General features: G+C 40.7%; 12 protein-coding genes across 26 annotated transcripts; 9 read left to right on the top strand and 3 right to left on the bottom strand.

Moving 5' to 3' along the window:
* The first annotated feature begins 4,733 nt into the window (after positions 1 to 4,733).
* LOC101160667 (thiosulfate:glutathione sulfurtransferase) lies at positions 4,734 to 7,110 on the top strand. Its single transcript, XM_004073172.4, has 4 exons — positions 4,734 to 4,893; positions 5,688 to 5,816; positions 6,073 to 6,235; positions 6,755 to 7,110. The coding sequence occupies exons 1-4, from the start codon at positions 4,881 to 4,883 to the stop codon at positions 6,816 to 6,818; spliced, it is 369 nt and encodes a 122-aa protein (XP_004073220.1). The 5' UTR covers positions 4,734 to 4,880; the 3' UTR covers positions 6,819 to 7,110.
* Positions 7,111 to 14,939: 7,829 nt separating this feature from the next.
* On the top strand, positions 14,940 to 16,911 carry LOC101160420 (thiosulfate:glutathione sulfurtransferase). Its single transcript, XM_004073171.4, has 4 exons — positions 14,940 to 15,028; positions 16,029 to 16,157; positions 16,369 to 16,531; positions 16,694 to 16,911. Exons 2-4 carry the CDS (start codon positions 16,031 to 16,033, stop codon positions 16,746 to 16,748), a joined length of 345 nt encoding a protein of 114 aa, XP_004073219.1. The 5' UTR covers positions 14,940 to 15,028; positions 16,029 to 16,030; the 3' UTR covers positions 16,749 to 16,911.
* Positions 16,912 to 17,666: 755 nt separating this feature from the next.
* Positions 17,667 to 24,204, top strand: LOC105354875. 3 transcript variants are annotated; one of them, XM_011480060.3, is made up of 14 exons: positions 17,667 to 17,894; positions 18,081 to 18,201; positions 18,415 to 18,468; positions 18,636 to 18,748; positions 18,884 to 18,967; positions 20,409 to 20,464; positions 20,779 to 20,850; positions 20,925 to 21,141; positions 21,495 to 21,618; positions 23,038 to 23,208; positions 23,297 to 23,418; positions 23,616 to 23,726; positions 23,853 to 23,951; positions 24,038 to 24,204. In XM_011480060.3, exons 1-14 carry the CDS (start codon positions 17,874 to 17,876, stop codon positions 24,083 to 24,085), a joined length of 1,413 nt encoding a protein of 470 aa, XP_011478362.2. In that variant the 5' UTR covers positions 17,667 to 17,873; the 3' UTR covers positions 24,086 to 24,204. The 3 variants fall into 3 exon arrangements, with proteins under 3 accessions (XP_011478362.2, XP_020562175.1, XP_020562173.1); XM_020706514.2 differs by lacking the exon at positions 17,667 to 17,894 and having other exon boundaries at positions 18,086 to 18,201; positions 18,397 to 18,468; XM_020706516.2 differs by lacking the exons at positions 18,081 to 18,201; positions 18,415 to 18,468 and having other exon boundaries at positions 17,738 to 17,894.
* A 306-nt stretch (positions 24,205 to 24,510) lies between these two features.
* Positions 24,511 to 33,689, top strand: pola2 (DNA polymerase alpha 2, accessory subunit). 3 transcript variants are annotated; one of them, XM_020706513.2, is made up of 19 exons: positions 24,522 to 24,575; positions 24,765 to 24,877; positions 25,370 to 25,491; positions 25,606 to 25,694; positions 25,794 to 25,851; positions 25,964 to 26,073; positions 26,677 to 26,876; positions 26,951 to 27,039; positions 27,491 to 27,643; positions 28,360 to 28,422; positions 28,515 to 28,566; positions 28,644 to 28,768; positions 28,832 to 28,870; positions 29,017 to 29,090; positions 32,171 to 32,279; positions 32,393 to 32,499; positions 33,151 to 33,207; positions 33,284 to 33,410; positions 33,493 to 33,689. In XM_020706513.2, exons 2-19 carry the CDS (start codon positions 24,793 to 24,795, stop codon positions 33,643 to 33,645), a joined length of 1,812 nt encoding a protein of 603 aa, XP_020562172.1. In that variant the 5' UTR covers positions 24,522 to 24,575; positions 24,765 to 24,792; the 3' UTR covers positions 33,646 to 33,689. The 3 variants fall into 3 exon arrangements, with proteins under 3 accessions (XP_004073218.1, XP_023814858.1, XP_020562172.1); XM_004073170.3 differs by having other exon boundaries at positions 24,511 to 24,877; XM_023959090.1 differs by lacking the exon at positions 33,151 to 33,207 and having other exon boundaries at positions 24,511 to 24,877.
* Positions 33,690 to 33,708: 19 nt separating this feature from the next.
* LOC101174438 (histone acetyltransferase KAT6A-like) lies at positions 33,709 to 38,136 on the bottom strand. 2 transcript variants are annotated; one of them, XM_004073223.4, is made up of 9 exons: positions 37,962 to 38,136; positions 37,207 to 37,257; positions 36,955 to 37,108; positions 36,762 to 36,845; positions 36,528 to 36,618; positions 35,456 to 35,854; positions 35,248 to 35,365; positions 34,132 to 35,156; positions 33,709 to 34,069 (listed from the first exon to the last, which is right to left on the bottom strand). In XM_004073223.4, exons 1-9 carry the CDS (start codon positions 38,048 to 38,050, stop codon positions 33,975 to 33,977), a joined length of 2,106 nt encoding a protein of 701 aa, XP_004073271.1. In that variant the 5' UTR covers positions 38,051 to 38,136; the 3' UTR covers positions 33,709 to 33,974. The 2 variants fall into 2 exon arrangements, with proteins under 2 accessions (XP_004073271.1, XP_011478324.1); XM_011480022.3 differs by having other exon boundaries at positions 36,528 to 36,615.
* A 397-nt stretch (positions 38,137 to 38,533) lies between these two features.
* zdhhc24 (zinc finger DHHC-type containing 24) lies at positions 38,534 to 42,377 on the top strand. Its single transcript, XM_023959089.1, has 3 exons — positions 38,534 to 39,286; positions 39,984 to 40,261; positions 40,889 to 42,377. The coding sequence occupies exons 1-3, from the start codon at positions 38,982 to 38,984 to the stop codon at positions 41,179 to 41,181; spliced, it is 876 nt and encodes a 291-aa protein (XP_023814857.1). The 5' UTR covers positions 38,534 to 38,981; the 3' UTR covers positions 41,182 to 42,377.
* A 951-nt stretch (positions 42,378 to 43,328) lies between these two features.
* On the top strand, positions 43,329 to 52,576 carry LOC110015742 (pleckstrin homology domain-containing family D member 1). 5 transcript variants are annotated; one of them, XM_020706508.2, is made up of 12 exons: positions 43,334 to 43,589; positions 44,748 to 44,802; positions 44,891 to 45,049; positions 45,367 to 45,472; positions 45,571 to 45,621; positions 46,354 to 46,422; positions 46,967 to 47,023; positions 50,685 to 50,744; positions 50,932 to 50,996; positions 51,096 to 51,192; positions 52,191 to 52,252; positions 52,353 to 52,576. In XM_020706508.2, exons 2-12 carry the CDS (start codon positions 44,783 to 44,785, stop codon positions 52,519 to 52,521), a joined length of 915 nt encoding a protein of 304 aa, XP_020562167.1. In that variant the 5' UTR covers positions 43,334 to 43,589; positions 44,748 to 44,782; the 3' UTR covers positions 52,522 to 52,576. The 5 variants fall into 5 exon arrangements, with proteins under 5 accessions (XP_023814856.1, XP_020562167.1, XP_020562165.1 ...); XM_020706506.2 differs by having other exon boundaries at positions 43,335 to 43,589; positions 52,188 to 52,252; XM_020706509.2 differs by having other exon boundaries at positions 43,339 to 43,589; positions 45,370 to 45,472.
* Positions 52,577 to 53,599: 1,023 nt separating this feature from the next.
* Positions 53,600 to 68,217, top strand: LOC101173951 (sodium/potassium/calcium exchanger 3). Of its 2 annotated transcripts, none has more exons than XM_011480023.3 (17): positions 53,600 to 54,098; positions 54,242 to 54,328; positions 56,050 to 56,126; positions 56,215 to 56,289; positions 56,731 to 56,815; positions 57,115 to 57,218; positions 57,857 to 57,931; positions 59,382 to 59,407; positions 59,484 to 59,537; positions 59,621 to 59,775; positions 59,895 to 59,983; positions 62,243 to 62,480; positions 62,877 to 63,043; positions 63,123 to 63,237; positions 64,815 to 64,927; positions 66,244 to 66,309; positions 66,447 to 68,217. In XM_011480023.3, the coding sequence occupies exons 1-17, from the start codon at positions 53,990 to 53,992 to the stop codon at positions 66,555 to 66,557; spliced, it is 1,746 nt and encodes a 581-aa protein (XP_011478325.1). In that variant the 5' UTR covers positions 53,600 to 53,989; the 3' UTR covers positions 66,558 to 68,217. The 2 variants fall into 2 exon arrangements, with proteins under 2 accessions (XP_011478325.1, XP_011478326.1); XM_011480024.3 differs by having other exon boundaries at positions 53,601 to 54,098; positions 59,621 to 59,757.
* A 3,928-nt stretch (positions 68,218 to 72,145) lies between these two features.
* Positions 72,146 to 83,058, bottom strand: LOC101173716 (zinc finger protein ubi-d4). 4 transcript variants are annotated; one of them, XM_023959084.1, is made up of 11 exons: positions 82,963 to 83,058; positions 82,000 to 82,160; positions 80,267 to 80,374; positions 79,914 to 80,113; positions 79,331 to 79,423; positions 78,618 to 78,702; positions 78,037 to 78,171; positions 77,294 to 77,425; positions 77,085 to 77,197; positions 74,483 to 74,564; positions 72,146 to 73,606 (listed from the first exon to the last, which is right to left on the bottom strand). In XM_023959084.1, the coding sequence occupies exons 1-11, from the start codon at positions 82,992 to 82,994 to the stop codon at positions 73,521 to 73,523; spliced, it is 1,227 nt and encodes a 408-aa protein (XP_023814852.1). In that variant the 5' UTR covers positions 82,995 to 83,058; the 3' UTR covers positions 72,146 to 73,520. The 4 variants fall into 4 exon arrangements, with proteins under 4 accessions (XP_023814852.1, XP_023814853.1, XP_023814854.1 ...); XM_023959085.1 differs by having other exon boundaries at positions 79,914 to 80,110; XM_023959086.1 differs by lacking the exon at positions 78,037 to 78,171.
* A 2,185-nt stretch (positions 83,059 to 85,243) lies between these two features.
* ttc9c (tetratricopeptide repeat domain 9C) lies at positions 85,244 to 88,335 on the top strand. Of its 2 annotated transcripts, none has more exons than XM_004073166.4 (4): positions 85,244 to 85,373; positions 86,110 to 86,491; positions 86,594 to 86,776; positions 87,761 to 88,335. In XM_004073166.4, exons 2-4 carry the CDS (start codon positions 86,158 to 86,160, stop codon positions 87,901 to 87,903), a joined length of 660 nt encoding a protein of 219 aa, XP_004073214.1. In that variant the 5' UTR covers positions 85,244 to 85,373; positions 86,110 to 86,157; the 3' UTR covers positions 87,904 to 88,335. The 2 variants fall into 2 exon arrangements, with proteins under 2 accessions (XP_004073214.1, XP_004073215.1); XM_004073167.4 differs by having other exon boundaries at positions 85,271 to 85,373; positions 86,156 to 86,491.
* Positions 88,336 to 88,342: 7 nt separating this feature from the next.
* Positions 88,343 to 100,324, bottom strand: LOC105354868 (mucin-12). The gene is made up of 4 exons (XM_011480029.3): positions 98,607 to 100,324; positions 93,566 to 93,758; positions 92,536 to 92,769; positions 88,343 to 91,549 (listed from the first exon to the last, which is right to left on the bottom strand). The coding sequence occupies exons 1-4, from the start codon at positions 98,886 to 98,888 to the stop codon at positions 89,034 to 89,036; spliced, it is 3,225 nt and encodes a 1,074-aa protein (XP_011478331.1). The 5' UTR covers positions 98,889 to 100,324; the 3' UTR covers positions 88,343 to 89,033.
* Positions 100,325 to 101,965: 1,641 nt separating this feature from the next.
* LOC101159112 (microtubule-associated proteins 1A/1B light chain 3C) lies at positions 101,966 to 103,247 on the top strand. The gene is made up of 4 exons (XM_004073165.4): positions 101,966 to 102,131; positions 102,218 to 102,273; positions 102,357 to 102,463; positions 102,552 to 103,247. Exons 1-4 carry the CDS (start codon positions 102,074 to 102,076, stop codon positions 102,739 to 102,741), a joined length of 411 nt encoding a protein of 136 aa, XP_004073213.1. The 5' UTR covers positions 101,966 to 102,073; the 3' UTR covers positions 102,742 to 103,247.
* Positions 103,248 to 104,745: the final 1,498 nt, after the last annotated feature.

Below are 104,745 nucleotides of genomic sequence, written 5' to 3'. Positions count from 1 at the left end.
AGAGGTCAACCACACTATTATTGGACTTTAGACCTACCCAAAACTGATCTTGGACAGACTGCAAAAAACCTAATGGAAAAAGCAAAAACCTGAGTGTCACGTTCAGATGCAAAAAGTCTCCTGGTCCTGAAAGGAAATATGACCAAGCAATGAGTAAACTACGGTTTCAAAAATGTACAATAAATGATTTTTATTGGAAAGATGAAACTAGTTTTTGCACTGTGACAGTTACACCAGAAGCAAAAAAGTTACTGTATACAGAAGGCGTGACAGGTTGGAAACAAATGGCAGATGCAGTTCTATATATTTCTTGTACTAAAGGTTCCCAATAAAAATGGGAAGAAATAAAAAAATAAGTACAGGAAGTGACTTGTACTATGAACTGGCAGACTGATCCGGAAACTGGAATTTCTACCAGTCCCGAAACTGAGTTTAAGAGGATTGCATTGAACTTGGTAGTGATTACACAGCCTAATGTGCATCTGGCTGACAGAACAAGCTGAGTGAAAATTATGTTGAGTTTAGCAGGATTTGAGCCACCTATGGAAAGTCAAATCATGACTTGTGTAGATGACATTCTCATAGCATCATTCATACACCATTGCTTTATTGACTTGTTTGGCAGAGACTGGAAACAAAGACAAATTACAGCTATGGACCCCACAAGTTAAATATTTGGGCCATACTTTAACATCACATGGTAGAAATTTAAATAAAGACAGAAAAGTGACAATTTTATAGGCACCACAACCCTTAACAAAGAAACAAATGATGTCATTCTTAGGGTTATGTAATTATTGTCGCATTTGGATTCCAAACTACGCTGAAATAGCAGCCCCACTGCAAGATTTGATTTGTGGAGCACCTATGGCAGCTCATGATAAAATACAATGGACAGAACAAGGTGTCAAAGCATTTTGTGAATTAAAACAAGCATTAGCCAGAACAACAGTGTTAGCTCTTCCAGACTTCAGCAAACCTTTCAGTCAAACTGTAGAAAAGATGGAGATGGCTAAAAGAGAATTTGTTTTGTTACCAAAAAAATGGAGATAAACATAGGCCTGTGGCTTTTTTTTTTTTATTCTTTGAAATTAGATCCTGTAGCAAGAGCTACACCTCCTTGTGTTCAAGCAGTGATTGCAGCAGCAATGGCAGTGGAAAGCTCATCTGAAGTAGTGCTTTTCCACAAGCTTACTCTGTATGTTCCACATGCAGTTTCAGTTTTACTATTACAAACTAAAATGACATTTTTATCACCAGCAAGACACTTATCATGTTTAGCCACATTAGTTTCACAGTCCCACCTGACTGTTGAAAGGTGTCCTACATTGAATCCAGCTACACTTATCCCTACACCAGAAGATGGGGAATTTCATAATTGCTTACAAGAAACAAGCCAAGACCAGACTTATCAGATCTACCACTCACTGAAGGAGAGATAGTTTTTGTTGATGGGTCAGCAAAAAAGGATGAGACAGGTAAGAACAAAGTAGGCCATGCTTTTGTAACTCAAGATAAGGTTCTGAAGGCAGGACCCCTGCCTGGACGTTCCTCAGCACTGTCAGCAGAGTTGACAGCCTTAGCTAAAGCAAGCAAATTGTTTAAAGATAAGCCAGTTACAATCTACACTAGCCAATATGCATTTGCTAGAGTGCATTTATTTTGTCAACAGTGGAAGAACAGAGGGTTTAAAACATCAACAGGAAAACCAATAATGCATGTAGAATTACTGAAAGAATTATTGACTGCTGTAATGTTACCATCTAAAGTGGCAATATGTAAATGCGAGGCACACACACGAAAAACAGATCCTATTTCTAAAGGAAATGCCTTTGCAGATGCAACAGCAAAGCAAGCTGCGAGAAAAGATGCAGATGTGTGCACTAATGAGGATAAGACTGCTGATGCAACTGCTGATGTTTTAAAAGACATGCAACACAGAGCACCACAACAAGAAAAAGATCTACGATTAAAAAAGGGAGCAAAGTTAGAACAAGATATTTATGTAGGCACGGAAGGAAACCCTATTTTGCCAAAATCTATGTACAAATGGGCAGCATTTTTGAGTCATGGGCCTTGCCATGTCTCGACAGGGGGATGGTGAATTTATTAGAGAAATATTATACAACTTATGGATTCATTCTCTATTCAAAAACGTTTTGTAAACAATGTGTTACATGTATGCGTCACAACCCCCAAGGCGTTTGTTTGACCTAAAAGAGGAAAATTTCCTGAATAACCGTTTCCTTTCCATACAATCCATATGGGTTTTATTGAATTAATTAATTGAATTTATTGAATTAAATAAAAGCAAAGGATTGAAATATTGTTGATGGCGATTATTGATGCTTTTTCTAAATGGGTTGAAATTTTTCCATGTGCCACACAGGATGCTATTACAGTAGCTAAAGCTATTAAATAACCCCAACTTTTGGCATGCCAGAAGTGATAATAGCTGATAATGGTACTCATTTTGTAAATCAAGTAATAGAAATAATGGTTCAACACCTTTATATTGATCTAAAGCAGTGCTTCTCAAATAGTGGGGCGCGCCGATGCGATGCCAGGGGGGGCGCGCAGTAGTAGCGGTTTTAGCCACAGGTAATACAGGCAATAGCCCGGGCCGCAAATTTAACGGGAGGCAGTGGTGACAGCGGCTCAGTGCTTGGAAAAATCTGCACCACTATTGGTTTCCCATGATCTGTTCTATGAAACATGCCTGAAACATGTGAACTGCCGTCCCTGCAGCTGCTCCTGTCTCCTGACACACGCGTGTGTTATAGGGAAAGGGGAGGGGTAGTGGGCTCAGGCTGCCAGGTGGAATGTGCACGCGGAGCACTGCCTGGATTGCACAACACCAGGATCATGGCGTGCCTTTAGATGACTCAGCTCATGCTAATAATGTCATTTTTTATGAACTATTGTAGACATTTTGATGACGTGTCTTTATTTTCCATCAATGTTTTCTTTGTCTTCCTGTCGTTTAGTTGGTGTCAGTATTAAACATAAAGACAGCAGGTAATGCAGTAAACAGCTGCACTTTGTGAGATCATAAATAAACAATCGATTATTCAGAAACAAAATTTTCATTAAAAAAGGAGCCTCTACTGCTTTTTACCTATTTCTTCAGACTAAAAACGTTAAATATAATGGTGCTGGTGTGTTAATGTTTCAGGTCAATTTACATTTAATCTTATTTATTGATTGAATTATTTCTCTCAGCATCAAATGGTTCAGCTGGTCAAAATGTTTCTAGTTTTTAATAAGGACTGACAGATTTTTTTCATTTCAGTCACTTTAAGCTTCTTTTCTCTTTTAGAATGGAACAGGGTTTCAGTGGCAAAATAAAGTTAATATTTGTTGAAAGTGGATTTTTATTGCTTTTTTCTTTGTTAATGTTAAAAGATACAATTTTAGACATACTTACACAATTTTTAAAGATACTAACCTAATATAGTATCACCGCAGCGAGTGTGTCTGAGGGGGTGGGGGCCGCAAAAGATTTTCTTTTTCCTAGGGGGGGCCTTGCAAAAAGTAATTGAGAAGCACTGATCTAAAGAGACATTGAAGTTACCATCCACAAAGTGCAGGATTAGTTGAAATAACTAATGGCACTATCAAATCAAAGTTAAAGAAATGCATGGAAGAAACAAACAGACAGTGGCCTGACTGCATAGGCTTAGTTCAACTAAGCGTGCGTATTACACCGACAGCAGGTCAACCTTTAACGCCTTTCGAAATGTTATATGGACGTTCTTATAGGTTACCAGACCTTGATCCTACACAGCAACATTCTCCTGATGATGATGCAAATTTAGTGGATCATTTGAGAAAAATGTTTACCACTAAAGATGTGCAAAGGACAAATAAAGTGCCAGATTCCTTTTTATCTCCACAGGACTCTTCACCAGTGCAGGTTGGTGACTGGGTGTTTGTGAAGGCCATAAAAAGGAAGTCTTGGTCCAGTCCACGGTGGGAAGGCCAGTTCCAAGTCCTGCTGACTACACCAACAGCTGTAAAGATTGCTGAAAGGACGTCTTGGATCCACCTATCACACTGCCAGAAGAAGCATCTGGGTGAGGCTAATTCCAACTGGTGGAGAAGTTTGACTACAAAGGGAGGCAGCTCCAAAAGGGAAGCACCAATGGGAAGCACACCAAATCTCTTTTGAACGACACTGATCCTACACTGTTAAAGGACTTGAGGAGGTGATGTTCTAATTACCTCTCCCTCCCAAAGATAGGCACATGTCCACCATGGCGTGTCCAACTGGGCTAAGAAACAACTTCTTTTGTCTGCTGTTCCTGCTACTCCTGGCAGGAGCCACCACATGGATTTGGTTCTTTTGGAATCCTTATCCACCTTCAAGAAGGACAACCAACGAGGAAAGAATAGAACTTGTTATTAAAAGGAGACCAAGATGACTGTAATGATTTTGAAACTGTATTGACTATGTAAATTACTCATCTGAGTGTAAATTGACAGTGTTATGAAAATGAAGATGAAACAGAAAACTGAATAGAGATGTGATATTACATGTGAGATTTTAACATTTATCAGTGATAAACAGGAAAAAAGATGTGAAAGAAATTGTTTTTATTTCCATTGATTCCATTGAGAATCCTCCAAATGGTTCATTATACGAAACCTCCTAATGAACTTTTGTCTTTGTCTGGAAATTGTCACCTCCTACTTGAATTCTTAATAAAAGCAGCACGGGGAGAGGCGGTCCTTTGACAAGATAAGGGTGGTGGACGTTTTCTGTCACACTTGCTTTTTCTCCCTCGTGCATAAGAAACTTGATTCTTGTTGTGGTTTGTTGTTTCTTATTGTGTTTTTCTTTTGTCTTGATACATTTATCTGACAACTAAGGATTCAAGATGGCAGGTGCAGGTGAGCTTTTTTCCCTTCTCAAGAATATTATAATTTTATGTATAACATATCAAAGTAAAAAAAATCGATTTGTTAGCCATTAGTAATGAACACAAAAGTTTTTATTTCACATTAATGTGTTGATGTACAGTTGTTTGTTGAGTTTGAGAGTTTTTTTTGGCTCCTCCATCATTCTTTTCACCATTTTGTGGATACTGAGCACCAAAAAACTTTACTTATAAGGTATTAAGTGCTGTCTTAGTTTTTCACGAACAGTGAATCTGCAGCACAGAAAGAGTTAAACCTGAAGGTTCAGTTGTCTCCTTGAGGAATGTGGTTGGAGACATAATTCCTGACATAATCATTCCATTACAACCTGTTTGAATGAAACACAAAAAAAGAGTCTTAATTACGTTTCTCTAAAATTTTAGATCGACTCACTCAATTAGGTGTTTTTGTATATAAATATTTGTGTGTGTGTCTCTTGGAAACCATTTTTAATGGTGAGGTTGATGATTAATCATCCAGTTATAAAAGTAATAAATGTATTCTGCGAGGGAGGTCATGGGATAACTTAATTGTTAGGTGCATATGTGATTATCAGGCTGCTTTATCAGGCTGCATGTAACAACTGATATGACAATACAAAGAGCCCATCATCCAAACAGTTCTGCTTATCTTTTTAAACAAATACAATTGACAACAGCTTGTGTCAGCTTGGTTTATCTATTCTCTTGCTTTTAAAAATTAATTGGTGTAGAAGTCATTGCTGAAGGCTGGTACGGCCTGATGTTTGCTGCCTCTTTTATTGCCAGACTCAGGTACGGTCTCCTATGAGGAATTGAAGCAGTTACTGGCAAACAACCCGAATCTATTTCTGGTGGATGTACGCAACAAAGACGAGTGGGACAATGGACATATTCCAAGAGCCATTCACATTCAACGTGAGTCTTCTTCATATCCCTGTTTCCTAAACACAATTAGACAGCATAATTGCACACAGTCAAAGGAAGAGACTCCATGGTTGTGCTGCTTTCAGTACTGAATGTGCTGTGCTGACTAGCCATGACTCTGCACAAATCTAGTTTTTCAGGTTCTGTCCTTTTTCTGTTTTACGATGTTCATCATCTTGTTTGTGGCAGTCATCTGTGTCAAGTGAGTTGTCCAATGTTACCTTGTCCTGTTGTTTATTTCTGTAAGTGGACACAGTAGAGGCTGCTTTTTCGATGAACCCAGAAGACTTCAGAGCCAAGTACGGAGTGGGGAAACCACCGCTGGATTCGCCAAACATGGTGTTTTACTGCCGGACAGGAAAAAGATCTGCACAGGGTTTGTGCAAGGTCAAACACATGGGATATGTGAAGTAAATACATACTTTTTTTTATTTTCTTAATTTGTTTTTTTTTTTTAATTTAATATCCACAATTAATGCATTATCAGAGTCTAAACACCCACTCGCATGAAAATGCAGTTTTTAACAGTAAGCTCCAATACTAGATAACTTTAAAAGATAGCCCAGATAGCTCCAATACTGTTCGCCATTTTTGTTGCACCAGTAATGTCAGGTTGGGGTTGTGAGAGGCTGTAAGCTGTTGGGAGAGCGCGGGGCGGGCTTACTCCGCACCAACAGTCACGCTCACAACTTGGAGATGATTTTTTAATGAACTCCAGAAACTATTTCCTAGAAAAAAACCAACATCATCATGATAAAAAGACCACAGGGAAGGCTTTTACAATAGATCAGATGATGATCGGAGTGGGACTTTAAAAACAGACTTAAAAATCCAGATTTACTTTCTCTAAAGCAGCATCAGGATATGAGTTCAATTTTGATGTCACGTGTAAAAATAACAAACCTATGCTTTTGTCTTGTTTTATTTAGTGTTCGCAATTACCCTGGCAGCTACACGGAGTGGTCTGAGAGAGAAGGAAGAGGCTCATCATGAACTGCACACAAGTCTTGGTCTTCTTGCTTTCGGTTTTTAAAATTGAGAAATGTTTTTTTATGTAAAACACTTTGAGTCACATTAGTTGGCAAAGTGCCATACGAATAAGATTTGATTTGATTTGGTTTCATTTGAGTTGATTTAAAGGAATAATACAGACTGACAGAGTGAATGTACTTCCCATTATTAAATGAGGACATCAAATGTCACTTGTGAGATGAACCACCTTTCTACTCTTTGCGCTCGCTGTTTCACTTTTCATGAATATTAAAAACAAGTGGAGAAAAAAGTCTTTGTAGAGTTGAGTTTTGTGACATACATCTGGAGCTGCATAGAGTTTAATTTACTTCATCTGCTGATGCCTAGAAAATTTACAGCATGCAGAGGAACATCAGAGCTTTTCCTGAAGTAGTTAGGAGCTCTAATTAGATTCTCATGAGGAAAGCGAAGAGCAGAGCTGTGATTTAAGATTATTGTGGTATATCAGGCTTATTCCCCTTCATTTATCTTTCAAAAGAAGTACTAAAATTCAGTTTTTGATAGGTTACCGTTTCATTATGTATGTGTGTGCATCTACTGTATATTGTGAATTGTAACATTGTAACCAAAGGTTATGTCTTACTGATGAACAAAAAATATTTGTGTATCTTAAGGATGTATTCTAAAGAGATTTATCAAGACTAAGCAGTCCTGATAACTCCAGGAGCGGCTGACGCATACGATTTTTCATGTCAAAACTCAAACTTAGACTTCTGTCTTTTTGCTGCCCCCCGCCTTTGTCCCCCATAGCTCCGCCCCTGCTTCCACCACCTAGTTTCTTAGTGTCTAAGTTTCTTAGACAGTGTTGCTTATGTATCCAGCAGTTGGGTTAAAATAATTAAACAACACAGAGTCAATGAAATTTAATCTTGAATGTAATTTTAAAAAAAAAGGAAATTACAAGAAGTAAAAAAAGGAGCAGAAAAGTTCAGCTATAGTAAGATTTTCCAATCACTTGCGATCATTATTATGACGAGTCATCATAACAGTGAGCTATCAGAGGGAGGAGCATGATCTGTGAGCCCTTTTGTACTGCTGTAAGGACAAAAGGTCAAAGGTTGAAGTGCATTGGTGGTGCAGCATCAAACTCCAATCTCTAGAGGATCTATTCTGTGTCAATGTCAACGGCGACTTCAGTCAGTGTTATCACACTTTGAAATGCCAGATTAGGTCACATGGGAGTTCTTCAAAGATTGCAGAACTTCCAATCTTGAGCATTGGCCCGCTTGAAAAAAGAAAAGTAATGTACTACTTGCAGCTTTATTTGTCAAATTTGGTTTCAATTATGAGTCTCATAGAAAGAGTTAGAAGTGAATAATTTAGGACCTGTGGTTTAAAATTTTTATCTGGTTTCTTGAATTCTTCCATGCAAATTATTACTGGGGTGAAGGGAGAGACTGAATAGCTCTGCCTCAGACATACGAGCATGCTTCCTCCACGCTTTTGCTTGTTTTTACTGCGTTACCTCATTTTTCTGCCTCAGTTCTCACAGATTTTGGGAAAAGCATGTTTTCAGGTCTTGAGCCTGAGTGTGTCCCTAAAGTGCAGAGTTCTTGCACATACATGGTTTATGGTTAACTCAGATGACTGCTTTTTAAAGGGCCTCCCCCTCTGTAATAACAGTTAAAATCATGAAATTACTTTTTTTCCCCACTGTTTTATAAATCTCTGTAAGTTTATAAAGGCAAATGTCAACCTCAAGCAAAGCTGGATTTACAGCCTAATACAGTTTAATCATTAATAGCTGAATACTTAAAGACAAAGGCTGACTTTAATTGTGGGAAATGGCTGCTCAAAATAAGAATTAACAGAGCAGGTCAGTCAGAAACTTCCTCCCTTTCTTTAATAAAGTTGAATACTTATCTCTACATTCCTGCATTATCAAGGTCAACTGACAGACTTCATCCAAGAACAGAGGGTGTATTCAGACTGGACACATTTGGTCCACTTAAAGTTAACCAGAGTTCATTTCCCCTGATAATCCAGAACAAATTTTCAGTCTAAACACATCCAAGCGGTTCCTGGTCTGGTACCTCCTGAACCCATCTTCCGAGGTGGTTTCGGTTCGCTTCCAATCAGACTGAGCTCCGGTTGGCTCTGAGATTCCTCAGTTTGAATAGACTCTGTCCTCGCAGCGGAACAACTGAACCAAAATGGCCACCATAGCCGGGCATTATGGGATGTAAACAGAGTAGGAATGTAGCAACCATGACAATAAGACAACAACTCATTGAAATGTGGGTGGATGAATGCAGGCTCATTAAAAAAAGAATTTTAACACATTTATACACATTCTCACTGTTTTTCCAATAATCTATTTGTCATAAACATTTACCGGTGTACCTTCTTAACCGTCGTCTCCTCAATAACCGCCTTGCAGCATGCAATTCCTGGCCAATGACTGAGGAGATCTTTAGTCACATGGTTTTGTTCACAGGCTTTTGGTTCTTAACAGAAATATCTGGTTGAAAGGCAGTCTGAATACAGACCAAACGCAAGGTTCTGGAAGCGATTTGGACAAATTCAGTGGACCGGACCAACTGACTTTAGCAGTCTGAACAAGCCCAGTTTCCCATTTTTTAGAGATTTTGTTCGATAAACCCTTTGTGCAGTAGTCCTTACTGCTTCTGATGATGCTGGTATCTGGGTCGTACTGTTCCCAACATTCTTATCATTCATGACTTGATATTAGTTTTTAGGTGGTTGCTGTTTTTATTATTTCCACACAGATCAATTTTGGAGCTCAAGGTTCAAGGTTCCACTCGGTTTTTAATTGTAGAAATTGTCACTTTTGAAGCCACAAAATCTCTTTTTAAAAGCTGCTACGAATAAATCCAGTTTTATCATTTGTCATAGTAAATACTGGCATTTATTACATTGAGCACAAAAGGAGAAGTAAGACAAACAGATTTCATTTTCTCTTCAAATCGATATGTGGAGAAAAGAAGCAGGTCTGAAACTTGTGGTTATGTGATATTCCACTGATCTGAACCCATCAATGCAATACAACAATTATACTATTAATCCAGTTTGCATGTTCGTCCTCTCGTGTTTAGGTGAACAAGGAAAAAAAAAGAAAGACTGGTATAAATCTGCTTTTATGAAGTCTTTATGTTTAAGTAAAACACCAAAAAAAAAAAACCCACATCTTTGTGTCTGATGATATTGCAGTCTGTTAGAAACTAGCGCTTGTTTTGGATCAATCCTAAGGGAGAAGAAGAAGTTTCCTTCAGACATCAGACATCCAATACAGTTAATAGCTTCACAAAAAAAATCTTAAAATTGTCACAGAAAGGTGGGAAGAGGAGCAGGTTGTCACAGAAAAGATAAAAATTATAAATCTTTTTGAAGGAAATCTTCATTTCAAATAAAAATGTAAGAAAAATGTGCCCATTTCCGCTTGAGCAACAGAGTGGGAGTTTGAACTCTGCATGCTTGTTGGGCCACACAGCTGTGCACTCACTGCTGGAAAGCATTTTCCAACAGCAGCTTGAGATGAGGGTGTCACAAACCCGCCAGTTTAAAAAAGATGGACTCTGTGTCAACATTCACAACATCTCTATGTTGAATTTTTCCCCTTATGGCATCAAAATGAGAAAAAAATAACAACAGGATGCAAAGGTTGGACATTCAGAGAGCTGCTTCTCCTTGGTGATTGAGCAGATGTGGAGATATGAACGCATTCAGTGCTTCCTTATGTCATATGGCGGTTCACAGCACTTTCCGCATACCCATGTGAGACCCATCTGGCTTCTTTAGGACCATTAAGGTCTTTTTAAACTATCTGTTATTATGTCTGTATTGAGTTGATGTTCTCCTTGAAGATAGAACAGTAACCACTGCAAAGAACCACGCGGACTGATGACCGGGACAGGCCGGGCCCCCAGGTCTGGTGGCGGAAGCCCAGGCTGATGTGGACCTGACATTCCGAACATTTCGTCATGTCTTGTAAACTCTTTTTACTGAACCAATTAAAACACAGATGTGTTTCCTGCTGTGAATGGAATCCAAACTTGTTTATTTTTACAAGGAGGTTTGGCTTGAAGCTTTAGCAAAATGTGGAAAAAATCTTTTAATTAAAAGTAGAGGAATAAACCCTCTAGCTACAAATGAAAGAAATAAACAGAGATATCCAAAGCTTTCCTTTTTTTTTCTCATGGAACCAATCGGAGGAGAATGTTGCATATCTGTGTATTCAAAGAACTGAAATTACAACACAAACGTACCTTATTTGAATATCTGGAACAGTCAAAATATCAATATAAATGTTAGATACTGTGTCAAAATCTTTTGTAAACCGTAGGGACGTGTTGATATGGTTGTGTAATGTAGGACTGCTTAGCATTACTTGATAAAACACATAATACCAAATGTCATTGTATTATTGTAAGCATTTAAAGTGTATCAAATCACTTTTAGATTTTCTATGATTTCTAGTACTAGGGCCACCATAAAAGAAAGATAAACAAAAAAATAAATAAATAAATGAGAAAAAGGTCAAAATTTTGACTCGTCATTTTTTTAAATAAAAGTTCTCCATTTGCAAAAAAAGGAAAGCAGATTCAAAGAGATTTTTTAAATCATTTCAAAGCTAAATACAACATTTTTTTAAGACTTTTACCCTTGTTAAATTTTGACTTTTCTCTTATACTTTCATGAATTTAATCTCATAAAAATTTTGACTTTTTTCTCATACATTTGTTTACTTTTGTTCCTTTTATGGTGGCCCCAATTTTCTCCATATATTTCCTATATTAGCTGATGAATTTATAACAAAATACTGAGGTAAACATTATTCTTCAAGCCTTGCTTTCCTCCAAAGCTTTTTAAGAATAACTAGTAAAAATGTCGTAAAATATGTCTGTATGGTTTAAATCAAAGGTAGAATTCCAGCTTTGTCAAGGATGGCAATAATGATCGAACAAAAAATCAAAGAGGCTCACGTTAGCATTCCTTCGAGCTCTTATGGGTGTTTTTTATTACAGAAACCAATAAAGTATTGTGCTAAACCATTGCTCTAAATGAGGGGGTAACTTAACAACACATGTTCACAATCTCAACAAAAACTGACTTGTGTCCTTGTTACAGAAGGAACTGCAAAAACAATCCTATTTTTTAATAAATTATAGTTAGATAAAGCGAATAAATAAAACTATTTCTGTTCTTTGCAAAATGTTCATCTCCCTTCCCCTAACTTGCAGTGCAGCTCAATAGCGCTGCCTTCATCTGCCAAAATCCTGTTTCCTAGACAACACAAAACAGTTTACCTCAGAGGGAGAGAAGAGGAACAACACAAGTCTGCTAAACCACTTGTTTAGTGACCAACAAAACACACATCACTTAAATGAAGTGGTGAGAGTATGGCAGTTGTTCCCCTACAGAATGAGGGACTTTCAAAAGGATTTTTTATTTCTCATCAAAAGCTAAATTTAAAAGAGGAAGTCACTGTTTTTTATTCGAAGCAACTATAAATGGTTCATTGTGCAGATTAACATGCAAGATGAAGTGAGTAATTTATTAACTTACTAATTACGGCTTTATGAATGCCGGGTGTAGATTGTGTAGTTGCTGTAGACGTAGGCTTGTTTAAGCATAAAAATTCCCCTTTCACAATCTCTATTTTCATAGCATGATGAGTCACAACCTCATAGAATTTAAACTCCTGTCTGTTCTTGCCTTTTGGTCCATTTTCCAACACGTCTGCGTTAGTAGCTTCAAATTTGATCCGACAATGAGAAAAAAAACGGAGTGGCTTGTGTTTTGAATGAGCCTGCAAAACCACAACGTTCAAAGCAAATGTTAAGGTTTTTGCCTGGAAAAAAAACCTGCACTCTATTACTTCTTGTTTGGTTGACTTTATCTTTATCACCATAAAGGTGCATCTTGCGCCTTTGCAGTGCAAAAGTTTAGCCTCTGTGTGACTTCTGCACAGAGACAAAAGAACTAAAACTAAAAAGCTAAAGAGAAAATAAAAGAGTGCAGCAGCATCTTCTCTTAAATCATTTTACTGTGCTGGCCTCCTCAGCTCATTGATTTAATGCTTGAGAAAGACGGATATGTGCAAACACAAACAGAGGCTTGGAAGGCAGTTGTGTATTTTAATTGTTCTGCCCCAAACTAGTAAAGTCCTAAAAAACAGCCCATTAAGAAGCAAAACAGGAAGCCTGTCTTCTTGTTACAGCTGCAAATACCTTGATATGGCGTCATCTTGAGGCCATTTTGAGCAATAACATCCAGGGGACTTTGGAAAGCAGACCAAAAGGGAAAGAATTGATACTCACCACCACCATAAAAAAGAAAAACATACAAGTTGAGCCAAGATATAAAAATACAAGCACCGAGTGTTAAATGATGACTTTTAAACGTGTTTACATCAAAATAGCTTGATATAAATAGTGCACTGTGTGTGGATACATGAAGAAGCATCTTTGATTGAATGAAATTCTTTTTTGTGACATTTTGTCTTTTTTTTCACTGGTTTCTGGATGGAAAAAGGACAGTTAATACCACATTCTGTTCTTGGTGCACTACCGTTTCTTACAAAGGACATGAACACAGAATCTAATCGCGAACCAAAATGTGACGAACACAGGAGGATGAGGAAGGGTAGTAACACAGATACATGTTTTAGAAAACGTAAAAAACAAAGGCTTAGTCAGTCAGTCAGTCGAATGTGTAACGCCTCCTTTTTGCTGTGAAAAAGCATCCAATAATTTGCTGAATACATGATAAATGAGGTGTTTGATGGCCCAAACCATTGTGTAAATACTTTTACAGCATTAAGGAAAAGTATTTACATTTACATTATGTAAATACTTTTACACATGTCTCCGGCAGACCCCATGCAATTAATTCAAAATATCATTCATCCATCCATGTGTTACTGATGCAAGTTCTTGTATTCTGCGATGATAATGAGGCATTCTGAAGCCATAATCTACCATCAGACCTCCTCCACTACAGCAGGTCCACCAAAGCAAAATAATTAATCATTAATGACAACTGGAAAAACATGACACAGTGAATTTTGTATTAGTCACAAGAGAAAACTCAGGTGTTGGGTGACGCCTATACGTATAGCATGTATTTGTTAGGCTAATGACACTGGTGCTTTGTCATCCTAACTCAGTGAATCTCTAGAAATGTCATGGAGCTGTTCTGGTCATGTTGGTGCAGGTTTCTTCCATAAATGATTTGCATCTGTTTATTTTTTTTACAATGACATGGCTAAAGATCGGTGTTTCACAATCCGCCCATCACACTTGTGTATAAAAGACAAATGTTTTCAGTTTAGAAATAAAATCATGAGCTACATTAAGTGTGCTAAAGAGGTTCTACTGTGCTAAGTCAGATAAAGATGCTACATTTTAGGATATATCTAGATTTTTCTGGAACAAAGTAATCAATTAAAAAATACATTTTTTTGTACAGCATAAACTCATCCATGACCCTCAGCTTCCCTGCACGTTTCACAAGCTATCATTTTCCAGAAGAATTGATTATGATCTTCATGGGGTTTTGCAGCTGCCTGATAGTGACTGTTTACAACAGCCGTTCAAAATAGATGTTGAAATACAGTCAATGAATGCAGAGATGATTAAATCAAACAGCAATGACTGAATTTAATCAAAGAAGACAGTAGGAAATTTTTGTGTGGTGCAGAGTTACAAGTTGATCTAACAGTAAAACAAACGCTAGCATAGTCTGTCTGATTGTTTTAATTTTAAGAATGAAAGTCATGAAATTAACTTTTTATATAAAATATTTAACAAAAGGTGGCTTTTTAAAAACTTTTATACATATTTTTATAAAGAGTTTTATTTATTTATATATATATATATATATATATATATATATATATATATATATATATATATATATATATATATATATATATATATATATATGTGTGTGTGTGTATTAAATGTTTTTAAAAATGCAAATATTTCCTCAATTAGTATATTTTTTATTTTAAAAGTCCAAAAAAACCTACGATCGTTCTGAGGAGTTGATGTGATTGGCTAGCTGGCCGAATCCGCCTTGCTACGCCCCGCCCACTCCTAGTGTGTAAACCAATGAAATGTCGTTAGACAATGAGGAAGCTGAAGTACAGACAGTTTTGGCATGACTCGCATTTTTACCTCACAAACTCACTGGGATAGCGAACGCAGGTGAGTCTTTCTCCTCCTAAGTAACAGCTACTATTCGACTTAGTAATTATAATTTTCTAATCAGAAAAATGATACGTAATAAATGAAAGATGGACGAGGATTTATGAAAATGCAGACTTAAAACTGTGCCATTTTTCATTCATAATTGCGCTAATGTTTAAAGTCGGTCATCTTGCAGCCGTAGCAACAAACAAAAGCGAATTGCAAAAAAGTCACGTTGTGAGTAAAATATTGACCAGACAACACGCTGGATGGTAAATCCCATCTTAATATACATTTTGCATAGCTCCTTTTGATTTCCAGTAATTCTCATTTAGCTTGAATCTCTATATGTATCGCATAACTAGGAATGACTCAGCCGTTTTCATATAGCTGAAGCTGATTGCCTCCGATGGGGATGCATTGCTTGACAACAATCCGCTGCATTTATTCTTGCTGGGTTAATTGTTGCTCTTGAAGCTGTAAACATCCCATCCGAACCTTTGAAAAAACTTTTCTGCTCAACCAAAATGTCTTTGCAGGCTTTGACAGGTTTAGCTTTAAACAGCTAAAGTCCAGACTGTCTGACTTAAGGCAAAGGAAACAAACCACTTTTCCTGTTTAGATTCCCTTTTCCGTTTTCAAATGACTTTGCCATCCAAGCACTATTTTCTTCTTCATCCATGATGAAGAAAATGGATTGAGGAGGGAATTGTGTGTAATCATAGGAAGTACTAGCCCGGGTCATTGACCAAACATAGGATAGCTATAGTATGAACTATACAGTGCACTATATAGGGGGTTAGCGTGGTCATTTGGACACAGCCTGAGGCTATGACCGAATGCCTGAATTGTTTTGTTCTCCTGTTCCACCCACATCCATTTACAGAAGTGCAGTGTCATGTTCCCCACCTCAGCAAGTCCTTTGTATTTCCGATTTATCATCTAAAATCGTGAATTGAGATTTTTTTGGAACATTTTCTGAAAAGTGGTTGTGATGTGTTTCCACTCTCATCATCAGCCATGGAGAACATTTCCTATGAGGACCTCCAGGTTCTTCTGAAGGAGAACCAGAACTTGGTTCTAGTTGATGTGCGCTCAAAAGGAGAAGTGGACAATGGCCACATCCCAGGATCCATTAACATTCCACGTAAGTCTTGTGTTGTAGATATTCAAGTTGTCAACCAGTGTCGTCCTCGCGTGCCGCTGTGTGTAACAAACGTTTTTTTGAAGATGAGCAGACAAGACACTAATCTGGTTTTTCAGGTTCTGAACGTCTTACCTTAGATCCCATCTTTGTTGGTTTCCCAGACACTGTGAGATGTATAATTATCTGTATTCTGTTTTTTGAATCCCCTTAGTTGACACTGTGGAGAGTGCTTTTAAATTACCGCCGGAGGATTTTAAGAGCAAATATGGAAAAACCAAACCAGAAAAGGATTCACAGGATCTGGTGTTTCACTGCCAGATGGGCAGAAGAGGTGAAACGGCAACAAAACAGGCCCGTCAGCTCGGATACTCCAAGTAAATACGTTATTGTTACTGTTAAAATTAGGGTTGAAACTTTGTGATGTAGTGTTGTTGCCAAATAATTCCAAATATTGTGAAGGGGTTAAATGAAATCTTTTGACATGTGCTTGTCTCCTCTGTATTAAAGGCATTTTGTCCTTTTGTTTTTTGTTCCAGGGCTCGAAATTATGCTGGCGGCTACATGGAGTGGTCCAAAAAACAAAACAAATGATTTATTTTTTATTTTTTTTATGAAGAACCTCTAGAGTGAATTATATGTATTCACATCTTAGAATCAACACGAGCATGAAACGTGTTCCTTTTGTTGAATTTTATACAGTAAATCATGTTAATATGTTTGTATGAAAATATTCAAATAAAGTCTTTGAAAATCATTTTAATAATTTTTATGGTCAGCTGTTATGGGATGGACTTACTAACCCTGATCCTCTTTTGAACTATTTTGAAAGTGTTCCCAAGAGTCTTTTAATTATAATTATGCCGATTTTAGCCAAAATTTAAAAAAATAACTCTTTTTTTTCTAGGACATAATTTCTACAGTAGTTCATTAGAACTTTGCCTCTGAGTTATGAATGGGACAATTGCTGCGGAGTAAGCCCACCCCCCTTTCCCATCATCCTTTTGTTACTCTCTTTTTATGGACAAAGCTGTAAATAAATCTATTTCTCTACAAGCAGATGCAAATAAGAATCGAGCAGGGGGCAAGTGGCCCGCTGATTGTAGTGTGTATGTCACAACTAAAATCATTTTTCATGTGATTCTGATTTACAACGATCTGAATAAAGAAATACTCAGAAATGCAATTTATGCTTCATTTTCTAACATCAGAAAAATGCTACAAGAACATGTTAAAAACACAATTTTCATCGAAGTGGGTAAATAATAAAGTAATTCGGGGGGGAAACTGAGATGAATTTAGTTTTGGATTTTTTTCTTGTTTTTTTTGTTTTCTGGTTATGAACATCCACAGTTTTCCCTTCCTCCAAAACAACTGTTGAAATTAGACCTTTTTTTTTTATAAACTTTTTTTTATTTTATTTAACTGTAGTGAGTTAATTTAAAAAATAATTAATAAAAAATCTGACCAATGGAAGACCCAAAATGAAAGGGTAAAAATACATTTTTTTCCGACTTAGACATTTTAATAATTTTTTTCATCACTTTTAACGTAAATGGCGGGGGAAAACTAAGGATATTTTTCATGATTTCTTTTATTTGTATTTATATCTTAACCCACATGACAACAATAATCCCATAATTAAAGCAGCAAAGGTGGATTAGTGAACAGCTTTGAAGAAGTGTGTTGTAGCTCATTAGCATCTTTAATCATCTGGAAATGCTGCAGGAAATCCGGCAGGTAAGAGACGAGTTTGAATGTAATTCTTCACACAGAAAAACTCTATTAGAGTTTATTTAAACTCTGACCGCTCCACTGTAATCGTTAAAAACCGAAAAAGGTGTCAAATAAATCTGCGATTAGAGCCATCCAGCGTTCAGTGCTAGCTCGCTAAGCTAGCAGCGTGCTTTTTCAACACCTGTCCAGGTGCTGCGGCTCGTCGTGTTAATGAGCAAGCAGGGACGACGGCACGGTTCAGGGAGTACCGGAGGCCTCCTCATCCTCCTGTGGGATGAAGAAGCAGGGGCTCAAAGGTTAAACTGCACCGGTGAGGTCAAAGTTCAGAAACCTTCCGTGTCATCCAAACCCAAGAAAAAGACATACAATAACTAACTTATTTGTTGTTGTTTGTTTGTGTCAAATGTGGTAATAATACCGCCTCAGTCGGACTTATTGTTTATTTAACATTTGTGATCATTACACGTGTGCGTTTTTCACAATTAAATGAAAGAGTGTGTTCTAGTTCTATAGTTTGTTGCAGTTGCAGCTGCTGGATCCTGGTGTTCAGGCGTTGAAATCAAAGCTCTTCAGCTTGGTGTGTATGCAGATGTTCATGTGTTTGAACATTTATTTATTAAGTGCATATTAATGAAGATTAAAAAAACGAATGTAACTGCCAAATGTTAGCCACTGGTTGGTTTCTGTCTGCAGTTTCCTCCGTTTTACTCTTCTAATTTCTTTTTGCCGCTTTCATTCTGGCAGATTTGAAGGGCCGCATGTTCCCCCATGTTTCTCCAAGTCTGGAGCCTGACCCTGAAGATCTGATTCCCTTCACTGAGCTGCATGGGTCGCTCAGATTACTGCTGTCTTTTCAGGTCCTCTGCAATTCAGCTGTGAAAATAATAACAGAGGAATAAAACGTGACATGTTCAGAAGTCGTAATCACTCAGGTCTGGTCCAGAGTTTATGTTCTGGTTCTAACATCACAACTTGCTTTTTGTCTCTTGCAGATGAAAGACGCGAGACATTGGCCTTCAGATTGGCAGTCAGATGTTGAGGCAGTTCTTCAGGCATTCAGCTTGGCTAATGCTGGGGTATTAACAGATCTGGGGGGTATTCCAGGAAGCATGTTTAAACTAGCCTGACTTTAACCCTGAACTCTGGCTGAAATCCGACTGAACTTGCTTACTCTGGGTATGTCGGTTCCAAAAGACCGGATATGAGTTCTTAATTACGCTCAATTTGCTTAATGCACGTGCACGTCAAGTACATGAAGACATTCTCAATGGACCGCCGATTTCCGGAGTCACCATGGAAACGCGTGGAGAAAAAAAGAGAGCGCTATACTTCAGTGAGACGGAGTCTGAGATTTTAATGACGGCGTATGAAGATTATAAGACCATCAAAAAAGTAACACGGCTGCATCAGTAAGACAAAGAGTTTCTGCTTGGAGAAAAAGAACAAACAACAAACTAAACGCAGGAGTTTCTTAGCTTATTTTAATTGTGACGCATATAACTTATCCAACATAAATGAATTACTTCTATTGGATACAAGTAATTGAGTTAAATTTATTCAACCTAATTTCTTACGTCTATCCAAGTCGATATTTTTTTACAACTCAAATTTAAATATTTATCTAACTAAATGTCATATTACTCCAATTCAATTAAATGTTTTTCCATCTTAATTTGTGGTACTTCTTGAACTCTCATATGTTTAAGTTTGAGCCTGCAGATATACTCATTTTTATAACAATAAAATGAACTTAACAATATGGATTCGTAATATGAAATCATTTACCATTTATCTGACTTTAACATTTCACCAATAGGTAGTAGGGCTGCTAGATAACCTCATCCTCCTCTCCCTCCCTCTCCCTCATGGTGCAGAAAGAATTAAACATAGTGGGACAAAATAATTAGACAACACACAGTAAAACAGCTAAACAACTAAACACATTTGGTCAAAAAGCCACACTTAAACCCAAATCCGTCCAGACAGGCAGAGGAAATGGTATCCCACAATCCCTTGCGGTGCCGATCTAACAGCAGCACCAAAGTTACACCTACTTAATTGAATTAATTTGAATGAATCTGATAACTACGTGTCATTTTTAAGATGACTTGACAAAAAAAAAAAAAACAATTTAACTGAAGCAAATAAACCCTGTAAAAAAGTTTATCTTTCCAACATCCATATGTGGTCTTATCACCCTCTCATGGTGGAAAAAGTATTATTATCTAAATCATCTTCAAATGGACACGGCATGCTGCTTCACCTCTCTGAAAAACAAACTAAGCTTCAACTAAACCTGCTCCAGACCAGGTTATGTTCAGAGCATGAGTTGCTATGGCAACTTGACCTACCCTGAAACATACCTTCATTTCTGGAACCAAAAGCTGAGGTTATCTGCTTCCTTAGCCTCAAACTTACCGTGGTAACTAGCATAACCTGCTTTCTGGAATACCCCCTGTACACCTCAAAGTTGTAACGGTGGATGTTTAAGTCTTTTTGTTGTTGTTTTTTGCACAGATACAAATCCACCTTAAGCTGAAATTTGCTCAGAAGACGTCTGTGCGTGACTTCAGGTAAGAACTGCAGCTTCACCGTTTGACGCTCAGAGCCTTTCTGTTTTCTTGGACACTCTGCGAGTCGAGCGGCTTCGTGGGTTTTCCCCCTCGGTTGCATTAACAGAGTTTAACATTGCTGAGTTTTTGTAAAGCTACCTAAGCAAAAGTAAACAATTAATGTCAATGAGTGACTGATTCACAACTTCCTTGAGTTTCATGGTGACTCTCTGGATTTTTGCCTTTTAAAGTAAAAAAGAAAATAGGACAATCTAAAAGATTAACAAACAGCCATGACTTTTTCTGAAGTGTTTCTTTTTGTTATTCTCCTGCAGAGCAAAGATAAAGGCTAAAGTGTCACGTGCAGACCAGCCACCTCTCCTGTTAGATGTTTCTTGTCCTGAACAGTCAGTAGTCTTTTACTTCTCCAGTAAACGGTTTGGTCCCAGGTTGTTTTGGATAAGCGGGCTTTGCTTTACAGAAAGCGATGGTTCCTCTCAAAACCTCATGGATGGGCGAAGAGGGCGAGCTGGTGTCAGGGAGGACATCCTGTGGACGGGGGCAGGTTGCCACTCGGTATCCCACCCCAGGCCATGGATGGAGGACTGCTGGGGGATCTCAGTGTTCGTCTTGTAACGCTACTGCATCCGTGTGTGCTGCAATACCCCAACATGCCCACAGAGTTAAAAAGCATCAAAATATCCTTGCATCTGCCACTGCCTTTGATAACTGCTATTTGGACGCTGATTCTCTGTGCACTGACTTGGAGGTAAATGTCCGGGTAACTGTGGCGCTCCCTGGTCTCTAAAGACAACCGTCCACTTTCTTATTTTATAGTAGGAACCAAACCTCCCTTCTAGAAGAGATCTTACTGTCGAAAAAAGAAAAGGGAAGACTAGATGCTGTTAGGTTAAACCTTTCAATAGTAAAATCTGTGTGAAGATCACCCCTACTCTGTAAAAAGTTACTCAGTTTATTGTTTTTGTTGTTGACTTGAGTCAACTTGGTGATCCAAAGTGAAATATTCCTCCTTTACATGACATGTTTCTAAGTGTTGGTATACAACCCCTGTAATATTCCAGTGTCGGGTCCCTCTGGCTTCTTCCAAACCCTCCCTTCCTCCATGGACTGTCAGCACCTGGGTCTGCGAGGACTGCAATGCCCCGCCCACAAAGGTAAACACCGCTGCTCAGAACGGCGTGTAGATGTAGGTCTGTACCTAAGGACGCTGGTCTTCCAATCAAATTATAGAATTTAGGTTTGTTTGTTTTTTAACAGACCTGACACCCGGGACCTTTAGCATAACGTGTAAAAACGCTGTTTTTTGATTTGTTAGTTAACCTTTATGTTACCAGGAGGATCATATCATTTTCATTTACAATGATAACCATAACCCTGGCAAGAAGTAGAAGTAGAGCCAGGAAAAGAAAAATAGACCAAAACAACAATAGACATTAATCCAACTCTGTAAAATAAATTCAGCAGAGTTTTGAGTCCGGGGTGTCAAATCAACTCAGCCGTATATTTATTTCTGAGCAAGTCTGTATTGCTGTCTTAAAGTCTGATTTTAATCACATAATTATGATTTCCACTTGGAATTTGGATTTTAAGTCAGATTCCTAAAAATAAAGTCAGAATTCTATGGAATAAAATCAGAATTCTAAAGAATATATTCAGAATTCTATAAAGTCAGAATTTTATGGAATAAAGTCAGAATTATATTAAATAAAGTCAAAATTCTATAGAATAAGGTCAGAATCATCTTAAGTATAGTTGGATCTTTGTGTTGTAAGAGTTTATTTTATCCGTTTTATTTATTATCATCAGTCCAAAAGAAATGTAGAACTATGTTTAAAATAACGTGCTGTTCACTGTTAGCTTAGTTCTTTGCATTTGTTGCATTAGTTTATTTAAAGTACTGTACTTCTTGGAATGTCTTATCTTATTTTAACAGTTCAGGAAGCTTCAATGGGAAAACAACTTAATCCCCTCTGATGGATAAATGTGTTCTGTCCTAAAGTTTAAAGCTTTTAAACCAAAAAGGCTTTTGTTTCTAAAAATGTCACAGTAGTTTCTTTTTTCAATGCTGGGTCGCATTAAAGATTGTGATTTATTATGTTTTTTGTCTAAAATCAAATTTTGAGTGGGATCATTGTCCAAAAAAAAAAGAAAAACCAAAATGTTGACAGGGTTCATCACGGCTAGATTTTTGAATCAACGCCCTCCATCGAGTGTAATCCAACCTCTGTTTGGGTTTGACGTTTTTATAAAACACAAACTTATAACCAAGAAACCAAATCAGCCAGAAGCTTAAATAACTCGTGATTCTGGTCGTGTTCTACTAAAATAATAGTCATAAAGGTTTGAATGATATTTGTAAGCAAAAAACTGATTCCACTGCCGATGTAATCACGCATGTTGAACATGCAACTTCTTTCCGTGAGCAGTGGGGATCAGAGAGGACATGAACGGGACCGGGCAGAAATAACACTAGACAAAGAGGGGCAAAAGTTAGAAACTGCAGCAAACACTTATACCTTCATGGAAAACAGAGGACAAAGTACCTAAAGTCATTTTTTGTATATTTCCTGCAGATCCAGAGTTCAGAGTTGGTACTGTGTTCACCACTGAGCAATGGGAAAATGAAAAGAAATGTGACGATGAAGAGCAAGAATCCAGTCACCTGCCAGTTCAGCAGAGTCTCCTGCTCTTCCTCCTCTTGCAACACAGAAACCCCTTCTGCTCCCACCTGTCTGATTTTGTAGGTGAGAAACAATTTGGGATTTCGCGGTTTTTGTCAGGAGCCAGTAGAAAAACTGATGTGAACAGCTTTCAAGACGGCTCTTTTCACAGCCGCTGACATGCTGATAGAGCACCACCTGGAGGAGATTCTGTGCAACAACAAGCCGGCTGTCATGGCAGCCATACGAACGGAAATCGGGAACGCCATGAAAGCTCAAAATCAAAGGAAAAAGGCAAGAATGAAAATAAAACCTTCCCAACAACCTTTCTACTGTCAGAGAATAGATGAACAGCTGCTGCTGTACTTTGACAGAAAAATAAATATTGGTTCAAGTTAGCCACTTCAAGATGCAACCGTTCATTTTAAAATAAATTGTTTAGAGTGTTGTTTCATTTACTTGTTTATCTATGTTTTCTGTTCTGATGAAAGCAACAAGAGAAGCTGAATTCAGCGGCTGAGGTGATTCTCAGTTCCACCATGAGTATTGTTAGCTGCAGCAGCAACGTGGACTTCAGAAACGCCTGCTTTGACCTCATGAAGGTACAATAGAAAAACATCTGATCTTAAAATAACATCCAGCACTCGTAGTTTGTGTCGCAGCCAAATCGCTTAGTTGCCTAAATGAAAAGAAAAAAAAGTGCTTTTTGTGTGCAATGTGATTTTTAGGTAGCCGACACTCATGCGTTGTCATCCCACCTGGGTGAGTCACTCCGGCGAGTGATGTCATGGAGATTCCTTCCCGTGGGCAGATGTTATTCCACTCAGGTTAGTGAAGTGTGTGTTTTCCACAACCGCCTGGCATCCATCTGGGCTTTTAACAGTAATGTTGACCAAACTCATTGCTTTGGCAGATGGAGGAAAATCTTTTACATCACGGGTCTACAAAGTCGGAAATCTGAGGATGCTGTTTTTTTTTTTTCCTTGAAAGGTTTTTGTGGAGTTCAGACGAGTGACCTGTAATTTATTTTGTCTATAATATGCTGTATTTACCTTGAATAAAGAAAGTGGCGTGAAAAAACTTGATCCATATTTATTTATTTTTACAATCTGTGTCACACAAGAGGTTAATAATATTTATTTATTTTGAACAGATAAAATAAACATAATCAAAGTATAACAAATAACTATGAAAGGGGCTTTGGATGAAGTATGACAGCTGATCGAGTCTTTTTTTTTTCAATTTAGTCTAAACTTAAATGAACAGTATTTGTACAGAATTACAAGAAATTAAAGGCATACACTGGGGGAAAAATAATCAGTTCTTTTTTTTTTAAACTGCTGCCTACAGCGATTCATCCTTAAGCTTTTATTTTGACGGTGGCCTTGAGGAAAACAGTTTCCTGTCTTGACGTCATTTCCGGCCGCCAACCCCGACAGCCCCTTTTCGCGGTAAAATGAAATAACCATTGATTGGATTTATTCCGTGTAGTTTAATGCAGTTGGTAAGACACCGAGGGGTTTAACGTCGAGCAGTTAATTTAATCCGATTGTTGATGTTTTTTCTAGCTAATGTAAAGCTAGCGTTAGCATCACTATTCTTTTGACGCCGAGAACTAAATTATTAACCCAAACCACCAGAGGTCCAACAACAGTCGACAGCAAAGCAATGGCGCTTGCAACAGCAGAAAGTTTAAAGGCGCAGCTGGACATCTTCTGCATATCCTGCGAGGATGACTCGGTCCTAGAGAGGAGTGAGTGTTTGACATTTAATGCTTCCCTAATCGTCCAATTCTGTAGCGTTAGCTTAAGAATGGCATTGGAACCTGGGATCACGTGACCTGGATAACAACAGACACGATTCTTTAGTCTTGTCAACCTTTTGCTCTATTGTGCAATAAATCAGACTCGAAGCATAAACATTCAAGTATTATACTTTTCATATTGTCCATTCATTTTTTTGTTTTTACGGTGTATACTTCCTACTTCATTCATTGCTGTTTTTAAAATATCCTATTCAGTTTTTTCTGAATTTTTTCAAAAACCTTGCAGCAGCAGTAGAATTTCATCTTTTCATCCTGTTGATCTGATGTTTTCAGAACTTTATAAACCATTTCTGTCTTTAGTCCTTTGATAAGTTTTAAACTGTTCTCACTGGATTTTTCTCTTTGTTTTAGTATTTGCTGTTTCATTCAAAGACTTTATGCTGACAGCCATTTTTGTTTGTTTGTTTGTTTGTTGCTCAGTGGTTGAGCAGTGCATCTGTCACAGAATTCAGGAGGATGACATGGTGTGTGAGTGGATGGCCTACAACAGCAGGAACCCCAAACCTCTCACCATGAACACGCTGGAGCAGTTTGAACACGAGGTAAAAGCAGGACACAGATCATGGGTTTTTCATGACTGCAGCATAAATGTGGCTCTTCAGCTTTTCCACACTTTTTTCCCTTTTCTCACATTTGGACTTTTGGTTTCTTGACAGGTTTTAAACAAGAGGAACAAGTTCAAATCAGGCCTGAAAAAAGAAGAACCTTATAACAAAACCATGGACATTAACACCTTACAGGACATGTATCCCATACTTTAGGAAAACCAAAAACAATAGTACTATTGTGTTTATTTGTGTTGAGTTTCTGACGCTTTGCAAACCTTAACACAGTTCTCTAACAGAATAAAAGCTGAGGAGGAAGAGGAGAATCTCCTCGACTCTTACTCCACTCCAGCAAAGGTGAGCTCTCAGCTTGAACTTCTGTTTGTCTCCTTCCACCATCAGTTCTGCATAGTTTATGGAGTTTACTGAATCTCTGTGCCACCCCTTCTCCCTTTGCCTCGAGTTACAGGGTTCTCAGAAACGACCGCTAACCACTCCAGAACACCCGCAGTCCAAGAGGAGTGCTGCTCTGCTGGCCAGCCCCGGCCTGCTGCTGTCTCCAGCCAGCTTCTCTGCCAAGTACGAAGCATCACACAGCGTTCACACAGCCTCTGTCAGCTCGGCGCCGAGCCTTCAGCCTGAATATGAACACAGAATTCTGAGATCATTGTCAGAATTTTAATGAATTCTGACTTCTTTTATTAAAGTCAGAATTGTCTGATTAATCATTGAACTCCCTCTAATGGTAACAGTCTGCCTAGACCCTTCTTTTCTTCATGCATCACATAATCTCTAAGAAATACTTCTAGTGGGTGATAAGTTTAACTTCTAAAATTACTCAAGAGATGGTCATTTTCTATGTTCTATGATGCTTAAATTGTCTGAAATAACAGACAACACATTTGTGTGTTTTCTTATAAATACTTCAGATCCAACGGTTTTAAGATGAAAAAAAATAACTATAATAAACCACAAGAAATTTTGTTTCTTTGGAGGATTTGTTCTTTTTCCTACAGCTTCATTGAAGATCAGCGAAAAAAGGGATGTTTATTTTTATATCATGTTGTAGATTTTAAAGCAGTTTCTTCTATGATTAAAGAGATTCAATTCAGAATGGTTAGGAGTAAGAGATGAATGAGGTTTTGTTGGAACTTTGACTTGACTATTGTCTCTCCTCTGAAGTGCCACGCCCTCACAGAAGTACAACCAGCGTGGAGCCAAAGGGGAGGTTGTGGTCACGTTTGGAGCCACGCAGGGAACCCGCTGGGCGGGCAGGAAGAACCCGGCCGCCGGCGTCCAGGTGGACTTTCTGGAAGGGCCTGAAGACTCCCTGCACAGCAGCTACAAATTCATGTTCCAGAGGCTGCGCGACGTCAGAAATGGTGTGCGGGCCCCCAGCAGTGCTCCTTTGCTTTGGTGCTTAGTGTTTCTATATTCACGTCCCTCATTTTTCCAGTGTTGGCAGAGAAGATTGAGGATCTGGGGGAAACCGTCAGGTCTCACTTCCACATCGAGGAGTTTGCCAGCGTGTCTCTGCCCGCACAGGTACGGAGCCGTCACTGCTGTGGGAGTCACACGGTGCTGGATTCTCTGGATTCAGAATACAAAAGCCAAAAGAATCCATACGTGCACGTTCCTTTATTTGATTCCACTTGGATCCATAGTTTCCAGCAACAAACTGAATCAGTCATTTCCTGATTGTTGCTGTCATTTTCTGTGGGAATTGTTCTTGTTTATTATATTGTTTAATGATCTGAAGTTTCCTGTTATTTTAATGCAACAAACCCATAGTTAGGTTTTGGTTTAGATTTCATTCATAATGTCATGATTAAGTCTCTTGAAAAAAAAACACGTTTTCTTTCCCCTCCCTACTATTATATCCGAGTTATTTTTGATGCCTCTGCATCAGTTTTATGCCAAATCCTCAAATTAAAAGCGGGTTTTCTATCTTTGCCGCTCTGATATCCGCTCATTCATTTCTGCCCTCCACCTTCAGGACAGCATAACGGTGTCGGGGCAGATTTGCTGCGACAGTAACGGCAAACTGAACGCTCAGTCTGTTCTGTTGGAGGCGGGACCGGAGCACGGCGGTCAGCAGGTTGCCGTGGACCTGTCGGAGCTTAAAGAGTACTCCCTGTTTCCCGGTCAGGTAGGATGAACCCTGCACAGAAAGAAGTGTTCCTGTAATCTCTGAGCTGGAGGAGACGGTGAGGGGGGTGTTCTCCCGCTGGTGGTTTCTCCTTTGCCTCTGCACTCAGGTTAGTGTGCAGCAGGTTATATGGCCACCCAGAGTAACAGAGCATGCCAAGGACCCGGGCTGGAGGTGAAGCCGGTGTCTGACCGAGAGCTCTGACAGTCGTCTGTGGCTGCAGCAGCAGAAAGATTCAGTTCCAGCTGAACGTTTCTGCTCCAGAGCAGCTTTTTGCATGTCCAGATGGCGTGGAAGTGATTGCATGCAGGTGGTTTTTGTTCTGATTAGTTTCTGTGTTTTTAGGAACTACAAAAGCAAAGAACTCCAAACAGGCGGAGCTCTAACCTCATCATGAAATCTATAGCTGCAATGAAAAGGATAAACGCCACAATGTGTGCGTTCATAGACACGATCAGTTTTGTTTTTGTGCTCCGCCAGTCTGCTTTGGTCTTCCTACTTTATTAACACAGTGTGGCTTTTCGACTTTTAACTGCAGCTCATCTTATAGTTTTCATGAGCAGATGAGATCAGAGCTCAGTTCTTTGCTTTTGTAGTTCTTGAAAATATTTTTTATTGTATGTATTATTTTAGATACACTTGGATTCCAAAAGCTTGAGCTGTTTTGGTATTTTTTGTCTGCTAAAGCTGTTTTCAATCCATCTTTGAATCAACAGGTGGTAGTTATGGAGGGAATGAACACGACCGGAAAAAAACTAGTTGCATCTAAAATTTACGAGGTTTGTCTTCAGGTTTTCTTACTTCTCAGTAAAGTGATAACTTCTTTAAAGATGGCGGTTTTCCCAAAGAAACCTCGTCTCTCTGTTTTTAGGGAGTTCCGCTGCCATTTTACTCCTCAGACATCAAGACGGAGGCAGATGAAGGTAAGGCGGTGGAGCGGGTGGGAGCTCTTATTTTGTGGCGTCTGGTTTCACGGCGTCTGCTCGACGCTCTCCTGCAGTCGCGGAGCCGCTGAACGTTCTGGTGGCCTGTGGACCGTATACGCCCTCTGACAGCCTGACCTTTGACCCTTTGCTGGACCTCATCAGCGTCATCACCAGAGATCGCCCCGACGTCTGCCTGATGGTACAGCACTTCATACGTTGAGGCGTGTTTTTCCGTGTGCTAACGCTCACCTCTCGTCTGCAGCTGGGCCCGTTTGTGGATTCCAGACATGAACAAATCGAGGTAAGAAGGGAGAAAAGCTCTTTTCTGTTAGGAGAAATGTCTAAACGGTTCATACTTTTATAGCAGCTGCACATTGAAAGGATGGCCTACACGTTTGTCGGCTTCTGTTTGGTGCTAATCTTAGTTTTCTCCTGTTTGCGGTTTAGAAAGGCCAGGTGACCGAGACGTTCGAGGGCATTTTCTCCAGATGCATTGAGAGCATTGTGGATGGAACGAGAAGGTCCGTCGTGTTTTTGTGCATCTCTTCAGGACAGCGAGCTGATTTTATTCTCTTGACCCCATTGAAGTTGGATGTGATCAGGTTCAAACTAGGGCTGGACAAAGGAGCTTTTTTCTAATACATCTGTTCTTCTGATTTTATCCTCATCTAGTTCAGAGTCATTAAGGCCAGTTTTTTTTTTTAAGTCCTAAATTTACGAGAAAAAAGTCATACCTGTCAATTTATGAGAATAAAGTTGTATATTTATGACTTTAAAAGTCACTGGCTAAATTTTTTCTTGTAAATGTAAATGTTTTAACACCTAAATTTACAAGAAGAAGTCAAAGTAATGAGGAAAAACACCAAAGTTGTCTGTTTATCAGAGCCTAGCTTGAAGATGAAAAATGTGGAGCCTTTTGTGACGCTTTATTTCCGGATAGGTTTCAAAAACAAACAAGTTCTAAAACTTTGTCGACTCAAAATCAGATTATTTTCAGTGGAGCCGGCTTTCCGGGGTTCTGTTTGGGTAAAGCGGAGATTCATATGTAAAATAAGGAGCTCAGAGACACGTTTGGGTGTAGATGGCCGCTGCTTTATTTTCTTTCTCATTCACAAACCCAGAAGTCCTTTTGTCTCTGCGTCATAAACCTGTCGTGCCCAGATCACCAATACGGGAGGTAAACGGTGTTGCATACGTCCCACTTGATCCCTTTCAGGGTCACAAGGTTGCTGGAGCCTATCCAAGCCATTGACTGTAAAAGAGAACTGGACTGAGTGACCCCTCCCCCTCCAAATTGGAATAACTTGCTGGCTTCAAGAAGCCAAAATCCATAGACTTCTCTAGAGAAATAAACAGATGTTACTCCGTCATTCTGTTGGTTAGAAAAACAATTCTTGCTCTGATACTTTTATTTTAATGTTCTTGCTAATCCTCTTTTCTTTATTTTTCTTTTTTTTTGCAAGGTATGGTAGTTATAATCTGACCAATCAAATGTCCCGATAGAAGCAAGTGCTTCCTGCTGGGTTGCACCTCCAACGTTTGACAGACTGTGTTGCAGCTTTCAAGCGGTGGGGGGGGTGTGGACTTCCAACAAGCTCGCTCCTTATTGGTGACAGTAGTTACAGGGCTCCAGACTGCGAGCAATTGGTCGCATTTTGCGACCAAAATTTGAGAGTGTGCGACTGAATTTTACATCCAGTCGCACATGCGCGACCAGTAAATTTGCCTCCCCCACCCTTCGTATTTTTTATACATTAAACGTAGAAGGGGCACGTCAATGATCAATGAAATAATCAATGAGACGCAAGCCCACACGGACGCAGGCAGACACACACACTCGCGCACATACTCATGAAACGCGAACACGTACACACTCGCGTGATGCCTGTCTGTGAGGCGGCCACTGCGTGTGAGAAGAATAGGGAAAGCCACTGTGAGTGGCTAAAATGCGTGGAGGGGGAGGGGCCTAGAGTGCGCGTAAACATCTGTGGGAAGGAAACTGAAACAAATATCACAACCTGATATGCGCGTCTGAGCTATGAGCAAGTGAACTATTGATTCGTTCTTCCGACCTGCGGCTCGTGTACCAGTGCCAGAGTGTACAGCAGGGGTCTCAAACTCGCGGCCCGCGGGCTATTTGCGGCCCCCAAGATGATATTTTGCGGTCCCCGCCTTAATATGAATGTTTAATGTTACTGCAGCCCGCCAGTTTGTATGAATGACACTTTTTCATTGTCGTGCGCTGAGCTGACAAAGCAACCAATCACAGTGGGGTATATGACTCTTGGGGGCGTGGCAATGACCGGGCTTGAAAGCAGGACACCTGACAGCCCCCTCCCCGGACCACATTAAGGAGTTCCTTACTTTCCTTTAGAACGTATTTATTCGCTCGTAATTTTCTAAATACATGCAGTCCGTGCTGAACTTTTCTCTGGGTCGCACAGAACCGGAGGAAGGTTTAGGTTTTGGTTACGGTTACGGCGGCGCATCAAAGGGTTTATGCACGGCCGTTACGGCAGCACACCGCTCCCGCGGGAGTCGGGGCAGCTGAGGAGAATAAATGTCCCACACCTACATGCGTGACAGCTAACGGGGCTTGAACTTTAAACACGCTCGATCAAAAACAACATTAGTTTTAGACTCACTGAAAATACGAGGGGAAAATGCAACGATAGACGTGTTTGAGATGAACCAGCACCTCGCCTGGATCATTGGGGACACCAGGCGGGGGGGCAGTGAGATGAAAGCGAATCTGCAGCAAGACTGAAGGACAACAGTTGGAGTTGTCCTTAACATTCAATTTAGTTTTAATATTCTTCTCCCCCTTAGTATGATCTGTGTTATTATATATTTTATGATTATTTTAAGGTTTTGTGATGTATGTAGCCTTTTTTAATAAATTGGTATTTTAAATTATTTTAATTAATCATTCCACTACAAAAACCATCAGGACACATGTCCCATAATGCATTGTTTTGTAGTCTGTAGGGCAGCTTTCAGTCAGTTCAGTTTCCAGCTGTGTCCGGGTAGGTTTGCCCCTTGCTCCCACCCCTTTCTCGCGATATTTTTGTGATCTCAAACACGGTTATTGTGCATCTTGGCTGCACCTATTTAGTGTCACAAAGATAAATTTCCATCCGTTTTCTTTACTATTTGTACTGTCATGACAGCGATGGTGATGTCAGTTTACCTGTTGTTACATCTTCAAAAGTGCAGAATAAAATGTGACACTGAATTTGAAACAGCACATTATAATTTCTGCGTCTATTATTAAAGTATTTATTAGTAATACAGTGGAAATGAGTAGATTTGGTTATAATGTTGATTTACGGTATGCGCCCCTAAATTTTCTGGTTGTGCCCCTAAAATTTTCAGTTAGGGGCCACTATGCTCCTAGTGAAAAAAGTTAGTCTGGAGCCCTGAGTTACCATAGAAACAATCACTGCTAACCGACGCAATCTGGCTCCAGCATGACGACATTTATAACGTAAAAGATCGCATCTCGTACAAATCATTTCGAGATGCGGAGTGTGGAGTTTAAACTTGCTTTTGTGCGTTTTTACTCTGAATTTGAAGCTAAAGTTTGATTTCTTCTCCACAGCGTTGGATGTCACCTGGTGTTTGTGCCATCCCAGAGAGACGTCCACCACCCTCTCATCTACCCTCAGCCGCCATTCACTCTGCCACACCTCAGCAAGAACCAGAGCCAGGTCAGACGCACACAAATATGTTGACTGATTCCATCCAGCAGAGGGCGCTCTGTTTGTCCTCCACATCCGTTCTAAACAGAACTTTTGAGAAGAGACTGGTTTTCATTCTGCAGCGCATCACCCTGGTGCCCGACCCGTGCACCCTCCTGATCGATGGCGTGACCTTCGGCCTGACCTCCACTGACATCCTCTTCCACATGGGAGCCGAGGAAATCAGCAAGTGAGGAAGAATGAAAGAAGTCTGATATTCATGTGGCGTGTTGCCTTTGAGACGAAGTGAATTCTAAAACTCGGGTTGACGTGGCTTTAGCCCAAAAGGCTAAATCAGAACATGTTCTTAATAGCTTACCTTGTTACATTTATCAAAGATTCGATTAAAATGTTGGTTTTGGTGTTTTTTCTGACGATGGAGGATATTTATAAAGAAATGTCATCTTAAGTTTGCATTTCTGAGAATTTAATTATTTGTGGATCAGGCGCAGAGGAAAAAACGGAGTGGCCGCAGAGCTCCGATATTGCTCCCCATTTCTGTTGCACCGGTAATGTTGGGCAGAGTGTGTAAACAGGTGGATGATGGGATGTGGGGGGGGGCTACTACACGCCAGCAGTCCCGCTCACAATTCAGAGGAAAACTTCAAATGAACTCCTGCCGCTCTGCAGAAACTATGTTCTAGAAAATGCAGGTTTTTTCAAATGTTTTGCTAAAATCGGCGTCAACATAATTAAGGGAGCACTGCGAAGGCTTTTACAGTAGATCAGAAGATGATGGGGGTGGGACTTTAACGTGAAGCATCAGCAACCGGAAGTCCTTCCCGCCCACGCTTTTAAAAGAATTTGTTTGGCGTTAAGGAAGAAGTGGTTTGTGTTGCAGCGGCAGCGGCTCAGACAGATTCTCGCGCATTTTGAAGCACATGCTGGTCCAGAGGAGGTAAACGTCTAAAGACAGAACCTTCAGTCGAATCCGGTAATTAAGTTTGACTCACTTTAGCGTATTTGTCACTCAGTTATTACCCGCTGTACCCTCCGGCGGAGGAGGTCAACATGGATTATGAGAAGTTCCAGAGCTTCGCTCAGATTCCTCTCATTCCAGACGTCCTCATCGTTCCGTCTGAGCTAAGATATTTCATCAAGGTACATTTTAGATTATTTTTTGGGGAATATTTCTCTCTTTTTTGGGGGTATTAAGGGTCCCCCTCCCCCTCTCCCACCACAGGATGTCCTTGGCTGCGTGTGTTTGAACCCGGGACGGCTCACCAAAGGTCAGGTGGGAGGAACTTATGGGAGGCTGCTCCTTCAGCGCAGCGCTGCACCAGAGGGAGGACAGAGGAGGAGCCCCTGTTTGGCTGCACAGGTGGTGAAAATCTGAAATCAGCTGGTCGCCTCCGTCCTCTCTGACAGTCAAAAAAAAAACTTCAAAAGAAATCTCCTGTACTATTAAAAACAAGTTCTATCATTTATTTTTATATTTCAAGAGCCCTGTTGGCCTTAAATGTGTGTTTAAATACAGCAGCCACAATAAATGTGTTTTCAAAATCTGCACAATTTGTTTTTGGTATTTTTTTTTGTTGTTTTTTTTTGCCACCAAAATTCCCTTTCAGTGTCACGCTGCTGTCCAGAGATTTCCAACATCAAAAGACGTCCTGACTCCTGTCCTGTCTCATCCGTCTGTTCTCATCAGTGAACAGGAGCACAAGTTCAGTCATAAAAGGGATCAAACTCATCCGAGTCTCCCTGGAGCTCGGTCTTCTGTCTGTCCTCCGTCACTTGGAACAGGTCCAGGTGGGAAACATCTGAAAAAGAATGGGAGTGAACATCCGCCACAACCGCACCAGCTTTGACTGCATTCGTTTACCTTTCTGCTTCCTGTCTTGAGGCGCGAGGACATTTTCGACATCGTCCCCATCGCTTGACTCTACGGCGTTAGAAGATCCTGTGTTCTCCTCCTCCTCTTCCTCGGCTGCTGTCTCTGGAATCGTCTGCGCGGAGCTTTGGAGGACGCTTTCTTCAGCTGGCATCACAAGAACCAACTGAATCTTTTTCTCTTTGTAACTTTTATTCTGCGGAGAGATGATGCTGTCATCTGAATCTGTTTTCCCTCCATCCCTCCTGGACTCCTCTTCACTCTTCTTCTCACTACTTTCCATTTCTTCCTCATCTTCATCCTGAGAAGAGGAGGAATCTTTTATCTTTTCATCATCAACCTCCTTGAGTTGGTTTGGTTGCTCTTCATTTAGATCTTTTTCTGCTGCTGTTCCTGCTGCTTCTTCATCTTCCTCCTCTGCTGCTGTTCCTGCTGCTTCTTCATCTTCCTCCTCTGCTGCTGTTCCTGCTGCTTCTTCATCTTCCTCCTCTGCTGCTGTTCCTGCTGCTTCTTCATCTTCCTCCTCTGCTGCTGTTCCTGCTGCTTCTTCATCTTCCTCCTCTGCTGCTGTTCCTGCTTCTTCCTCGGTTGTGGTTTTCATGGAACAGTCATCCTCTTCTACACTCCTGTCCTTCTGACTCTTCTGCCTTTTCTCTTCTTCTCTACTGCTGAGCTTCGTTTGGATTTCTTCTTCTGTGTTCCTTCGCTCACAGCTCTCACTGCCTTGCTGTTCTTCCTCTTCAGATTCCCCTTGTCTGCTCCTCTCTGATTCATCACTGTGGCTTTGTTGTCCCTGTTTTGCTTGAATGGATCCTTTAGTCGAGCTCCCAGATTCCTCCTCAGAATGTCGGTTCCTTTCATTTAGTCTTTCTGACCTCTTCTCTGTCCTTTCCTCTTCGTCAGGTCTTGGTGATGCAGCTATGAGGCCCTCACTTCTCTGTGTTTCTCTGAAGCTCCCTTTAACTGATGAAGGATCTTTTAGGAGTTGGGATTCTGCGACAGAAGCACTGGAAGTCCTGATGATTGTAAATGAATGTAAAGCACAACATTTACTTCTTCGGGCTCTGAAAATGAGCTTTAGAAAAAGAAACATCAAAAGTCTCTTACTCCACTGAGTTTACATCTGAGGAAGATACCTCTACTCTTTTCTTCCTCTTTTCTTTGGTAGACGGAGTGGGACCTCTGCTGCTCCCGCTGCTCTCAGAATTTCTGCTGGAGAGGCGAACTGAAAAACAAGTGCAAGAAAAATATCTACACGCACTTTGAATAAATACTGACGGGAGGCAGCAAGTTTTCTCTAATGAGTTGTCTCTACCTGGTTTAATGTCAAACTCAGGAGACAGCTGACTGTTCCGGCTCCCACCTCTTCTTCTCTTTGAGTTCTCTCCATTCTGGAAGCCTCTTAACTCAGGATGAGGCTCCTCTTTGTATCCATGGGAACCTAGAGAGGTCCCAGCTAGCCAAGGATACCCGTGCTGTGATGGAGGACAAGGCGATGAGGCGAGGGGGTGCACAAGCAAAGGGTGAGAGATGGTGGGCGGAGACAGGAGAGCAGGAGTCTGAGGTGGATTCGATCCTCTGAGAGGAAACATGCTGCTCTGGATCTGAGGATGTGTTAACCAGGAGTATTGCGTAAAGGGATGAGGGCGGCCATCTTGGTTGTTTCTACATTCTGGGGTGGACCAGCCTTGAGGAGCAACAGTTTTCTGTGCATCTGCCAAAAAGGACACAAGTCAAGTGAGCTTGAAGCTCAGTGGACAAAAATGGGATCATCTCAAAGACCCACTCCGATCATCTTTTGTGAAAGTGTTTCCAGTGTTTTTTAAATTATTATTGTGCCATTTTTAGCTAAAATCCAAAAACCTGTGTCGTTTTCTAGGACTTACTTCCTGCAGGGCAGCAGGAGTTCATTAGAAATTCACCTGAGTTGTGGGTGGAATCGTTAGCACGGCGTTAGCCCACCCCTACTTCCCGTCATCCATCTGTTTACATGTTCTCCTGCAAGCTTGCCGCCCCTCACACCCCCAACCTAACATACCGGTGCAACAAAAATGGCGAGCAATGTTGTATCTATGTAGGCGTACAGTTTTGAGCCAGATACCAGCTCAGACGAGGAAAACAAAGATCAGCAGGGCTTCATTTCATGGATTCATCAGCTTGAGGCCTGCTGATTGTATTTTCTACATCACAACTGCAAGCTTTTTCCAACTGCATTTTATCGTCTGCTCCTGATTCACAACGATTTAAATAAAGAAATACTCAGAAATGCAATTTCAAGCTCTATTTTCTTAAAATGTGACCATGATCAGAAAAATGCCATAAGAAGTCGTTAAAAATACAAAAAACCCTATTTTCATCAGAGTGGGTCTTTAACGCAGCAAGCTCACCTTGTGAAGGGAAAGAATCATCTGCTGTGAGGTTTGGAACAGGATATTCTGCCTCCTCCTGGCGTGACTTAAAGTGTTTCTCCACCCTCTGCTGAAGAAACAGAGAACTTTAGGCAGGGTAGATTGACCAATTTATTTCAGTTATGTGTAGAGACAGAACATTTGTTAGAAGTTCTGTTCAAATTCCTATTCTCGGATCTGCATCTGTTTGCCTTTGCACACGCAGGTCTGTACCTCCTTTTGGACAGCCACTGTTTTCTCCTTGAACTGCTGAAGCCAGCGTGGTGCGCTCTCCTCTAGATACCCCTCATACTCCATCTGCAAATGTCAAAGTTGCAAAAATATTCCAAAAAATAATAATCTTCATCAACAATCATGCTTTAATCGGTTTGTTTTCGTCCTGTATGCATGTCATCTGTCTGTGCACCCGTATTGTTTTCATGGCAGCGTTGCAGGCCAGCATCTCATCCAGCGCAGACTGGGCCTCCTCAAACTGCTGCAGCAGCTGCCTGTTGCGCTGCTGAGCTCTGCGCTCCCTTTCCTTCAGCAGCTCCAGGTACTGCTGAAGCTGGATTGCTCTTCTGCAGAAAACATCAACAAAAAGATGCACAAACTGCCAGAAAAAAAGGGGACATTTTTACTCCATAAGCATCCTGTTGCATTTTGTTCTTGCACTTACAGACGTTGTAGACTTGTGGGAGTTGAAAATCCATCCCCAAACAGCACAGACCTGCAGGAACAATGACAGAAGAAAAGCATCACAGCTCATCCTGACGGTTCCGACACCAAATATTAAAAGTAGCAGGTCAGAGTTGAAAACTTAGTGCAGCACCTCTAATTTATGTACATTTGTAATTTTTGTATATTTGTAATGACAAAATAAGGACAATAAATGGGAAATAATTTAAACAGATTGTCTTTGCATTTCAGCAAAATATGTGTGATATAAATCTTTTTTGGAAGATAAAAAACACTCTTGAGAGGACAGCATGTTGCTATTTGTTTTTCTTTGTTTATTTTTGCTTTTTTTTTGACCTAGCAAATCTCCAGGCAAAATCTTTAAGCAAACTGAAAATAAATCCAAATCCTTTTCACTGGAAATGGGCTTAGTGGTAACGTTGGTGTAAAATAAATTGCAGAATTGTTAAAGGTTTGAACTACAATAATAAACAATGGCGTAACTCCAGAAAAACATTTTTTAAAATAAAGTTACTTCAAATTTTATTAAAACAAACAACAGAATTGATTCTAATTCGTTGCCATTTGATTTCTTTGAAACAAAAACATCTATAAATGCAACTTTAGATTCTAATCTCATCAAATAATTTTACTTCACAAAAGCAATTTTGAAATTATTCCCACTCTGCCTTATATCAAAAGAACCCCTTTATAGTTGTAATTCCTCACAGCCGTGAAACGCTTAAACAGTCTTACCTCTTTCCAAAGTGTTTCTTCTGTTTCAGAAATATGTTTTGTTCAGTCAAATGCCCAGAAGACTTCAGTTTCTCTGTCGGTGTAGCCATGACTGCCAGCTTTCATTAGATGCAGAGATTATCAGGGATTAAGAGCTGTGCTTTGAGGGGGAGGGACTGCTGCAAGCTTTCACCCAATGAATGGTAATGGCATAGTTATGGGATATAATAACTGTCGGAAAATTGTATTACATTAAAAATAAAACAAACACAAAAAATGTAATTTTTTTAATGTTATAAAACCTTCTTTATGACTGTATTTTATTTCAACAAATATGAAAAGAATGTCTTTTTTTGTCTGGTATTTACAAGACAAGACTAAAGAAAGACTAAAATCGTAAATCAATTTCAATCTGAAATAAAATAGTTTGGGCCGTTTAAAAAGGTTATGATGAAGGACAAAGCCTCAAAATTAAAATATTTTTGTATTTAAATATCTATATTGTAATTAAAACTTATTCAAAATCACGATGGAGTATTGGAGTAAACATGAAAAAATTATTTTACAAGAATAAAGTGGTCTCAAAAAAGTCATAAAAATTTATATAAATGATAGAATATCTATTTATGGCAGTAAAAAAAACAACGAAATTATTGTCACGAAATAAATGATGATGCGGAATTATTATCATGTTCTCCTGTTTAACCCCGAGTGAAATATGACGTTGCACCAAGGAGCAGCCGTGATTTGGGTTCGGCAGTATCGTATTTCCTGACTGAGAAAAGTGGATTTTAGAAGATTTGCGCGTGTCGAATTAAACTTTTCCACCTTTTCGAATATTCCGATACTTGTATACGTCACTAATAATTTCGTACTTTTTATTTTAGGTCACGCTTGGTGTTAAAAGATTGAAATGTTACAAACTTACTAATGAAAGCTAACCACCGTCACAAATAGTCAACTCTGGGAACTGAAAACGCGCCCCGGTTGAAGTTCAAGTAACTTGTTCAAATCGAACAGACTTGAGAAAGCCCGAAAAAGATGACGAGTTTACGCAGCAAGGTGTTATGCCAAGCCGAGAGGATATGTAACCACCTCCCCGTCTTCCTCAACACCTTCCTGGTTTTCTCCATCACCGGGGAGGTGAGTTACCTGGTGCTGGTGGAGGCTCCGCTGGAGGCTGAGCAGCAGAAGTCTGAATGGTCCGGCTGGTGGAAGGCAGTTCACCTGCTGAGCCAGTACTTCATGCTGGCGAACATCTGCTGGAACGCGCTCCTCTTCGTCAAAACCAACCCCAGCATCAAAGGAGTGTTTCTGGGTGGAGATGGTCTGGGTCAGGGATGGAGGTAAGCAGGAAGTCCGTGTGTCGTTCTGGCTGTTTTGGAGACTTCCGCGATCGAGTTAGGTTAGGATAATATTTACTTTATGTCACAACCAATCAAAATATAACTTTGTTGTTTACATTTTGGGATAATAATTTTGTTGTAGGTAAAGGAGGAACTTAAAATAAAATTAGCTCCTAACTCATGTTAGTCATTTTAGGTTTGTGCTTCAGAATCAGAATTTAACCCTCAGAAGTCCCTTTCTGATCATTTTTTACTTATCTATAATAATTTATAGGGGTTAAACGCTCCATTCTGATTAATCCATTTGTAGAAAAATAGATCCATGTAGGTTTTTATTTTCCTCGTCTGCCCCACCCCCCCAAAAAACACCACACACACACAACACACAATTTCAGATGAACTCTTGAACTTCAGAAACGATGTCCTATAAAAGGATGCAGGTTCATTTTATTTTGGCTTAAAACTCCATATTCATTAAAAGAGCATTGGGAACGCTCTTAGAGTAGATGAGCACATGATAAAACTGGACTTCTTCGTTTTTTAATGAGCTCCAAACCCAAGCTGACCTGACAGCGCATGTCAATCAATAAGTGTTGATGTAAATTAACATCATAAACTATATCATGTCAAGATCATTTGATACAAACTATTTTTTCATCATCAGCTTCAATGACCTTTTCTCCTCCTTGTCATGCAGGTACTGTTATACCTGTGAGACGCACACTCCTCCACGGTGCTCCCACTGCTTTGACTGTAAAGTGTGCGTCCTGCGGCGGGATCACCACTGCGTTTTCTTCGGTCAGTGTGTGGGATTCCGCAATTACCGCTACTTCCTGAGCTGCCTGCTGTTCATGTGGTCGGGGCTGTTGTACGCCGTGGTGATGAATGCGGAGGTCTTCATGGTCATACTGAAGGAGGGCGTCACCCTGCACAGCATCTTGCTGCTGCTTGTTCCTTGGATCATGCTTGTATCAGGTATGAGTTTACGTCTGAAGTTACGTACACGCCATGCAGTTGACGTACCTTCTCTCGTTTTACCCACGGTGTTCACACTGAGCGAGCAGGGGGGGGGCTTCTTCTTCTAGTTTTTCATCTACAGTTGGAAGAGGTTTGGAGGAAAATGTGAAAGCGGCGCAAATCTTGTGAATCTGGATCCTGTCTTTCTCTTTTGGGGCTCTGTCCCGATACATGAAAGAGTTGCTGTCCAGCCGGACACAAAGCGCAGTGAAAATTGATCCTTCATGATCAATTTTCAAATAGTTGGCACTTCGGTGAATTATAGGGGATGCCATTCCTGCGTCACTACCAAATCTGAGTCCCTCTTTGGTCAAAGTTCATCCCGGATTCATTAGCGTTTAGTGGTTCGCGCAATTTTGAATGTAGAGCCCGAAAATGATTGTAGAAACCTGCGTGGCTAAGCGTGAATATGAGTGTTTTTGATCACGGAACCCTGAAACGCGCATTTACGCCATTTACATGGACTTTTCATCAGGACTGGCCGCTTGAATGCGCGTTGTTGAGGGCGGTTTGAACGTAGTTTTATTATTAAGTGTATTCCAAAATGAAGTTTTAATCTAAATGTTCCTTTTTCTTTATTTGTAGGTCAAGTGTCAGCACGTGCCTTTGCCTTCGCCTTCATCGCTGACACATGCGTGGTCGGGTTCCTGCTGGTCTCCGCCTTCTTTTTCTTCCATCTCATCCTGTTATGTCGAGGTCAGACCACTAGGGAGTGGTACTCGTCCCGACGCCCTTACAGCCTCGGACTCCTGGGAAACCTGCGTCACACGCTGGGCCTCCGCTGGCACCTCTGCTGGCTCTGCCCCCTCATCCCATCCCCCATGCCCGGTGACGGGATACACTTCCAAGTCACAGGGTCACTGGAACCGACCCGGTAACAGATGGGGATCAAAAGAGTCCACAATGAAATGGTGCTGGTTAATATTATCCTGATCAGGAGCAGGGAAAAAGGCCTAATCTAATCAGAAGGTAGCTTGGGATGGATTGAAGCTGAGAACTATGTGACTGTTTTAGATAATAGGGGTGGTAAACTTCAGACTTCTGCAGAGTTTGGCTGCGTTGGGACAGAATAAAAGCTCTTATTCTGAAGGTGCACTGATTTAACCTGAGGTATTCCACACTGACTGAGACTGACGCTGTAATCAACACTGATCTACTGAAACTCTTAATAGTGAAAAATGAAAATGTGTTTGCAACACAACACTGGAAAAAAGGAATGTTTTAAATGAAACGTAAGCCAAACACATAATAAATATTATAAAATAAGCATCAGAATTGTCTGACTCATTTAGTGGATCGTTAAGTATTTTCAGTCAGTTTGTGTTTTTATCTGCCTAAATCTGAATCGCATGCAGGATCTGTTTACACTCGCCCTGGTTAAAGTCATCAACCGCTTCTTATTTGCTTTTTTGCACAATCAGAAAGGTTCAAACTTCTTTGTATTTACTCTTTTGCAGTCATATGTGTGTGTTTTTTTTAATTCCTCATTCATCGTAGTGTTAATTAAACACTGAGGGGACAGCTGTAGCTTTTTCAGTGATGTCTTAAAGGCCACGGAGCAGCAGACCTGAAACCTAAACCCACAAGTACTAGATGTTGCCAAACATGCTGCAGTTCACTGACAATTTAAATTCATCCTTTTGAAAACAGACATGAAAATGTCTACATGCGACATTTGTCAAGTGCTTTTTTTCATGCTTCATATTCTCTTTCAAGCCTGCCCTGCCTCACTGTGCATTCTCCATTATGCTCTGCATTCAAATGTCTACTTTTGGGCAATTTTCCTGTGTTACTTCGAACCCCCCCCCCCCCCCCCCCCCCTTTGCCTTAAAATGTTGTTTCACATTTCTGCTGGAAAAAGGTTCTTGTTTACTCATTTATGTTAAAGCCAAAAATTGTTTTTTTGTGTTGGTAATTGTTTCACTAAAGATGTTGACTTTTTGTGTTTGCTTTTTCCATTTGAAAGGGATTATTAAAGTGTGTGAAGGGATATTCCACATTGTTGTTTTTTATATTTCCAATTGTGTATTTGCACTGGTGTACTCTAAAAATAAACTTGGGTTTGAAAACTTTTCTATGTTCTCAGGATTTACTGGATTACAAACAAGTTATTCAAATGATTATTTACAGTGTGTTTTACTTTCAAACTCATAAATCACATGTGTGAAATAATAAATACTGCAACTGTTTTAATATAATTTTCTTTAAAAATACTGTTTAATATGCGACATGACTCCTCCTGTATCATTTTAAAGTTCATCTATTTTCATACACCTGCAGAAATAGATCTTCATCTACAGTGGCTAAAGTACCATGTAGTATTTTATTTTTATATGAAGGCTTTATAGTTACATAATTATTGTAACATTTTTTTAAGTTTTGGTAAAAAATTAGAGCACCTATTGCACAACAGAAGGACTGATTCTCAGTTTTAAGTAGTTAAGTCCATAAATGTGAAAACATGTAATGTCTTTTCCAGAGGCCTCAGAAAGGCTGAAACAAAAATGCTACAAAATAAAAGCTGGTTAAAATGACTGGCCAACAACAGTAGGACAAACAACTGTTGACTGGTAATAAATATAAATTAATATTTATAAGGACCCCAAAAATGAAAGGAAAGTGTTTGGGTCTCTGAAGCCTCTGAGTGAAAACCAGTTTAAAAAGTCTAAAAGGACTTAAGAAGCGCACATTTTAGTTTATTTATTTACAAATCTGTTCGTAGCTCATGAACTCGTAGATTTAAATAAAAACATTTTCAACCATAGATGATGTAAAACGTGAGTTATTGAACATTTAGGTATTTTAAGTAAATAATTGCAAAAGATTCAGTGGTACACTATATTTAATCACTCCAAATAGTAACTTATTATAATAATTCATTATAATTTAATGAATTACTCCCAACTTGATCATTTGACATGTTATGTTTAAAAAAACAGTAAAGTATTTCCCTAAACCTTTCCTGTTGCTTTCAAAATAAATTCAGGGTAGTTATGGGAAGCAGACAAATTTTATACATTTCATAGTTATATTATCTGTTTTAATTCATTTATTTAATTTTTCCAATTCTAGTGTAGGCGACACTAAATATGACTATGTCGAGAGAAATATTCAAACAGCCTTGGTCTTTTCCGTCAAAGTATGAAATGAACCATACAGTTTATTGTTTACTTTAAAAAATAAAAGTTCCGTTTATGAAGTCACCAACTAGGAGTTCTTGTAGCTGCCAAGGTTATCAGAACGGTTTTTAAGAGCACTTACACCTGACCGGAGACATTTATTACAGGTAAGAAATTTGTTTTTCTGGGTTTTAGTTATTTAAAATCGCGTAAACTGAACATAATTAACCTACTTTTACAGCCAGAACAGAAATTTATGACATAATGAAGCTAATGGAACCGTAATGGACGTTAGCGGCTAGCATGTTACGGCGTTTGCGTAGCATTTTAGTTCCGTCCGATTCCTTAAAAAAAATATTATTTTTTTCATATTTTTTTCAGCTTTAGTCAATTAAATGTAAAAATGTACAATTTAAATGTATTTTTAGTGTTCAAATATAATTGCGCGAAATTGACACGACATAAATTCCCGCTGCTTAGATTTATTTTTGGTTCCCTCCATCGCTTTCCCACCGTTTTGTCTTTGCCGACATTTTAATACTTCTCTACTCAGTAGAAATATTATTTTATTATTTTGTGTGTTTGTGTGTGTATTCTCGAAATATGTCTCCTCGAAAGCTAAAAACCCTACATAATGCTCAGAAGGAGTATAATGCATGCAAGTTAAAAATTATTGAAGAAAAAAAAAGGCAAATACAAAACCACAGCAGAACTTTTCACTATTTGATTTTGCTCGTAACATTGTAACTACCCACAGTTAAGGATTTTGGCTTATTACTTTATTATTAGTGTTTTTTACTAATAATAATTTAAATGATCTACATGATCTGCCATATATAAGAATGTGGGAATAATACTAGGTGAATTATAATACCAAGCTGTTGTATACTGTAAATTATATTTATTACAATAAACTCTTACTGTTTTTACTATTTTAGGTCAATGTTTTAAAAAAATAATAATAAAGATTTTAATATTTAAATGTATTGAGGCCTTTACTATCTTCATTGTCATCCCAATATCAACCAATTGCAAAAGACGGTGTAAATTGCAATAAATGGTTCCCTTAAATGTTTATACACAAGCTAAAACAGTCTCATTGCAGCTTGAAGTATTTAACAAATTCAGTGGGGCCTTTTATGCCTTTGACCAATCAGATGTTTTTGTTTTTTGTTGATTTATCAAAAGTCATATCGTCATTGCGATATTGGTTGCTAATATCGCACGTTTTTCTCATATCGGCCGGCCCTAATATTGAGATATAAATGTATTTTTCAACTGCTCATCCTTGACATTTAGTCAGTTTGTCACTTCCTGGATTTCAGGAGCCCAGAGCACTGAGGACAAGTGCGCCAGCGGGATGGATGTCACAGGAGAAATGTGAGTCCCGCTAAGAGAGCACAAAGCACAGGACAACATCGAAGCAAAAAACTGCCATGCTGATCAGTCTCTTTGTATGAGTTTGCAGATCTCAAAACGAGATGCTGGAGAAAATTGCTGAATTGGATCACAGTCAATCTCAGCTGAGGGACAGCAATGTTAGGATGATGCACTTGCTGGACGCCGCAGACGATGAGATAGTACTGCTGCGCTCGGACAACGCCACGCTCAGAAAACAGCTTGAAGCGTAGGCCGTCCTGTTTTGTTGGCATTCAGTGTGAAATGAGTGTTAGAACATTGCCTTCCCAATACAAGCAAAATGCTTTTCTGATAGTCTTTGGTGTCAGATTTGTACATTTTTCTCTGAAAGCTCAAACTTTGTTACGTTTAAATCACTAGTTATGAGAAATCAGTTTTTCATAACCTAACAAAATTGGTTTTAGATTAGAAATTCAATATGGAAATCAGTATTTCTTTGTTCCAAACTTGTAAATGGAAATTGACTAGAATGCATTTTGCCAGAATTGCATAGCTACAGCTGTTGGAAATGTGTTCGTGTGTCAGCAGCTTGAAGAATGTCATCAGTGAAGTGCCGCAGGTTGAAGTGGAGCCCTGCATGTTCTCCACGGCTGATGTCAACAGCTGCAGTGAAAAAAAGGTCCATGATCTGGTGCGTCATCAGAGATGTGGATCGTCTTTGCCAGGGATGCTCGGACCAAAACCAAGTAAAAGTGTTGAGAAAACCCTTTGATTATTGTTGTTTTGCAGGAGAAGGAAGCCAGCGATTTAAAGCAACAAAATAAGGAACTAACTGAACAGGTAGTTTTAAGTTGAGACGTCTAAATAACTCAAACGAGTGTGAAGCTATGTTCCCAGTGGGCATTTGACACAAGTTCAAGAACGCAATAAATACGGGTTCTTGAGTGCATGTTTAGCCCATGGTGTTCACACTGGTCAAGTAGGGAGGGACTTCTTCTTTGTATTCTTTTTCTACTGTGTATTAGCGCATGTCCACCACCTCAGGAAGAGGCTTGGTGCAAAGTGTTGAAAAGATGCAAAACTCGTGAATCTTGCTCAGGGTTTTTTTTCCCACAGCTTTATTCTGATAAAAGAAAGACTTGATGAATTCTGGCTGGACACAAACCGCAATGATTAATTTATCCTTCATAACTAATGTTCATACGGTTGGTCACTCCCATGAATTAACAGGGATTTCATCCATACGTCTCTACATAACCCAACTCCCTGATTGGTCAAAGTTTGACTTGGTTTAACTTCCAATGGCTAACAATGTTTCCCTTCCAGTGTGTGCTCAATTGCAGCCCGTTTTGTACGTAGAGCCTAAAAACGCTGGTAGAAACTCGATAGCGTCTCGTGTATTTACTCTGAAGCTCTGTGTGATCAGAGCTTCAGATGATTCGTAAAATCAGGGCAGTTATTGGAGCTGGAATGGCAGGATTGGCTTGGATAAAGTGAACTCTAATCACACTTGGCAGATACTTGAAGAGTGTTTGGAAATTGTTAAACTTCATGTCAAGTGTGTGTTTTCAGCTTAAAGACATCACAGAGGAAAGAGACCAAAACAAGACGTCTTTGGGCAGAATGGGAGCAGCCTTCGAGGTAACTAACTCGCTTTTGCAATAGATCAAACGATGACCGGAGTGGGACTCTAACTACTTACAAATGATTTGATATTTTTAAACATTCTTTATGGATTATGGGACAATATGAAATGGCAAGCTGATTATGTCTTGTGTTTACGTTTTAATCCATTTACAGCTGTAGGTGTCCAGCTCCCTTACAGTTTTGTTTGTCATGCAGTGGATCCGGATGATATGCCTTAGATAAGGCAGACATACCCAGAAAACAAATAAGACAGTAGCTCCAAAGGACGGGAATTTAACACCTCTGGTCCACACAGACAATTGATTTTTCTGTGCGTTTGTTAAATGATGCTATTTTGTAACACAAAAAGCACAGACGTGTTGTCTTGTATTTCAATAGAGTATATCTACTTTTAGTTTCTTTTTGGAAAATCTGATTTAAACTCACATCAGGACCAGATAGTCTCAGTTTTTCCTGTAGGTGCTTCAACTTTGTCTGCTTTGAAATAGCTGTGGAGCTACAGCCAGCCCCTGATTGGTGATGTCATGTGTTTCTACAGCGTGGAATGGAGGAGGCTCAGTTAGAGCTCCAGCAAAAGGACGAGCTCATTCACCAGGTAGCAGCAGGAAGATCATCAGGACTCAGCGTGGAGGAAGGAGTCAGGATTGTTGGGGCCTCTCCCTCTGGGTCGGCTGCAGTTCAGCCGCTGCAGCTCTAGATGGGGACCTGCATGACCTGGTCCCCACCTCTGAGGCTGCATTTGGCTGGCTATGGAGCTATTCACAGAGAGGGAGGTCCCAAATATGAGCCCTTCCAACAAGAAACCTTTTGCTTTCATGCTCAGCCTATTTCTATTGTCTATTCCCATAAGTTTAAGTTTTAATCTAGCCACAGGGGTTGCAAGCCAGTAACTTCTGTGCCGGTCCCAAGCCCGGATAAATAGAGAGGGTTGCGTCAGGAAGGGCATCCGGCGTAAAAAATTGCCAAAATAACCATGCGAATCATCCACAACACTTTACACATACCGGATCGGTCGAGGCCCGGGTTAACAACGACCGCCACCGATGCTGTTAACCTACAGGGTGTCGGTGGAAATTTGACTACTGTTGGTCGAAGAAAGAGGGGAGGCAGAAGGGTCCGTTGCCAGAGAGAGAAGGGAAAAGGCAGGAACATAGGTTTGAGAATAGGGACTCTTAACGTTGGCACAATGACAGGGAAAGGCAGAGAGCTGGCAGACATGATGGAGAGAAGGAAGGTAGATGTACTGTGTGTGCAGGAGACAAGGTGGAAGGGCAGCAAGGCACGTAGTATTGGAGGAGGATACAAACTTTTCTATCATGGTGTTGATAGGAAGAGAAACGGGGTAGGAGTGATTCTGAAGGGGGAGTTTGTAAACAGTGTTCTAGAGGTGAAAAGAGTCTCAGACAGGATGATGAGCCTAAAGTTAGAAATTGAAGGGGTGATGGTGAATGTAGTCAGTGGGTATGCGCCACAGGTTGGCTGTGAGTTAGAAGTGAAGGAGAGATTCTGGAGTGAGTTGGATGAGGTCATAGAGAGTTTTCCCAGAGGAGAGAGAGTTGTTATTGGAGCAGACTTTAATGGGCATGTTGGTGAGGGCAACAGAGGTGATGAGGAGGTGATGGGCCGGTTTGGTGTGAAGGAAAGGAATCTGGAGGGACAGATGGTGGTGGACTTTGCGAAGAGGATGGAAATGGCTGTAGTCAACACTTACTTCCAGAAGAGAGAGGAACATAGAGTGACATACAGAAGTGGAGGTAGGAGTACTCAGGTGGACTACATCCTATGTAGACGAGGTCATTTGAGAGAGGTTAATGACTGCAAAGTGGTGGTAGGAGAGAGTGTAGCCAGACAGCACCGCATGGTGGTGTGTAAGATGACTCTGGAGGTCAGGAAGAAGAAGATAGGGAAAACAGAAAAGAAGACCAAGTGGTGGAAGCTACAGAATGAAGAAACTTGTGAGGAATTTAGGCAGAAGTTGAGGCAGGTCCTGGGTGGTCAGGATGAACTTCCAGATGACTGGGAAACTACAGCAGAGATTATCAGGGAAACAGGTAGGAAGGTGCTAGGTGTGTCATCTGGAAAGAGGAAAGACGGTAAAGAAACTTGGTGGTGGAATGAGGAAGTACAGGAATGCGTCCAGAGGAAGAGGTTGGCTAAAAGGAAGTGGGATGTAGAAAGGACTGAGGAAGGTAGACAGGAGTACAAGGAAGCGCAGCGTAGAGTGAAGAGAGAGGTGGCAAAGGCCAAACAGAAAGCTTACGATGAGCTTTATGACAGGTTAGACACAAAGGAAGGAGAGAAGGACTTGTACAGGCTAGCCAGACAGAGAGACAGAGATGGGAAGGACGTGCAACAGATAAGGGCGATTAAGGACAGAGATGGAAAGGTGCTAACAACCCAAGAGAGTGTACAGAAAAGATGGAAGGAGTATTTTGAGGAGCTGATGAACGAGGAAAATGACAGGGAAAGAAGGGAGGAAGATGTGGTTGTTGTGGAGCAGGAAGTAGCAGAGATTGGAAAGGATGAGGTTAGGAAGGCTCTGAAAAGGATGAAGAGCGGAAAGGCCGTTGGTCCTGATGACGTACCTGTGGAGGTATGGAAGTGCTTAGGAGAGACAGCAGTGGAATTCCTAACAAGGTTGTTCAATAGGATTTTAGAGAGTGAGAAGATGCCTGAGGAATGGAGGAGAAGCGTTCTGGTCCCGATCTTTAAGAACAAGGGTGACATGCAGAACTGCAGCAACTATAGAGGAATAAAGTTGATGAGCCACACAATGAAGCTGTGGGAAAGAGTAGTGGAAGCCAGGCTTAGGAAGAAGGTGGAGATTTGTGAGCAGCAGTATGGTTTCATGCCCCGTAAGAGCACCACTGATGCCATTTTTGCTTTGAGAATGGTGATGGAAAAGTACAGAGAAGGTCAGAAGGAGCTGCATTGTGTGTTCGTAGATTTAGAGAAGGCGTATGACAGGGTGCCGAGGGAGGAGCTGTGGTACTGTATGAGGTCGTCTGGAGTGGCAGAGAAGTATGTCAGAGTAGTTCAGGACATGTATGAGAGAAGTATGACGGTGGTGAGATGTGCTGTAGGTCAGACAGAGGAGTTCAAGGTGGAGGTGGGACTACACCAAGGGTCAGCTTTGAGTCCTTTTTTGTTTGCTATGCTGATAGACAGGCTGACAGACGAGGTAAGACAGGAATCTCCCTGGACAATGATGTTTGCGGATGACATTGTAATTTGCAGTGAGAGTAGAGAGCAGGTGGAGGAACAGCTAGAGAGGTGGAGGTTTGCTCTGGAAAGAAGAGGTATGAAGGTCAGTCGTAGTAAGACAGAATACATGTGTCTGAACGAGAGGGATCAAGGTAGAAGCGTTAGGTTACAGGGGACTGAGGTGAAGAAGGTGCAGGAGTTTAAGTACTTGGGGTCAACAGTTCAGTGTGATGGGGATTGTGGAAAAGAGGTGAAGAGGCGTGTGCAGGCAGGTTGGAGCGGTTGGAGGAAAGTGTCAGGAGTGTTGTGTGACAGAAGAGTGCCAGCAAGACTCAAAGGAAAGGTGTACAAGACAGTGGTGAGACCAGCTCTGCTCTATGGGTTAGAGACGGTAGCAGTGAGACAGAGACAAGAGGCCGAGATGGAGGTAGCGGAGATGAAGATGTTGAGGTTCTCCTTAGGAGTGACCAGGTTAGACAGGATAAGGAACGAGTACATCAGAGGGACGGCTCACGTTGCCTGTGTTAGCGACAAAGTCAGAGAAGCCAGACTGAGATGGTTTGGACATGTTCAGAGGAGGGATAGTGGATATATTGGTAGAAGGATGTTGGAGATGGAGCTGCCTGGCCGGAGGGCAAGAGGACGGCCAAAGAGGAGATATATGGATGTCTTAACAGAGGACATGAAGTTGGCTAACGTTAGGGTAGAAGATGTTCATGATAGAGTGAGGTGGAAAAGGATGATTCGCTGTGGCGACCCCTGATGGGAAAAGCCGAAAGAGAAAGAAGATTCCCATAAGTTTAAGTGGTGAGGTGTGAAAGGGGTGGGGGGTTGTGTTTAGGTCTGGGGAGGGGGCTCAATTATAATTTTCGTGCTTGTTTTAACATTATTTATATTGTTTTGTTTTAATGTAAAGCACTTTGTGTTGTGTTTTTATAGGAAAAGTGCTATATAAATCAAATTTGATTTGATTTGATTGTCCCAGCACTTTAGATTGTTTGGTCTGTGAGATCAACCAGGACTTTTGCTGAAATCTTTTCTTTTTCTGACAGAAAGAGCTGCAGTTAAAGCATCTGAGTGAAACTATGGAGGAGTATTGTGACATCATAAAGGTAACCAGAGCGAGGAGACCATATTTCTACAACTAGAAAGGTTGCCTTTAAATGATGATTAACTGATTTGAATTGATGACTAAATTGAAGTGACTAAATTGGGGATTTATTTTTTCTGTAGTTGAACTCTACCAGGATTTTACTGTTATTTTCTTTTTAATCTCCTTCAACTTTTTCTGTTTTCTAGGATCTCAGGCTGACGAAGCAACAACTCACGGAGCAGCTGGAGGAGAGACGGGAGGAGGCTTCGCTGTAACCCAAACACACACACACACACACACACACTCGTCCTCTATGGACAATTCCCATAGAATGTCTCCACTATTTACAACTGCTTGTCTTCATTACCAGTGTGATGGAGTGCATGAGAGCAGAGGAAGGATCCCCCTCTCCTCAACTCTCCATTGCAGAGGAGATTCTGCTAGCTTCACCATGTGAAGTAACTCCTGTATGACCACTCACTAAACATGCAGACAGTTTGCATAAACACACATGATGTTGTTTTACACAATCGTTCCAGAATTTAACTTCAGCTAATTCCTCTGAAATGAGGCTTAAGGCAGAGCTACAAACCGTAGACATAGATTATGGATGTGAAGGATACAGATACACATCAAAACATCCAGCTGGTTATGAGAGTAACAGCACAGGGATCCTGCAGGATTATAAAAAAAGTCTTAAAAAATCTTAAATTTCAATATTGCTGTGTGAAACTTCTCTGTTTCACATATCTCGTCAAAAATGTGATTTTTTTTTTTTCACCCACAAATGTTTTAATCAAACAATGTAAATAAAAACACAGGCAGAACCGATTGCTATGCAACCAATACGCTGGATGCTCAACAAATAAGAAGGCATGCAGCCATAGTTCAGATCATGAGAAAATGTCAATGGAACATGGCGTGGATGAATAAAGCTGTCCTGCCAGCTGATAACACGTGGTGCAAACAGAAAGACGTCCAATCAGGAGCTTGCTTCTACCAGGTCAGGTCATTTACAACCGGTTGAAGGTGAACCAAAGAGAGGGATGTGTGCACTAAACATGTGACAATCTTGCTTTTTCACAGCACAATACCCCAATACATTCATTATTTTACCACAATAAACAGTCTAAAAACCCAAAATGTCAGGTTTTAAATATGTTATATGTTAGACATTTTGTTTTTCATGCTTAAAATAAAAAGTGCCACCAAGAAAAAAAGAAGAGTTTCTCTGTTAAAAGGTATTCTAATTTTTAGTTTTAATGCCAAATTAATCATAAGTATCTAGATTATATCTCAGCTAAAAGAATTGGACTGTATCCCATCACCATAAAGTTGTTTGAGTCTTTTATGCATGGATAGGTGGAACATGTCTCGACATGCGTATAGAATCATGGGAGAATCATGTGAGGGGAAAAATACACAGCCTTGAATTCCAGTGAGATGTTTTGTTTTTTGGTAGCAGGAGCCTGAATTTGAGAAGAATCAGGAAGAAGAAGCGCCAGCAACCAAGACAAGTACTGTAAAGTACGTTTCATATGGTGAACAGACGCAGTACTTTGCTGTTAGATTGGTATTGATGATATATATCAACTTTTGTTCTTTGTTTCTTTACGCCTCTCCTCAGATTTGTTATTTTCTGGACGACCGCACAGAAAACAAGGAGCGTTCTGATCAACATCTGCTGTCTTTTTGTTTTTGCCGTCATCCTTATAGTCTGCTGTTTGCTCTTCACCTGCGTTCGGCCGCTGATGCCCTTCATTGCTTTGAGCTACACAGCTCCGCCTCCTGTTTGAGCTTTGACCAACATCTGCTGCAAAAAAAAACTACAAGTAAAAATGTCAAGTTGGATTCTGACTCGTTTTTCCAGTCTAAATAAAAACAGGAGTGGGAAATATCTGTGTTTAACAACATTACAAATCAAAAGAATAAACAAATAAGTGAAGATTGAAACCCAAAAAAATTTAAATGCTGCAGAAAATGGTACGAGTGTGTGAAACATAAATATATTGGATTTTGCACATGTGTATGAGTTTGCATGTTTTCTTTGTGCATGCATGGATTTTCTTTGGGCACTCCCATTTCCTCATGTTCCCAACCCATTCATTGAGTTGAGAAAATGAATGAATGGATTTTGCTCATTTTTACTTAAAACTTATTAGAATACTTTATTAATGCCATTTTTTTCTACACATTTTTGCTTATTGGCCTGCGGTAAACAGATCATTCAGACGCAAATGCTGCAAATCAAACCCTAAAAAAGGAGAATAAAATATGTGCAGAACTATAAATAAGCTTGAGTTTGAACCCTGTAAACCTCACTACATCAAAGACTTGACAGAAAAATCAAAGCCCATTCTTTGCCTACTGTCTCAAATGTGATCCACACATTTTTTTAACATGGTGGGATTTGTTCTAAACAATTAATTACTGTATCACCAAAATTTTCATTCTTTCAATAGAACAAGAAGTCTTTGAAAACGAATAATAGTTGTTAAAGGTATTCCCTCATACCAAAACCTTTGTCTGCTGCCTCTAGTGGAAAGAAGATAAACTACAGGGCAGAAAACACGGACCAAATGATATACAGTGAGTTTTCATGGAAAGTTTGGATTGTTCTAATGAGACAGGGGTCTCAGAAATGACAGTATCAAATTGGATAGAATGGTTAAATAGATTTAAAAACAAAGACACAAGAGGAGAAGCACAATAACTTAGAATTCAAACAGAGGCATGTGAAACTCATGAAATAAAATGAATATACTAAAGGTGAATCATTTCCCTGTAGCACTTACAGGGAAACGTAATGTGAAAAGATGACAAATTGAAATGTGACAGTAGCCCCACCCAGCTGTGGGCACTCTGGAGACCAACACCCCCTTCTGGTTGGTGGAGAATCGGCCTGACATCAGATTTGGGTCAAATGGACGTGGAGGCAGACAGCCGTGGTTCTGTCTGAGCTCCGGATCATTCCACGCTCTCATCCGCCGGGCGGGGAGGAGGGGGGCGGGCTTGCGTCCGCGGATGCGGGATGCTGAGATGACGGGCCGAGCCGAGACTCGTTCCGATTCTGATGATGGAGCCTGGAGCGGGTCCTGCTGAGACACCATCCACCGGGAAAGTAGCAACAGGCCAGTTTTGATCCCTGCTGTAGCAAAAGAAGAGAATAAAGAAGAAAAAAAAGGGGGGGGGGGGGTCTGCTGGTGGGTCGGTCGTGGCGGCATGTTCTGATCGGAAAGCCGACGAGCAGCGGCGGCCGGCGGGATGAGGACTCCCAGGAGACCGAGGCGGACGCTGCTGCTTCCCCGGCTTTGCATCGGTGCAGTCGGTCTGCTGGCGGCTGCGTGGCTCTGTCACGTCCCGGACATCACAGGTGATTCCATAGACGCTTTGATTCCTTATAGTCGGAACAAACCACCAACCTCACATTTATCATGATATATTTGTTTATCAGCACATTTTGTACCTCACTGACAGTTTCTGTTGCTGATTTTATATCTGTCAATCTGATTTCAGACTCTGGTGAGGCTCAACTCATCTCTTTATCAAAAAGAGAGCTGATCCAGCAAGAAGACAACCAGACTGACAGTAAAACCAGATGTGGTAATCATTGTTTTTGTTTCCTTTCAAAATAAAAATCTTGATGACATTAAGAGCATCATCTCTATTGTCTCTCTCAGTAGCTGCTGTGCATCGCTCCATCTCTATGGTCCCCCTTCATTCTTCATTTCCTCTAACTCTGTACTTGTAGATGTTTAAACACAGTCAGGCTTTTGAAGGACCCAGTTGCTAGGTAACCGGATGCTGGATGCTGCATTGTAGTTCAAAGTGCCTACCCCTGTCCTAATGATCTGCTGATGAGCAGCATCTCATCAGCATCTCCCTCAGAGTGCTTGGACCTGTTTGTTTCAAAGACCTGGAGGGGGCGATTTGTCTTTATGGGAGAGCTTTATGAGCAACACTGATTCATAAGGAACAAAGTTGCAGATTCATTTAAAGTCCTACACTGATCATCTTTTGATCCATTGTAAATATGTTCCCTGTGGTATTTTTCTTATTATTATGTCATGTTTGGCCTAAAAAACATTTATTTCAAATAAACTTTATTTATAAAGCCCAATATTACAACAGTAGTCATCTCAATGGGCTTCAAAGTTTGACATATTTTTATGCAGAGCGGCAGTAGTTCATTAGAAAATTTGCCTCTGACTTGTGGGTGGGACTGTTGGGCACAGAGTAAACCCATCCCCACTTTCCATCATCCATCTGTCAAAACGCTATCCTGCTAGCTTACAGCCCCTCACAACCCCATCCTAACATTACTGGTGCAACAAAAATTGGGAGCAGTAACCCTTGTGCTATCATAGGCACTTTAACATTGGGAGTGGGGTCATCTAGACCCACTAGACAGTGCGCTGAACCTTTTTTCTTCAATGATTTGTGATCTTCACTGGTGTCCATGGATTACATGAAATCTTTCCACCTTTGTCATGGTAGGGAGAACATGTCAATGTAAGGGTGGGGTCATACGATAGCACAAGGGTTATTGGAGCTCTCCAGCCATGCTGTTTTGAGTCAGATGCCAACTCAGATGAGGAAAACAGAGATGTTTGTGGATCCATTTGTCTGCAAGGGGATGCACTGGGATGGAGCAGAGAATGGAAGTTCAGGCCTGCAAATTGTAACTTCTATGTCACAGAGGTTTGGTTCCAACGGCATTTTTTCATCTGCTTCTGATTCATAAAAATTTGAAGAAGGAAATACTAAAACATGCCATTTTAAACTTAATTTTCTTTATGTATGTCCTCCATCGTCTGAAAAATGCCACAAGAACATTTTAGAAAAAAACAAAAACCGAGACCGGAACATTTAGAAGAAAGGATTTATTTTTTAAAACAGCAGTGGAAGCCGGTTATTATCTTTCATGATTGGAAAAACACATGCAAATATGTCTTTGGAAGCTTAACCTGAAGCAGCCTGGGAGCTTGTTGCTAAGGGATACCAGTCATACCTTCAACAAAACCAGACGTTTACTCCTGCAGACTGCACAAATGCAGAGGCGAGCACCTGTGTGTTCATGGTATAGCTGCATATAATGTCGTCAGTGACCTAGTTCTGGCTCCAGAATGACTTTTGAGCACATTTTTTAATAAATAATTTAGGTTTTTTTCCTTCCTTTGAGGGGAGCAGAGACATTGTTGGTTCCACTCTTGATCATGGAAATATGAACAGAGATTGTAAACATTTCGTCAATTAATTTCATTCAAAACAGGAGGTCGAGTGTTTAAGTCTCACTCACTCTTCCTTTTTCTTCTCTTTGTCAGCTATCAATGAGTTTCCAGAGGACATCTTCACTCTGGATCAGAGGAGGCAGGGTGCAGTGCTGCTTCATGTCCTCTGCGTGAGTGTCAATCTCTAGGAGAGAAAAAAAACCCACAAAACTGTTCACCAAAATAAAATGAAGATGATACGTCTCTTGCATCTTACAGGCCATGTACATGTTTTACGCCCTCGCCATAGTGTGTGATGTTTACTTTGTGCCATCGCTGGAAAAAGTCTCAGAGGTAAGACTTGGAGACAAAGTCAATAAAACATTTACTGTGATTAACAGCATATTCTGTCTTCCTGGTAGGTTTTAGACATTGTTCTAAGGTAGAAGTTAAATAAAGTTTAGAAATATCAAGAATTTATAAATAAAAGACAAATCTATGCCTTTTATGTTTTCCTAAAATGATCTCAAAAAGGTTTTTGCAGCTCTCTCTATAGGGTACATTTTTGTGTTAGGCAGGTTACTATTTACCCATACTTGATCTGATGTGCACAGGAGGGAACAGATGAAAAAATGGTGAACAGATGGACATTGGTTGGATAAACAGAGGCTTGTGTGTGAAAGAAACAGATGTGTCCCTGTAGGGTCAATAAATAGACAAGCAGAGAAGTACAGAACATTTGTTAAACATGTTTTTTAACCAACTGGATTCAATCTTATCATTTCTGTCCACTAGAACCTTCAGCTCAGTCAGGATGTTGCCGGGGCAACCTTCATGGCAGCTGGGAGCTCCGCCCCTGAGCTCTTCACCTCTTTGATTGGTCAGTATGCAGAACAGGCTTATGATTATTTGTTAAAGCCTCTCTTTAAAGAAACTTTATGTATCTATACAAATACTGTTCATACATACATAAAGTGTACGTATGAACAGTATGTTATTTTAATCTAGAAGAATAGCATTAAAAAAGGACTGTAGGAACAAAGTATAGAATAAATTACTTGTGATTATTTTTGTAGTTGTTTTTTAACTTTTAATCTGCAAAAAAAAGCAATCTCTACCTTTTTTTTTAGCTCTATAACTTTATTTACTGTTTGCATTCCCTTCATGTTTGGGTATCAGGGGTCTTCATCACAAAAGGAGATGTTGGGGTGGGAACCATTGTGGGGTCGGCTGTTTTCAACATCCTGGTCATCATCGGGCTCTGCGGCATCTTCTCCGGACAAGTATGTCTTTACGTTTGATCCTTTTTGTCCCCTCTTTTCACTTTTAGAGCTTTGCTGTAGCAAAACAAAAGAGAAAAAATGCACTGACCTCATGTTGTGGGAGAAAAAGTTCTTTTTCAAAACTGACGTAAACCTAGTAAGAATGAAAAGTGCTTTTTCAAAGTTAATTTATCTTAATTTAACATCTGCATTAAAACAAAAATGTAAGATATTTTTTTTTGTTTTTGTAGCTAGAAATAAGATCAGGTGTCAAGGGGGTTAAGAAATACTAAACAACATAATGAGAGCAAGGCTTTCTCTCAAATAAAAGTTGTGCCTCTGCAGTTAGGAAATTCAATATTGATTCATCAAATTCATGAAGCTAACTGGTCTGTATTATTTCAGGCAAAACAAAAAAAACGTTTCTGTTTGTTTGATTTTTTTCAAATGAATCTCACTTTTATTAATAAAACTTAATCACCACTTATGGGTATCCATAACCAAAAAATGTGTTTTAGAACAAAAATCTGACAGATGAATCCTTTTCCATGCTAGTTGTATGGAATTACAGGGTAAGAAAATCAACATTCCCTTTGTCTCTTTTTGTTTTGAAGTAAAAAGGGTTTTCTTGTTTATTTCCTGTCAATCCCCTTCTGCAGCCCATCACTCTGAGCTGGTGGCCTCTGTTCCGAGATGCTGTCTTCTACATCCTCTCCATAGTGGTGCTCATTCTGGTGAGAAGAACTTTTAGCTCCACTTCTTAATCCACATCCTATTGTCCCATTCAGTCCAGTAAAGTGGTTACCGTACAGGATTAGGATTAATCAGATTGAGGTTTTTATGGTGAAAATTGTATTCTGCCCTTAAATTTGCTATTGAGGACATAAAAGTAAGAGGCATTTTTTAAGGGGTGATTTCTACAACGTTTAGCACATTTGTGGTCTGTTTGTGAGTACATATAAACATTTATAAAGCTATTTTATTTTTTTCTAGGTTTGTTTTTTAAGACTAATGCAGTCTTTTTTTCATAAAGTCTCCAGGGCATCTTATGTTTATCACAAAACACTCATAACTAAAGCCTCCAGCAGGGTTGTAAGCACTACTTGCCCCCTTAGACCTACCCTCACTGGCTGAGCGGCTGCTACATGCCCCTTACTCTGCTCTTGTTCAGAGCTGAATGTGACAAATTCATCGACGTTTTTTTCTTGTCAAAATGTCGACTTTTTCGTTGGGTTCATCTCCATAGCAACCATTTTGTGTCCTGGTCACCTTGGAGCGACGAACATGTCGTTTTTAAAAGAACGGCTACAAGTAAACTTTTGGATTTCCTTGGCAACAGAGGATTTTTCACTGTAAAAAATGTGTGGGCAACAGGGAAACGTCGCTTTTGCAAACTTGCAACACTTATGCAACTACAAGTACAACTTCTAATTCCAACTTTTTTCACCCAAGTACCCTCACGATGATGCTCAGAGAGTTAGAAGGCGAAAGTTCAAAATTATAAGGATTTTGTATATGGTACTAAAGTTGTTGTTTTTTAATTCAAGATGACAGCCTCTTCCCAAGGTCAGAGGTCGACGGAGCTTCGGTTGTTATTGTAAATTTAAACTGACAGCGTGTGTATGAAGTTTCATGAAGATCGAGTATTCATTTTCCATACTGTACAAAAATATGAAAATTGCCAAATGTCACATTTTGCTGGAAAATGGCCACCAACCTGCAGGTTGTGTGAGCATCACATAATGATCTCAATGGGTTCACAATGTTCAAAATTGACTTTCGTCAGGTACGGGGTGTGTGCAAATGTTGGTGTGTTTTTCATTATGTGGTGCGAGTCAAATTTTCACTCAACGGTGCAATAAGAAAGAAGAATTGCAAAAACAATCTGGTCCTTGCAGCCCAGGACTGCTGCAGGACAAAATAATGCATTTCCACACAAAAAAACATTAAAATTCCATAAGAAAAATTAAGGTTGTTAGATGAAATAATTATTATGACAATGTTGGAAGAAAATCAGCTCATGGATACTTAGGAACTTAAAGATATTGGTTACATGTTTTGGTTCTTACAGGTGCCCTGGTGGAACTATAAACCTGCTGGACATGACACTTGTTACTTATGAGAAACAACAGAAAAATCCATTCAAGAGCTGTGACTAATGTTCACCTTTGCTTTTGTTCACAGGTGATCTATGATGAAAAAGTCATGTGGTAAGAGTTCAGCTCTTTCCTTCCAATGAGGTTTTCAGCAACGTCTCTCAACCACAACCCGTGTTTTGTGTTTCAGGTGGGAGACCATCATCCTGATCTCCATGTATGGGATCTATATAATCATCATGAAGTGAGCCTCATCATCTTTGCTATTTTGTTGGGGATGTCCATTCCTTTTGTGAAAATGACAGTTTTGTGCGCCTCTTTGTGTAGGTTCAACAGATCTCTGTGCTGCCTCATGGAGAGACACTGCAGCATAGACGGTCAGCCGTGCATGAGCAGCCTGCGGCGGGCGACTGCCGTGGGCAACATGGGGGACGGCGACAATGACATGGTGCCGCTCAAGCCAGGTGCTGGAGCTCGCGTTTGTACGTGTGCACGCGTGCACTGCAAACAAACAAACCCACTGACACCGTTTTGTTTCCCACGTGGGTTTCAGACCTGCGAAAACAGAAGCGACTGACTTTCTCCTGAAACATTTGTACAGACTCGTGTGTGGTGGCGGGTCAGGACTCCGCGGCTGGGATGGCAGATGAAGGCTCGAACCGGAATCCCCACAAGCTCACGCTGTCAGAGGCAAGCTTTCTCCTCTTTCACCACTGTACCGCTTTTAACGAGATACATCCCCTTTTTTGTTTCATGAACAGTCAATCATCTAAATATAAGATGGCCTGCTTTGTGCAGATCCCTCTCTGGGCTTTGGCACGTGATGCAATTTTCAAGGTTAAGGCAGATCAAAGCTTACAATGATTCAGAGTCTAACCAGTGGAGCAAAAATGACCGTAAGATGCAATTTTCATGCATAAATTGAAAAAAATAAATAAACATGATAAACAGAAAGTGATTAAAAGCTTAAAACAAGAGTGAGTACAAGAAAAATCTTAATAATTCTAACTAGATTTTTACCAATTGTAAAAGCGTTCCAAGTGATCTTCTAATTATGATTATGCAGTTTTTAGCCAAATTCAAAAAGCCTGTGTTGTTTTTTAAAGACATATTTTCTGCAGAGCGGCAGCAGTTCATCAGAAATTTGCCACTAGGTTCTGCGCAGGATTGTTAGTGCAAAAGTAAGCCACTGCTTATTTCCCATCAGCCCTTTGTTTACACTGTGTCCCGCTAGCTTACAGCCCCTCACAACCCCAGGCTAACAATAGCGTAGCAAAAAAAAAAAAAAAAAAAAGGTGAGCAATATCAAAACTATCTAGCCGTACAGTAATGGTTCAGCTCACACGAGGAAAACAAACATGTACATGGATCTGTTTGTCTGCAAGTGGATGCATCAGAATAGAGTGGAGCAGGGAAGTTGAACAAAGAAATACTCAGAAATATAATTTTAAGCCTAATTTTCTTCTTAAATGTCCTCCATTATGAGAAAATGCCACGAAGACATTTTAAAAACACCATTTTCATTGGAGTGGGTTTTTAATCAGTGTTTGTATGCTAGTTTTTTTTGTAGCTTTATAAAATGTTTGCATTGTGTTGTATTTTATCATATCTGTAACCTCTAGTAATTTATAGAATACAAAGTTGGTGCGTTCATAACATCCCAATTTATGAATTATTCTTATGGCTCATTTTGTAATACACATTGTTGCTGTTCGGTGGTTTTGTAGGTGTTTTTTTTTTTTCAATACCTCACTACCATAGCTGAGGTAGGGCATTTAACCAAAGAATCTTGATCTCAAAGAATACATTATATAACAAAAAGACACTAGACTACTACTGGGTTATTGAAGCAGCTACGACACTTAAAATATGCGCCAAATGCATCTGCATTTAACCTCTTAAAGACCTACTCAGATGACAATTGACAAATTGCATTTCTGAGTACCGGATTCAAATAGTTGTAAATCAACCGAGACGTTGTTGAAGCTGTGTCATTGTCTGTGATGCAGAAGAACGGCAATGCAGACTGTTGGTTCACACACAGGAACAGAAAAGAAGCATTTGGACACAAACTTCCAACATGTGAATGTAGGTGTGACATAGAACTTTCAACGGCAAGCCAAGCTCCCTGCTCCGCTCCATTCGGATGCATCCACTTGCAGACAAATAGATCCATGTTCGTCTTTGTTTTCCTCGTCTGAGCTGGAATCTAGATCAAAATTGTACAGATGGATAGCTCCAATGTTGCTCGCCATTTTTGTTGCATCGGTAATGTTAGGCTGGGGTTGTGAGCTAATGGCAGATCATGTAAACAAATAGATGATGGGAAGTGGTGGCATGTTTACCCCTTGTGCCATCCTATGACTCCACCCTTACATTGACGTGTTCTCCCTACCATGACAAAGGTGGATAAAGGTGAAGAGGATTTCATGTAATCCATGGACACCAGTGAAGATCACAAATCATTAAAGAAAAAAGGTTCAGCGCACTGTCTAGTGGGTCTAGATGACCCCACTCCCAATGTTAAAGTGCCTAAGATAGCACAAAGGTTACTTCTGCGCCAACAGTCCCCGCCCACAACACAAGAATTTCTAATGAACTCCTCCCTCTGCAGAAACTATGTCTTAGAAATGGAACACATGTTTCTTAACTTTGGCTTAAAACAGCATAATCATAGTTTAAAAAAACACTGGGAACGTTTTTAAAATGGATAAAAGATGATCGGAACTTTAATGCATCATCCTTTATAACACTGAGATCCAGACATGAGGCTGTGTTAGGAGCGATGACTCAGCAGACAGGCCTCTGCCTCCATGTCTGTTTCTGTCCATGTTTGTTTTTTTGCACACTGAGCTTCACCTGGTGGGGTCCCTGCTCCCTCTCATACCCCACGGATCTGCCTCCTCAAACGCCACGCTCTCTCACAACACTTCTCCCTCTTTCCCTCAGAGGCAGAGGCTGATTCGCGCTCAGGCGGGCCCAGAGGAGGGAGCAGTTTCAGGAGAGGAGGGGACCAGCTGGGGGAGGGAGAATGGGACGGGGGCTGAGGGGGACGGTCAGCATCTGGAGGGGGAGAGAGGGAAGGAGACGGAGGGAGAGCAGTCTGGACAGCAGAAAGAGGAGGAGGACGACGAGGGGGTCGTGCATGAGGAAGAGGAGGCTCCTTTCAAACCCTTTGTCGTCCCAGGTAACTGAAGGAACGAGAGCTCATTTCAAATATTTTTTATTCATCTGATATTTTCAAAAGGCGGGAGTATTCAATGAGTCAGCATGTTCGGTCTGACTCACAGAATAGCATTCTCCACAAATCACATGTGAGTTACCTAATGTCACATTTGCACTTTTCAAAATAAGAGCCATTTGATGCTGAGACGTCTAGGTGTGTTACCATCTGTCTGCTGCTTTTGTGAAAACCTCTTTGTCAGTCTAAACTCAGCAGACAGCCTCGCTGCCTCTGTGTTCCTGCTTCTCAGTGAGGGAATTAAAGCAAAATAAAACACTGACACCTTCAGGACGTGAATAATTAAGACAATAAGATGAATCTTTAATGGTGCCCACAATCTGTGAGCTTCTGTGTCCTCAGATGGGTGGTGTTCCAGACTGAAGTGGCTGCTCTCCTGGCCACTGAGCTTCCTGCTTTACTGCACAGTCCCCAACTGCACCCAGCCTCGATGGGAGCGCTGGTACCTGTTCACCTTCTTGTCCTCCACTCTGTGGATTGCCCTCTTCTCCTACCTCATGGTCTGGATGGTACGAAGCCACACAGTTGCTGCAGCACTCGAGTCATCACAGTGAGTCATAATCACGGGGGTTTGCTTTCTTTGTTAAGGTGACGATCATCAGCTACACTCTTGGAATCCCGGAGGTCATCATGGGCATCACCTTTCTGGCCGCCGGCACCAGCGTTCCCGACTGCATGGCCAGTCTCATTGTGGCCCGGCAAGGTGTGTTCCCATTTTGTTTGCTCGGTTGATTGGTTTATTCACAGCAATAAAAGTCCCACTCTGATCTTTTAAACTATTTTCAAATCGTTCCAAGTGGTCTTTTAATTATGATTATGCCGTTTTTAGCCAAATATAAAAAAAAAACTGTGTTGTTTAGTAGGACTTTTTTTTGCAGAGCAGCAAACTTGCCTCTGCCCATCCCCACTTCCTGTCATCCATGTGTTTACACGTTCTCCCGCTAGCTTACAGCCCAGCACACCCCAATCCTAACATTAGTGGTGCAACAAAAATGGCGAGCAATATTGGAGCTAGCCAGCCGTACAGTTCTGAGCCAGATGCCAGCTCAGAGTTTATGCATCAGAATGGAGCAGGGAGCTTGTGGCCTGCTGATAGTAGCTTCTTTGTCACACCTACAAGCTTTTTCAAGCAGCATTTTTTCATCTGCTCATGATTCACAATAATTTGAATAAATAAAAAAAACTTTATTGATGTCCTCTATCATAAGAAAAAGGCCAATAACACCATTTTCATTGGAGTGGGTCTTTAAAGACATATTTACTGAATATATGGTAAATATTACAGAATAAACAACTTCATTAAGTTCTCTTAACCCAGAAGGCAGGCTTTTGTACATTGGTTCAATTTTGACAAGGACACTAACTGTTATTGTTAACCTTTTTGCGCATCTCACCTGGGCTCGCCACAGCGAATCACCTTCACTCATTCGCACAGGTGGTTTGACAGAGTTTCTATGCTGGGTGCCCTTCCTGACACAACCCTGTATTTTATTAGTGCTGGGAACCAGGACAGGGAGACCCTGACTCTTTGTGGCTACACAGTTAGGCAGAAGTGTGAAGGATCTTGACTAAGGACCCACGCTGGATGAAGATCATTGCGCCCCCTGGGAATCAAACCCTGGTTTCCTGCTTGCCAGCCCTCCCCCAACCAATAATCTTTACAATAATCAAGAAGCTTTGATACTTGATCTGTGATTAGCAATAATAATTTCTGCAATCATGTAATGTCTTTAATTAAAAGTTGTAAACCGATTTATAATAAAAATGTAAACAAACAAGTGACATAAGTGACATAGTTAAGTAAAGCATAATAGGGATGGGATAAATCCGCTTCCTCCAACTCTTTTTCAAGCAAATAAAGAAAACTCTCTTTGACAAACTTCACAAATAATGAATTCAATGGGTCATATGCATATATACTAATACATCTAATTCCAAAACAAATATGATGCTGATTTTTTTTAAATTAATCTGTAAGTTGAAACACATTTGTGAGCTAATCATTTTTTTTCTTTGTCCTCCTTTTTCTTATTTTTTTTTTACATTCAGCCTCTGTCTGTTTCTGTGACCTTGTCTAAAGTAATTCAGCTGTAAAAAAAAAACACTCTTTTTTTTGCAATTCAAGCAGAAAGTTCATGCATTTTTGCACAAACATGATCATTGGTTCATGTTTACCTTCACTGGGCAGATGTGCAGCATGACTACACGTGGTCCGCTGTCAGCCTGCATGTTTTCACTGGTTTACACCTCTGTGTTTTTTGTGGATGTGGAATACTGCAGGGCTCGGTGACATGGCCGTGTCCAACTCCATTGGCAGTAACATCTTTGACGTTCTGCTAGGCCTGGGCTTCCCATGGGCACTGAGGACCCTCATAGTCAGCTATGGATCAGTGGTAACCAGCTGTCAATGGCTCTGAAAGTGTCTGTCTTCCCCTTTTTGCCCTAGATATTTGGATTAACCCAAGACTTCCTCTCTCATCCTGTGTGTTTGTAAACGCACTCGTCAGTAAAGTTGCATCAAAGCCAGACAGACAGCAGGGCTTTCGCTCAGCCTCTCTATCATTTATGTTCTGCTCTTATGTTCTTGCTGAGTCTTAGCGGCCGCTTTCACACTTTCTGTGAAAGAAACCATGACCTCACTTCCATTACATCTGTACAGCCTCAGAAACAGAAGTGTTAAAAAGATGGGATTCACAGAAACAGAACATGGTTTTAAATGGCCAATGTTTATCCCACACCTGAGATTTTACTCTACTTGGTTTTTTCTTAATAATGGGTCTGTTTGGAAAACACAATACATTTTGAAGCTAGCAAAACACATTTATTTGTACAGTTTATTAAGGGTGTAGCGATTCTTTTGTAAAAGGGATTTGATTCATATCATAATTCCTATTTGCCAATATAATTCCATGTTGACATTGTTTTTTTTTTAACAATTTACTAAAGTTGATCCAGGACATTTTTAGCCAAAAATTCAACCAGTGTGACTCAGAGATAAATACCTGAACATTTCAGGTGAAATTCTTGTATTTCTTGCAAGATGATCAAGTGTAAATGAAATATGTGTACAAACAAGTATAAAAAAAGGAATGAATGTAAAATCCATTCACATTTTAGTGTCATAAAGTTCAGCCCACTGTTGTTTTTCCACATCAAACTAATCCAAAGGGAACATTTTAGCACACTGAATGGTCACATGTCTTTGCTGAACTCAAAGTGTTTCCACATATTGGACTGGAATGATGGGCTTATCCGTTTTTGCTGACATCATGCATGTTGTTATTTGTATCGCTTTTACGTCGTAGTGAAATAAATTTATTGTGCCTCAATGCAAATGGTATTTTTCAATATCCGTATAATATTTCTTTTATTCTGAAATTATTTAATAATGGCATAGGTCGATTCAATTCAATTTGATTATATTAACCTTTGTGCTATCTTGTGGTTTAGCGCACTGTCTAGCCCTTGTGCTATCCTAGGCACTTTAGCATTGGGAGTTGGGTCATCTAGACCCACTAGACAGTGCTTTGAACCTTTTTTCTTCAATGATTTGTGAACCTCACTGGTGTCCATGGATGACATGAAATCTTTCCACCTTTATCCACCTTTGTCATGGTAGGGAGAACACGTCAATGTAGGGTGGGGTCATCTAAGATAGCACAAGGGTTAATCCAAAGGATCTTCATGCTGGGATTTTTTCTGCTTTTAGGTGACCATCAACAGCAGAGGTCTGGTTTACTCCGTGATTCTGTTGTTGGCCTCAGTCTCACTCACTGTGAGTATCCCTCGGTTAAACTGGCAAAGCTGAGCATGCTGAGATCAGGAGAAGATTACTTGGAAAGGAAGGAAGCTTTGTGTTTTGTGAGGTGAAGACGGCGGTGAAAACAGTGAGTGTCTGTTTGTCCTCCTCAGGTTCTGTGTGTCCACCTGAACCGTTGGAGGCTGGACCGCAGGCTGGGCCTTTGTCTCCTGCTCCTTTACGCCATCTTCCTGCTCTGCTGCGTCGGCTTTGAAAAACTGTAGGGGACGCCGCCTGTAATTTCTACCCATTTCCACCACCACAGAGACGACATCCAGAGGAACACAACTTGCATTTCACCGTGGCTGTACATGTTTGAGCTTTGTTTTGTTGTGACACTGGATGTCAGCGCGTTTACCTTTACTAAATGAGTATTTTGCATAATTTTGTACTGAAGCACCTTCCGCCCAGGTTTTATGAAATCAGACGTAATTATTACTAAACTTTGTGTCTCAAAAAATGCATAAAATATCACATTTTAATGCTTAGACCAAGAAATCTATGAATGAGCCCCTAACGTGTGTTTGTTTACATGTTGCTACTTTATAACTGCCAAAAGTAACCTTGAAGATGAGAAAAATTTATAAAAAAATATATGTTTATATACTTGCTTGTCACTTCGTGCATCTATTTTACAGCTTTTTTTTGTCTGTAGGTGTAAATGATGTTGCATGGCCGATCAGCACGCTTCAGACAATTGCACTATTGTGTGTCTTGTCACAATCCCATCTAGCCCTAGACCTACACATTTCTGGATGTAACAACAGTTGACATTTTAGAAATGAGCAAGAAACAGATCACAGAAAGATCACATGAAAGTAGTGGCACAGGTTAATAATGGCTTATGATGGAATTTAGCCAATCACAATCAAGAAATCACACACGTAATTTTGTAGTAAATGCTGGGGGGGGGGGGGGGGGGGGGGGCGTAGGTGATTGATTTTCATGACAGACGCCTGGGGGCTGGTGAAAATTTGAACACGGGCCACATTTGGTCAGCGGGCTGGACTTTAGACATGTTTGTATTTGTATTAAATGGATTTATGCCCGATTGAGGCGGCAACATTTTGGGGAATTATTTCTTTTAATTCTTTTTGGTGGACGTGGAACTACTTGGAAAATTATTTAACTCCAAATCACAAAAAAAGAAAACGTAAAAAGTTTGAAAAAGGTTCACCTGGACACTTCAGTTGAAGATGTTTTGCCTCCAAGCTAGGCTTTTTTTTTCAACTTGAAAAGACTAAGTCCAGATGACCTTTTGTTAAAACCTTTTCTGCTGAAGCGACCTTTAATAAATTAGGGATTTTGCAGATATTTATATATATATATTAAATACTAATAATTATCTTTACAGATTCTGATTCTGATGCAAGGCAATCCTGCAGCGTAGTTTATAAGTGTAAAAACAAGAAAAAGCTAAAAGAAATATTAATGTTTTCAACAGTTTTCACACAGTTTTGTGAAATAGTTTGGAGGTTTATGAGATGAAGCAGAGAGGAACAGCTTGTGGCTCAGTTTCCTTTGGGTTTTTTTAACTTCTTATAAAAGCTATTTTACGTAATCAAAAAACTATTGAAAACAAAGCAGTCAGATGTTCCAGAGCCAGAAGGGTTAGTCCTTCTTTCTTGTATTTTTGTTTGATTGGAAAAGATCAAAAATGTTTGAGGAACCTGTATGTGTACAGTCAGGTTGAGGAGGGTTGACAAAGGACCCAAAATGCAGAGACGAGGAAGCACACGGTTCCAAGTCTAGGGGTTTATTTCCAAAACAGAAAGCGCTGCTGAGCAGGGAAACCTAACCAAACTACCCTTACAGATTCTAGTATGAGTATACTTTTGTAACCTTCAGAAATGTCATCAATAAATGTCATTTTAAAAACTAAAAGGGATTTTTCTTTTTTACAATTTTAAATGAAACATGATTTTTTTCAATTTTAAAGTATTTCCTCCAGAAATAAATGCCACACGACTAGTTTCCTGTGTTCCAGGGAGCATTATTTACCGGTAATAATCATTTTAAAATGGCTATTGGTAATAACAAAAGCTGTTGCAGAAAGATGTTCTGCACACATCCCACAGTTATCCGCTGTGCTCATTTTTTTTCTGGCCTCTGAAATAAGCTCAGATGACCAGTTAAAATCAACCCTCCGCCTCTTGCAGCTGTTGGACATATTCTATCAGTGAGCCATCTGCTACATTGTAATTTCTAGCTTCTTCATAAACAAAAAGGCTCATCAAGTACGTTTACATCATATTTGTTTCCTTTTTGTGCTAAGCTTCCTCATAATCAAGTGACCTATTTTTTTACACTTCATAAATAATTTTAGGCACAAACAGGCAAATTTGGGAAATTACACCCCTCAGCCTCCCTGGGAAAGTCTATGCCAGGGTATTGGAGAGGAGAGTCCGTCCGCTAGTCGATCCTCAGATTCAGGAACAACAGTGCGGTTTCCGTCCTGGTCCTGGAACAGTGGACCAGCTATACACCCTCTCTAGGGTGCTGGAGGGATTGTGGGAGTTTGCTTATCCAGTCTATATGTGTTTTGTGGATTTGGAGAAGGCATTCGACCGCGTCCCCCGTGGTATCCTGTGGGGGGTGCTCTGGTAGTATGGGGTCCGGGAGCCTTACTTAGGGCTGTCCGGTCTCTGTATGACCGGAGTAGGAGCTTGGTTCGCATAGCCGGCAGTAAGTCAGACCTTGTTCCCGGTCCATGTTGGACTCCAGCAGGGCTGCCCTTTATCACCGGTTCTGTTCATAGTTTTTATGGACAGAATTTCTAGGCGCAGCCAGGGCCCGGAGGGAGTCTGGTTTGGGGACCACAGGATTTCCTCTCTGCTTTTTGCAGATGATGTTGTCCTGTTGGTGTCATCGAGCCAGGACCTCCAGCGTGCATTGGGGCGGTTTGCGGTCAAGTGTGAAGCGGCTGGGATGAGGGTCAGTACCGATAAATCTGAGGCCATGGTTCTCGACTGGAGAAAGGTAGCTTACCATCTCTCGGTGGGCGGAGTATCCTTACCCCAGGTGGAGGAGTTTAAATATCTAGGGGTCTTGTTCACTTGTTCACGAGTGAGGGAAGACCGGATCGTGAGATTGACAGGCGGATCGGAGCAGCATCCGTAGTTATGCGGTCGCTGTATCAGTCCGTTGTGGTGAGGAGAGAGTTGAGCCAAAAAGCAAAGCTCTCAATTTACCGGTTGATCTTCGTTCCAATACTCACCTATGGGTGAGGTGGCTGGGGCATCTAGTCGGAATGCCTCCTGGACGCCTCCCTGGAGAGGTGTTCCGGGCATGTCCCACTGGGCGGAGGCCCCGGGGAAGACCCAGGAAACGCTGGAGAGACTACGTCTCGGCTGGCCTGGAAACGCCTCGGGGTCCCCCCAGAGGAGCTGGAGGAAGTGGCTGGGGCGAGGGAAGTCTGGGCATCTCTTCTTAGACTGCTGCCCCCGTGACCCGGTCCCGTAAAGCGGAGGAAGATTGATGGATGGATGGATGGACAGGCAAAGGGGCGGGGCGTGTGGGGGGGACCCCACAGGTCTCCAAATGTTCAGGCTTCAGTTGTGGAAAAATTGTTATCAGCTGTTTTGTTTTTGTTTATTGAGAAATGCATCTATGAGATGTACATATGCAAGATTAGATAAGAGTTCAATGGCTGCAGATTTTCATATCTTAAAGGGTCTATATCAATTCAAAATCAACTTTTTTGACCTTTTAAGTGTATCATAATGTAAATTCCTCACAAAAAGAAACCCCAAAGTGGTATTTTGATCCATTCAAGCATTTCTGAGTATAAAAACCAGCTCTCTGAGCACCAACCCCTCCCAACCCACAAAACCGAGTGGGTTCTCACATTGTGATGTAGATGTAGATGTAGAGAAGAGTCTAAACTGCTGGCACCGCCCCCAGACTAACACACACACACACCTTCAAAGTGGAGCTGGCGGTGATTGGCAAAAAATCTTTCCTTTAATAGGCACAACATGCAAAGAGAAACATCCATCTTTGCAAAAGTTCAGATATTTGTTTTTGTGGGCGAGACGCAGATACGCTGCTGAGGCCAGCAGGATGACGACAAGGAGAGAAAGCCAGTGCCTCAGATATTGAGTTGTTGTACTTCTAGGGAGGAAAAAACCTGAAAATAACTCATATTTCATTAAAAATTTGTTCTTTAGTTTTTATATTATTTTATATATGTACTTTATATAGTTTACCCTGGACGGTTCAGCAATAGCATGATATAGGCCCTTTAAATACATATAAAAAGATTTTCTTGGAGTTTATACTGAAATTCTTGAGTGGAATACTAAAAGGGGCACATATTAGCTCTGATATGTAAATTGACTGAGGTACAGTAAGGACCATAAATATTTGGACAGATACACATTCTTTTCTAGTCGAGTTTCTGTACATTACCACAGGGAATTTGAAATAAAACAACTCAGATGCCATTGAAGTGCAGACTTTCAACTTTTATTCCATGGGTTGAACAAAAAGATTGCATAATAATGTGAAAAACTAAAGCATTTTTAAACAGTTGTTTGATTTAAAATTTACTGTGGTAATGTACATAAACAAAATTAGAAAGAATGTGTCCATCCAAATATTTATGGTCCTGATTGTACCTTCTTATTTAAAGCTCTGATATGGAAAAAGGTTTTATCTTTAGGCGATGGAACAGCATAACATCCCTGGCAGGAAGTTTGTGGATGAATTAGCTGAGTACCTGGTTGAGCTGCACACCCAGTCTGAGCAGTTTGACAAAGGCCGCATAAAATATTTAGCACAGGATCAGGAATGGTAACTGACAGGACACTTCAGGTCACCAAAAAAAAGAGCAGTTTTCACAGCTGGGGTAGACAGCACCAAAAAAGCAGTCATTGGTTCCAGCAGATCTCCAGATCAATGGCCACACTGCTGTTGGGTTGTTTGTCAGGCTTTGTGACATCTACAAAAGTACTCAGAGGAAGGAGCAACAAAGCTTGTCAAATGGTCCCTCATCCTCCAATCAAGCAACGGATTTTAACCAACGCAGTCGGTAGAAGCAACCAGACCGCTCTTGTGCAATGGCATAACCAAAGCACAAGCGCTTCAGTCCCACTTCACTTTTATCAATTACCACAAAATGCAACAGGGGTGGCAAAAACATAAACCTGTAGAGACCATATTGGAGCCTCCAGACCAACAAGCACGGTTCTCCCACCCCAGCAAGCGCCAGATCCATTCAGCCAAAACCGCCACAGCTGGCATATGCCGCTGCTGGTTACTGTCCCAGCATCCATCACCACCGCCACTTCCACTGCCCCTGTGAGCCACCCTTCCAATGACATTCCTCCAGCCAAACGGAGCTGTGGGCAGTTTGGGACAACTGAGAATAAGAGCAGCCAGTACAACGGGGAGAATTTATTGACCCAAAAAAGAGAGGGCATCAAAAGAAGACACAAAGACGTGTATGTTCAAGGCATCTGTATGGGGGAAAGACGCTGTTTAAATGCTGGGTTTAGGATCTTTGGAGGGTGCACAAACAATACAGGCTAGTCTTGGCAGAGAGACAAAAGGTTTTTTCAAAAATTTGACAGTTAAAATATGATTCAGCAATTTCTTTAGAGTTGTGTTAAAGTTTACATTTTTTTGTTGTAATGTCCCTGATTTTCTTCGGTTTCCATATTTTTAATGTTGGCATATTAGGCCTACTGTAAATATATTAAAATGCTATATACTGTTAAACAATACGCCAATATTGTATTTTCTTAAAATCTGGAATATATTTGTGTGTTGAGAGTTCCACTGTTTTGTAGCGAAAAAGATGTGTGTAAAGTGACTCAAAACAGACAAGTGATTTTATTTCAGTCAGGCTAAACTGGCATTCATAACAAAACAATGACAAAATAAAAATTAGTACAACAAAGAGTAATTTAACCAAAAAAAAATAAAACCCCAAAAAAAGAACATGTTACAGTTATAACAAAAATAGAAAAGGTGGATACAGTACAGAGAATGCATCAGGAGCTGGAGACGGAAGTATTTGCTATATAACAGACTTTACAAAACTACTAGAAAAAACTCCCAATACAATGAAACATTGAGTAATACAAAATGTTAAAAATACATCAAATAAAGGAAAACCAGAAGAAACACTTGTGAGTTTGTGTGCATTCATCCAGGTGCAACCTGCATGCAAATCAGCCTCTGAGTGACAGACGATCAAAGCAGCAACAGCTGTAAACGTGTGGAGTTTCACATGAAACCGTGACGCTGCTCAAACATGAATTTAAAAGCTCATGACAGGATTCATGTAGTGGGATTAGAGTTAAGAGAAAAGAGCTGCACTTGGAATCCCAAGGAAATATGGGCTTTTAAAATAGGACAATACCATTAAAATGTAAAAGAAAAGAAAAGTTTATAGCCAAGAAATTTGAAGTGACTTAGAAAAGCGGTAAAATGATTGAAATATTTAAAAACATGTGCGATGAAGCAATACAGTAAGCTTTTGTGTTACTTTTGTCACCTTTGTGCCTAAAAATGAAAAAAAAAAAAAGATCAGCGATGCTTTTGAGGATCACCGCCCATATTTGAGGGGTGAACAGCTTTGATGTGTCCTAAATGCTCTCAGGCTTCATCACTACAAAACATACAGTCAGTTCTATAAAGGATCAGACAACAATACACAGAAATGTCACAACAAAAGCGCACTATTACCCAGAAAACATAACAGTAATACTTTTTGACCATACACGTGAACGCGTCTCTTGTTGCTTCTGGTGAGTAAAAATAGATCTTTTGGCAGGAAAAAACCATGGTCTCAACAGTCCACAGCGTGTCAGTGTGAATTGGCGTTGATAAAATGACCTGCGGCGACCATCTACTCTGGTTTGGGAGCTCCCATAAAAGCGCTGGACGGTCACTGCAGCCGCTCTAACAGTCCAGGCATTTACTGTGTTTACACATGATATGTTTCATGTTGGATAGACCAGGCCGGTTATTGATTTTAAACAAGAGGGTTCTGATCGGAGATCTCGTTTGGTTCCAAGTCCCAGCGAGAACTGTGATAAGAAAACCTCGTGAAACATGTCTGTCATTTAGCTCCGCTATGCCTAGATGGATCCTGGAGCTCCGTGATCTCTGAGAAGGTTGACACTTTTGATCGGTGGTAGTGGACCTGCTGCTGCGGGATGGAGCTTCTATTCAAGGAGTCACTCTGAGACAGAGTTCTGGTTCTGCTGGTATATGGAGGCTTTGTCCTTGAGGAGAGCCAGGCACAGGTGACAGCTCCAGCTCCCTGCAGGGAACACAAGAGTGTCAAGTTTCCATGTGAAAAGTTGGACCCATGTCAGAAGAGTTTGGAGAAAATAGACTGAAATCCCTCAAAGTCTAAATTTCTATCTGCTACTAAAGGTGTTTTTTCTTGCCAAGGTCAAAGGTCAATATAACTTCGGGTGTGGTTGTATACTTAACCTGGCAGCGTGTGTGTGTGTAATTTTGTGCAGACCCCTCAAACAAAAGTTTTCCTTTCCCATATTGTGCAAAAATGTAAAAAATGTCCAATTTCAAACTTTGCTAAAAAATTGCCCCCAAACTGTAGGTCCTTTGGCCATCCCATAATAATTTCGAAACTTCCTTGGGATATCCCTAACAAGTGTGTTTTGGTTTTGTTACATGATTATGACTTTTTTTCCCTTTTTCTGACCCCCAGAATAGATTTTGGCGCCATTCACTTTTTGATGGTTTTGCCCGATGTGATGTCATTCACTACGCCCAAAATTCATTTTACCCGAGTATTAGGTGTGTGCAGATGTTGGTGAGTTTTTGAGTATGTGTTAGAGTGAGATCTAAACAATCTGGTCCTCACAGTCCAGGACTGCTGAAGGACATAATTATATCCTCTTTAAATTGACTATCAGGCTCAGGCTTCATCTCCCAGCATGCCGAGCACACAGGTTTTGAAAAACAGCACCTGTGCTGCATGGCGCCCGTCCTAAAGGTCACACGTCTTCATCATCATTTCTGTGAGATCTGTCCTCGAAGGATTAGAGGATGAAGCAATAGTTCAGACTAATTAAATGAATGCTGCATTGCCAGTGACCTTTAGAACAACACCGCACACACATATACACACACGGTTTTTCCAATCTGCTCCACAGAAGCACAGGCTTACCCTCCGGTGGTTCGGTCATGGGCGGAGTTAAACAGTACATGTGGTAGCCTCGGTCACAGTCGTCGCAGAACAGCAGCTGGTCCTGTGAACAGACATCAGTTCAAGCCCACTAGTGACAAACCTCATTAAAAAAAGAAAGGTTTTTTCTTTGCAAAGAAGCTGCTAACAGAGCATTTTTGTAGAAATTTTATGCATAAAGTTTCCTTAACCCTGATTCCCAGAATGCTTTGCACCAGCAACACGTTTCACTGCTGCCGCACTACATTCAAGTGACAAAAAGCCGATTTAGAAATCCGTCTTTTCTTAGATTGAATAATTCTGCCTGTAATCCTAAAAGCATCCTCCCTTCACCTCCATGGATGATGCTGACATTTAGTGTTCAGGGGAAGAGCACGATGAGATGACCCTTGTTAAAGGAGAGCAGGAAATGATTTCATGCTCTTCCTGCTGGGAAGATTCTCCTGAGATCTCATTAATTTAAGTGGAGCGCCTCATCCTTTAACCCTCTTCTTATATAGTGATGTATCGCTGGAACTTTTATTTTGAAGGCTTGTATTAAAAGCTGTGCGTTTCTTCCTCCTCCTCTTTAACAGCTACAGAATAAAACACTTTTTTGTCAGTTGACTTCTTCCCCTAAAGCAAAGGCTTGGAATTACATTTCACATAATAAACCCTTAAACTCCTGAAGATGGACTTGGATTGAATTACCCAGTCACTGCATATTGTGTCAGGCTGCTTTCAAACAGGACAGATGGTCCAGACCAGAGGTCAGTTCTCAGAAAGTCCCCTTTATGTGGGAGACCTGGAAGGTCGTGACCCCCTGGGTGTCTGGGCCTGGAAAGGAGGCTATTTGGTTTACTTTAATGCTCGTTTCAGGAAGCAGCATCCCCCGACAAAAAAAAGCTCTCCTTTCTGTGGCTTTTTCCAAACTGCAGCAGAAAACTAAACTAAAACCTTTTCTTTGAGGTGACATTACTGCCAAAATGAAACATGTGCTCATAAGAAAAAGGCTGTGCACACTTTGAAAAAACAAGAGGGAAAACTGTGAAAACATTTGGTTTTACGTTTGCCATGTCTGTTTAGAATACAACATTTCTTGGTTTTGCAACAGACAGATTCAGATTGATTTGAATTTTTCCATGTTAGATAACTATCAGAAACATGCCATACATATGGAGACACATAGCTCGCTGCCCTTGGGTTCTGACTACCACTAGAGACTGATCGTCACAATGAAGACATGTTTTAGAAATAAATTCAGTGTTTTTATTCTTTTAGCATTGGCTGGTTTCCCCTTGCCGCTTCATACCAAGACCAGACCTCTACTACACCCATCCATTCATTCATACACAAACTCTCTCCCCCCATCCCTGTCCTGAGCAGCCTCTCTCCCCTCCACCACAGTCATCCCTCTTGCATTCAGCGCTCTTCTTACGCCCTCTGTCCATCCCATTCGCGGTCTTCCTCTCATTCTCACTCCACTCACATCAGATTCATATACCCTTTTCACCAATCGCTCCCTTTCCATTCTTTCAACATGTCCAAACCACCCCAGTGCCTTTTGCTCTGCTCTAAAAGCAAACTCTCGCATCACACCAATTCTCTCTCGGATAACTTCATTTCTCACACGATCCATACGCGTCACACCACACATACTCCTCAAACATCTCATCTCAACTACATTCAGCTTCCTCTTTTGCACCACTTTCAGACTCCATGTCTCAGCCCCATATAACACTGCAGGCACCACCACACCCTCATACAATCTTCTTTTCGCATCCTTTCCCAGTGACCTACATTCAAACACTCTCTTCACCACCACCCCCACCCCACCACCCATATCTTTTGTACTTTGTTCATTCTAAACTCTACCTCACCCCCTATTCCACCATCCACACAGACACACGGCCCCAAATACTGAAAACACTCTACCTCTTCCAACAACTCCCCATTTAATGCCACATTCAGGTAACAGCAGGGACGCCATAAACAAGAGACACTGGTTTAATTAAAAGTCCCTCCGAAAAATATACAATTACGACATATTGAGGGGGTGTGCAGATAGAGCTTAAAAAATAACTCTTTGCCATATGCCAGCAAAAAAAAAAAAAAAAAAAAGGTTGTTTTGTTTTATTTAAAGTTACTTTTTTCTGTGCCACAGTAGGCTGCCTGTTACTTTAGGCTGAGTTAGCTCACTTGGTTTTTTCATTATTCTCTTATTTGAGTTTACTAAATGAGCCTCATATACGCATGTGCACTTTGATGAATCGAAGTTTTGTGACTCGTTATTGAATATGAATATTTGAATGTTTTGAATGTAGAACACTTGAATCTTTGGTCACATAATGTAAGATCAAAATTAAGATATTTTAGAAAACGTTTTCCCTCTTTTTCTTAAAGGGTTTTGTCTTTTAAACGACCTTTCAATGTTGTTGGCCAGTTGTATGCCAGCGTGTTATTAACACAGATCAAAACGCACCAATGTCACAAAAAAACAGACAATGAAGCTTCTTTAATAGGTCATAAAATGTGTTTGCTGTTTGACATCTTTTCATTCTCTGTAACTCTGAAAGTTAAAACAAGAAAAAGGAAGAAGGCTCACATCGTTCTCTGAGGTTCCACAAACGTTGCAGCATTTGCACTCGATGCACTGCCAGCGGTAGGTCTTCACTGCAGCCATCATGACTGGTGTGAACTGCAGACATGTTGGGTGACCTTCAAGAAGGCGTGAGGACATATGAGCACATTCTTTTCCATGTCTGCTGCTAGTTCGACTGACTTGAGAACAAAGCAAACGCGGTGTGCTCAAACCTGATCGGCCGCAGTCCGAGCACGACACCAGCTCTTCCGATTGGCCGGTCTTTTGGTTGAGGGTGGAGTCTCCCAGACAGAAGTCGCAGTAATCGTTGGGCAGGGCCAGACCGTTGGGCCCCTTCTTGTTTGCTGAGGAAAGATAGAAAGAAAAATAGAAGTGTTTCAAAAGTGTTCCTGGAAGCCAGGGAGCTGTGTGCATAAAGGCCGCCTCAAGACTTTAAGCTAACAAGGAAAACCCGATCAACAGCTTATCCTTAGAATATGTGGTTCTTAAAGAAACCCTGCGTCATTTATAGTAAGATTTAAAATAAACTGACTAGACCAGCAACACGTCTGTGATCACGGAGACTCGTAATGCCCACAGATTCATGCTCCGAAGAATAACACACAAATGCAGCCGCAAAAATGACAAGAAAAACAATTCCAGGGGTGGAGATATTTTTTTTAAATGGATGATTAAGAAAGATATGGATGATTTGATTATAAAAAATGTACTCATAAAAAGCCAGCCGTGCAAATACGTTTCAGTCAACATTCAGTCAAATCCAGAATTCAGGTTTCAAAATCATAAATATCAAAAATAAAAATAGACAAAAATGACGAACAAAAAAGTAAAAAAATGTAAAAAACAAAATTTTAAAAAAAAGAGGAGAGGGACTTCCTTGGACAAACACACACATGCTACATGGCATGCAACCACACCTCCCGTCCTTATCTCTCCTCAATAGAGCGTGACTCACTCTTCTGCTCCTCAGGCTGGCGAGGAGTGGGTGGTGCCTCGATCTCCTCGTGGTCCTCGCCCTCCTCCTCTGCCAGGTGAGAGTGTGTATAGTGGTAGCTCAGGCCAGGACGGTTCTTGTAGCGCTTTCCACAGACTGATACACACACACACCGTCATACAAAAGGGTTATCTCGATGGCAGCCAAGTCTGAATCCCTTCCAAAAAAATATATATTTAAAATGCCAAGGGGGGAGGAGCCAAGGAAGAAAAGCGCCATTCAACCCTCCGAAGCCAGCGTTTGCAACAAGTTTGCGTCTCATTTTGACATGAGGCATTTTGGACGGACACGCATAGACCAACACACTGACCTGGACCCAGCAGAGCACAACAGAACACACAAGGAGCACCATCTCAGAAAAGAAGACAAAAAAAAAGGAGGAAAAAAAGGCGCCCAGAGCAGAGACCTTTCCCGTGTCGACATCACACCATGTAATTCCATGTGGAGTGTTTCAGATCACACCATGCATGGCAGAAGGTTGGTCTTTCAGGGGGGAAAAGAAGCCAAAGCGTCTCCCGCTGACAGGTGCTTGCTATACTTACTGTCGCAGGCGTAGGGTTTGTCCCTCTCCTCCAGCGCCGCCGCTGCAGCCTCCGTTTTCTTCTTGCCGTTCTTGTCACTTCGACTCTAGACAACACATTTCCCCACACAGACAGCATTACACACATCTATTTCAATATAACGTAGCTTCACAGTCATGGGTTTTAAGCTAACAAACTATTTCACAACTGTATGATTTTTTTAAACTAGGCTTTATTATTTTTCTATGAAACAACACATCAGAAACTCACCTGACGAGAGCTGGAACTTCCAGTTATCCATTTTGCTTAAACCAAACTTATTTTCAAAGCAAAACACTAAACTGGTGACTTAACCCTTGTGCTATCCTAGCCACTTTAACATTGGGAGTGGGGTCATCTAGACCCACTAGACAGTGCGCTAATGATATGTGATTTTCACTGGTGTCCATGGATTACATGAAATCCTCTTCACCTTTATCCACCTTTGTCATGGTAGGGATAACAAAGGATCGGGTCATCTGGACCCCACAGGATAGCACAAGGGTTACACTGAAAAAAAGTCAAACTGCATTGCAAAATTATAAAATCTTATATTAAAACTAACTAAAGGTTTTTAGCCCAAAATATTTCAATAAATCCCTTTAAAGGAAATCTGAGTCATAGATTTCATGAATCAAACACGGATTTTCAAAGTAAAGATCTATTCAATGTAATTTATTTAAAGCCAGTCCTACCTTGGACTTGCTTTTGCCTCGTCTCTTAGGGGTCTCGTCCTCAAAGTCTTCATCGTCCAGATCATCCAAGTAGTCTTCAGGGTCAAGAACTCTCTGCAGCAAAACAATTAATCCTCTGTGTAAAACTAAATAAACTTTAACCAATAATGTTTTAGAGCTTGTTCTTTGACCCTTTAACATTGAAGCTTTAGCTGACAGGTGGTTGTTAAACATACACTGCAGCTTTAGTTGACATTCTTACAACTACCGTAATAATTAAACAAGTTACGCACTCAATGTAACTCCAGCAGAATCTGAAATGGACAAAAGCGGCTTTGCAACTCATCCTGTGTTACATATCGGTGCAAAGCAAATATGAAAATCTGCTTTTCTGTGCACCAGAATCAGCCGATTCATGCTGATCGCTTAAATTGTTGCAGAATTACGGTATGTCAAAGAGCATGTTATTTAGGTGAGGCCGCCAGCATCTCCGATGTTTAAGGGATCCATTTATATGATCATCTGACTAAATTCATTCAGTCTTTAACCAACTTGTGTTTTCATAAGCTGTTTTGTGTACTTCCTTTGAACCCTTCCGTCTAACCTTTCGGATGCGCCCAGAGGAGGTGTGAGTAACTGTTGATGCAGCGGCGGGCTCCACGGTCGCCGTGTCGTCCTCGGGGCCCCGAATGTCCGACACCCCGCTCCTCCTCTCGAGTGGCTCTCCCTTCAGTAAGGCCTCCAAGCTGCTTCCATCCACAGCTCCCAAGGCGTCCCGCTTCAGCCCCAGCTCCAAATCAGCTGCTTAAACCAAGGAAAACAACGGGCGCGCGTTTACAGATCACGAAAACAGAGACAATCAAGTAAACAATGTATTATTGTTCCCTAGTCATCACTTAGGATAAAACTGACCGGACACCTTTTTCTAACAAGTAATTTTTCAAGCCTTGGTGGTACCTGCTTTGAGAGGGGGAAAGACCAAGCGCGGGTCTTCAGGGGGGTGGGAACGCCGCTTCTTCCTCCAGCGACGGGCTGGATAAGAGTACAGCTGACCTGGAGCAAGGCCTGGGAGGGCAAATTTGAATAATATCTGTATTATAAAATATTTGTATACTAAAAAAGAAAAAAGTGGCATAAATCCTTGGCAATAACAATCCCATTGGAAGACATTTTTAGAAATATAAATTAGGACTTGTGTCCATACTATGGAAGCGTATTGCAGTCAAAGATTGGCAGCATTGCCAGACTGGGCGGTTTCCAGCTCAATAAGGTAGTTTTTACTCCGACTTTGCGGCCAAATTTCTTTCGGTAGACAAACATATTTTGGTTTAGTTCCTGGTTGAAACACGTTTCAAGCAGGGAAGTGCGGTCTGGCGTGAGGCAAGTGACAGGCTGTGCTTCACCTGTCATCTTCCTCACCTGCAGTCATGAGATTTAAAGTCTATCCATAGTAAAGTAAAGTGTGTTCACACTGCCTTGTTCCAGAAATCCAGTTTGATTAAACCATATTAATCATTTTATCCTCAAATCGCTTTTATTTTACGTATTTCCTGTCTAGTTTCAGCGCAGGCTGTGAGCTCTGCTGTACACAATCCCATGTGAGGTTGGGTTGATTCATTTTTGCTTTCATTTTTTCTCACTTAAATTCATGAAAAGTGAAAATATTTGTTTTTTTTTTTCATTTTCCTTATTTTGATTGTTCTTAACAAAACATCATTGCTTTGTAAAATTCAACAGGAGTCCTTTATGTGTTTTTCTATGACTGACTGCAAACATGGTGGATGTAAAGTCATTAAAAATGTGTTAAAGTTGGACTTGTAATCAAATCAGGAAGTAATAAACCATGCCAATTAATCATCAATTCATATTTTACGTGTATTTTATTTGTTGAGTCTGGTGGTATTTAGATGAATTTTAGGCTGGAAAACCATGACTATCTGGCAACGCTACCAGAGATTAAATCGGGATTCAAAGCAATTTTTAAAAAGTGGTCAAATGAAGCGCAGTGATCCGACGGGCTGTAAAAAGAGGAAAAGGCAAAGAGAAAGCAAAACATTTGTTGCCAAACTTCCAAAAGTGCTGGAAGACAGATAAAAAAGGAAAAACAAGAACAGAATTTAAAAAAAATAATGTTTTTTTGTCCTTCTTTAGTAAAACCTGACAAAATGAAGAAGACAGAAATTCATAATTTGTTCCTTCAAGGAAGTGAGGGATTAACATCTTAGTGGTCACTGAAAAACTTTCACACCTGTTCAGAACATCATCTTCACCAAAGACTGCCATCACAGACTCGTTTATTTACTGTTCTTAGCACTGTTGTCACTTTAAATAAAGCAATGTTTGCAGATAAAGTGGGAAACACAAAACAGACTGGCGATATTATGAAGAGCACATAAACTAAACAGATCATATCTACAAACAGACACATTGTGGCTTTTCGACTTTTAATTGCACCTCATCTTGTAGTTTGCATGAGCAGATGAGGTTATATGGTTTGTAGTTATTAACAATATTCAAACAAAAATCATGGAAAACATTTGAATCAAGAACACCCCCTCTTTTTTATGCAATACGCTTCCATACCAGACAACTCCAAACTTAAATAGGATTAATGTGGTTTTGCTATAGATAAGCATGCGTGAAACCTTCCCAGAGTTGACAGAGCAGATCATAGTCATGCTATTCCATACCTGCACTCCTGTGTCTCTTTTCCATCCAGATGTAACAGTTGGACTGGGCTACGCCAGTCTGAGAGTCCAGGAAAGGCATGAGGATGCTGCGCTCGGCACAGAGGCGAGCGTTGTAGCTGTGACACTGCTCCATGGCATCTCTGTAATACTGCTCTCCCAGGCTGAAATGAAGAGGTCAAAAAGGTTTCATTTATGTCATGCAGTTTGTTTCTTTCCAAATCTGTATTTGTAAACCTAAACAATAGAGTAAAAAATGTCAACTTTAAACAATACCGTATGATCAATATCTTCTTAGTGTTGTCTTTGAAATGTTAATAAATATAAAAACCCTTTTGACTTCCTGAATAAACACTTTATGCAACATAAATATGCAACAACAAAAATATAGCACATTATGTTCTCGTTATGATTTCAACAAAGAATTTGACCCAAAGAAACAGTGAAAACAAATGAATGACCAACATAAAGCTTCTTTACATCGAGTATTTGGTCAAATGTGCTCTTACTTTAAGTTACCAGAGTTATTTAGATGTTTTCAAGTGAAGACAATGGAACAAAAGCCTGAATTAAAGTGATGTCACAGGACTGTCAGAACAAAAGGGTAATTGTTAGAAACAAAGCGCCGACCAACCTCTAGGTATACTGACAAATTAACCCCCTTCTCGATTCACAAATAGCTTCCTAAGGTTAGTTTATACATGTTAAGGAAATAAGCCGTCGTAAATACAGCCCACGTGAACCGAATTGGTCCCATACGTTGACTTTTCAGGCTTATTTTTAATAGAGCTAACAACAAGCTAGCACAACGATAACGTAATTCTCAGGGGACAATTATTGTATTCGATGTGTGCGCGTGCAGTTTGTGGAATTTTTTTAACCACTGTACAATCATACATTCAGACCACCGAACAACAGAAACCAATGATAAGCCTTTGCTCTGACAGTAAATAAAGGTAAACTTACACTTTCACTACACTGTCGACGGCCGCCGCCATATTTGCTTATTGCGGTTTTGAAAGTACGAGAGCGCCTGCGCACAGACCTTGGTGGCCGATGCTGCCCCTAGCGGTTTAAATAAACAATGCTTGGAGAGAAAACAACATCCACGTGTGGTTCATACTGTTTTAATGATAGAAAAAAATATACACCAAGAGTTTTAATTCAATTTATTATCATTTATATTTGCTAACAAATAAATAAATAAATAAATAAATATGATTACATTTCAGAGATAGACATGTCTTCATTGTCACTATTTGCACTTACAATGACATTAAAAGCAGTCAGCATGATCATGACCCTTCCGGGGTCATCACAGCAAATCAGCTTCCTCCATCTAACTTTGGCTTCTGCATTCTCTACTCCAACACCAGCTACCTTCATGTCTTCCCTCACTGCACCCATAAACCTCCTCTTTGGTCTTCCTACACCTCTTGCCTGGCAGCTTCAGACTCAGTACTCTTCTATCAATATATTTAATGTCTCTTCTCTGGACATGTCTAAACCATCTCAGTCTGGCCTCTCTGACTTTATCTCCAAATCCTTTGATATGCGCTTTCCCTCCAATGTACTCAATCTTCATCATGTCTTCATTAGTTTAATTTTTGTTTTGATTACTTGAAATAAACCATTTCCTAATCCAAAATACAGTGACCCCTGCACTCCATTAAAAGCCATTGCAGGTAAATAAAATGATACAATTGAAATCCATCCATCCTTGTAATTCCCAAAGAGAACATCTCTCCCACCTCCAGCTCTGCTTCCTGTATTTTCCTCAGTACCCGAGTCTCTAGGTCAGACAACATGGATGATCCCAACACAGTTTTGTAAACATAAAAACAGATTTTTGTTTGCATAAACACTCATGCATCTCTGTGTATAAACTTGCTTTGTATATTCCACAGTTCTCTCATAGTTTTATACACCATTTACTGTGTGGAGACATAGGAAAACAGGTATTACACCGAAACCCACCAATTTGTAAGTAAAAAGAAAAAGAGGTCAGGTTCCTATTTGAGCAAATTATTATGAATAAATCTTTACTACAGTTACTATTATCTAACAGAACAAAGTTTGTGACAGGAAGTGGGTGGTCGTAATTATCATGGGTTAGTCATTTAACCATCTGTTTCCATACATGCAATGTGCAGGCATCATCATGACGTTAATAAAAAACGAAATGAATTATACAAAAACTCATGCAAAAATACTTGTTTCAGACATTTTACATTTTACCTTTTTTAAAGCAGGAAATCATGTTGTCAGCTTGTCATCTTGTGAGTGTCAGCTAATATGGATTAACAGAGAAAATAAAAGAATGAGGCCAACATAAATTGCAGCAGATAAGGTATAAAAATATAAAATTCATTTTGTTGTACAACCTGGAAATCAGACATCAAAAGAAATGAAAATTTCCCATTTAAGGGGAAAAACTGACTGTAGAAACTAAAATGTATATTATAGATCTGTGGAATACAAGAGTAAAAATAATTACTTTCAAAGCAACAAGAACATTGTCTCTAAAGGGCAGCAGAATAATTTGTTAATAGTTCAAATATTCTAATTATTCCTGATAAATAAATCAAAACTAAAAGAATGCCACAAAATGGTTTATGAAGAGCATTTGTGGAGTGTTTATTAGATCCTCCGAGAGTGTAATGCACAATCATTGATATTCCAGTTGAGGAAAACCATGGAGAAGAGAAGTCATTGGTTGTTTGGCCTCCCTAAACAACATATCCAATGAAGCAGAATAATTGAAGCCAGGGCAGAAATCAATTAGCTGACTTTATTTCATTTATAATAATAAATACTATAATACTATACTATATAAATACAATTTTTCCTATTGATCTTTTTGTGAAGCATAAATGTTTATAGTTATTTTTGTCACTTCTCCTTTACAGAGATCAGGTTCACCATTTACCTCTGAAATGTCAACAACAAAAAAACTCCCACATAAAGAGAGATTGTGGAATAAAATAAAATAAACCATAGAATAAATCGCCAGATAAAAATAAACAAACGTTTTATATTCTTATTTGTCAATGATACAATGTACATGTAGAAACAATGTACAAGTGTTACAAACAGAGGAAAAAGTAACTAGTAAAGTACTTAAATATACATAAGTAAAAAGTATGGTGCAGTAAAACAGTGTATGATTTTTAGCCAGCTACCACGTAAATGTGACCAGTCATGCCATACCTTTGTGATATATAATATCAAACGGTAGAGGGCAGCACACGCAAATCTGCAGTGAGTGTCTGCAGAGCAGGGGGCAAGAAGAAAAAAGAGGAGTAGCATTCTATGCTAGCAGCGCTGACAGAGGAAAGCTGTCACCCTTTGGTTCATGTTTACGTTCCTAACATAAGGTCAGACTGTCACATTTATTTATTTTATATTATTTGAATGAGACTGTTAACATAAAGGTATGATGGTGTTCAACATTATAAAACCTAGTTTGGAGACGAAGTTAGCTTAGTAACGCTGCTCACTCAACTAGCAGTAAAAGAAAACCAAAACAAGTTAGTTAGTTGCAGTGGGTTACTTTTTTCTTTTTTGAAAAGAGTCATCTGACATTTGTTTGTCAGAGAATATGTATTAAATTAATTTTTTAAATTAAATCCAGGCTGACCTTTTGAAAACTTTATTTATAAACAACATGGACAACAAACGTGTGGATGCCAAGGGGGAAAGAAAAAAAATCTATGCAGACCTTTATATGTAGGCACTGTAAGGGGAGCATCACAAAAATGTTTTAACATAATCTACAAAGTTTTTAAAACTTAAAGTACCTTTTCGAAAATGACATTGCCTTTTTTGTATGAATTTGTTGGATGATTTTAACATATATTGCATTAATTCCTGCAAAAAGTGTTCAAAATTAGGTTTGGAGTTTGACCATTTCCTTATCACAAGTTCAGCCTGGATGAAATAACAGATCCTCACTATTCTAGTGTTGTTGCTGATTTAGATTGTAATGCACAAAGTAATTTTTGATGTGAAACTACAAACTGCAATTGAAAAGTATTTTCTTCTCACAACAGATAATATTTATTCATTATATATCTGTCATTAAACATCAGTTTTTTTAATCATTGTTTTTAGGTGTAATAATAATCACCAGGACATCCTTTCTTAACTGGTAACTCAGGCATGGAGGCTTCAGCAACAGGCTGTGGTTTGGACGGACAGGGGGCGACAGCAGCAGAATCCAGTCTTCCTGGATTCAGGAGGTCTTCCATTAAGCCGGACTGTGCTTTGCTGGAAGAGGCAGCTCAACTGAAAGCAGAAGGAAATGCTTTCTACAAAGGCAAAAACATTCGCTCAGCCATTGGTCGTTACCACCGGGCTCTGTTGATACTCCGAAGCCTGGACCCTGAGGTGATGACATCCGTGAGAGGGTTTGGACCTGAAAAACCGGCTCTGGCGCCGGAACTGGAGGCTTTATTGAGAAGCATACAAGTGGACTGCTACAACAACTTAGCTGGTAGATCAATGTGACCAGATGGCATCAATAGACTACTCAGATAAAGTAGAAATTCTGGATATGAAACACTCACCCGAATGTTTGTAAATGTGCCTCTTTCAGCGTGTTTGCTGCAAAGACAGAAAGTCGACTACGCCCGAGTGCTGGAGTACAGTCTGCGAGTGCTGCACTGGCAACCAGGCAACATCAAGGCGCTCTACAGGGCAGGCGTAGCCACACTAGAGATGGGAGACGCACAGGCAGCCAAACAGTACCTCACCCAGGCTTGCACAGAGCAGCCTCATGGTAAGAGGAACAATCATCAGAACTTCAGCAACTAACCTTTATGCACAATCCTTGGGAATCCTGCAATGTTAATGGTGTTAATGAAAAGTTACCGAATTTTTGTTTGACTTTTTTTTTTGTTGCATATTGATTTAAAAATGTAGAGCAAAGTTGGAAAATGAGAAATTTCAAAGCCAAATAACAGTAAATAGTACTTATTAAAAACAGATTTGTATTTGATAAATTGATCAGTCATCTTGGCATTGAAATAACAGTAGGGTTTGCTTTATAGATAGTAATAATCATAATAAACATACAACTGAAAAAGACAATTACAGTGAGTTCAGGTACATTTCTTGCTTCTGTTAGCTTTCTGTTACTGTGCCTTTTGGCAACGGGGCAGTTTTGAGCCATATCTTAAATCAGCTATAAAACAAACTAAAACCTTTATTTATCATCCACTGTTTGTATCTTGTTAGGCCTCCTTATAAATGAAAATGATTAGTTTCAATGTTTTTGGTCTGGGCCTTTTTGGCCTATTTACAGCAAAGCCCTCAATTTAAATTAGAGAAAAATGGTTAATTGAATGAAACAAAGCAGGAATATTGTGGCGCATAAGATTTTACTTCACTGCATTTTCTTTGTCTGCTCCTGATACACCACAATTTGTATAAAGAAATATTTGGAAATGCAATTTTAGGCTTAATTTTCCTTATAAATCATTCCATCATGTGAAAAATGCTACAAGAACATGTTAAGAAACCGCAAAAACAACATTTTTATTAAATTGAGTCTTAAAATTCGACTAATGTTTTTCTTTACATCAGTCATCAACTACAAGAAGCCTTTTTTATTTCAGATTGTACTAACCTGAATTGGATTCTGTGGCATTAGACAATCACAAATGGGAAATCATTCTTTTCTGAATAGATGGCTCCATTCTGGGTATTGGTGTAAAAACGTCCATGAAGGATGGTTCTTTTCACGTTTTCATTTCTATCACAGATGCCAACGTGCGCAAGCATCTGCAGAGGGCAGAAGAGAGGCTAAATCGGGAGCTTCAAAAAGAGAAAGCCTTGTACCGAGGCATGTTTGCCTCCATCCAGAAGGACAGCAGCACCGAAGAAGAAATTAACCAAACCAACTGAGCGAACAACAGTTTACAGGGAGAGGAAAAAAGCTGCTCAGTGCCAAACAAAGCCTGAACTCAAAGTGAGACTTCACACCGTCAAGACGAATGATCCAGTAGACTATCAATTTTTTGAGTTCTAATATACAGATGAATGTTTGTGCAGAATACTCTACAAGAGTCCCTCAGACCCTAAATATGCTGAAGCTGAAAATAGAAAGTCGAGGATGATTGGTTTCCTAGCAACGTGAAAATGAGCGATAGTCCAGTAATCCATGCCTGTGAAAGCTAAGGAGACTCTTTATATGCAAATCAAATGCCTCCATGACTGCAGTTATCAGCTCAGTGACGTGAATGTGACATCTGTGTGGTCCAAAGGAAAATACTTTGGATTCAATTCCAGTTTGTTTTTCACCAAATGAAAAGAAAATAAATGACATTTTTTGACACGGAACAAGTTCATTTATCTGCTTTTTTTATTAGTCATTTGCCACAGGAAGCCACAACTTTATTTCATACAATAATTCGTTTAATATATATTTTAAAATCCTGAGAAAATATTAATTTCAAAGAGTATTTGCTTTGCTTTTGGTCATCTTCTGGCCAGTATGATTGTACCAATGAGGCAGTATTGCCAAAGATCAAAGAAGTATCACACTCTCACTATAGCTATAGTCACCAAACAAGTTACAGAGATGCATGCAGAGTGGGAGTATGCCTGTACACATCCATACGGAGTATGCCTGTACACATCCATACTCATGGGGCGGTCGACTGGTGTACTGTGAAGCTTCTTTTAATCAATTATATCCCAGAGTATTTTAGATTGGCTGTAAGGTCCTTAGAAAACCTGCAGTAAAAACGTGTAAAGAGAGATTCCTAAATATGTGTCCAACTTCTAAAAATGACACAGTGAAGGTGTGTTGGGAAAGCAAAGGCGGGTTTTTCTGATTAGATATGCCTGAGAAGAAGTTCCATCATTAGATCTGATTTTTTTTTTTAACTAAACTAGTTTTGGAGATCTCTTTGTCATGTCCATGTCCAATCAAACAGAAAGTGGTGTTTACATCACATCTGACCGATAAAACGGTTTTGACGGAGGCGGATCAGATATGCGTCTGCTGTGATGTGAATTTCACGACGCGGTAGTCACTTCTTGGGTGGCTTTCTTTTGAGACTCAAGGACCTCATGGAGCCAAACACTTTCCTACCCAAGTCTCTCAAGGATCGGGAGCGCTGGAGGGGCATCCGGGGAGGAGGGGAGGGTGAAAAAGATGGGGAGGACAGGGGGGAAAGTGACTGACAGCTGCCCTCAAGGCTCTGAGAGTGGGAGAGGTTAAAGAGACTGGCGGTTGAAGAGAGGCGTTTGTCGTTGCCTTTTGCTCTCAGCAGGTGGACTCCCTCGTCTCTGCGGACCCCCATGCTGCCCTGCCCTAAGTCTAAGGAGGAGACCCAGTGTGCCCGCTTTGTGGCCCCCTCGCTGTGGTTACCCGGTACTAGCAAGCCCTGCGACTCACTCCTGAAAAGAGCCCTTCTAGAAAGCCTGAGACTGGAGCTGCGTCTTTCACCGTCCTCCTTCCCCCTTTTCCTCAACAACATGGGGGAGTTGTCCACTTTAGGTTTCCTGTCTCCTGAAACCTTCATTCTCCGCTGATCTCTCCTCCAGCTTCCAGCTCTGCTCCTCATCATGTTGTAACCGTATTCAGCTCTGTCCATCTCCTCCTTCTCACTCTCTGACTCTTTGCTCCAAAAGCGTCCCTCCAACCCTCTCCAGAGCTTGCTGGGGGACTTTCTGGGCGTCTCTGCAGCGGACCGGATCTTCTCCTCTTCTGCCCAAACAGAGCTGTAGTCCTCTCTCCTGGCGTAGCTGCTTACAGTGGCGGCTCTGACTAGCTTATGGGAGGCGTGCTTTCCTCTGTAAAGTCCCTCTCCCTCCATCCTCACCCACCTGCTGGCACCATCGCCGCCGCCTCCACTTTGCCGAAGCGATCCGCCTCTTGGCTGAATGCCTTTGTGCTCCAGGGGGGACGTTCTGGTGTTGCCGTGCGGCAAGGAGCACTGGAAAGGCGAATCCCGTCGGAAAACGGAGAGGGAGGTGGAACCCAGAAGGGATGGCTTGATAGGTCGAGGAGGCGAGTGAGACCTTGGGATGGGGTGGGAAGCAGGTGAGGAACATGTGGAGGATGGGAGTTCAGATGGAGAGGGGCTGTGGTGGTGCTGGGGTAAGTAATGGGGGGGAGGAAGATGAATTGACTGGTAAGGAAGGATGGGACTGCTGGAATGGGACAGAGGAGGCGTGAGGCTGGCCTGGGACTGCGGGGAGTGGGTGACACTGAGAGACAGCTGGATCGGTCTCTGAGGACTAACTTCAGCGAGTCGGGCATAGTCATGCGGCGAATCTATCTGTGTCGCCAGGCGAGTTTTACTGTGACTCCTCACCTCACCAGCAGAATCTGTTTGGAAACATTCGATATCCAGCTCCACGCCTTGCTCCATGAGTCCAACAACTACTGCCCTGGACAGGCCAGAGAGGCGAGAGATCTCCTCAACCATTGAGGAGTCTTCACTCACCCTGATGCTAGTGCCTGTGTCTGGGATGGAGCTGTTGCGCTGAGACCCCGGGGCGGACGTAGCGTTTGTATCAAACACGGACTGTCCCGGATCAAGTTGTTCACAGCTGCTCCAGTCTAGGGAGCGACAGAAAGCTGAAGATCCAAACCCAGTGTTGGCGCCTGAGCTGGACGGGACTTCCAGGGAACTGCGGTGAGACAGGCTGCCCGGGCAAGTGGAGATTCTGGATCGAGCTCTGAGTGCAGGGGTGGGTGTGGCGGAGGAGAAGGAGGACGTGGTGGAAGTTGGAGAAATATTGTCTCTTAGGGCTCCAGAACTTCCCTTTTTGGAACTGTTTGCTACCCCCAGACTGGAATTTAAACCCGGAGTCAAGTTCAAGTTGAGATTGAGGTGTAGATTGATGTTCAGATCTTCTCCAGTTGCAGAGGGAAGATTGCCCAGGTTGATGGAGTTCCTTGTGGCTTTCTTTCCCGCATTGCTGAGGCTGACTCTGGCTGAGTTCCCCAGCAGCGACTTGTTGGGTGTGAAGCTTCCCCCCTGCAGGGTGGAGGGTGTACTGAGGCCCTCAAAGGCAGACAAGGACTGAGTGGAACCGTGGGTCTTAACAGGTTTACCAAGACCTCCATGCTTGACTGGACAAGCGTTGGCCGCTGAAGTCAGATCAGAGGTAGACGCGGTCACCCAACCGCGGTACTGTCGAACCAGCTGAGAGATGTACTGCTCCAGATGGGTGATGGACGCCTTTGTGGCGGATTGCCGAGCCTGTGTGGGCTCAGCGGCTTCAGTGTTTGACTCTACCTGCTCATCATCCTGACCTCCCTCTGGGCTAGTAGAGGTTGATAGGTCCTGGGAGGTGAAAAGGGGGCTCTGAAGGGCAACAGCATGCAACGGGCTTGGGTAGGAGTACACTTCTTTGGTCCGACGAGACACCAGGTCAGTGCAGTAACGGGGGTCCAGCTTAGTGTTCGGACAACATGATGTGGGTGAAGAGGCGGGGTTGAGAAGCTGGACAATAGAGGAAATGAGGGAGTCACCAAATCCTGAGCAAAAATCTGAGAGAAAGCTCAGACCATCTGCCTCAGGGTCACTGGCAGCTATGGAGAGAGAGGAAAGTGTCAGAATCCAATCTTCAGTCTTCAGCCGGTCTGTGGTCATTTTTTGTTTGACTATTAAGGAGGAATTTCTAAATGCTCCTCTTAGCCTTGCCCCTTTGCTTGCACTTGCTTGTAAAATGATTTCTTTGTTCTCTAAAAACAGGAGGTTTTGGTGTAGAAAAGTGTTTGTCTTATCAAGAAGGGGAATTTCATCAACCATTCACTCGTTTTCTGACAAGAGAGGTTGATTCACTTCAGCATTAAAAAGCTATTGATAGAATTGAAGTAGTTTTGGAGTGTTGCCTAAATTCCTTTTTCATTACTCCTTCTTTTAGGACTAAACAAATGTTTCAGTAAAGGGTGAAGGCCAAGAGGAGGAACTAAGATTCCACCTTTCCAAAAGAAATGGTGGTTTCACAGACCTGCTTGAAGCAAAGTTTGATGAAAAATCTATTTTGGTTTATACTTCGCTACATTTTTCATCTGTCCGCAGGCATAAAAATTTTGGTGATGATGATGTTTATAGTTTTAAAGTCCCACTCCGATCATCTTTTGATCTATTGTTAAAGTCTTCTCAGTGGTCCTTTAACTAGGATATTTGTTGTTTTTAGTCAAATAAAACCTACTTCTTTCTAGTACACAGTTTCTGCAAAGCGGCAGGAGTTCATTGGAAATTTGTCTCTGAGTTGTGGCCGGGAGTAATCCGGCCCCCGCTTCCCATCACGCATCTGTTTGCACGCTCTCCCTGCTGATTGTAAGTTCTACGTCACAATGACAAGCTCGAATAAAAAAATACTCTGAAATGCTATTTGAAGCTTCGTTTTCTTTATATTGTGTCACAGAAAATGCCAAATGTTAATAACACATGATTTCCATCAGAGTGGGTCTTTAAAAGAATTTCAATTATCTACTTCGAGAATCTTCTCTGAACTAAATATTCTTAAAAATTTACACATGAAATGAGAGGACATTTGGTTGATTTGCACCTGACACTGGAGTCCCTCCAGGTGGTTGGGGGTCCTCGTGGCTGTTGTCTGGAACAGACTGGTGCAGTAGCGTCGCATCCTCTGACCACAGGATGTCAGTGTTGTTCGCCGCTTCAGGAGCCTGCTCCCACAGCTTCAGAGGTTTGCCAGGCGCTGGCCCCGCTCCATGGGCCGCATCGCTGGACACCGAGTAGCTGGAGTCTGACAGGGAGCTGCCACTCACCGAATAGAACCCTTTAAGAAAAAGAAAGGTAGTCTGAATGCAACAAACAACCAGCACGGTGAATCAGAGGCAGCTGGAGAGGTTTTAGAGGCTGCTGCATGGGAAGAATTGATGTTGGGTGTCTACGTGAATGAATGGGCAGTAAAAAGAAGACAAACAGAGATGAGGCATCGCCTACAGAAACTCAAACTTCAGAAACATTCTTACGAAAGATACATGTCCTAATTCTGCGAGTTCAGACAAATAAACTGGACATGGAAGAAGCCATGTCCTTTGTGCCATCAGCTGTAGGGTTTGTGTGTATTTAACTATGTCTGTACTTACATTTACATCATTTACTTTTACACATTTCATTTTTGTTCCAGAAAAAGTTCAAACTCCTGCACAGAGGACTGCTTTGATCACATGCTCCAAGAGTGAAGCTGCAGTTTATTGATTATATTGATCTTAATCTGTAACTAATCCTGTTTGTTACATTTGAGAAATCTTAGAGCTGCTGTGTAGCCCATACATATGAAAATGTAGACTTCCGTCATGAGCTGAAGTATGGGATTTGATGCTTTTTATGTGCAGCAAAAAGAGGAAAGATAGAGAATATTGCCCATATTGGGCAAGAATTCATGACAGGGCAGAAAATAAATGAGCCAGGGTCATGTCATACAGAGTGCAGGTAAATAAAGGAAAAGATTTGGGTTAATGTTTAATGAAGAATATCTTTAGGTTAGGGTGCAGTCATTTAGGAAGGTGTTGGTGGCTTTACAAGTCACACAGGTTATCAGCGGAGCACGTTCCGTGAGGCGTGTTTACCTGAACTCGGCCGAGAGTCGCAGTCCAAGTGGAGCAAACCAGCCGCGTCCGGGGTTGGAGGGGAGAGCAGGTCGGACGGGGCGTCCCAGGACAGAGCCGACCACCGAGAATTACTGACTTTCACAGAGGAGCCGTGGGCTGTTGCCTCCTCTGGGTCCTCTGAGGAGCTCAGACAGGGCGACGGGGAGGCAGCCTGAAGGGAAAAGAAAAACAGAACACAATCTAAAAAACTTGGTAAGGTCATTGACAGGTGAGCATCTTCAGATAGACACATCTTCAGTGAGGAATTAATGAGTTTCCTGTAAAACCTTTTATTTTTAATCCATGAACATGCCAGATCTTTCTCTCAGTTACAAGAACAGCTTTTGCCTTTCAAAAGATTTTTTTACAGATACTTACAAATTAGAAACTTTATGACAAATCATCCACAAAAAGAAAGAAACAAAACTCCTAACTGCATTAAGCAGTTTTTTTGTATCACTATTAGAAAAACATATTCCAGCTCAAAATCTTACTTCCCAGTCATATTTAAAGTCCCATTCCGATCATCTTTTTTTGTTGATCATCTTCTATTTTTAATTATTATTCACAGTGAATAAGCTTCCTCCATCTCACCCTTTCTTCTGCATCCTCTACTCTATAACCAGCCATCTTTATGTCTTTGTCATTAAAGGCATCCAATGTGAGAATCTCTGTCAAACCAAGTTGATTCGCCGTGGCGACCCCTGAAGGAATATGCCAAAGGATAATCAACAACATGCAGTTTTTAGCCAAAATCAAGAAACGTGTTATTTTCTGGGAGATGGTTTCTGCAGAGTGGCAGGAGTTCATTAGAAATTCACCTCTGACATGTGGGAGGGACTGTTGGTGCAGAAGTGAGCCTGCACTCATTTCCTATCATCTCTTTGTGTACACTCTCTCCAGCTAGCTTACAGTCTCTCACACCCCCCAACATAACGTGAAAATGGCAAGGAAAACAAGGACGGATGTATTTGTCTTTTTTAAATGGCATCTTTTTGTCTACTCCTGATTCGTGATTTGAATAAAAAAATTATCAGAAATGCAACTTTAACCTTAATTTTCTTTATAAATGTCCAACATCATCAGAAAAAATGCCACAAGAAAAACAGACAAAACACGGATTTAATGACAGTCTCACAATCTGGAGTAACTATCACCACATTAGTAAAGTGCCTCCATTCCCCAGATTAGTTATGGTTTAGCAGCCCCCCCCAAATCCCCTTACCCATTCCACCAGGACAGCAGCCCTGCATTAGTCTGATCAAGCCCTGACAACAGAAAGACTGTGAGCTGCGCTGATCAATCCCCTTGTTATTGAGGAAACAATGCAGGTAGTGACTCACTGCCGGGCTGACAGGAGAGGAGGGGGATCCAGAGGAGAATGGGAGAGGACAGATGACGTAACAAAGAGCAGCCGGAGACGGCAGAAGGGAAGAGGGGGATGGAGTGAGCAGCAAAAAAGGGGAAAGTGGCTCAAATCAGTTCAATTTACACACCCACCCACCAACTCCCACTTTGCTCTCAGCCCGGTGAGAACCTGTCCCGTTTCATTTTTCTGTTGGTCTACAGTGAGTGGGTGACCAGAACGAGGATGGACGCAAAAAAGAGAAGCAGTGAGTCACACAGTGAAAGGAGGGTGAGCTGGGGAGGGAATGAGCGGTTGCCGGGTGAGAGAGAAGGGCATCTTGAAGGACCCCCACCTCTCCCACGCTCCTCTCGACAAATACCCCCCCCCCTCCAACACCCACCCAATTCTACAACATCCTTTAAGCCTGCTGCCTTCTCCTCTCCATAGCTACTAGAACTCTCCAACTCTCGCTCGGTTCTCCTCCCACACAGACTCACAATACGCAGAAACGTTCAACCTCGTCTGAACACTCAGTCTGTACCATGAAGTTCTGAAATAAGCTGACTGAGTGCACAAGCGTGCACACACCACGCACGCCACCTCAGAGAATATACAGGGAGAGCATGATCAGATCATAGAGATGAGGGTGGAAGTCTGCACAGTAATATGATCCTCCTTCATGCAAACCCCCCCCCAGGAGCAATGTGCAGGAAATGTACGGGTCGATTGGATAATGATGCTGCTGCAGCTGCACACGCAGCACACCTCCTCTTAATCCCTACATGATGTCACCGCGAGACAGATCCAGGAGGTCGCTGCATGGATGGAAGCATCTTTCCACCTTAACACTGCCTGGTGTTCATTGTTCCATGCATAACTAATGTGCCACTGAGATGTACATAGCCCACGCCGTGCATCTCCAGCTTTTCTACAACCTTCAGGATGAACTTTTGTAGAAGAAAGAGTCAACATGACAGACCGTTTCTGGGAGCTCAGAGACCTCCAGGGGCAGAACAGGAGGCCTTTTCCTCTCCAAAAGTCTGGATAATGACCCTGGATGTAAGGTGATGCTTTCCAGGGCTGCTTTAAAGACAAACAACCTTCTGTAGAGGCGCACACACTGCTCATTACCTCAACCTTATGGCTGCTTTGTTAGGTCGAACTGCTTTCTTCATTTTTTGGAACTTTTTTGAGGATAAACTTTTTTTATTTGCTTTAATTTTTTTTACTCAAAAAGCACCAAATTTAGAAAGTTTTGAAAAGTATTTTAACTCGATGTTACTTTACTTTTATTGAAGTTATTCTGTAATTTTCCAATGTTGTTGTTTTATATTATTCATCTTGCTTTTTTAACCTCTTGAGGTTTGGATTTATTTTCAGCTATGACAAAGAAAAATCACTCATGTTTTTGCTTTCCAGTAGATGCTAAATGAAGGTCATTTTTGAGCTGAAGTAGTTAGCTACATATTTGCATCAATAAGCATCAAGGGGTTAATTGTTGTTGTGATCTTCATTTTTGCATTGAGTGATTACTTTATGTGATTTGCACTTCAAGGCCACCAAACAGAAGACTCTAAAAAGACTGAGATTTTTTCTAGGATGGAGAAAGAAACAAATGGAGAGTTAATAAATTTGCTGTTTAGTCCAAACCAAGGTCTGTTGGTGAACGTGTGCTTCAAAAAGGCCAGATATTCAAATGCAATTTAAAATATTTTTGTTAAATAATAACAGTGATGTTCTGGAAATATAAAAAAAAGCGTGAAAGTCAATATTTTAACCTTCAGTCTCCCTCCCTGAGAAAAAGTCCCAATTTGAATTTATAATATAGAGATAATTAGGTGAATGTTAGTCTACAACTTTCTTCAAGAAGTGAGTTTAAACATTTGCAGAGAATGTTTAGCCATTTTTTTTTCCTGGTTCTTTCCTGTATATGAATTGGGGTTAAATGTGTGGAAACATCAGCGGTGGGTCTCCTCTTTTTTGTTGTTGTTTCTAAAAGGCTGGCCCGGCCGGCTCCACTCCAGCATCGGCTCCCTTCAGAGGTGAGAATGAGCAATGCTCAGCCTCCCCGCAGGACTTCTCAGCGCCTCGGGAGGAACTGCTGAGATGTTGGCTTGTGGGCGGTGAGGAAGAGCAGCACATAAGGAGGCGCGTTTCCATGCAGATGCCCTCTCCCAAATTGGACAGTAATTTTTGTCCTTGCACTGAGGAAAACGGAGGCGGTCTCTGCTTTGTTCTGCAGTCCAGAGGAGCTCATATAAATATTATGTAACAGTGTATTATTCTCTAGTCATGCAACTGCCCTTTTTTGTGGTTGGCTTTCCCATTTATTTTAGTCTAAAGCAAAGGACTGCAACCTGAGGCTCCAGATCCACATGCAGCTCTGTCATCCCTTCATTGTGGCTCTTTGAAGAAAAATGTGAACTTCAATAAATAATAGGTTTACAGTTTTGGGTAATAAAGTTTTTTTTTTTTTTTTACTTCTGTGGTGGTTGATATTTAGAATGATCTTAAATTATTCTGACCACATATTCTTATCTGTTGTTGCACATCAGTGTGTCTAGTTGCTGTTCTGAGGCAACATTTTTTAAAGTATATCATTTTGCGTTGTAAAATGAAATATTTCACCAGTGTTGTCATAGTAAAAGGAAGACGCACCAAAGTCATAATGATAAAGAAATCCATGTTTGATTTTCTTGCATTTTTAATGCAAGTAAATCTGCTGCAGCATGAGGTTCTGCTTTGACACAAGGTGGATGTGCTGACGTCAAAATTAAATAAAATTTTTACAAACAGAAAAATATAACACTGGTGTAATTCAAATATTTTCCCTACATATTTAAGAAATGAATGATTTAATGGTCACAAAACATAAATAACGTGTATTTTTCTCAACAATACAGGGGAATTTGATCAGTGGGAAACTGAACCAAATTTACAAAAATCAAGCTTGTTTTGGAGACACTCCTATAGTATGATGAAAGAAGAAAAAGCTATGAAACACTTTCTTCATGTTTGTGTTCTTACAGTGGAACTTCGTCGTTTTAAATAGTTAATGATCAACTTGGTGAGATTTTTTAATGACCTCTTCAGATGGGTTGCAATCATTTTTAGATGTTGTCTTCCACCCAAGAACCCCCCAAAATCCTTCCTTCATATTTCAAATGAAACAAAGAGTTTCCACTAAAATCGGTTCCTGCTTTTTGAACATTTCTTTTTATCTTGATGTTTAAGCTTCAGATTTGTTTTTTCAATAAACTCGTTTCATTATATTGAGGGACTGCTTGGAGGCACCATGGAGACCTCCTGAATGCAAACTGTGATGACCTTGATGACGGTGAAGCTGAAGGGATACAGAAACTTTTAAACTTATGCATTGTTGCCTTCATACCTGGTTTGATCTGAACAGTGATGCCCTCACAGTAGTTTGTTTCCGGTTGCCTGATCTAAATGACATTAACTTTGTGTGACCGCAGCTGAATATAATGACCGTGCCTGCATGCTTGGATGCTCTTTGGCACCATCTCCACCGGCTCTCTGTGCAGCTCCGCGCCACCAGGCAGGGATCAGATCTGCCTGCAGGCCCGCAGAGGGACTGTCTTGTTGGCCATCAACCCGCATTCATGTTTAATCGTGTCGTCATGGAGAGATCCGGGCCGCGCGCTCACTGACCTGTTGCCCGGGGGATGCCGCTGATTCCCCCGCGGGGCCATGCACGCGAGTCGGAGCGGGACTCTCTGGGACTCCGCTCCCTTCCTCCTCCTCCTCCTCCTTTTCCTCCTCCGCGCGCGGCTCCTCTCTGTCTGCCAGCGCGGCGTCCACCATCGCCAGGTGTTTGCACCTGAGCACCTCCAGCTCCAGCACCCCGGCCAGCGTCGCCCTGAGGCGCTCCGCGATGCGCACGCGTTCGGTGCCGGACCAGAGCGAGTTCACGCAGCTGCGGCGGGCGGCCATGGCGCAGCGTCAGGATCCCAGCGCGGATGAATGAAGGTGGATGGGGGGACTAGGGTCCCGCGCCGGGTGGAGCGACGCAGCGCAACATCGCAGCCAAATGACTAAAGCCGAGAAATCTGCCCGTTAGCGCCGCGCAGCCGCAGCGCGCAAAGCGGCGGGAGGAGGAAACCTCAAGACGGCCAGCGCTCGTCCATGGTCCGCTCCTCCGTCGGAACCTCTGAAGTCCGGACTGTCCGTCCTCCAAGCCGCCACACAAAGCACGCACTGGCAGGGGGCTATAACGTTACATGTGGGTGCAGGGACCAAAGGGGGGAGCCACTGCCGAGAGCCGCGCGCTGATTGGATGGACAAGTTTTTTCGAACAAGGGCATGACCATGCCCCTCACCACCACCACCCGCCCTCCACCCCCGACTGTCCAACTTCAATGTGCAACATACCAGAGGACCGACACCGGACCAGTGACCCCTGCTGCTCCGCTGCTGCACCGTCCCTGTAGGCTGTTCACTTCAGCTGACGGACCTTTGCTTAAATCAAAGTATTGAAGCTAATAAAAAAATGGATAGAGGGTGTTTCCTCGGGGTTTGAGGCAATGATTTAGTAAAATGAGATTATTAGAAGTACGATATGTTCTGGATTTTTCTCCTCCTGCTGTAAACATTTGATACGTATAATCTGTTTGCTCATATTTGTTTGTAACCCTTTTTGACATAAATGGACTAAATACCATCCATCCATCCATCTACCTAAAGACCCACTCCAATGAAAATCTGTTCTTGGTGTCTTTATCATGTTATTGTGGCATTTTTCTCATGATGAAGGACACTTATAAAGAAAATTAAGCTTCTTAATTTAAACTGTCATAAATCAGGAGCACAAATCCCATTGGAAAAAGCTTGTAGCTGTGACAAGAAGCTACATTCACAAACATTCACTACAATGTATTTCTTTACACAATTCAAGATGAATCAGAAGCAGACAAAAACTCTTGTTGTTACATACAAAGTACAATGGGTAGGCCACAAACTCCCTGCTTTGCTTTATTCGGATGCATCCACTGCTAAACATCTTTGTTTTCCTGGCTCAAAACTCTACTTCCAATATTACTCACCATTTGTGTTGCATCAGTAATGTTAAGTTTAGGGTGTTAGGGGCTGTCAGCTAGAGGGGGAGAGTGTAAACAGATGGGTGACGGGATGTGGAGGCAAGCTTATTCCGTGCCCACCGTCCTGCCTTCAACTACTGCCGCTCTGCAGAAACTGTTCCAGAAATGATACAGGTTTATTTTGTTTTTTTGGCTAAAAATGGCATAATCATATTTAAAAGACCACACTTTTACAACAAATAAAAAGATGACCCATTGGTGGGACTTCAACTTTTGTTGGGGTAATAAGTCTTTTCCAGCTACTGTTGGAATTCTATAGATTCCAGGGAAAAATACAATTAAGACAAGCTTTAACAAGTTGTCATGGATGAACATTTGTGAAAATCCTGTAACTAATTAATAAAATTAATACAGTTGTATGAAAAATCTTATACCTTGGGAACCCTACATCAAAAAAGCCAAGCTGACTTGTTTTGTTTTGTTTGCTTGGAGAGAAAAAAACATTTCCAAAAAGATGGATCATCATTGGACAAATCTGGTTTGATAATCTAGGGGATTAAAAATCTACAATCTCAGATGTTAGAATAAATTCAGGGAAGTTGATCAGCAGGATTTTGTTCTGTTAAAAATGAACCTGGAAGCCTTTCAAAAAGCCGTAGATGCATTTCATAGAAGTGTGTCGTTTGCATAATTTCATCTTTTCATTGTTTTTATTTTAAAACGATCTTTTGGACATTTTAATAGATGTACGTTTAATTATGTCACATGTTCCTCTGAACTTCAATTAATCTTGAAAATGAAGATTTTTTTCAGAAGTTTCAGTGGGGAGGGGGGATCACTTACGAGAATTTACATAAAACAGGACTGAGCTCCTTATTTCAACCAGCAGAGGGCGGTATAGGATTGAGCGGTTCAATCGCAACATCATCAGATCCAGCTGATTTATGATCCCTTAAAAAACACACATAAACGGTCAGATCCAAATCTGTGGAAAGAAAGACAAAGAATATAAATAATTAGTTCAAAAAATATAAACAATCGTCTTCATTTTTCAAAACACTCTCCATTCCAGGACTTTTCTGTCATGTTCCTCTGCTTGAAATGAGCAGGATTACCATGTTTGGAGCTTAAAGTGTCTCAATTACATTCTGCAAGTAATTAATGGACTCATAAAACAGATTCCAATCAAAATGATTTGAGGTTGCTTCACCCTTTTTGTGAAGTTTTCTAAACTGGCTCAATAACCATTAGTTCTTCTTGATCAAAAATAATTCCAAACTTTAAGACCTTTGAATAAAGTTGAAATAAAAACTAGTACAAACAAAGCTGTCGTGTTTTTTCTTCTAAGACAAAAGAATTACTTTTTCATGATCAGATTTAATCAGATTTAGATATATGGTTTCTTTCTAATAGAATTAATTGATATGTAAAAACGAAATTTTCTACAAATTAATTTGTTTTTTTGTTCAATATCTCATGTCCTACATATTTTAATTGTCTCAAAAATGCAAAAAAGAAGAGAATTTTCAAAGTACTTTTTAAAAACAGCAGTCGTTGCAGACAAAAATACTTGTATTACGTTTTTTGTAAAATCTGCTTTCATTAAAAGATAATAACTTAGCTTTTTTTCTGTTGAATTATTACAACTAAAATGTAATAATGTAAATGTAGAAGAATGGTGTCTACTTACCAGAGAGGTCAAAGGTCAGAGTGGATTTGCTTTAGGTTAGGGATGGTAGAGATTTTTAACTTTAGGATTCTTGCTCCGTGGTGCTCCCCATGCTGGTAGGGCCTTTGTGTACGTGACAGCGGCGTCATTGTCACAAGCAGATGTGAGAATGCTCAGTTACACAAGCACCGACTGCTAATCTGGTTCCAACCAGAAGAATGCATACGCTGGGCCCCGCATCCACACGAGTGAGGAGCGACACATTCAGACTCCTCCCAGCTGAGTCTCAATAAAAATCAGGCGGTCACAGCCCTTCGGTGGGGTTTGCCTTCCATCCACCTGCAGGGACTTCACCCACTGCCTCGTCAGGCTCTCCTCCACTCCCATTCGTCTTTTAACCTGAACGAGCAAATATGGCTCCTTTTGAGAAATCCATGGAAATGATGACCTTCAAGCAGAGGAAATGCCTCGGTGAGAACCTCTCGTCTCGTTGGCGACAACCATCACATCAAGCTTTGATTTGAGTCTATGACATAATCTTCTTCATTTGTTTTCAGCAACAAGGAAAAATGAAGTATGCAGCATCCGGTCTAAATTCCCAAATAAGTTACCCGTGAGTTTTGTAATCACACTTTAAGAAATCATATTTTTATTTTAAAATGATTTTTCTTAGGGTTGATGTGTTTTTGTGCTTAGGTGATTGTCGAGCGGTATATCCGGGAGAAGACTCTACCCCTGCTGGACAAAACAAAGTTTTTGGTTCCTTTTGAGCTCACGCTGGGTCAGTTCCTCTGCTTGCTCAGGTAAACGTCACTGCACATGTGTCGCTCCCGTCTTAAGCAGCACATTCACTCCCTTTAAATTTTAATCAATCCACGCCTTTTCCTTCAGGAATAAAATTGAGCTGGACTCTTCCCAGTCTTTGTTCCTCCTGGTGGCAGACAAAACCATGTCCTGCATGTCATCCAGTATGGGGGACGTGTATTCTCGATACAGAGATGCTGACGGCTTCCTCTACATCACGTACGCATCGCAGGAGATGTTTGGAGCTCCTCAGCCAGCAGCCAGGCCGCCCTGCTGATTTAGACACTGTGAACATGAACTGAATCCTGGCCACACGTGGCTGCACTCAAGATGGAGAAAAAAACGAACAACATGAGCCAAAAGAGAAGTTTTTTTTCCAGCTTTGTTGCTTCCATAAGGCTCCTTCTCTTGTTGCAGCTAACACTGTCTGGACTTTCAAATCCCAAAATGAGTGAGGACAAGTTTGCACCGATGGAGGGTTTTACTTTTAACTGATTTGTTGTTTGATTGAAATTGTTGTTGGATTTTTTTTAAATCAACACCGTCCACAATTTTGAAAATTTTACAAACCGCAAACATTTCAGTCACACTTTAAATTTTATTTGTTTTCAGACCTAAATTCTCAGGATATCAATGTATTTTTTCCATTTAAGCACTTTTTCCCCCACTTTCACTACATGAACAGTTTGAACTTTTTTGCACAAACTCTTGTTTACAGAAAACTGCTTTGGTGCTTTCTGTGTTAAAGATGCCAACAAATAAAGTTCTCACTTTTTCTTATAATTTTTTCTCTACTTTCTGTGACTTTTACTCATGTTCTCACCAAATACTGAGCGCTGAATCAAATCAAATTTGGAAAAATCTTGACAAAAAAATTCTCCTTAAACTCACAGTCACACTAAAAGAATCCAAATATTTTATTTTTCCATTTGGAATTGATTTATTTCAAGCACTCAAATAAAAAAATACCAAAGATAACAAAAAAGAGATACATCTAAAGACATATATATCAAACTTAGGATGATTAGTCATGATTTGATTGGAAAAGAATTATGAATAAAAAAGATATCCATATGGACTTACACATGTTAAAGATGCCATTACTCTAAATCCTAAATAGACAAATTTACACTTATACATACAATACACGACATATTGAATCTATTGAATGTGACGTTAGTCAGAAACAGTTTACTTTTTGCTTGAAAAGGGGGGAGAAGATGTGAATTTATATAATCCCAACATTATTATTACATAATTAATACATAATTATTACATAATTCATAACTTCTATTAAATACATTGCATCATTATTTTAAAAATAATTATATGCATGTATATATGTATGTATACATGTGTGTATGTATGTATGTATGTATGTATGTATATATCTATATATATATAGATATATATATATTTCATGAACATGAAAATTGTAGATTCACACTGAAAGCATCAAAACTATGAATGAACACGTGTAATTATACACATAACAAAAAAGTGTGAAACAAATGAAAAATCTCATTTTCTAGGTTCTTCATAGTAGCCACCTTTTGCTTTGATTACTACTTTGCAAACTCTTGGCATTCTCTTGATGAGCTTCTAGAAGTAGTCACCTGAAATGTTCTTCCAGCAGTCTTGAAGGAGTTCCCAGAGATGCTTAGCCCTTGTTGGCCCTTTTGACTTCACTCTGCGGTCCAGCTCACCCCAAACCATCTCCATTGGGTTCAGGTTCAGTGACAGTGGAGGCCAGGTCATCTGGCGCAGCACCCCATCACTGGAGGTGTGTTTGGGGTTATGCCCCGGCAATAGCATGCCGCTGCAAGATGCTGTGGTAGCCATGCTGGTTCAGTATGCCTTCAATTTTGAATAAATCCCCAACAGTGTCACCAGCAAAGCACCCCCACACCATCACACCTCCTCCTCCATGCTTCACGGTGGGAACCAGGCATTTAGAGTCCATCCATTCACCTTTTCTGCGTCGCACATAGACACAGTGGTTGGAACCAAAAATCTCAAATTTGGACTCATCAGACCAAACACAGATTTCCACTGGTCTAATGTCCATTCTTTGTGTTCTTTAGCCCAAACAAGTCTCTGCTGCTTGCTGCCTTTCTTTAGCAGTGGTTTCCTGGCAGATATTCTACCATGAAGGCCTGATTCCCACAGTCTCCTTTTAACAATTGTTGTAGAGATGTGTCTGCTGCTAGAACTCTGTGTGCCATTGACCTGCTCTCTAATCTGAGATGCTGTTAACCTGTGATTTCTGAGGCTGGGGACT

Source organism: Oryzias latipes, chromosome 10, assembly GCF_002234675.1.
Source record: "Oryzias latipes chromosome 10, ASM223467v1".
NCBI lineage: Eukaryota > Metazoa > Chordata > Actinopteri > Beloniformes > Adrianichthyidae > Oryzias > Oryzias latipes.
This window is presented reverse-complemented; position numbering and strand designations above follow the sequence as displayed.

Bases quoted from the DNA above. Each gene is read 5' to 3' on its own strand.
- LOC101160667 (XM_004073172.4), top strand. The intron at 5,817-6,072 runs GTGAGTCTTCTT...TATTTCTGTAAG, and splicing joins AAGAGCCATTCACATTCAAC to TGGACACAGTAGAGGCTGCT. The intron at 6,236-6,754 runs GTAAATACATAC...TGTTTTATTTAG, and splicing joins AAACACATGGGATATGTGAA to TGTTCGCAATTACCCTGGCA.
- LOC101160420 (XM_004073171.4), top strand. From the start codon at position 16,031: ATGGAGAACATTTCCTATGAGGACCTCCAGGTTCTTCTGAAGGAGAAC. The intron at 16,158-16,368 runs GTAAGTCTTGTG...GAATCCCCTTAG, and splicing joins AGGATCCATTAACATTCCAC to TTGACACTGTGGAGAGTGCT. The intron at 16,532-16,693 runs GTAAATACGTTA...TTTTTGTTCCAG, and splicing joins CGTCAGCTCGGATACTCCAA to GGCTCGAAATTATGCTGGCG.
- LOC105354875 (XM_011480060.3), top strand. From the start codon at position 17,874: ATGCTGCAGGAAATCCGGCAG. The intron at 18,202-18,414 runs GTGAGGTCAAAG...AGTTTGTTGCAG, and splicing joins TCAAAGGTTAAACTGCACCG to TTGCAGCTGCTGGATCCTGG. The intron at 20,851-20,924 runs GTCAGTAGTCTT...TTTGCTTTACAG, and splicing joins GATGTTTCTTGTCCTGAACA to AAAGCGATGGTTCCTCTCAA.
- pola2 (XM_004073170.3), top strand. From the start codon at position 24,793: ATGGCGCTTGCAACAGCAGAAAGTTTAAAGGCGCAGCTGGACATCTTC. The intron at 28,567-28,643 runs GTAAGGCGGTGG...GCTCTCCTGCAG, and splicing joins CAAGACGGAGGCAGATGAAG to TCGCGGAGCCGCTGAACGTT. The intron at 32,280-32,392 runs GTCAGACGCACA...TTCATTCTGCAG, and splicing joins TCAGCAAGAACCAGAGCCAG to CGCATCACCCTGGTGCCCGA.
- LOC101174438 (XM_004073223.4), bottom strand. From the start codon at position 38,050: ATGGCTACACCGACAGAGAAACTGAAGTCTTCTGGGCATTTGACTGAA. The intron at 36,619-36,761 runs GTACAGACCTGC...CTGTTTCTTCAG, and splicing joins CAGTGGCTGTCCAAAAGGAG to CAGAGGGTGGAGAAACACTT. The intron at 35,366-35,455 runs GTAGAGACAACT...CTTGTTTTTCAG, and splicing joins TGAGTTTGACATTAAACCAG to TTCGCCTCTCCAGCAGAAAT.
- zdhhc24 (XM_023959089.1), top strand. From the start codon at position 38,982: ATGACGAGTTTACGCAGCAAGGTGTTATGCCAAGCCGAGAGGATATGT. The intron at 39,287-39,983 runs GTAAGCAGGAAG...CTTGTCATGCAG, and splicing joins GGTCTGGGTCAGGGATGGAG to GTACTGTTATACCTGTGAGA. The intron at 40,262-40,888 runs GTATGAGTTTAC...CTTTATTTGTAG, and splicing joins TTGGATCATGCTTGTATCAG to GTCAAGTGTCAGCACGTGCC.
- LOC110015742 (XM_020706506.2), top strand. From the start codon at position 44,783: ATGGATGTCACAGGAGAAAT. The intron at 44,803-44,890 runs GTGAGTCCCGCT...ATGAGTTTGCAG, and splicing joins ATGGATGTCACAGGAGAAAT to ATCTCAAAACGAGATGCTGG. The intron at 45,473-45,570 runs GTGCGTCATCAG...GTTGTTTTGCAG, and splicing joins AAAAAAAGGTCCATGATCTG to GAGAAGGAAGCCAGCGATTT.
- LOC101173951 (XM_011480023.3), top strand. From the start codon at position 53,990: ATGAGGACTCCCAGGAGACCGAGGCGGACGCTGCTGCTTCCCCGGCTT. The intron at 59,538-59,620 runs GTGAGCCTCATC...CTCTTTGTGTAG, and splicing joins ATCTATATAATCATCATGAA to GTTCAACAGATCTCTGTGCT. The intron at 63,238-64,814 runs GTGTGTTCCCAT...GGAATACTGCAG, and splicing joins TCTCATTGTGGCCCGGCAAG to GGCTCGGTGACATGGCCGTG.
- LOC101173716 (XM_023959084.1), bottom strand. From the start codon at position 82,994: ATGGCGGCGGCCGTCGACAGTGTAGTGAAAGT. The intron at 74,565-77,084 runs GTGAGCCTTCTT...GTCTGTTCACAG, and splicing joins GTGGAACCTCAGAGAACGAT to GACCAGCTGCTGTTCTGCGA. The intron at 73,607-74,482 runs GTAAGCCTGTGC...TGTTCCCTGCAG, and splicing joins CATGACCGAACCACCGGAGG to GGAGCTGGAGCTGTCACCTG.
- ttc9c (XM_004073166.4), top strand. From the start codon at position 86,158: ATGGAGGCTTCAGCAACAGGCTGTGGTTTGGACGGACAGGGGGCGACA. The intron at 86,492-86,593 runs GTAGATCAATGT...TGCCTCTTTCAG, and splicing joins CTGCTACAACAACTTAGCTG to CGTGTTTGCTGCAAAGACAG. The intron at 86,777-87,760 runs GTAAGAGGAACA...TTTCTATCACAG, and splicing joins TTGCACAGAGCAGCCTCATG to ATGCCAACGTGCGCAAGCAT.
- LOC105354868 (XM_011480029.3), bottom strand. From the start codon at position 98,888: ATGGCCGCCCGCCGCAGCTGCGTGAACTCGCTCTGGTCCGGCACCGAA. The intron at 93,759-98,606 runs GTCAGTGAGCGC...TTTTCCCTTCAG, and splicing joins CGGCATCCCCCGGGCAACAG to GCTGCCTCCCCGTCGCCCTG. The intron at 91,550-92,535 runs GTGCAAATCAAC...CTCTCTCCATAG, and splicing joins TGGAGGGACTCCAGTGTCAG to CTGCCAGTGACCCTGAGGCA.
- LOC101159112 (XM_004073165.4), top strand. From the start codon at position 102,074: ATGGCTCCTTTTGAGAAATCCATGGAAATGATGACCTTCAAGCAGAGG. The intron at 102,132-102,217 runs GTGAGAACCTCT...ATTTGTTTTCAG, and splicing joins CAAGCAGAGGAAATGCCTCG to CAACAAGGAAAAATGAAGTA. The intron at 102,274-102,356 runs GTGAGTTTTGTA...TTTTGTGCTTAG, and splicing joins AATTCCCAAATAAGTTACCC to GTGATTGTCGAGCGGTATAT.